Raw genomic sequence first — 144,179 nt, 5'->3', positions numbered from 1 at the left:
AAGCTTTAAAAAAGGTTACAAAAGTCTCAGCAGACACCTGATCCCTGATCAGTTTAAACAAGAATGAATTATAGAGCAAGGCATTTCCATTTCTTCAACCATTTCAACGTATGCAGATCAGAACTTTTTTAAAATAATCATATTACAATGTCCGTAATATATTAACTGTTTGTACAATAAAGGTTTGGTATATTGTATACGAGGCCATGTGCACTATTATTATACTACTAGGCTTATACTGATGTTTCATGTAGGGCTGAAGGGCTGCAGTGTTGATAAACTTTCTGAATTTTCAGCATTGTTCCTGCTCTGTGAATGATTGTTCTGATAACAGTTTTATTTCAGAGTATTATGTGATATGCAGCAATTGTTCACAAAAAAATTTACAATCAATCCTTTTTTCTTTTTTTTTTTTTCCTGGACAAAGGCTGCAGAGATAAAGGACTGGTACAGGATGAAGTTAGTATCAGCTTTTTTCTGGATACGTATGCTATTACAGCATTCTAATTTATGATTAACTCTTTCCACCCATGGTAGAAAGTTCATCCAAGGACTGTTTTCATTTAAAAAGGTTGAAATAAGTATTTCCTCAGTTCCAGACAGAATTTTGTATGTATCCACTAAGGCCAAGGGCAAAGACAGGCCATGTGCGCTTCCTCCCCCATTGTGTGCATCCTAATCTTTTCCTGCAAGCACTCAGATGATGAAAATTGGCTTCTGCTTAACTTTACATGATGAATTTTTCATCACTAAGGTCTGCCCTTTGGTCTCCGTCATGACAGAATAGATGGAAATACTAGCTGAACAGTTTCATACAAAAGCAAAAATCAATATTCTCATGCATCATTGTTATTTAAAGTCTTATTAAATTTCAGGTATCTCTGATTACCAAAATGTCTGAATGTATATTTTTTTCTTTTGGCTAAAGCTAAGATGTATTACCAGTAAGGAAATGATTTTACAGATCTGCTTTCTGTTTTAGAATTCTTTTCCCCTTCACACCTGACACAGAATTTTTATAACAAGTGCCCACAAATAGAGAAATATTTCTTCAATTTTTGACTGCAAATTTCTTTTGCTGACCTTGTAATGTATACACTTTCTCTCAAGTTAAAACATTTAGAAATACTTCTCTTCTTGATCTCCTATACACAATCTGGAAGCCACAAACTCATGTCATCTGTCTTTGGAACGGTGGTTATCAGGATTTGAGGCTATATCTTGCATACATTCACCAAGAATTTGCCCTTAATCTTAAAGCCAGATTCGTCAAAAAGCCTTTTCTGATGTTGTTATTTTTCTTAACACAAGTTCTGTTGTTGTCAGTGAACTGCAATTCTCTAAAGAAAGGTTTTTTTTTAATAGGGAAGGAGCAAATGATGCACATGGTTTTACAGTAGAATAGCTAGTCAGTGATCTGCACTGTTCCAGAACTTTATATTCATGCTATAAAGTTAAATGCCTTACATGCAGGTTAGTGCTTTTTTTATGTTTTCAGTATGTTCAGAGCAATCTTTCCCTTCCCTTATATCTTGGGAAGTCCAACTAAGTTGTCTCTTTGATTTGTTTCTGCTGCAGAATGTCATAAAAATACCTCCACCTTCAGCCTGTCTCTGTCTGTCATTCCAGAGCAGGTGGAGCTGTTTGGATGAGTTCCAAGACATTAGCTTGATTTCTGCAGATGGATGCTCATCTCTCACAGTCGTCTTAATTCCCCAAGGGAATCCTTAAAACCGTGGAAAAATCTAAACCTATGAGCTCTTCGGTTGGTTTTGTCAGGTCAATTCCTAGCCATTATCAAGCAAAGAATGTGTCTCAAATCTGATTTTGCCTTTCTGATGTATGTCATGTGCTCAGCATTGGCCACCTCCCCGCGTATGGTTGGGATTTTCATAACTCCATGCTTCGGGCAGAGGGTGTAGGAAGGGTTGTTTTGGACATCCTGCAGCATTACTAAGCCCATGACTTCCCCTTTGGTTTTCCCTTAAGGAACACCCCTGGGAAGAATTTATGGTCATCTCTCCTGTTGCTTCAGGCATGGACCTTCCTCTTCATTCTCCATTGGCTTATGAAATCAAGAGGTAGCTCTACTTGATTTTTGAATGATTTGGCTAATCGAGGGTTTAGATTGTCCTTCTGAAACGGCTGTCACTGGAGATAGATTGGAGACGCAGTCTGTCACTAGCTCAGCAAGAGATATCAGTCATTTTTCAAATGTGTACATTCTTTGTACCTTGTAATTATGTTATGTTTGTTTTTCTTGGCATAGACGATATCTCTGCAGATAAGAAGCAGGTGTCAAAATGAAGATCTCAGTTTATCTGAAAATAGAAGTAGAGCCAAACATGTTTTCTACTCTCATTTAATAGTCAAGCCTGTAGCTTCATAATTAAGCTGAATATCCTGCTATCCTGATGAGTGTATTTTTATGAAAAAACCACATACTTTTATCACTTTTCTCAGTTTGGTTTGACTTGTTTCATAGAAGGCAGTTGCATAGCTTGTGGGAAGTAGGACAGAATATTTTTGTCTGCATATTCTTTTTCTACCAGGTTCTTAATATTGCTGGAATATGTTCAATGACTGGAATGTCTGTGTCCATTTTTCATCTCTGTTGATTGATGTGTCATTAAACCAAATACTAGTTTATTCTCATGAGGTAATAAAGATTCCATCTATCACACTTGCTTGCATGCCGATTTCAAGGTTTACAATGGTTTACTAATAATGCTTCAAGAGTTTTCTTATTCCTTTTGCCAAAATTTGAGCTTTTGCTGTGGTGTATAATGCATTTCAGTGTATAATGCAATCAGTACAGTCAAACATCTGTCTTTAGAATAATTATGATTCTATTATTCAATTATCGCAAAGTCAGCATACATTGGAATTAAATTCTCAAAGACATATTTGCCTTTAAAAAGGCTAATTTTTTGATGTCATGAAGGGACAATGTAGTTTCCTTGTACATATTATACAGGTATCAAAGGTTATTATTAGTTTTTAAAAGTCCAGTCCAAAAGATCTGGAGAGATGGGAGAAAAGCTCATCAAGATTCCTGTTTCCTATCACGTACCTGTAGTGCACTCTGCACCCATGCCATTCAGGTGTACTTATTGTTTGGTTGGGGTTCTTTTTGCCTTTATTTCCTCATACTCTGTTAGGTATAGCTGTTGTATCTTTCAGAGGTTTCAGAGTCTGCAGAAACTTAGATATAATTGTTTCAGGCAAATTTTCATCACTTGCACATTTTGTTCTCTGGAAAATATTTGTGCCTGTCTTCAAGCACTCTTCCCTCGGCTTGCTTCATCAACAATACAAAGAGTTAAGGTGCCTAAGAAATGTTAGTTCTGATGTCTCACCTTAAAAGGTGCCTTTTTAGCTCCACTAACCACCAAGAGAATACAAGTTGGCTAGCTCAGTGGGTAGGTTCAGCTCTTTGTATGTTGTAAAAAAATACCTTCTGAGGGAGAAATCTCATCCACGTGCCCTCACAATTAATTCCTTTCCTTTTGCCACTACCCTATATGCTCCAGAACTTCTCCACAACATTCAAAACAACCTTTCTAGAGAGGAGCATTAGCATTCCCTTCTGAGGCAGTCTACAGAGACTTTTAACAGAGACTAGTTATGCAATCAACAATTTCTTGGCACTTATAGCATAACTGCAGCTCAAACACAAATGTTAGAGGGGAATATCTATTTTTACTTTCTGGGAGGTAGAAGTTCATTCAAAAACATCTGTGAAAATAATGTTAGTCAAAGCTTCTAGGCTGGTATGATAGAGATCTTTACACCCAAGCAATAAAACTGAATGTCTTGACATGCTGCTGAGTGTTTCTTTCCAATTATGCTCATATCACTGTTTTCCATCTGCTAGAGCATGTGTTGCTGACATCTTTTCTTCTTTTTGCTAAATTCTTTCCTTTTTCCACAATAAGATGAGCAAACACCCTATATATACTTCTCTATGGATCAAAGTCTTCCTTCATTTTTCAAAAACTAGGACAGACAGGTAACATTTTATTTTATTCCAGAATTCTGTTTGCTGAAGCTGCTCTTTGTCCAAGGTCTATATTTCTTCCAGTGGAGTACGGAATCAACAGGTGGTTCTTTCCTTTATTTGTAGCTTCTTTTGAAAAACTTGGATAACCATAGTCTGGTTTCTCTTTGCATTTTCAGATATCTGTTGTCAGGAATAGTGCATTTGGACTTATAACGTGTTACCAATTCAACATAAATTTGCAATGTTCTTTTCAAAATTCTGTTTTCTTTAAAAGCAGCATTATGTAAATCTTTCTTGACATGTAAAATAGAATTGAAAACAAAACAATGGTGTTAAATATTTCTCCTTCCAATGATTATCCCTGTGTACAGTCAACACAGACTGTGAGACGTGCCCAGTCTTTTCAGAGATTTTTTAGTTCTAGCAGTGCATATCAAGATACAGAAATCCTGCACTGTGATCTTGTGTTTCTTATAACATGTTTTACTGCTACCCAGGGTTGCCCCCCGAAATGTAAACTGAATAGTTACTTTGTGTCAAGCATTTTCAGTATTTCCCTTGAACCTCCATCACGATCACTGTCACGGCTGACTGTGGAGTCCTCTTTGCCCTCTTGCTCTGTTTCCCCCAAAGTTGTCTCAGGAATTTGTTTTGATGTTATTATTGGTCCCAATGCAAATGCACCACCTTTCCACCTCCAGGAGGGGCCAGTCACTAGCCTTACTTCCAAGAAATTGTAACTATTCTTCCAGTCATAGAAGTGATTTTTTTTCCCCAAGTGCTCACCCATGTTAGGTCAGTTATCTCAAAGTCAAGACTGTATTCTCAAAAGACTTCACTAGGAACTTATGCCACAAAAGATGCCACCATGAACCCGACCAGAAGGACATACTGATCCTTATAACGCTAATGTTTGACACTGAATTGAAGATTCAACATCACTTTTCTAGCTGTTTCTGGATCATTCCACATAGGCTTAATTAGTCTTAAAAAGGAAGCTGGAGGCACCCAAACTCTCTGTGTCTGCTTTGATTTATGGTCTCTCTAGATCTCAGAACTCTCAGGGAGGCAGGGTGTCACCCTCTATATTTTCTGCAGGAAGACAATACAGTTTCACTTCAATTGAAGTGTGTGCTTTCCACCCTGCCGCTTCTCACCAAGGAGTCAGCCAAGTCTGTGCCTAGCTTTGCTGACACCTTACAACAGATTGGCACTGCCTACGAATGAAGAGATTCTTCTGCCTGCCTGTGTGGTCTGACAGGCATCAATTTCATGTTCAGCCACATCCCAGTGCTTACAAAGCAGAGAAATTTCCCATGAGAATGCTGATTTAAAAAAAAAAGATTTACACGTTCCTACTCTTTATTTCTGTTGGCTCCTGAGGCCTCAAAAGGAGGTAGATGGTCATGAGGGTTGATTATAACTAGAGATCCTAAGGATTGCATCTGAACAAACTCCATGAAATTTCCATGTAGATATCTTTATCCAAGCTCAGGACCCTAAAATCCCTTTATAGGTGATGTAGAACAAATCATACACCTAGGACGGAACTTATCAAATCCCACGGTTGGTCAGATGACTCGCATCCTAGAAGTGACTGTTTCTATTGCCTACAAAGCAGTTCAAAGGGGACAAAGCTGAATGCAGACATTTACACTATAGACATCACTAGACTTATAAATTCACTCCAAATGTCTTGATTCCACCACAAATATTCCAAAACAGTGGCTTTCTTGCTTTTCTGCCTACACAGAAATGTCAATGTACATCTTCAAGAGTTCCCAGTTACTGGGAACATTTTTTCAGTGTGGAAACCCCCGCAAATATTCTTTGGAAAAAAAATATTAAAAGAGTTTCATTCATATTTTACAGGTAATTCCAGACCTCAAGTTTTAAAGGAGAATGGTTTGAAATGTTAAACATTGTTTAGTTTTAATAAGTGATGATCATAGAATCATAGAATAGTTTGGATTGGAAGGGACCTTTAAAAGTCATTTAGTCCAACCCCCCTGCCATGGACAGGGACATCTTCAACTAGAGCAAGGTGCTCAGAGCCCCGTCCAACCTGACCTTGAATGTTTCCAGGGGTGGGGCATCTACCACCTCTCTGGGCAACCTGTGCCAGTGTTTCACCACCCTAATCGTAAAAAATTTCTTCCTTATATCCAGTCTAAATCTACCACCTTTTAGTTTAAAACCGTTCCCCCTTGTCCTGTCGCAAAAGGCCCTGCTAAAAAGTTTGCCGCCATCTTTCTTATAAGCCCCCTTTAAGTACTGAAAGGCTGCAATAAGGTCTCCCCGAAGCTGCCTCTTCTCCAGGCTGAGCAACCCCAACTCTCTCAGCCTTTCCTCATAGCAGAGGCGTTCCATCCCCCCTGATCATTCCCATGGCCTCCTCTGGACCCACTCCAACAGGTCCATGTCTGTCCTGTGCTGAGGGCTCCAGAGCTGGATGCAGTGCTGCAGGTGGGGTCTCACCAGAGTGGAGTAGAGGGGCAGAATCACCTCCCTCGACCTGCTGGCCACGCTGTCTCCAGCTGTTCTGTAAATAGCCAGGAAACAAAGACCAGTTGGTTCCCATTTGCAGTCTGAAACAGGATGAGATCTGCTGGCATGCTTTACAGTTATATATGAGCTTGCAGCATCTTTAACACCTTTTCCTCTCATTTCTGAATACGCACAGTCATTAGCTTTTTGAGTGCTCTCATGCTTTATAGAAAGTAGGATATGACTTTTTTTTCAGGTGTGTCTCATCTTCAGTCTTATTGTTGTGCCAAAATATTTTTGATGTTTGGCTATTCTGGGAATTAAATTAATTAAATTTTCTTTTTCTTATTCCTTTTCTGTGAGATGTAACTAGAATTGACCTTATCTTATTTTTCTCTGGCAGATACACATTTTTTCATTCCACAGTTATGAGGAACTCTGATGCTACTTTTCTTTATGTACCAGAACCTGTCCTCAATTAAATACTAATCTTTGCAGAAAAGACCAGTTTCTTTTGTTGTACTACAAATAGGTTTTCTACATTGCTTTCAGTGAGGTATTAAATTAACAAAAACTTCTTTCGTGTCTTTTTTTCTCTTTTGAAAAATCTGGATAGTCACAGATTTATATGATCTTTCTTCCCCTTGAACGACAATTATCTGCTAAAATTGGATTATGTGGGACAAAAGTCACAGTCTATATGCATGTGGAATTGCTTTTGATAATCCTGGCTCTTTCTGAAAGAGCAATAATATTGTCAGTATCTTCCTTGGTACTTGTGGCACCACTGAAGTTAAAATACAAGTATCAGAAGACAATTCTGACACTTTTTTTATTTTGGAAGGCAGAAGTTCATTCTAGCATATTTGTGGAAGTGGCAGCAATGAAGACTGAACTCCTGACACACCAATGATCTGCAAATAAAGCTGAATAATGCTGAATGCTGATGAGTGAAGTGTTTATCATGCTGCTTCATCTGTTAGCCCTCTGAAAACAAGTACAAGTGGTTTCCACCCTAACTTTTGGTCTTAATGTTAGTAAATCTTAGCCAAGGCCTCCACAGCCTCCGTCCATCCCACATATTTTTTTGTAGGTATGATTTCTGTTGCCCTCACTCCATAGCAGTTGAAATCATTAGTCCTCCATCCCTGCTGTACTGTCAGAAGGTTGCATGTGGTTTCCAAATCTATCATCTTGAGCTTGTTTTCTGGAATTGCTGATACTAGGCATTTCCTAGTCTAGATCAAACACTAGAAATATTCCCTCTTACATTCTTGTTTTCTGAAGAGAATTTAAGCCTGATGCAATTTTTCCTTCTCTTTTGGTAAAATGAAGTCTATATTCTATGTTTCTTTATGAACTGCAATCTTTGCCTTCTCCTGAGGCAGAAGCGACTTCACAAGCACGTATGCGACCTGTTTGCCCATTCCTGGCCTACCAAGTGTTCAGGCAGAAGTGGTCTCAAAACACATACCCAAGCCATTTGCCTTCTGGTAAACCTCCTTCTCTTATGACTAGTCATTGTCTTTATAGTGTTGTCTATCTTACGATCAGTAATAATTTCTTAAAAACTTGTTCTTCTGAAACTACTGTTGTTAAGATCTTTCTTGTCACATGAACTGTTGGGCAGATGACTAAAAGCATATGGTTTTGAAAGACACAATTCCATCTGAACTAGTACTCTGGTGGTATTTCCAACCAATATTTGTGACATTATGACAGTGAATTCAATGTCTCTGCAATAACATTTTTTATGCATCCAGAGACGAAGGCAACTGACTGCCATTCTTGTTCTTTCGGCAGTTTGTTGGGCCAATTCATGTTGAGTACTCAATTCCTTTAGTACGTGATTCCTCATTACTTCTTTCCTGAGTAGAAGGAAGCTATGATTTTATTATGATATTTAAATTGCGTGAATTTGTATAACGGTTTTTTCAGGTATATGAATCTCTTCTGTAGACTGCTTGTTAGTTTTGATACTGCTAATTCAGAGGGGCTTGGTAGAACCCAGAGGTTTGGTATGGTCTCTGTTTTGTCTTAGTATTTGATATAATTAAGGTGATGCAGCATAGACTGAAAGAACTTCTTCACCATTATTCAGAACAATGTTCTTCACCTCTGGTATAAAACCTGTGGCCTCTATATTCTACCAGCTCAGACTCCAGTTCATTGGTGAACGTGAGCATCCGTCCTGGACATCTGATTTCTCTCTGCTAAAATGATCTTTCTATTGTTTTCATGCCCCACTTGGAAGAAAATTATGTATTGAAATGCCTCCCTCATTTTCAATAGGGATTTACCAAGAAAGGTCGTGATGCTGTCTAATCAACAAACCATACGTATGTTCTGCATTGTTTGAAGAAACATGAAATAAATAATCAAACTTTTTTGGTGCAAGTCTCCAGGATTTCTTGAATGATGTGTGGGATCACAGGTTGACAGTGTCTGTGTTTGTAATAATTTACTGTTATGGCTGAATGTGGATTTGAAGATATTTTGTTACAGACTCAACATCAGTTGGACTCATTTCTCAAAGTCCCATTCCTCTTTAGAAAGGAAAATTACTGTTGTCAAAATCTCTCTTGCAATTTAAACTATCATTATAAGTGAAATGCAGGTGTCAAAGATGATTTCTTTTTTTCAGACAGCAAGTTCAGCCAAGCATTTCTACAGAAAAAGAAACAATCTGTTGGTATTGCTGAATTCCCTGACATGTCGGGTATTGTTGGTAACGTGTATGTTTTCTTCTTTACCCTGTATGTTCACATTTCTGCCTTCTCCAGGAAGCTAAAGTGACTAAACTCTCATTTTTGTTTTGAAGCTACTTTAGAAATACATCCAGGCTGTATGATGAGTCATCCAGCTTTTCTTTAGGCATTATATTGGTCTTTTGCAGGGAGCAGACAGCACCATTACCCCTTTCACATTGTTTTCATAAGATTGCCTATTTTTTCACAGTCACGAAAACTTCAGCCCCTGCAATCTTCATTTTACTCCTAATATGTCTTTAATTCACATAAAAAATGGCAATACATTTTGTTTTGGGAAGATGCCAGTCCTTATTAATTCTGGTTTTTAATCCCACAATGAGAAGAACCTGCGTACCAAGAAATTGTGCACCAGTTTTCTGAATTACCGTAACTAAGAAAAATGGTGGGATTCTCATTTATGTCATCAAACAAGATATTGCATAAAAAAAGGTCCCTCCTCTTATCCACCAAGCTAGTCACCTCATTCTAGAAGGCTATCCGTTGCTCTGCTTAATGCAAAAGCATGCATTATACTCTGCTTTCCTTCCTATAATTCCTTTTTATCCTGGGCACTGTTGATATCTATTGTGATTGGAAATCATAATAGTCCTGGGCAACTGGCTCTAGGTGGCCCTGCCTGAGCAGGGCGATTGGATGAGGTAATTTCCAGAGGAACCTTCCAACCTCAAGTATTGTGTGATTCTGTAATTCTGTGAAATTCAGAATATTTCAGATCTTTCACCGACTCGCAATGCAATTTCACTCATTTCTCAAAATCTTTTTTTTCCCCATAGATTGATTATTAGTGTCAGAAACTCTGATAGAGAAGCTCTCTGTTTTAGGTAACACACAATGGTCTAAGATGCAACTAGTGCTGGCACATTCTCACCTGTGAATTTCAACAGCTGAAGATCCTATCAGTTTCTTTGCTTGTTTTGGCCATGAACTGCATACATTTGCAAAACACTTAATAGTGTAGTATAATGATGTCCCTTTTCCCAAAATGCTCATATCTTGGAATTTTCCCCTTTAGATAAAGGGGAAGTAATAGATTACCCTCATTTTCAAATTTGTAAGGAAATGATTGCAGGGCAGATGAAAGTATTGACACTCCTCTTTTTTTGTAATCTTTCAAATACTTTCAGACTTTCTATAATTATTTCAAAATGTGTGAGGTTTTGGGGGGGGGGATCAGATATCAATCAAAGATTTTCATAATGTAAAGCATTCTTTTGTACTCTTCTGCTTGCTCAGTTTGTTCTTCACAATGAAATATTATACCAAAGTACCAGGTCATTCCTGGGAGTTCAGCAGGAACTCTAGGAATTTCTCTGTTCTCTAGGTCCACCATCTTTCTCTGAGGTGAAGTTATTGGAGCTGTACAGCCTGATTTCCCCTTTCACCAAATTTTGGACCATTGCTAGCCGATACAATCCACTTCTGGAACTGTCATATTTTGTTATTGGTGGAAGATTCAGAACTAATATTCTTCACAAAACTTAACACTCTCTTTGATTTTTTTTTTAAAGAGTCCTGTTCCTCTTTCAGATGAGCAGTTAAGTTACTCTCTCTCTGTTGGCACAAAGTGCAGATGTCTGAATTGATATCTTTCCTTTTTGCTGAATGAAAGTTATGCAACAATCATTCCAGGTTTCCTAGTCACTAACTTTCTTAATTTTCAACAGTGACTTTGTAAAGAAAGGCTTGCATTGTTCTAGGCTAAATAAGAAGCAGATCTTGTCCTCAATTCGCTTTCTTTCTCATCCACTCATGCTTTCTCAGAGCTTCCACTGACGGGAGAACATCACTGTGTTTGAGGAAACCCTTTCTTGGTCTGTGTCTTCCATCCCCTGTATAAACACAAGCATATTTTAGGACATATTTTGTTTGGTACTTTTTTTGCCTCTGTGGAAGGAGGGAGAGAAGAAATATTATTTCCCTACAGCTTGCCCCATCTTGGGTACTGAAACTTCCTTTTTAGCTTTTTGTCTTCAACAAAGCAATACAAACTTTCCTCATTAGTGGTGCTCAGGAGGAACCACACTGCCCAGAGGAAAGCACGACTGTAATTGTCATACACACAGTTGTTGCTCTCTTAGTGACGGCTGCAGGGCAGTACCAATCTGCTCATGGATCTTCTGGCTTCTTTTCTACCTCACAGAGATCAGGCTTTGACACTCCACACACCCTGGAAGGAGGGTATCGTATTTTACTGTACACACTGTGCTCTTTCCAGTTGTTCTTTCCACTTTTCCACATCCAGAATAGGAGAAAGCATTTTTCTACTGTCTTGGGAAGGTAGGAAAAAGGCAACAACTTTGTGGCTGTCACAATAGCTTTCTTCTGTCTGCAGGGAGAAAATGACGGTTTTCCCCTCCTCCTTTAAGCTTTGTCCTTGCCTCCATAATGAGACTGATCTTAGCCCTAAAGCCTTGAATTTTTTCCCTATGATGCTACTAGTACTTGTCCTGCTTCTTTTCTGCTTCGCAATGATTTCTGTTCCCACCTTTTCTTTGTTTCATTCAAGTTTGTTATAGCTAATTTCCACCTAATTTCCAGTTTCTCTGTAATGGCAGCAGAGACACAAAGTATCCCTCTGCTCCTCCACTATACCCACCTGCCCTTCCTTCCAACAATCATCCTCCCTTCCATGTTTTCTTTACCAAATCCTTCCCATGACTGAAACAGACTGACCGTGTCTTCTCATTCAGGATGGAAGGCAGATGTTGACTCCACTCAGGCTCTTCAGGCATAGATAGAAGTCTTCTCCAGTATTGTTCATCTACAAACACAGAATGGTGAACAGACGATGATGAGGCAGATATCAGTTTTATTAGCTTCTCTCTCCTGAACCCAGGAGATGATGTATGTTGCTGGGATTGAAAGAACTGTCGGGCACAAAATCTTCTCATAAGATAGTGTTAGTATCCTAAACCCATTTGATTTAAGACTACAGAATGAGAAAAATGACACATTGCAAAATATTCCCCTCCCATTTACTTCAAATATCCCGAAGTCCGTTTAGGCTCTTCTACCAGGTATTTCCCTATATGTGTTTGCACATGTATGCATATACAAGAAGAGTTTTTTGCAATTAGTGAACTTCAGTCCACCTATCCCCTTCCTAACCCAGTATAATGACTGTGACTTTATAAATGAACTTGGTTCCCGAAAGTGTGCAATTTTAACGTAGGCGCATTAAGTGCCATTTTAATCACTTGGTCTCTGACTGTCATTCCAGAAGGGTGTGGGTCTCCAATAGCTCCAGTGTCTGCCCTGTACAGATATCTCAGATATCTTAGGTTATCTTAAATAGCAATAGATGCCTATTTTTAAGGACCTAAACAAATCCGAAGGAGACCAGACCTGGATATATATTACTGAATAATTAAGGAAGTGGTAAACTCAATAAGGTCTACAAACTCAGTAACATCTGCCTCAGAATGACAGGTGTCATCGCCCTCCAATTAAATCATATTTTACCATATTAGCAGGCGCTTTGTCTCCTGAGCTTGTATGTTGCAGGGCATTATACTTACCACACCACTTATGATCATTCCTAGTTCCTGGTTCTAACTAACATGAATTTAGTAATTTTAAGAAAATTCTTGCTTTTTGAATTTGGAAATTTTGTTGGCTACTTCTTCCATGCTCTGTCTTCTGCACAGTTTTTGATTAACCTGTTCCACTAAGAGAAAACATTGTCAGTTAACACCTTGGGAGCAGAGATGCTCACCCACTGCACGTAGCTGGCAGCTTCAGAGTCTCTGTCCCATCCAGAGACCAGACTTCACCAATTTTGCCCAGCCACAAAATTTGACTCAGTGGTAGATTTGGATCCATTTTTAGGACTATTTTCCATTAGCAGGGATTACAGCATATACAGCTTATACAGTTACTGAACAATGAATAACAGGGTTCAACTGCCCAGTACCTTATATTTGAAGAATCCTTAACAAGGCTTCCTTTTTTAGATATTTCATCAATTCCCTGCATTTTGTTATTGATTATTATTTTCTATCATGTGTCCACTATTATACTTTTAGAATTGTTTAACTACATTATATTTTAAATATGCACTCACAGAGTGGCAATCTGGGATCTTCAAGTACCTTGACATATTGCTCCATTCCTTCAACTGCATGAATTATATTGCAGATGTTCTGTCTTTGTAAAACATACTGTACCCATGTAGCCCTGTAGTAGAGTATTGCCATCGACCATAGCTTTGTACTGAGTTTGTAAGGTCTTAGGACTCATATTTGCTCTGTCTGAACTTTTCCTGACCCACCCACGATTTTGTGTGACTTGATTTTTCTGTGACAGCAATTTCTTTACTTGATCAGGTGTCTGTTGTTAATTTTGTTTTCACTTTTGTTTATCTTTTTGTGGTACAACTATAGTTTTATATAGAGGGGTAGGAAGGCTCTGCAGAGGGATCTGGACAGGCTGGATTGATGGGCTGAGGTCAATTGTATGAGGTCCAACAAGGCCAAGTGCCAGGTCCTGCACTTTGGCCACAACAACCTCATGCAACGCTACAGGCTTGGGGAAGAGTGGCTGGAAAGCTGCCCAGAGGAAAAGGATCTGGGGGTGTTGGTGAACAGCCGGCTGAACATGAGCCAAGAAGGCCAACAGCATCCTGGCCTGTATCAGAAATAGTGTGGCCATCAGGAGCAGGGAGGTGATCGTGCCCCTGTACTTGGCACTGGTGAGGCCACACCTCGAATCCTGTGTTCAGTTTTGGGCCCCTCACTACAAGAAGGACAATGAGGTGCTGGAGCGTGTCCAGAGAAGGGCAACGAAGCTGGTGAAGGGTCTGGAGCACAAGTCTTCTGAGGAGCGGCTGAGGGAACTGGGACTGTTTAGTTTAGAGAAGAGGAGGTTGAGGGGAGACCTCATCGCGCTCTACAACTACCTGAAAGGAGGTTGTAGTGAGGTGGGTGGTGGTCTCTTCTGCCAAGTAACAAGCCATAGGACGAGAGGAAATGGCCTCAAGTTGTGCCAGGGGACGTTTAGATTGGACATTAGGAGAACTTTCTTTAGTGAAAGAGTTGTGAGGCCTTGGACCAGGCTGCCCAGGGAAGTGGTTGAGTCCCCATCCCTGGAGGTATTTAAAAGACGTGTAGATGAGGCCCTTAGAGACATGGTGTAGTGGGTATGGTGGTGTTGGGTTGATGGTCGGACTCGATGATCTTAGAGGTCTTTTCCAACCTTAATAATTCTATGATTCTATGATTCTATAACATTAGCAAACAGTTGTTCTAGGTAGAATGAGACATTTATAACTCTAATTGAATGATGCAGTGCAGAGAAATGCTGGCAGGGGAGTGCAGGCAGGGAATTGCAGGCAGGGGATTGGGCACAGCCTGGCACTGTAGACCCCGCACTATAAAAAACTCAGTAACAGTCAGTTAAAAAACCTGCAGATCTGGAGCTGGACAAACTGGTTTTAAGGGTAATTAAGAGAAAACAAAAAAATAACATATGTAAAAGGCACTATATATAATGCATTTGGTTGTAACCTGATGCTGCAGACCAATGAAGAAAGAAAAGTGTGAATATACACATATAAAAGAGCGTGCTTTCTTTTTGCCCGTAAACAAGATTTTGAACATAACCCTACAAATATGGCATGAGGATCTATTAGAACGATTAGGGACTCTGATCCACACTGCAATCAGCTGAGGACATAGCAGGAGGTTTAGAATGCAAGAAAAGTGTGTTATTTCAACAGGAATGGGTAACAGGTTCCACCAGCCTAAATTTTCTCTGTTGTTCAGTTCTTAGCATTATTTAATGTAGATTGCTTTTTGCTTCAAATCTTACTATAAAATACCTCCTAGTTAGTATGAATTCCTATGAACGTTTTATCCTGCTACACTGTGTATTCTGTCTGTGTTTATACTGAATCATTAATTTTCTTGTGTGAGTACAATAGAGATGCATCTATTACCGTGAAATAATTTGAAAATAGGATATTTATTGTTTGCATTTATTTTGGAACACCAAGTGTCGTGGTTTAACCCCAGCCAGCAAAAATAAACGCCACGCAGCCGCTCGATCACCCCCCCCCCCGGTGGGATGGGGGAGAGAATTGGGAGGGCACAAGTAGGAAAGCTCCTGGGTTGAGATAAAAACAGTTTAATAATTGAAATAAAACTAAGTAGAACAGTAATAATAACAGTGAGAACAACAACAATAACAGAATACACAAAGCAGGCAAGGCACAACAGAACCGCTCACCGACCGCCGACCGCGTGTCACGAACGGGGGGCGAGCCCCCCCACACACCTGGTTTTTATACTGAGCATGATGTCACATGGTATAGAATACCCCATTGGCCAGCTGGGTCCACCACCCCGGCTGTGCTCCCCCCTCCCGGTGCAAGCATCACCCAGCAACAGCCAAAGCATCAATAGGCCATCAACGCTCCTTTCACACCGAACCCAAAACACAGCACACCCCCCAGGCTACTGGGAAGAAAGTTAACCCTGTCCCAGCTGGAACCAGGACACCAAGACAGAAGCATTTCTGATCGATTCTCTCAATTTTCTACATATCCAATGCTGGGTTGCTTTTTGCAGTAATTTCTCCCCATTATTTGTAGATAGGAAATGCTGTAGTTTATTGTGCTGACAAGATTCAAAGGAGTTTCCTATCATTTCTTCTTCCCAAGGGAAACTGCAATCTGTAGCAATTTTCCACTGCTGAATTTTCATAAAAGCACTTTTCTAGAAAGTTTTTATATAATAGTCTGTTGTAGTAGATCGTTTTATTGCCAGAGAAAGAGAAGCAGTAAAATTATTCAAAGCTCACAGCTGCACACTCGTTCTATCTTCCTTCAAAAGAGCAGAGTAGGAAGTATTATTTGTTCCTTTTTATAACAATTAAGGAATCACTCAATAACCGAAGAACAAAATAATCTTTAATAGGTGTATATTTCTCTAGCTCATAAATAAATAATTTGTAGTAATTCACAGCAGAGATATCTGTCCCTTGCAATTATTTTCTTTCTCGAGATACATGCACTCCAGGAGTTTTTCATTAAACTTTCTATGATGGGATGTTTTTACTGCTGTACAAGATGCAATCATGAACTGAGCCAGAAAAACAAAACAAAACGAATCTTCAGGTCTTCAATTTTACAAGTAGTTGTATGTATGTGTGTGAATCTGCAAATTATATATATATTTATTTCCACGTATATTCAGTATAAATTACCATAATGTGGGATTTCAATTCCAGATAAAATTATTTCCAGAAACCTTTTTCTCATAAAATATTCTTCCTATTTGTTTCAGATGTAATTTCAGACATTCCTAATGGGATCAGTCTTTGAATGTTCCAGTCCCTTGACTGGACCGGACAGATAAGAATGCAGAATTTAATTTAGATACGGGATAAGTATTTCAGTTGTACTCATTTTTATAGGAGAAAGTACCATTTTTCATCTTCCTGGGGTTGAACAACTACAGCCAACACTCCTCTGCACTTTCTCCTTAAGTACTGCTGTGAGATCCAGGTAGCAAAAAGCTTCCACTTCTTGTGGATGGTGAGAACCATAGATACAACTATACAGCTGTTTCAGATGGTTTTGGCAAAAGTAAAAAGCATGGTGAACATTTCTTTGGCAATTGTCCTGGTCATCACAGTGGAAATGAGACTGAGGAGTCCCTTGTCATTTGAGCCTCTATCATCTAGCATTTTGAGAAAAGTCGTCAAGGAAAGACAGGTTTTTTTTAAAAAGATGACAGTTAAGAGCTTCACTGCGAGGTAAACTTGTCTATCAGCTGCGCTGTAGTTTAAATTATGCTTAAAAGAGGCAGAATTCCACATTAACATTAAGTATGAGATTAAGACACCTACCTTTAGGCTATATTAATATTAGCAAGCAATTTGTCATAGCAGGAGTAGATCAGCAGTATGAAACACGTCAGACCCACCTACAAGAAGGGCCCAAAAGAGGACCCAGAAAACTACAGACCCATCAACCATATTTCAGTCACTGGGAAAGTAATGGAAGAAGTCCTCTTAGAAAATATTACTAACCAAATGAAGCAAGTGATTGGGAAAAAACAGAACGGATTTACTAAGGACAAATCATGCCAGACTAACTTGATCACCTTCTACAACAAAATAACAACTTCTGTTGACATGGGGAGTGTAGTGGATGTTTTTTACCCCGTCTTCAGCAAAGTGTTCGACACTGTTTCACACAGCCTTCTCCTGGACTAACTGGCAGGATACAGATTGGATGGGTGGTCTGCAAGATGGGTAGAAAACTGGCTCACAGGCTGCACTCAGAGGCTGGTGATCAATGGTTTTTATTCAGGCTGGCAGCCTGTCACAAGTGGAGTCCCCCAGGGATTGATACTGGGCCCCATGTTATTCAACATCTTCATAAATGATCTGGATGTTGGTATTGAAAGCATCCTCACCAAGTTTGTTCATGACACCAAACTGGGTGGTGAGGGAACATGTCAGAAAGGAGAGCCGTCTTACAGAGGGACCTGGACAGGCTGGAAGAGTGGGCTAGCAAGAATAGCATGAAGTTTAACAAAGACAAGTGCAAAGTCCTGCACCTGGGATGGAATAACCAAAGAGTCCAGTACAGGCTAGGATCTGTGAGGTCGGGGAGCAGCTGTGATGAAAGGACCTGGGGGTCCATAAAAGCATCCATAAAAGCAAATTGGATCCTGGGCTACATCCGCAGGGGCATTACTAGCAGAGATAGAGACATGATCATCTCACTCTACTCAGCACTTGTCAGGCCGCACCAGGAGTACTGTCTCCATTTCTGGTCCTCACAATTCAAGAAAGATACGGACAGACTGGAGAGGGTCCAAAGGAGGGCCACAAAGATGATCAAAGGACTGGATAACTGCCCTATGAGGAAAGACTGAAGAAGTTAGGTCTCTTCTCTCTGAAGAAGAGAAGGCTCAGGGGGGACATCATCACAGTTTCCAGTACTTAAAGGGCAGCTAAAAAGAGGATGGAGGCTCTCTCTTCACAAGGATCCACATGGAGAAGACAAGGGGCAACAGGTACAAGTTACACCAGGAGAAGTTTCACTTCAACATAAGAAAGAAATTTTTTACAGTAAGAACAATCACTCCCTGGAACAACCTTCCCACAGACGTCGTAGAGTCCCCATCACTGGACTTTTCAAGATGTAATTGGACAGGGTACTAGATAATCTTATACAGGCTCTTTCCCATGAAAGGTTGTACCAGATGATCTTTCAAGGTCCCTTCCAGCCTAGGTATTCTATGATTCTATAAAATGGTGTTACCACCACTGTATCTATAGGATTTGCCACTTGATGGGCATAGAATAGAATAGAATAGAATAGAATAGAATAGAATAGAATAGAATAGAATAGAATAGAATAGAATAGAATAGAATAGGAGTAGAGTATTTCAGTTGGAAGGGACCTGGAATGATCATCTAGTCCAACTGCCTGAGCAATTCAGGGTTGACCAAAAGTTAAAGCATTTATTAAAGGCATTGTTCAAATGTCTCTTAAACACTGACAGGCTTGCGGCATCGTTTATTCGATCAAGACTTTCTCTGGAGTTATGGGTCGAAGGTGCCCATACTGCATATGGTTTGATGATCTCTGAATGACCACCCCTTGGCTCAGTCCCTCATGTATACATTCAAGGTGGAACTGCTTTGTGAACTGAACCAATGCACAGTATGTGGGAGTAGCTTGAGGATTAAAGCCAAACTACTGGTCCAAGGTTGTTAGATACAAACTTAGGTGTCAATGTGTGAACTCCGTGCCTTGCCTTCCATCATAGTCAGCTGAGATTGAGAGTAGATTCAGATGTCTAGATTTAGGTACGTAGCACCATTTCAGGCACCTGCTTGGCTTCAGGTGCTGCTCCAGAACAACAGTGGTCTTCTTAGGTCTTCCATCAGATTTGCCAGCTTCATAGTCTTTTTAGCCTTGGCTATTATAGGTCATGCCCTTAGGCATCTGTTTTTGGATGAGCTGAGTCACTCCACTGATGGTATTGACTAAAGCATGAATTCAAATACTCATCTCATGTGTAGACACTCACATTTCGGTGTCTTGTTTTGAAGCTGAATCCCACCCTCAAGGCTTAGTTCAGTTACTTAAATTTAGGCATCTAATACTCTTTGAGATGCCCTAGGCTATGTAAGATATATTCACAAGACCACAATATATGGCACAAGACTTAGAGGAGCCGACACTTATCTGGAGCAACTGCGAGAAGACAGGAAGGATGTCCTGACACAGTATTGCCTATGTTTAGGAAACAGTGTGGTGTAAAACCTTTGGTTTATTACAATTTTCATGACGCCATGTCATTAACATATTTAGAAAAGCAAAGCTCTTTATTCTGTTCACGACAAACACCTGCAAATTCCTGGATCTTACAAGTCATGACATAAATATCCATAATATGCCATTCTATAAATCCACTTTACATTGCTTACATCTGTAAAAAGTTATTCATTTGCTGAACAAACTAAAGTTTATGCAGTCAAAATGTTATAGGTGAATTAGACTACTGTCAGCCTGTGAAAGAAGGTAAATAAACCAATAAAGTCCATGAGCATATGTAAGCAGTGAGATAGCATAACCCTCCTTTATCCCTGCTGTTATATATCTCCAGAAAACAGTCACACCCTCTCCACAGACTGTGTCTTTCGTTAATCTACACACTATGAACACAATGTGATATTCAGTCTGCAAGACATTAAAAATGGTGTGGTCAGCTGATAGCTGTTCTGCCTATATGAGGCCACGTCTTAAGTCTGCTGAAGTTAATTGGAACATCTGTGGAGAGATTTTGGGGATAAACTTTCTGTCATTGTTATCTAGCACCATACTCTTACACAGCCCTGTGTACGTACATTGAAGAGCGTTAACTCTAGTAAAAGAGTTCAAGTATACCATTTTTGAAATGCATGAGACCAGCTGGGAAGAGATAAAACCATCGTTGATTGTGGAAAATTTCTTTATATCTTTCATAATAAAGTCACAGTTATTTTGGCACGGTACAAAATGATATTTTTCAGCTGTCAATGATACTTCAAATAGAGAAGAAAAAGAGTTGAGACAATCATCATCATTGAATCCCTGCAGTTTTACAACTCCAGCAACAATAGTTTACTTCATAATTTCTTTAACTAGAAATGAAACACTTGTGAAAGAATGTGTTCCGAGCTGGCTTCCTGGCTCTGCATTTTCTATTTACAAAATAAAAGGGAGAAATATTCTGAAAACAAATTTTCTTTATAGGAACAAAGCATTTTGTCTAAAAACATCCACATCTTGTAACTTTTCCCTGAAGACCTGCATATTATCTCTACAGTAACTTCTTGATCAATAATGAGTATTACTTTGCAAATTTGCATCACTGTTAGACCTTTTGCCATATGGAGGTGACTCCATTCTCACCTATGAGGAATCAAATCTGTTGAGAGCTCTATCTCAAATTCTCATAATCTTTTGCAAAGTCTGATGAGTCATAAACAGATGTCCTCTGTCTTTTGAACTGCCATCTGTTGTAACTGGCTGGAAGATGTTTGGCTATTTCTGTCAAAGTGTATAAACCTTTTTTCTGAAAAGCCTATTCCTTAGACAACTTGTGTTGAAGAGTAGCCCTGGAAAGACAGCAGCTGTTTTTTCACAGCCTAGCAAGGCTCTGCTTCTGTTAATATTTTTTTTTTAGTCCTTTCAGAATGGAAACTGGTTGCCATTCTCATTCATCCTGAAAGTTTTAAGAACTGCCCAGGCTGTATAATTAGAATTTCTTCACAGCCATCTTCTGCTGCATGGTTCACTACTGTTGAAACAGATGGAGTCATAACAGCGCTCTGAGTCATTCTTAAGCTGGTACAATGTCATTGATGAATGTTTGTATGTGTTTTATGTGTTTTTTTCATCCAGGGGTCATGCCTTTCTAGTCAAAGGAGCTCCTACGCTCGCCTGTAAAATTAGTTTCATAAGCATCATGGTAGGTAGGCACTTTATGTGAATAATATGCCTATTATGTGAATATGTCTATCTGCATTTTTTCAACCTTTAAAACAAGACCTTATAAGGGTCACTAACTTTCTAACTTGCAGAGACAGCAACATAATTTTAGTATGTACCTGAGATATTTTTGAAGTCTTGGAGCTTTCTGTATCTTATATTGTTCTGTATGAAGCTTCTTACCATGACAGTGTTCTTACTCCACCCAGTCTGGGAGCTATCAGGATTAAGTTGCACCCATGATACTGCTTTTCCCTCTACATAGGGAATGTGATTTCTGTAGTCTCTACTCTTCTTTCTTTCTCTGCTTGAACACCATAAATTACATGCCAGGGAAAGACAAATTACAGGGGTGCTTTAATTGTGAGTAAGATCACTTGTCATAAAAATTGCCAGTCCCTTCAGAAAATTAGTTAGTGATGAAAGAAATCACATCTTAACTGCTGCTTAAAACCTTATCCTCAGCAGATGCTCTGAATACCATAGATCCTCTGTTCTTTTAATCATTCACAGAAGTATTGCGCTGTGGTCCAGTGACTTTACAGAGCTGCCTATTTCATTTACTGACCCCAGGGAGTTACAGGTTATCACTTCCAAAGAGCATAGCTTCACACCATTCCCTCACATCAAGAGCTAACTCATCACTGCTCAGCAAAAAGTTGATTCTCTACATCAGGAGAATACTTCAGGGAGCTTGAAACTCACTTTCTTTTTAATTTCTAGCCCAGTGCATAATTCTGCAGCACTGTATCTACTTTTCTCCTTTCTGGTTTTAATTTCAAGTCTGTGTATAACAGAGAATATTTATGTGACATATATTAATAGCCAAAATGAAAAAATTTTTAATGTGATATCCTAAATGCATATTCTGCAGTTTTCCACATATGTCTATATATCTGTCAGTCTGTCCGTCCGTCTGTCCATCCATCTATCCATCCACCTGTGATGATGGAACCAAATACATACAACTTGGAAACAGAAAGTTGTGCCTTTCCCATGTTTACAGAATATTATTGCATTTGAATATGATTCTGACAGATCAGAGTTCAGAACAGCTCAGGATATTTCATATTGTATTACAAAAAATAGGTTATGAATGGCATTTTCTATCCAATATTCATACCCATATAGTCATACAGGTTTTATGTAGGGAATGCTTTGTAATAGGTTTGAAATAACAACGATAAATATAAAAGTAAAGATATGAACATGTGAAGCAGAGATATGACCTGAGAATGAAAAATGAAGAAAAGAAAGAGAGAGCAGAGAAGAAAAAAGGAGTTGGGAAGGAATAATTCATGGAATAATGGGAAGAACATCTTTTGAAATTTTGTAGTATTTCTTTTTCTTCCTCCTATTCATACTCCTACGTTAGCAAGGTGAATCGCTTATTCCAGGACCAAAATCAATTTGCTTTTCCATTGACAAAACACAGTCAAGGACTTTCAGTTTAAATAACTTCAGATATTTTGTTCAAAGGAAACAACAGCAAAGAAGAAAGATAAACATCTACAAGAGATCACAATTACGTATTTAATTTTGTAAGCTCCTCCATGAATCCTCCTTCACGAACCCTCCTTCACATACAAGTGGCTAATGCCTAGAAATGTACAAGGTCACTAGAAAAGGAACCAAAATACCAACTATAACTTCTTCACAGCAGCTAGTGAAAAGAGTTACTTCTGACTCAATAGACTCAGGACAAGGAAGAGAATAAAAAGAGCGTGATACATATGGCATTGACAGAACTGTACATCCTTTGAAAGCAAACCAAGCTAGCACAGCCAGAAAGAAAGTTGCTGAAGTAGTGACCAGAAGCAATGAAAAGTAGAAATGCTATTTTGGATCCTTACCAAGTTAACCAAACCATTGCTCTGGCTTTCCTTAATTGTTATAGGGCAGAGGAGAAGTTCTTCCAAAAGTGCAGATCCTTCCTTGTGCCCAGAGATGTAAGAAAGGGTAAGGCAACGTGCTTAGCCTGTGAGCCACAGAAAGCTGCTACTGGGCCTAAGGTACTTTTTTGAAAGCCTCAACAAAGTTGGGATGAGGATCTAAACTCCTGCCAGCTGCTTGGATTTACTGGGGATGCTGCAACAGCCTTTAGCCATCCAAATCTAGTATTATTGAAGTGCATATCATTATTAACTAATTATATTGTCACCATCAGCCTGTGGCATACATAAGCAGATGTGAGAGCTTTTGTTTTGTCGGAGGAAAACCAGACTGTAGGGGAATAATTAGCAGTCATAAGTTTAGACTTCAGGGCTTCACAGTGAGTATACCTATGTTTCTGCTCATTTGCTGTTGCTACTAAAGAAAGAGAGAAAACAAATATTCCACCTTCAGGTCAAACAGCTCAAGGCTTTTCACAGCCCTCCCGGCACTTTCTTTCCTGCCTTGCGACAGGTGTGTGACAGAGTCTGTCTCTGAGGCACAAAATGTCAGGTTCAGTTTTAACTCTTCAGGGGTTCAGAGTTTATTGGTGGTCATGACCATCACATGTTAACAAAAACATCCTGTTGTTCCTTCCTACAGAGTTTCATCAGTATCTAGAGAACTGTTTAAAACAAGAAGAGAAAAAAAAAAGCTTGTTTCAGTGTTACCATGAGCATCCTGATGGAGGGCAGGGGACAAAGAGTCACTTTAGCATCTCTTATTGTGTCTAAACAGTTTCTAAAGCTTTGAGAAAATTCATGGTTTTTAATAAGTATTCATTTCTTCCTCTCAAATGCTGTGTTGATAAGCTTTTTAGATTAGCAGATAATGTAAAGGACTTCAAAGGCTTACGCAGGCATTCCCAGTTGGCTTCCTGAATACAGCTGGGAGTCAAACTAATTGGCAGTCTGCAGTGAGGTAATTAGCCACAGGATGAAGTAAAACGGAGACAGAGACCTAACATTATGTATGCATCATTACTTGACTATGTGCTTTGTTTTGTGTGAGTGAAACTGTTATCAGAGTATTAAGATAGTTTTAATACACAAATAACTGAAATTCATCTCGGGGCAGGGGGAGGAAGTGCTGAACCCTCCATTTGCATTCTGTAGGCAAACTGGCCATCTAAGTAGGATAAAAACACTGTTTTTTAAAAAGGTATATTTGCACTGCAGACTTTATATTTTGTAAACTAGTACTAAAGAAGGGAACTGAGGAAGGTCCTGATCTCTGTCACACAGTAAAATGCAAAATAACTCTATTGACTTAAATTATGTTGTTCTGGTTTTCTTCTGAGATTAGAATCTAATTCATCTCTGTTATAATCACATCATAGTCATACGGAAAGAGGGCTAAATAACTTTTCCTTGGGTAGATACTGGTAGTAAGATAACAGGACTGCTTCTTTCTTCTTTTCTTCCTCCGAGATCACAGGGGCTGCATAAAACATTCAAAGAGTAACATTCTTTTATAAATGTAAAAATGTAGTGGAGCCATTCAGTGTGACAGATTAAAGGATCTGAAAAATGTCATAAGACTGAAAACATTTTCACGTTGTTATCAGCAATGTTCATTCATCATAAGTATTCTCTGGTCTTCGGAGAATTGCGCTGCCGTCATTTGCAATGAGAACAGGGATAGCATGCATTGCTCAGAGACTGGACAGCAGAGCGATTGGGCTCATTACCCTGAATCGTGCAGATTCAGCAGAATAAATCATCCCCAGGAAACAGAATCTCAACTTGAGACCATTGCAGAAGCTCAAAGGAATATATTTTTTGACCACAGAGATTTTGTAGGAAATAAGGAAACATCACTGCTATGCAAGCCGATTCCATGGCCTTCAATTGCTTCGGCTTTTCAGGAATGATGTTACTGTTTATTATTAGCTATTTGTATTTTCCATAAGAAGAGCTTTACATTTCACTGGTAGGTAAGGTGCTTCTTGCATATGGAACTCATATCTACAACTTTCCATGAGGCAGCTGCGAGTCCAAGGCTATAAACAAATTTTCCTCAAAAGGAAGAAGACAGCACTGAAGCTTGGCCATTAAGTAAAAAGGCTGCAAATCCAGAAAAGGAAGCTTACAGCTGGGAGTGGGAGGACTGAGGGTCTGCTCTGGGGACTAAACAGTAGAAGATCAGGAGCAAGAACTCCCTACTGTCTTAATGCTGAGTTACAAAACATATTTCCCTCTTGCTGCTTTTCTTACAACTCTGCAGTGGCTCACCTCCAAAAGAAGATGTGGTATGAGCCATATTCTGTCTGTTTAGTAGATAGAAATATGAGACTGAATCTGTGTTTCTAAGTTCTGGGCTATGGTACAGTTAAATTCACTGCTGCTACTCTTCCCTCTCCTCCCCATCATAAGCTGAAATTAAGTACTCTTTTTGGCCACTGCTTTAGACCTCTTGATATCTCAGTGTATGCTTCAAGTCTATATTCCATCTCTTTCTCCCTCAAACCCCTTTGGGATCTTAATACTATAAGTTTTCTACAAGTCTTTTAAACTCTCTCTCTAAAAAGTGGCTGTTGCTACTAATAGTGAATAGAGCTTTGCCAGTTTAGGGTTAGCAGTGGGAAAGAAATAGTAAAATAAACACAATTAAATGTGGGTTGATGAGATTATGCACTACTTTATGGTGGCAAGTGATATTATGAGCTTGTCATCACCAGGAATTTAACTGGGTTTGTTAGGTATTATTCCACATCTAGTTTGGAATTGCCATCAAGTGGCCACTGCATTCTGAAATCAAAGTGGTGTAATCCTAAAATAAATATTCTTCTCATGAAGTGGTTTTTTACATTTCTGAATTACTTACTTTTATTTCAAAGCAGAAAGCCTACAGGGGTTATACAGAGAAAGCCAAGTTGGTTGCTTTCCACCTTGTATCGTTAATATCCTCATTGCATTTTTCCACTCACTTTTCCCCCCTGAATTGAATTTCATCTGTTTAACAGGGTTGCTAAGGATGATTGGGAAATCTGGTAGAGTATTGGCACAGCCTTGCTGCCAAGAATAGGAAGTCATTCTTTCAAGATGTGGCTTGTCCCATGGGTGGACTAAATATATCTAGAACAGGACAATTCAGGAGGAACACCATGTTGGGACATCTGATGTAGATTTTTTTCCCTCTTAGTGTCTTTTCTCCAGTAATAGTAAATGAAGAGAAGTTCTTATAAAGGAAGGTCATCTGAAAGGTCCTGTCCACCTCTGTATTCATTATGATCTCCTATTGTTATTCATGATTCAGTGGGGTAATTTAAATACAATATAGTCTGCTGCAAAAAGAGACTTGAAAAGACAGAAAAGTTGGAGAGGAAAATACTAGCAAAATGACATATCTTTCCCAAGACAAAATGTAGTGTCACCTTCAAAAAAGAAAATTAGTTTTAAAGTGCAGAACTCTTTAGGTATAAATGACTTCAGAAACACAAAAGAACAAAAAAGTTCTTTACAGCAGTTTATGACTTCAAATTAAAACTATGTCTCTCTTGGTTGCTGTTTGAGTTTGGGACATGACCATGCAGACTGAAAGTTAAAATAATTTGGCAACAAATCCTATGATAAAATAACAGAAAGAGCAGACAGGCAACATTTTAATGAAACTATACTGGCACCATCTCAATAGTTCTGAGGTACCTACCATTTATGTCCTCCAGTTTTGTCATTAATCAAGCAAGGAAGACATCAGCTCTGCCACCTCATTGGCTTTTCAATAGCAGCTCAAGGGCTCTGGTTCTCCAAGCTCAGACAGTTTTAGACTTGTAAAGGAAACTTAAGCTTTGAAACATATCTTCTTATTCTCAAATACCAAATCTTAATTACACCAAAGGCAATTGCTACCCAGAATTTTTGGTCTGATGAGATGGTGAAGAATGACATTGCTAGCAAAATTCTTTATTCAACAGGTAATCTCTAATCCCCCCCCCCCCCCAACTGTGGTTTTTGTAACAGTGAATTGGGCCTTTCTAGGTTTATGCTCCTCCTAAACTATCACTAAAACTATCACTGCAATGTGTGTATCACCAGCACATGTTACTAAGTGAGCCCACTCTACCAATCAGACCACTTCCCATTATGTATAACTACATTTATTAAAAAGGCAAATATGCTGTTTTCTTTGTACCTTTGAAAATATTTTATTGCACCCTGAACACAAATATGCCATATGTGGAGTTGCACACATTAAAGGTTCCAGTAGTACATTAACTTGTGCTACACTTCCCCATTTAGCTTTTTAAATATTTGTTTGGATGTTTGTTTCTGCGGTGAACAGGATTTAAAATGATATAAAACCAATAATGAAACAATAAAGTGCTCCCCTGTGCAGAGTTCATACCGCATTTAATTGGCACAATGGAGCAGTTTATGGCAAGTATTCTTGGATGTGTGAAAGTTTACTGTTATTGTGCTGCAGATGTTTCTAGGTAACCTTTAATAAGAGCGGGAAATATAGATCTTTGAGATTGCTGCTTGTGCTTTATGAGCATATTTTATAGAAATCTATAGTGATGAGATTGACACAAAATAATGGTGACATTATTGCCCAAAAGCAGGGCACCATTAATGTGTCTCAATGGGAGTCCAATAAACCCCATAGTCATGGTGCAGCTTAGTGTGAAAATCAAGTTTGGCTTTTGTAGGCACGGAGACCTGCAGAAAATCAGCACAGGAGAAAAACAGGAAAAAACTTACAGGCAAGGTTGGAAGAAGGAATAGTGAAGCTAATTCAGAGGCAGGGTAAGAGAATGCATTATTTGTAATATTATTCTAAAGTATAAAGCAGTTATATATATTTATATCTGTACACATATATAATGTATACATGTTCTAAATACTTTCTAAATGTGATGTCCTTGCTGATAATGACAGCTGCCTAAAACCAGCTCTGGGAACAACTGGCTGAAAATTTTGCAACATGACACTCTATCTTTCTATTTCTGTTGTAGTTTGGTCTGAACTGTTAGTAATACCAATGTAACCTGTCTGAAGTCCTTAGAAGTCACTAAACCTGAAGTGATTAGCAATGGCTGAGATGTCAGCAGAGGAGATCTGCAAATGGAGTTGTCTGGGTGTCTTAGAAGAGCTGTGCAACTCCTCATGTTTTGTGGGCCTTATGTCTTCGTGCTTTTTTCCTATAGTGTTACATTTCCCTGTTAGCCCTCTTTGTCATGTCATTAATGAACATCTTCACCAACACAGAGTCCAGCATGGCTCACTGGGACAAGGTGCAGTAGTCTAAACTCAGGCTCAAGGAACTTCAGTACAAAGCACTGTAGTCATGGAGAATAAGTACACATATGTTCTTCCAGAAAAAAAAAATAGAAGGCACTGGGGATATTAACCACTAAAATTCAACAACTGGGCAGTAAGTCAGATGTCTAAATATAGAGCCATAGAATCATTTAGGTTGGAAAAGACCTCTAAGATCATCAAGTCCAACGGCAAACCTAGCACTGCCAAGTCCACCACTAAACCATGTCCCTAAGCACCACACCTACACGTCTTTTAAATACCTCCAGGGATGGTGACTCAACCACTGCCCTGCGCAGCCTGTTCCAATGCTCGACAACCCTTTTGGTGAAGAAATTTTTCCTAATATCCAATCTAAACCTCCCCTGGTGCAACTTGAGGCCATTTCCTCTTGTCCTATGGCTTGTTACTCGGCAGAAGAGACCAGCACCCACCTCGCTACAACCTCCTTTCAGGTAGTTGTAGAGCGCCATGAGGTCTCCCCTCAGCCTCCTCTTCTCCAGGCTAAACAACCCCAGTTCCCTCAGCCGCTCCTCATAAGACTTGCGCTCCAGGCCCTTCACCAGCTTCGTTGCCCTTCTCTGGACACGCTCCAGTACCTCAATGTCCTTCCTGTAGTGAGAGGCCCAAAACTGAACACAGTATTCGAGGTGCGGCCTCACCAGTGCCGAGTACAGGGGCACAATCACCTCCCTACTCCTGCTGGCCACACTATTTCTAATACAGGCCACGATGCTATTGTCCGTCTTGGTCACTTGGGCACACTGCCGGCTCATGTTCAGCCGGTTGTCAATCAGCACCCCCAGGTCCTTCTCCTCTGGGCAGCTTTCCAGCCACTCTTCCCCAAGCCTGTAGCATTGCCTGGGGTTGTTGTGACCCAAGTGCAGGACCCGGCACTTGGCCTTGTTGAACCTCATACAATTGGCCTCAGCCCATCGATTCAGCCTGTCCAGGTCCCTCTGCAGAACCTTCCTTCCCTCAAGCAGATCGACACTCCCGCCCAACTTGGTGTCCTCTGCAAACTTACTGAGGGTGCACTTGATCCCCTCGTCCAGATCGTTGACAAAGATATTGTACAGAACTGGCCCCAGTACTGAGCTCTGGGGAACACCGCTCGTGACCGGCCGCCAACTGGGTTTAACTCCATTCACCACAACTCTTTGGGTCCGGCCATGCAGCCAGTTTTTTACCCAGCGAAGAGTATGCCCGGCCAAGGCATGAGCAGCCAGTTTCTCCAGGACAATGCTGTGGGAAATAGTGTCAAAGGCTTTACTAAAGTCTAGGTAGACAACAGCCTTTCCCTCATCCACTAGGCGGGTCACCTTGTGATAGAAGGAGATGAGGTTAGCCAAGCAGGACCTGCCTTTCATAAATCCATGCTGACTGGGCCTGATCACCTGGTTGTCCTTACATGCTGTGTGATGGCACTCAAGATGATCTGCTCCATAACCTTCCCTGGCACTGAGGTCAGACTGACAGGCCTGTAGATATCTAGTGCCCTAATATTTATGGTTGGAGTTGTCCTCTTGGAAATGAGAGAGAATGTTTCAGTTTACTTGGTGTAAGCAGGGGTTTGAGTATGGGTTCCTCATGTTCTTTGGGTACTACTATGTGGGTAGAAGTGGAAATGAGTAATGTACCAATCCTTTATTTCCTTGAATTTTATTACAAATGTCACAAAAAAAACCATCTCTACCAGAAAGTCGAAGCAATACATTATGAGTTTCTAAAATATTTTTCCTATTTTATTTCAGCTGTAACTGCCCAGTAAATTTGACATGAATTTGAGAAATTCTGTGATTGTCCGCAGATTATGGAGGTTTAATATATGTGGCAAATAACTGGTTTATTATGGTGAACTTGCAGAAGAAAATGACCATCTTAGTTATATACATCCTTCACCTAGGGGAGTTTTCCTGTAGAAATGAAGTCCACAACAAGTTTGGGTTTGGATGCATTTCCATTTGAGCTAAAGAACTTCAGCAATAATGCACATTTAACTTTAACTAATTTAACATTTATCATCTTATGTTGTATTGCCTAAACCGAAGGCATTTTTCATTGGATCTAACAGTGACAACCATCCTTAATTGTTTTCATTGCATGTTTGAATCAAGATAAAATATGTATTTTCTGCATGACTAGAGACATCATTGCTTTTAAAATTCTGTCTCCCTGCAATGACACCTACATTTCTGTTCCTAATTCGCTTCTGGAAAATTGAGTTAAATTTGCTACTGGAATTGGTCACAAAGGTGTGCCAGCATCTCTGTAGAGAGTAATTCAGGAGATGATTCCTGAATGTATCCTAAATGGTCTTAAAGGAAGTAATGAATATGGAGTCAGACTCTTTTCCAAGGTGCACAATGAAAGACAAGGAGCAACAAACACAACTTCCAACAAGGAAAATTTCAAAGTGAGGTGATGGAATTACCATCCTTGAAGATTTTTAAAATTTGGCTAGACAAGGTCCTGAGCATCCTCCTCTAACTTTGAAATTAGACCTGCTTTGGGGAGGCAGCTGGACAACATGGGATCCAGAGGGCACTTCTCACCTAAATTATTCCAAGTAGGAATCCGAACCCTGACACAATGAAAATGTTTGCTTTGGCCAGTGTTGGGCCAATTATTTTCTTGTTGTTTTTCCCTTCAGAATATCATAGGCCTCCACAGATATTGCAGTCTGAGAGACCTCTGCACATACTTGCAGCATTATCACACAACTGCCATACAGATTATTACCAAAAAACTGTGTTCTGTTCATTTTTCAAAGTTTTCTTAAAAATAAATAATTTATTCGTTATAATATTCTGTTCCTTTTCTGCAGTACTGTCGAAACTGAAAGACTGTAAAAGGTTTTATACATATAGGTTCCAATCACAAATTTGAATGTACAAGTCAATTAGAAAGGGGATTAAATAGGGTTATAGGTAGTAGGAATTAAGTTTTCTTTAACAGCAACTGCAGACATCCATTCCCTTCGACACATCAGGTTCATGACTGAACCTCTTTCCTGCATTATTTTGGTTCTGCATGAACATGCACTAACCAACTAATCAACTCTGTGTTAAACATCATGGTTTCACATTCCTCCTTTTGTTTAAAAAGTTGAAGCGTGCTTTATTTCTGTCACTTAAACACTTGCAGTGGTTACCTTTAGAGAGGGAACAATAATGCATTGTTACACGTTGCTGACTGACTCGCATAGCTTCAGCAATCAATGTTGTATTTTCTCTGATGCCTGTTTGGGTTTTATCTTGCTTTTGTCAGAGGTAAATTCATACTCTTCTGATGAAGATCTTTTCTCCCTAAGGTCTACAATACTGACACTGTTTTTTTTTCCCCTAAGATCTCCAACACTTAAATCATTTCAGGTACATTTATTTCCATGGGCAGAAATTAGGCATTTTTAAATAGAAATTTGTCAATTTTTTTTTTTTTTTTGCTTTGTAAATTGTCACACCCTATATTCAATTCAGTATTTTCAATGAATACACCCCATGTGTTCTACCCAGAATAGCACTTCAGTCTGTCTGGCCAAGACTGTGACTTAGAGGAGGATCCCTGGGTGGGACTGACATTAATTGGATGCGACAGCCACCCCACGTTCAGGCTCGGCGCAGACCCTGCAAGTGTCAGGAGCTCAGCACGTTACAGCAGGAGCTTCTGTCCGTGACAACAGACAGTGGTGAATACTAATCTAACATGCTTGAAAAGGAGTTTGTAATATTCATTGCTTAAAATTGATGGGAGAAGTACCATCTCATTAAGAATGGGATTCTTTAATTGTTTCTTGCATTTTTAATGTGATGAGTAAGACTCTTTCCCATAGTACAGCAAAACCACAGTAAGGTAATGCAGGAGTGATAAATGTCTGGCTCTGAGAGTCTGTCATACATCCAGCTATGCAGTACATGCAAACTCAGCCAGATGTTAAAAATGCCTGTGCAGGAACACAGACAGAAATGCCTCAGCAAGGAACTGTGAGCACAGAGTACCTTTAAAGATGAACTTAGCCCTGGCCCAGTAGACCTGATTCAATGAAGCATTTGGGTATATGATGTTTGGGGATGTCTCCAGATTAAGCATCTGCTCTGGGTCTTCATAAAATCACTGAGTTTTAAGTGTGGCTTTCAAAGTAAACGTGTTTAAGGGCACTGAGAACTGCATTTGGAGGGAATGAGGAGGAAATGAATGTTAGAGAGGATAAAGCCTGGAATTTGGATTTAGGAGAGCACTCAAATTTAAACGCAAGCCCAAAGCATTTTTCTCCACAGGATGTGTAGGATGAATCCATGCATTGCAAAGTATGGCATAATGCTTAGTAGAGTGTGAAATTAATAAGAGAACACGACTATTTAGCACTTGAAACAAGTGTTTTAATCTTTTAATTCCAGCATTATTAATGGCCTAAAGCTTCGTAGCTTGGAGTGGTTTCTTGCACTCTAGACTCCTTTAGTTTCCTAATGCAAGCTAAGGAAAGCAAAAAGATGCTAAAGGGAAGACAGCAGCCTATCTTCTTCTATTAACATTGGCCAAAACATCTAATCTTATGTTAACTATCCTGATAAGAGTAAACATACATGAAGAGACAAGACTAAGCAGAGGAGACCACACAGAGTGCAAGTTCTTCCTCTTCCATATTGAGTCCCATTTTCTTTTGGAGAGGTCTAATCAAGAAATGGTTCTTCTTTGGCAGCAATGCTGATGTAAATTATCTCCTCTTTCCTCTCCAATTTTTATCAAATTGCCATTTTTTTGAACTTCAAATCAATTACAATATTTCCCATTGAAGTTTTTAGGAGGAGTTTGGGGGTGTTGGGGTTTTTTTAATTAGTGACATTTTTGTGAGAAAAATGTCATCAATTGCAGGTTACTTTATATCACAAACCAGAAATGTATTTTAACAGAAACATTCCGAGGTGATCAGCTTATTTTGAAAAAATCATATAACTAGGTATATATTTTTAAGTTGATGGAATGCATTATTGTTCTTTAGATTTTACAGATTTCAGTGTTAAGCACAGACTAGAAATGAGGTTACCTGTGGAACTGCAATGGTGCTTTGTAGCAGTAACACTAAAGATGAAATAAAAAGGAGCGGTAGTTATTTTTGTGATCATATAAAATTTGTTTTGCAGCAGCTTGAAGAAGCACTAGTCATAGAACAGCCATCTTTTGTGCTAGGCTTGGTAAAAAAACATAGTAAACACTCCCAAAAGACTTTAGACTGTCTTCTGAATGCATTCATGCATGCATTCATGCATGACGTTTGGACACTATGACCTAATATGACAACATATGACATAAGATATGATAGAACAGGAACGGATGATCCAAAATTTCCAGTCCCTAGTGCATAATTTCCTTATATTAACCTGTTTACATCTTCATTTGCTGTCTATTGTTTTCAGGTAGACATTGCTTTTTATTCTACGGTATAACTGGCTCATAACCATGTTTATATATGCTGCGAAGAAGGTGTTGTTATTGATATTATTATTTAAAATTATGGTTATGATAATAATAGAATATGAATCTATTAGTAGAACACAACAACCCATGAAAAATCCACTTGCACGGGAGTATCCTTGATAGTAATTTTTATGGCATGATGTCATTTCTCTTTTTCTTCTGTTTATTTTTCTTCCAAATGATCTACTGGCATGTATGATACCTACACAAAATATGTACAAAGAAACATCTTTAAAAAGACAGACCAAAATGGAGAACACTGCAATTAAACAAATGGAAATCACTTAAGGCAACCCAGTTTGGTTTCTGAAGCATGATATAAATCTATATATAGATGCTTGTATGCAAATGGCTTGATCTTTAGAAGTTTGGTGTCATTCAGTCTAATTTTCTGCTATTTCACAACTAGCAGCATCTGGCAGAGCTCATATCAATATTATTGTTCCTCTTATAAATCTCATGGAGTTTTATAGTTGTAAGAATTGTGGAACAAAACCCATATTTTATCAGCCAAGAAAGTCAACAACCTCATTTATAGAATAACGGATATTGATGTCCTGCTGTTTGAAGTTTTTGTACTTTATCCCCCAGACTGTTCAGCAGCACACTGGATTCATGGTTAGTAGTATAATATAGTACTTACTATACGGTACTTTTACTACAGAAACAAGAGTGCCTCCTGAAGCTGAAATCAATGCCCTCTACAAAGATTTTCCTGAAGATTGTATCCATGTTTCTCCATTCCTTTCATAGGCATATAGGAGGAAGAGAGGGGATGTATGTTGATGTGTGTTGTAGAAATAATATGCAAGACGTATTCTTCTGCACTTCTCCACTCAACTGAACTTGTGAGCTTCAGATGCAGATTGAGAATTTTGTCTGTTGTTTTAAGCATTGCTCAAACAAATGAATGTAGCTACCACTCAAGACTGCTGTGAGAAATCTTTGATCACTTTTGTAGAGGAAAGTCTCTGAAATATTGAGAAATCCTAAATATGGACATCTATCTCCACTCAAATCAGAAATCCATGTAAGTTCACTGAGGAATTTTAATAATCTTGGAGGAGGTGCTATGGTTTATTCTTGCTTCAGGGGAGAATTTCTGTGTAAATGGAAGGGAGGAGGTGTAGGGGGACTGCACAGCCACATCAACCACTGTCGTGGTTTAACCTGGCAGCAGCCAAACACCACGCAGCCGCTCACTCATTCCCCCCACCCCCAGCGGGGCGGGAAAAGAATCCACCAACAGTCACTGCAGTTACTCCAACCAGTGCGACAAGCACTGCAGCCACTCAAACCCCGGCAACAGTCACTACAAATACTCCAACCCCCGCGACAGGCACTGCAGCTACCCAAACCCTCGCGACGGGTACTACAGCTGAACCAGAGGACCAACCGTCGCTGGTATCCGTCGCCCCTGTACAGAAGAAGAAATCTTTGAAGCGGAGGTCAGGTCGTGTAGAAAAGGATGATGGAAAAGCAGGGCCATCACGAGGAGGGGAGGAGGAAGAGGAAGAACTCATAAACGAGACGGAAACCACCCGATCCTTATCCCTGAATGAGTTGCGAGATATGCAGAAAGATTTCGGCCGTCGTCCAGGCGAGCATATTGTTACCTGGCTGCTCCGATGCTGGGATAATGGGGCCAGTAGCCTGGAATTAGAGGGGAAGGAGGCCAAACAGCTGGGATCCCTTGCTAGGGAAGCAGGTATTGACAAAGCAATCGGAAAAGGGACACAGGTCCTCAGCCTCTGGAGGCGACTGCTGTCAGGCGTAAAGAAAAGGTATCCCTTCAAGGAAGATGTTATATATCGCCCAAGCAAATGGACCACTATGGAGAGAGGTATCCAGTACCTGAGAGAACTAGGCGTGCTGGAGGTGGTTTATAGTGACCTGGACGACACTCGAACACCCAAAGATCCAGATGACGTCCAGTGCACCCGACCCATGTGGCGGAAGTTGGTACGGAGCGCACCAGCGTCGTATGCCAGTTCGTTGGCAGTACTGTGCTGGAAAGAGGAAGAAGCACCAACGGTGGATGAGGTGGTTAGCAGACTTCGGGATTTTGAAGAAACTATCTCCTCCTCCCTTGTCTCGGCTGTGGAGAAACTGTCCCGGGAGGTCCAGCAACTCAAAGAGGATATGTCCTATTCTCCACCTGTACGGACCAGTATCTCAGCCATTAGGAGTCAGCGTTTTTCTCCTCAAGAGAGAGGATATAGAAAGTACACACCACGGGGCACCCTGTGGTTTTACCTGCGTGACCACGCAGTGGACATTTTGTGGACATTTATGGATATTTTATGGACATTTTACAGGGGTGGTCCATAGACTAAGGGAATGATATCTGGGTATTATATCAAAAGATGGGAAGGGGGATGGTGGATAATGAGAATGTATTGGATAGTGTGGGACCTGAGCATGATGTAAATGGTATGGAATAAGGGGTGGATACTGTCCTGGTTTTGGCTGGGATGGAGTTGATTTTCTTCCTATTAACTGGTATAGTGCTGTGTTTTGGATGTAGTGTGAGAATAATGTTGATGACACGCTGATGTTTTGGTTGTTGTTAGGTATTGTTTGCGCTAGTCAAGGACTTTTCATCTTCCCATGCCCTGCCAGATGTGCAGGGGGCTGGGAGAGAGCGTGGCCAGGGCGGCTGGCCCAGCTGGCCAATGGGCTATTCCATACCATATGACATCATGCTCAGCATATAAGGCTGGGTGAAGAAGAAGGAGGGGGGGCGTTCGGAGTGATGGCGTGTGTCTTCCCAAGTCACCGTTACGCGTGATGGAGCCCTGCTTTCCTGGCGATGGCTGAACACCTGCCTGCCGATGGGAAGTGGTGAATGAATTCCTTGTTTTGCTTTGCTTGCGTGCGCGGCTTTTGCTTTCCCTATTAAACTGTCTTTATCTCAACCCATGAGTTTTTCTCACTCTTACCCTTCCGATTCTCTCCCCGTCCCGCTGGGGGTGGGGGGAGTGAGTGAGCGGCTGCGTGGTATTTGGCTGCTGCCAGGTTAAACCACGACAACCACTACCACAGAAGCACAAGAAAAGGGATGTTAAGACAAAACTCAGAACTGGGAAACTGCCCAGCTGATTTAATTTTACCTGGTTTTAAGAAAGCAGGAACTTGTACATAAAACAAAATATTCCTGTTACCATCATCTCCTGCTAGCCAGCACAACTCACAATATTTATATAGCCACTTGGGTTTTTCAAAGGGCCTGGTATTAAGCTCTGTGTTGGCATTCAATGTAATGGAGCAATAACCCAGAGAGTGTGCTAGAGAATAAAAGCGGTGCATGGTTAGAAAAAGAAAAGTTCCCTGTGGTGTCCTTTGTGTCTGACTTCTCATCTTTGATTGCAGTCCAACCTGAAAGGTCCTAGGGCTGTTCACTGTGAAACTGTTTTTCTGCCAAACCAGATGCAAATGGAGTGTACATGAAGACAGCTAGTAATATGTTGAGCTGGTCCTTTGCTTGTCTCTGTAATGACTTGTTATTTCCTTTTTTTATTAGAAATATCACAAGACCTGTGAATTCATGGATGACATTTTTTTAGAGGGAGGAAGAGACAAAATCTGCTGGCAGATCCAGCTTTTCTGGGTTAGAGTGCGGTGGGTTCTAACACACTAAGGGTGAAGCCCCTTGCCAAGTCTCTGTTGCCTCTTCTGGTAGTAATGACCGTATCATTAGGAGTGTCTGCTGATCTAGGCAGCTATCCTCTTCCTCAGAAAGCTTGTCTCCAACCTTTGTTTTTCTCCTGAAGGTTTATTGTCCCTCAAAATTCAAATGTAATATGCCCACAGGAAGGCTCTTGGGGCAGTGTAGGAACCCAGGAGATCTCAACACAATTGTACTTCTTCCATCCCTTCCCCTTGCAGCTCAGAGGCAATGCAGTACAGGAGAAAAGTATATTCAGTTCACTGTGAAAATGAAAATGTTTCACTGGTTAAAACCTGTGGTGAATGTAGGAGTGAGCTGAGCTCAATGCTGCTGTGTGTCCTAGAAAAATAACTCTTGGATGTCAAAATATCCCTTCCCAGGAGTAAAGGGTGGGAAAATGGAAAGAGTTTTCTTTAAGACTTCACCCTAAACAGACATGTGTATGTTATTCTGTCATATAAAGAGATTTCTCTTTCAACTCAGTCGTCTGCTTTTCAAGAGCTGGTGGGAGCTGGACAGCAAGCTGCGTGTGGGTGGATCGAGCCCCAGCAGCAGACAATGAGGCAGCAGCACTCTTTCCAATTTAATGAGAGTGGAAAGGAAAACATTGTCATGAATGTAATGAGAGTGTCTTTAAAAAAATCCCACAATATTTGTTGCTGTTAAGGCACAGTAGGAGTTAAAATCAGCATTTTAATGTAGCTTGGTAGATCATTTACAGTGTCAGCATTTCTTTGTGTATGTTTTTTATCAAAATGTTTTTCTGCCACCATGCCTTTTATCTTACTGAGAAAACCACTACATTTTACAACAATAGGTTAGATTGTTCACTTACCTTAGGTGCAGAAGTATTTCCTGAAACATATTTCATAATCTTTCTGATACACTGCATACAACATGTATGCATACAAGATATTTTATTAGCAGAAAATACAGTGAATTAACATTTTAATACCATTCTTAGGATTTTGTAGGAAGAATAATAGAACCAAATAATTTCAGAGAATTATCCACAACATCTGCTCAAAATATGTCTTATCTAACATGCTGAATTATTCCTTTTCTTTCAAATGCCTCTATAAGAGTAGCTCTGTTATGAGACCTGCAAGAAGATTTATCTTAAAGACACTTATAATTAAGATAAGGCCCAGCAATAAAGTAGATATGTAAGGTTACTGCTGTCACACTTGTGTGGCCTCATACTTCCTGTGCAGTCAGTAATTATACCCCAAGTCCTTTGAGACAAGACCCGTAACTTTTGATTAACACCTTTTAGAGCTACCTCCATTGTGTATAGCTGAATAATAAGAGATTTTGTCCTGCCTACTGAATAATACTGTTGTGTTTGTGCAAAAGCAAGTCTTGGGTCTCTGAAAGATTGGCAGATTTGTGACCTTTGAAGCTCTGTTGTAGAGAAATTTTTAAAATTGCCCTAAAGAATGATGTTTCTTTCACTTAACATCTGACAGGTGGAGTGTGATGGTAGAAGGGTGGTTTTCACCAGTTATACCCCTGCTCTATCCAAATCTCCCCTTTATGAGACTATTTCTAGGACTTCTTGGCAGGCAGAAGTCTGAGCATTGGAGAAGCCACAAAGCAGGAAGATGCTAAATCTGAGCTAAGAAGTGGTATTGAACTGCAGGATAAACGCAGTGAGGTTCAGTGTTGTGCTAACTTGACTACATTTCTATCAGGTGCATGAAGCACAACGAACATCGCATGTCTACTCAGAGTGTAACTCACACACCTGAGCTGATGTTTATTCATGTAGTGCAAGGACAGCATAGGACTTCTGAACTAATTACGAGATTAAGTGGTGCTGAGATTTTGTGTTGTTCCTGTGGGAAAGGGTGCCTCCCAGCTGGGATTTCCATATGCACTTATCTTGGAAGGCCACGTAAATCAGGCAGCTGCAGTGCAGACCTATGCAGCTGAAAGATAATGTACCTACACAAATAAGCAGTCATTACACTAAACTGTGGCATCACTGCATATAAATGGTCACAAAGTTAAGACAGGAAAATATTAATGTTCTTTACAGGATGTACTATCAACAAAAAAGTCCAACCAAATAAAGTGAATTGCCTCACATGTCCACACTGAAGACTTTTCTCTCCTGTTTCTACTGTACAGAATGAGATGAGGCAAAAAGTTTTTCCAGGGTAAGGTGAGAACTGAGCACATTTTATTCATGTTGATAAATATTCCAGGTCATTTTCAGCACAGAGGAAAAGGAAGAACAATGAAGCTTTTCAAGCTTGCAGGCCGTTGTCATATACTTCCGAATAGGAAAATTTACAATTCACACCGTTTGACAGCTACTGTGTTCATTTCATTTACCTATACTAAAATGAATGTTCTTTGGGCATGAAATATGCATATAATTTGGTTTTAACCTGGTGGAAAAAAGGCTAAGTCGCTAGAAATTAGGAGACTGATTTCTAAAGAAAAGAAATGGATTTTCGTGGTTGAGGCTTTAGCTGAACTGATTGTTCAAAGGAGCTTAACATGTGGATATAATTTGCTAAAGGATTTCCCAGAGGGCTAATATGGTAAAAGAAGTCAGATGTGTTACATGATTAATACAGCTGCTTTGTCATCATAATTCAAGTGGTCATCAATTAGATCAGTGTAATGGGGTCAACCACAAACTGTCAAAACTATACAGACCACAAAGGGGACAACCATTGAGACAAAGAGGGGGAAAAATAAAATGCAACAAATGCAAAACTTACATCAATTTGTGGGCTGACAGAATGCATTCTTATTATAGATTGACTAGCTAAAACCTCATAAATGAGTTATGACAAGATTGATACGCTTATAGTCGTTTAGAAGTGGTAGTACACCTTCTACCAAGTGACCTGGAGGGGAACATTTGTTGCAGCATGAATATTGGCTAAAATTGGCTAAAATTTCAGGTTGGAAAGGAAAAATTAATCTCCATCATCTGTTACTGACTTTGACAAAAGATAGGAAGGTAAGAGATATAGGAAGGTAAGATATAGCCAAGAAAGAGCCAACTGACTATTAACAAAAAACAAGCACCAGGAAACTGATGTCTCACTTTGTCTTGTAACAGAGCATCAAAGAAGATGCAGGCAAGACAAACTATTTCAAATACCAAAGGAAACTAGGAATAAATTGACAATAAAATAGAAATCTGAACTCATCTGCCTCATAGAAAATCTGTAGTTCCTGAGGAAAAAAAAAAAGAGACATTCTCAAAATACTAATTAAAAAAAAAAAAAAAGGTCATTACAGGCGTTACTGTTAACCTAAAATTATTAGAAAGCAAAGGGTTTTTTAATGTTATCTACTTTTCTGCATTTATGGTATACTCCTTACATTTTAAGACATTTCACAATTAAACTTTTCTAGGTTTCAGTTTTATTTGTTGTAGGCAGGTTTATTAGAACATGTGATAATGCATCTCACCCAAATTTTTGTCTAAAGGTCAGCCAACTCGTTATGCTGGTCATGTGTGCTTCTGCCACAGCCAATGTCAAATCATATCCAAAGACTGTTCATGATTCCCTAAGACAAATACCTGAACAAGTGAGATATTCTTTTGGGACGTCTTTAGACTCTCCAGAGTCTAAAGCGAGAAAAGGAAACTAGCTTAGATTAGACATCTTAGGAAATATTAGTTGGCTGAGAGAAGTCCAACCGCTGACTGTAAGGGAAAAAGAAAATGTAGACTGAGCCATTTGTCATGTCAGAGGCAGGTTTATTTGGTTTATGTGGCAAGGTTTTGGTAGCAGGGAGCTGCAGGGGTGGCTTCTCTGAGAAGATGCCAGGAGCTGTCCCCATGTTGCACAGAGCCAATTCCAGCCAGCTCCAAGATGGACCCGCTGCTGGCCAAAACTGAGCCCATCAGCAACACTGTTGGCACCTCTGTGGTAACTTATTTAAGAAATGCATAGGAGCTGTGAGAGCGAGGAATGAGAAAATGTGAGAGAGACAACCCTGAACATCAAGTTCAGTGAGGAAGAGGGGGAGGAGGTGCTGCAGGCATCAGAGCAGAGATTCCCCTGCAGCCCGCGGTGAAAACCATGGTGGGACAGGCTGTCCCCCTGCAGCCCATCGAGGTCCAGAGGAGCAGATATCCACCTGCCACCCGTGGGGGACACCACGCAGGTGGATGTGCCCTGAAGGAAGCTGTGACTCCATGGAGAGCCCATGCTAGAGCAGGCTCCTGGCAGGAACCTTGCCCATGGAGAGGACCCCATGCAGGTGGAGGTTTTCTGGCAGGATCTGTGGCCCTGTGGGGAAACCATTCCAAAGCAGTCTGTTCCTGAAGGACTGCACCGTATGGAAAGGACCCATGCTGGAGCAGTTCTTGAAGAACTGCAGCCTGTGGGAAGGACTCACATTAAAGAAGTTTGTGGAGGACTGGGTGGGATCCTGCTGGAGCAAGGGAAGAGAGTGAAGAGGGGGGAGTAGCAGACATGAAGCGTTATGAGCTGACCGCAACATCCATTCCCCATCCTCTGTGCTATTTGAGGGGAGGAGGTAGAAGAATTGGAAGTAGAGCCTGAGAAGAACGGAGGGGTGGGGGGAAGGTTATTTAAGATTTGTTCTTATTTCTCACTATCCTACTCTGTCATTAATTGGCAATAAATTAAATTAATTTCCCCAAGTCAAATCTATTTTGCCTGTGATGGTAACTGCTGGGTGATCTCCCTGTCCTTATCTTGACGCACAAGCTTTTCTATTGTATTTTCTCCCCTCTGTCCTGCTGAGGAGGGGGAGTGATAGAGCGACTTGGTGGGCTCAACCCACCACAACGTGTTATGCAAAGGGACATTTTACATGATGCTGAGAATTAAAATATAAATACTCAGGATGTTAAATTGCTTGGCTCCAAGTGATTACTGAAGAACAATTTTCCTAAAACATAGCATGATTCTTGCAGAACACAGGCCAAAAAATTGTTGCCTCATTACCCTGGCTTCCTATAGGATGAAGGCTTGTAGTTCCCTGTAGTTTCAGCTGACTTCATTCCACTTACTGCATGACGTAAAGAGTCATCCCCAGTCAGACCAAGGGTCCAGTGTCCTATTTCCACTAATCATCAAAAACAATGAGGGGAGAGTAAGAAAAGTGTAAGTCCTTGATATTGTCTCAGCTACCAGATATTCTTAGCTCAAGAACGTCTCAAGCTGCGTGTGGTTCTTCAGTAGATTCCACTTCCACTAATTTGTCTGGTCTCTGAGTACACATAAAGTCTTCCCTGCCTCTCATGTAGGCCTGCTGCCCTGAAATTCTTGCTGTGTTAGGGAAAAGATCTGAGAAAAGCTGGCAGAATGATCTGAGAAAAGCTTATTTTTGTTGTCATCGTTACAAGAAAATGAAAAGATTTCTTATTAATGACTGCAATCTCAGACAGCCTAATGACTCAATTGATTGCAATGATTTCTGTGGCTGCCAGACCACCTCTGGTTTTAGTGAAGATTTCTGTGAGGTCAGTCATTGACCGCTGTGTTATATGGCACAGCAAAAACAGGCACAAGAAAAGGTGAGAGAAGGGGATTCAGCTGCTAGGCTGAAGTGTGGCCCCAGGGAGATGGAGATTTAAATATCATACTGGAGATCTCATAGGGAATTGCTGCATGGTAGGTACAATTCAGTGGCACAGCTACTGAACCTTTTCCCTTGGTATTTCTATCTTCCTTACGAAGAAAAGAAAGATACCCTTGGGACTTGATCTAAGAGGATGGTTTTCTTTGATCTTCACCCTGTTAGGGGTATTGCTTTTGTATAACAGTCACCAAGGAAAAAGAAAGAAATTTTACATCACCGTTTCCGCAGCATGCTGAGATTGATAAATCCCAAGAGACTGCCCTTCCACACATTTTGTGAAGGTACTTTAATCAGTGTGCTATAATGTAAACCACTACCTTCCATTGATCCACCATATGTCTGCTTTTCATTTTCTGGATCTGTCCTAGTTTTCTGCCTTTAGAGGTCTGTCTTATTGACTTTAGTAAATGCAAGCTCTTGCTAGGGATTTTTAAGCCTGCCACAAGAATTGTCCTACTAGAAGAAGCTAGGAAAGGGCAAAACTTGGCTGCCTTCTGTATTCAGTGAAAGAACAGCAAGTGCCTACTGCAAGAGTGCAGAGTTGGGGGCCAGGTCCACAGTACGGGTGGTAGCTGCAGAATTGGGCAGAGCAGCACAGGATACTGGGGCAATGGGCTGTAGTAAGGGCAGCACTGAAGGAAGAGGAGAAGTAGGAGGAATGAGGAAATTCAGTGATGGGAGGAAAGGTAAATAGGAGGATTAGTTGATTTGGGACTGTATTGGGTTTATGTGGCAAAGTTTGGTAGCAAGGGGGGCTGCAATGATGCTTCTGTGAGAAGACAACAGAAAGTGCCCCCATGTCATAGAGCCAGTTCCAGCTGGCTCCAAGACGGATGCACCACTGGCCAAAGCTGAGCCCATCAGTGACGTTGGTGGTGCCTCCGTGATAACATACTTAAGAAAACGTAAAAATGCTGCACAGCAGCTGTGAGAAAGGAGTGAGAAAATGTGAGAGCAACAACCCTGCAGACACCCAGGTCAGTGAAGAAGGAGGGGAGGACGTGCTCCAGGTGCTGGAGCAGAGATTCCCCTGCAGCCCATGATGAAGACCATGGTGAGGCAGGCTGTCCCCCTGCAGCCCATGGAGGTCCACGGTGGAGCAGATCTCCACCTGCAGCCCGTGGAGGATCCCACGCTGGAGCAGGTGGATGTGCCCTGAAGGAAGCTGCAGCCTGTGGCAAGTCCACACCGGAGCTGGCTCCTGCCAGGAACTGTGGCCCATGGAGAGGAGCCCACGCAGGAGCAAACTTTCTGGCAGGAACTTTCCTTCCCTTTGCAAATTTAGGAGCCCTACAACTACAGTTGCACACATATCTCTAGCATCTGCTGTTGCATGTTGTACTAAGCAAGCTGTATAGATAATACTGTACATAAATTATACATATTATATGTATGTATAGTATGTTTCTATAAATACTATATATATATATTGGACTGTATATTGTACTAAAGCCAATGTTTTCAGAATTGACTGTTGAATTTGGGCAGTCACTCAAAGCTGCTAATAAACACAAGTTAGTGGCAATCCTTCTGCTGAACTTTGTTAAGCTCCCAGTTTCTGGAATCACATGGGTCTGTGGGAATTTTGTCTTTCATTGCCTTTTTTAGAAAAAGGATTATTCCAGATCTTGTTTGATGAGACAAGCTGGGAGGAAAATTGTATGAAGCCCTCAGTGTTCAGAAACCTGAAAAGAAGGTTTTATTTTGTTTTTCAAAGAATCTTATGACTCTGAAACCAACACGCCGTTATTGGGGGTGGTTTTCCTCATGACCTCATGACTTGCAAAGCATTGCTGTCGACTTTGTATTTCCTGTGTCTCCCTTGTATAACAGTAACATACCCACTGACAGCTCAGCAGGAACTGCAAGGCTCCCATAGGTCCAGAATTCAATCTTTTTTTACTTGAATTCTTTGTTGTAGATACTCCAGTGTATCTATTCTGTGGATATTAAGCATATACAAATCTGAGACCTGGTCTAAACCTCTATGTTTTTTGGTGCCATTTACAATCTTGATTTCCCCTCTTATAAATATCATACACCTGCAGTAATTTGGCATTGCTGATGTATCTTTACTCAATATGTCACAAGAAGAACTACAATACCTTCTTATTTCCCTTGTGAATTTGCAATGTTGTCTTTCTTTCCTGTTTAAATTGAAATAATTTTATCATGTTATTTCCTACTTTCTGTGTTTTTTCTTTAATCATCTCAACACATTGCTCCACCATGTTCTTGCTGACAGCCCCATCTGTTTGACATATGCATTTATTCTGACTTGCAATTGTTTACATAATGAGCGTATCCTTTTATGAATCTCGATTGTGAGATTCTCTCTTATATCTTCCTTAACTCTTAAAAGATGTTTTGCAATTAATTTCTCCCTGTTTACATTTTTTAATTTGCATTTTTATTTTCCTCCTCAATTTCTTTATTAGGTGGTAAAACACATCACAAATGCATTTATTGTTATCAGAGCAGAAGATGATGTGCATCCAGATGTACTTATAGCTTTTGTATCTCTTAAATCAAACTTGGCTTTACAGAAATGCAAATGCAGCTATTTCATTTCTATGCACTAAGTTTACCTGTGATGTATAAACACACAGAGGCAATATATAAAAATGAGAAGAGACAGCTGTTATAAAACTGCAGAGGATATTTTATAAATTTTATAGAACTTGCACCTGTAAATCTTAGGCTTGATTCTTAACTGTGCTTCCACAACAATCCCCAGATCACCGGGCCATGGGCTTCATGAGCTGAGGTGTAAGGCTCATAGAAGCTGTGATGAAGCTCATTCACCCTCTTTCAAGTAGTTCAGGATTTATTAAGGAAAAGGAAACCTGTGGCCGCGTGGCTTTGTACCATGTTGGTTATTGCATCCAGCTAGGAATGGGAGACACACGAGTTCTGCTCTTTCTTTCTATTAAAACAAACATGGACTAAAATGCATGAAAGAATGTGTCAAGCAGGGAAAGAAATTCAAGTCTTTGCACACTTTCCAAGTGAGTGCTTTTGCTTCCAGATTAGATAATCGTTTGACTAACTCAGCCTAAACCCATGTCCCAAAATGGTTTATTCTAGGCAGGCAACAGTTCTATTGCTTGCTCCACCTCAGGGCAACATGAGATGGGGCTTTGAACCCCACAAGGAAGAAAAGGTTGAACATTTTAACCAGTGGGCTATTACATAGTAACACTTCTTTGAAGTTGCTGTTTAAAAATTCATAATGAGGAGCTGTGTAGTGGAGGAATACGGAGAATTAATTGGGTACTAAGCTGCTCAGTCTTGTCACCACAGAGGCATCCGTGAGCATGCCAGGAGGCAGAGCTGAGGCACCTGGAGCACTGCTGCTGCCAGGAGCTGAGGCACTGCAGAGCTGGACGTCTCAGGGCTGGCAGCTGCCTCTGCGTTTTGAGGACTGCAATTCTGGATTTTGAACTGTGTCCTCCACTGAGTGCTTACGTCCCCTTTCAGGTCTGGCTTGCTTTTCTTTAAAGATTTCAATCAACGGTGGGCAAGACTGCATCTGAAGTGGTATGGACCTGTGCTAACACAGCATGCGTTGGACTCCACAAGAGCTGTAAACTGCTGACTTGTGTAACATGTTGAACCCATTCCCATGTGCTGGTTTCGTCAGGAGATAGGAGTAATGTCCTCTTCAGCTGCATGCGTGAGCTGAGGTTGTGTGGCATCGGTCCTTGTTCCCACTTGCCAGGAACCCAAAGCACTGCCTGGGACTTGGATTTCCCCTGAACAAGCAGAGGAGGTGAACTATAGCAGAAAGGATTTGCCACAACATCCGGAGCCCCCTGACTATCCCCCAGACATGGTGTTTCTAGGTATGCTGCTCTGCCATCCCACACCAGATTGCAGCTTATGGTGTGAAGATAGGGTGAGTCAGACAAACCATGCACATGAAATTATTGAGGTGGAAATCCTAAAATGATGGTCATTTATATATAGCTAGATAAGTAAACACTGCAGAACAGGCATATAAAATGGGTAGATAGAGAAGTAGATCTAATGTACATGATAAATATTCATCTAGCTTTATTATGCTACTCATAGAGTCCACGATATTTCCAATCACTGTCGATATCTTTTTGAATGTTTAAATTATAAACCTCTTTGGAAGAGGGGATTTCACTTTGTTATGTGAGTCTAACATCCGTACTTGTGTGAAGATGGGGACAGGCGGAGGAAGCGTAGTTCTTGGCCTTGAAGACCTTAGGACATCAAAGGCATCTACTGTAATGTCAGATTCTTAATATTAATAACTATGAGACCTACGAAAGGGCAGACTCATACCTCTACTTCTGCCAATTTGCTGTATTTGTGTAGTTTTCATTAATCTCAGGCAACCCCACTCAGCAATTTCCCTGACGGCTTTCTGCTGGCTAGATTTGTTACTGTCTAAACTACCTGAAATGAAGAGTTTTTATAATCCATTTGGGGTAACAGTTTCTAGAGACTGGCCCCCCTTCCTCCTCTCAGCTCAGGTCCTTTCTGAATTTCATCAGCAAGGTCACTGGGGGAAGTTCCTCCCGTTTCTGGTCCACTGTCTGTTAAGCGTGTCTCAATTTTGTTACCTCTCCCAAACAGTGGTTTTCCAAAGTGAATCTTTTCTGACAGATCGAAGTTGAAAAGACAAGCAGAGGCACAACCACAGATTACTGTTGGGTAGTTACCCAGAACCATTGGTGCAAAATAAAATATTTGATCAGACTCTGAAATGATGCAATAATTTCTCCGTGTGTGAATATATATCCAGCAAACAGTCTGATGCTACTATTAAGTAAATGTTAAAAACCCCACTATGTTGCATATTTTTTTCTTTTATTGCCCCTTATTGCCTCTTTTTTCCTAACTGATTTGTGCCCCCAGATTGCCCCCAGCGCCCCTTTCTTTCCGTATGCTAATTCCCTTTCATAAAATTATAGAATAATTCAGGTCAGAAAGGACATGAGAAGGTGATCTAGCCCAGCCTACTTTGCCTGTTCTCATTATCCTTCTCTGCTCCACTAGAGTGCCTTTTAATTACTGCTAAACTCTGGTATCCCTTCGGAGTCCATATCACCCCTAAGCTCCCATGTCTTATTCCTATAATGCCATCTCCTCTCCCACTGCCTACCTTCTGTCCTACAGAAGAAGGGAGCTGAACTGCCTGAAGAATCCTGACTCACTCTCCAAAGTATCAGCATGGAATTTTCCAGCCCTAAAGAAGATACTTGACAAGTGAGTCCAGTGTCCTGCATCACCATTGGGCTTTTTGAGGTTTGATATCTCAATATCAATATCGTCCCAGCAAAGCAGTATTTATGGACCTAATGAGATCATATGAGACACATCTGTTTTTTATAGAATCATAGAAACATAGAATGGTTTGGGTTGGAAGGGACCTTTAAAGATCATTTAGTCTAACCCCCCTGCTGTGGGCAGGGACATCTTTCACAAGATCAAGCTGTTCGAAGCCCCATCCAACCTAACCTTGAACACGTCCAGTGATGGGGTATCCACAACTTCCCTGGGAAACCTGTTCCTGTGTCTCAACACCCATACTGTAAAAAATTTCTTCCTTATGTCCAATCTAAATCTACCCTCTTTCAGTTTAAAACCATTGCCCCTTGTCCTGTCCCTACAGGTCTTGGTAAAAAGTGTCTCTCTTCTCCAGGCTGAACAACCCCAGTTCTCCCAGCTTTTCTTCATAGGAGAGATGTTCCAACCCTCTGACCATTTTTGTGGCCCTCCTCTGGACCTGCTTCAACAGGTCCATGTCTTTCCTGTATTGAGGACTCCAGAGCTGGATGCAGTACTCCGGGTGGAGTCCCACCAGAGCGGAGTAAAGGGAGAGAATCACCTCCCTCCACCTGTTGGCCACGCTTCTTTTGATGCAGCCCAGGATATAATTGGCTTCCTGGGCTGTAATGCACATTGCCGGTTCATGTCCAATTTTTCGTCCACCAGAATCCCCAAGTCCTTCTTGGCAGGGCTGTTCTCAATCCCTTCATCTCCCAGCCTGTATTGATACTGGGGATTACCCCAACCCATGTGCAGGACCTTGCACTTGGCCTTGTTGAACTTGATGAGTTTCTCATGGGTCCACTCCCAAGCCTGTCAAGATCCCTCTGGATGACATCCCTTCCTGCTAGTGAATCAACTGCACTACTCAACTTGGTGTCATCTACAAATTTGCTGAGGATGCACTCAATGCCATTCTCTATGTCGCTGAAGATATTAAACAGTATTGGTCCCAGTACGGACCCTTGAGGGACATCGCTTGTTTGACCTGGACAGTGAATGTTTTGAGTCGTTAGTAGCAAACCAAGTTAGAATACAAACCAGACTCAGAAATTAGGGTAGAAGTAAGCTGGAGTGTTACTGTCACTCATGGAGGAGGAGGAAGCATCCACCTGAAGAGCTGTGCTCCATATATCCCTGTGTCTCTTTGCTCCTGGGATTAGGTGATTCAAAAGAAGAGTTCCAGCTGGTGCTGATAGGGTCATTACTGCATCCAGACACCGAGGATGTATCAGAACTCTGTCTCATCACCTCTGCTGAAAAACAACCCAGCCAGTGCCACAGTGCTCATCCATGCTAATCTGGAGGAGGAAAGAACCTCCATGTCACGGCATAGTGAGGAATATAGACTAATACACAGGATTGCTTTTGCCTGTCAAAGAGCTGCTGGCCAAGCACAAAACTGAATAGCTGGTCCCGCTGAACCTTGGCAGAGATGCTGCTCTCCTGGGATTCTCCCAGAGCAACATCTTGACCTGGGTTACAGCTGGAGGTGCCATCCTTCACCATGACCCTGACAGAAGGCTGACCGGACAGTCTGTCCCCAGACTTGGACCAAAGCTCTTTCCACACAGCCGGTGAATCTGGCAGGGCAGGCTGGCTCCCTTGCGCCGTGCACGCACGCGCTTCCCAGCTGCGTGAGCAGTAACTGCCAGTCAAACAGACTGACAAAACAACTTCTTTTGACCTGTTAATTTCTCTATTCCTTTCGGCATTTGCTTTGATTTGCTTTGCATTTAAATTCCCCCTTCATTCCAAACATAGTTGATGCTGTTTATTTTATATGTCTAAATAGCTGAGATACTGTCACAGCCTCCAAGGGCACCTTGATAAGTTGTCTCATTTTAAAGTCACTTAGACCTAAACTGTGCCTGCCTAGCCTCCAGACAACCTCTGCGCAGATGGAAAATATGCTATAATATATTCCGCATTTTCAGGTTGGTTAAAAAATTGTGGAACTTTGATGTTGTGTTTTATGACATAAGATTCATATTCTCATATGCTACTAAAAAGAGCTATTACAATAAAGGTTTATTATTCATGCTGGCTACTTGTACAGTCCAGGGCTTAGGATTTCATCTGCCTAGGATACATGGATCCCCCCCACATAGCTTATGGATTATATAAATCCTGTTTATAAAACATCTAAAGGGAGTGGGATGATCTCATGGTCTATTAACCCCTCTTCCCATTGCTTAGGTGGAAGATACCTTTTCCCCTGGCCCATTTAACCAATTCAGGCTCTTTTAAGAGAAGAAATCTATTAGTCCTAGCTAAAGAAATAAGAAGTTTATGCTTTATAAAAAGCTATGCTTTATGAGCTAATTGACCAAATAAGCTAATAACAAGTTTATTTAAAGGGAAAAATAGTAGGTTGTAACTCCTGTTTCTTTTTCATCTAGCAGATACAACTAAAGCAAAGTCTAAACTAAAGCAAAGTCTAAACTAAAGCAAAGTCTAAAGCAAAGTCTAAACTATGTTTTCTCTCCAAAGTACAATGAGATGCCAGAAAGGGTTTACTCCACTGCGACAGGTATAAATACCCCCACAGCTTCCCTTTGTGTCTTCATTATAAAGGGCTCCAAAATTCAAAAACACATCCAGGCTAAATAGTTGTGTAGTTGCTGTCATGTGCAGAGCCTCCCATTACATAACAAGCACAGCAAACAGGGAAATAAAGAGTTCCAACAATCAATCAGCGGTTTGACACATCTCTCTGGGTTTCACATATACGTTATGCCTGACCTCTCAGAGATTTATTTCTTTCTGGAAATAACACCTTTTGTGCACACAGTTCCCAGGGAAGATACAGGGTCCTACCAAATAGTCCGCTTCTGTCAATATATCGTTTTTGTCAGGGAAAATCAAAGAAATTAATAAAATGATGTGGTATATTTAATACTGCTGCTTCCTCCCATGTACTGGCCGCGTGCTGTGTTTTCTGACCCCTACATCACCCTCAGGTGTGGAATCAAGGTTTTCCTCCAAGAGTTAAACCCCCAGGATGGGACTGACATGCTAGCCCAGCTCAGATGAAGCCTTAAATACCCATTACCTGTATATTGCCCAGCAGCAGACATAGGCTTCAGGGGCAGTTGCCTTTGGGAAACTTCTCTTTTTAGCTTCTGTCAGGTTTCTAACTTTTTTAGTTTATTCAAATGCCAGCTATGCTCAGACAAGACACATTAGCACGCTTTGCCTACAGACCGGTTTATGGATGGTTTAAAGTATCTTTTTTCTTTATCTGCCATGTGTTGCAGCGATGTCGACTGCCACTGGTGATCGGAAATGTTAATGCAGGATGACAAGAGGCCCTTGGAGGCATGATCTGGATGCAAGGTGCATAAAGACTGCAGCATGAGCCTCAGTCCTAAAGACTCTGGTAAAAGCTCCTCACCAAAGTGTCAAGACAAGGAGATGAGATGGAACCAAAGGCCAAAAAGAGAGAATTCTTGAAAGAAACTAGGCATTTTTGGCAAGGTAGCCAATAAAGAAGCAAATTTCAAGGCACACAAGGTAAAAATATAGCTCTTTATACCCTAGAAAATTCATAGACCTCTAAGTGATAAAAGCTTAACACTGCATCAGAATTTCACTAAGTGATTTCTTCATCTTGCTGACGAACACGTTGAGCAAGTGCTTCTTGAATTGGTCCTGGCCTAGTCCCAGATGCTTCTGTCTACCCTGACTCCAGTTGTACTCCTTGCCTTCCAGTTCATTATGTTCACCTCCTCTGCAGGACTTGGGATGTGGCTGAAGTGTCTCTGCTAAAGGAACATCTTGCAATGGCCCTTTCCTTGCATGGTTTGTGAAAGCCAAAGGCATGCACAAAACCAGAAGATACAAGGATAAATTAGCATGGGAGCTAGATACCCAAAATGACCATTTATATATCTGAGAAAATATTTAGGCACCTCTGACTTTTAAACCTTTAACAAAGATGTCATTTCTGAAAGAAATTGTAGCTTGTCTTTTAGAACTACTTAAACTCCATAGATGTCAGGTGCAAATATTACCAGTTGCTGTGGAATTGAGCTACTACGGCTTAAGTAAAAACTCATTTCCTGGAAGAAACCAGGCAAATATCAGATTAGAACAACTTTCTCCCACTATTGATATGCAGAGAAGTCTACCAGGAGATGTTCGTTTGCTCAACTTCCACTCTGGGGAGTCGCGTGTTGTGGCTTTGCTCTGTTTAATATTATCTTTGTAAACTATTATTACTGCATTTGAAACATAAAACACAGAGATTCCAATCTTAATTAGGCAGCTGATGCACTGCAATTGTAAAGGAGATGATTTTCAGGAAATGAGTATTCCCAAATTGTGCAGTCAAAGATATTTTCTCGTTATGAGTTGATTGGTCAGTGTAGCTGCAACTGTGTCACTAAATGCTGGGGATTTGGTTGCAAGTCTTGCAGCACCTCCAGCCATAAGATGTGAGAATCTCAGGTTGCATTATTAAAAAAGGCAACAAAACCAGAATGCTATTTTTTTTTTTTTGTGGTTGCAGAAAAGCTAAAAACTGTAAAATAAACATTAGGCTCACACTGCAGGCAAGCACCTCCTTTTTTTTTTCTTTTTTTTTTTTTAATTAATAAAACAATCTAATATTTTCAGGGAATCATGAAGGGTCAAGTGTGTAACATTGCTACAGGTACCAGCTTGCCCTGACAGCAGAAGACAAATGCAGTTACTACATCCTAGACATGCAGCTGACCGATTTGCAAATGTAGGCCATTTATTACCCAGCCAGACTTCCAAGAATTGAACGTGTGGTTAATAACGAGCCCCCAAACAGATGATGCATCTATTTGTGAGCCAAAAATTCTGCCTGTGAAATCAGACTTTGAACTGAGGTTCTTTGAAGAGCTGAAGCCATAAAAGCTGCATCTGGAATTGCATATCAAATAGGATGATGAAGGGAGAAAAGGTAGAAAATTTCTGTCTCAGATACGTAACCATTTAATCAATGTCAAACACTAACCTGGAAGGTTTTAAAGAGAGGTTGTACAGAAAGTAAACAGTCTAAATGAAACTATTAATATATATATCTATCTCAGAGATTGGCTACATATCAGGAAAGCTGAATTAGCTTGTGGTTATTTGTATGTGCTTACTTTGGTTAACGAATTAATTTTACAAAACACTCATATTCCATGTTTTGTCAGAAATATCATCTTTTATTACAATAGAACCTGCGGTCACATGCATAAATATTGGTGCCGTAAAATATATTTTCATTGATTGTTTACTGGCAATTGACATAAAATTGCATTTCCCATATGCATTTACCAATTTCACTTCATCCAGCTAGACAAGCTGTTTTAAGAAGTAAAACAAAACTGCTATTTAAACACGCACCTTTTCCCTCCCTCCCTCCCCCTTTTATATGGTCAGGTAGTTTAAAATAGAAGCCAAAAAAAAGAGTCTGAAGATAAAATATTGATGTACAACAATTCAAGCTGCATACACAAAATACTGTTGGGAAAAACTATTCCTGAATAGAAAAGTTCAATGAAAATACATGATCTAAAAAAAATGGTGCATAAGAAGAACAAAGCCTGATTTTCAGAGTCCAAATGGCTTTCTGTTGTGAGCTCAACTTGGTCAAATAAATTATGATCTTTCTGGAATAATAGAGTAATATTTACCTTTCACTCCATCCATTTTCCTATCAGTAATACGTATATGCTTCCCAAGGTATTTAGGATCATGAGATATTTTTTGTACGGAGCTTCAAAGATAGAAAATGAAAGCCATCCTGTCATTACTGGTGTTGTGGCTGAGTTGGTAAATGAAGCCTTGAGGGGAGATGCTCAACCACCATTTTTCATGAGTGTTTCATGTTGATCCCTCTTGCCCGGCACCTCACCTGCGCATCAGCTTGTGGTTCTAGGTGCTGGGACACCCAGTGGGGCGTCTATGGAGAACTAGAATGAAAATGAATTTTAAATCCACTTTGCAGTATCTTTGCCCGCTTGGAAGGCAATAGAGACTGATATCTTTTACTACTTATTGAAAACAGAAGGGGGGGAATGTTTAATTTTGAAATGGCCATGCAATTAAGATGCCTGGTCCCTAATGACCAACAAAGAGGACATAGCACAGAATGTATGAATAAAAAACAAGGAAATCCAACCTGTTAGGGACTGACACAGTATAATTAAATTTTACATTTGTTCCTGAAAGGGTATTGGCACAAACTGAGCTCATTAATTGTAAATTAAAGCTTTTATTCTGGCCTGCCTACAACAACCCCTTCTAAAAAGGCTCCGTTTGCTAGATACCCAGGTGGCATTCACACATTTGTTGCCGTATAGAAAGAGACTTGACAGATTCTTATCACTTCAGTACAAATAAAAATTAACATTTGGAATTATGTAACCTCCTAAAGAGGCCTGATTCTTCACTGTACTGTTCTAATTCTTATAGTGTAAATATGTATGACATTAGAACTTATACCTTGTATAGTCCTTAGTCTAGAAATTGACCAAATTCTGTCCACCATCTGCCAGAGGTGGAAAATCTGCCCCAGAACTGTGACTGCAGTGAAACCTGACACAATAGAAACAAGGGGAATAGATGATGAGTTCATAGTTTAAAGCAGGCTTATACAACACAGTGAAGCAAAACAAAAGCTCTATATGTCCTTTAAGTAAGTGTTTTATTTATATGGGTTTTTTAATTACTCTTATACCAGATCTTTAGCCATAGCTCTCAAACATTTGTGAAAGTTACCATTATGCTCAATGAATATTGGCTAGAAGCCACCAAAGCCAAGTGATCTGAAGATAACTAAAACACATTAGCAACTACTATGTTTGTTGCGCGTTGAGCACAAAATAATTTTTGGAAGAAATGACAGCTTCCTCTGCTTCACCTGAGGCATCCAGATTCATAATTAATGCATGGGGTTCAACTCAGGAAAACTTAGCCCTTTAAAGGGCTAAGAAGCCATCTGAATATCTGGGTACTTGTGTTCCCCCACCCCCCAGTGTTGGCTCAAGGTATGAATTAAGTGTTATCCTTAATAAGGCATCCATACGACTTGGCTTAAATAATGCTTTAAATCTGAAATAGCTGACCTGGCACTAGTTCTGAATTGCAGCTTTGCTGCTGAGATTATTAAACTAGTACCATGACATCTGTGCAGCCACAGTTTCCGTTTGCAACCCATCTGCAGCTAATCTAATCATCCCATGCAGTCACACATTGCTTTATATCCTCAGCTAGGTTAACTGAGGTGGAATAATTGAAGCTAATTGTTGCAGCACAGACAAGCCCTGGATAGATTTAGAACATTAAGGCATTACAGCACCATGTATTTATGCTAGAGGGCACTCATATTTCATTCTGAGCAGTAATAGAGCTTGGCATTTGTATAACATATATCTTCAAAGCATGGTGCCAATAGTAACTTTCAAGGAGTGCTGTGAGGTAGGTGTGTACATCAATCTGTATTTTACAGATGAGGAAACTGAGGCAGAAAGGTTAAGGCATTTGACCCAGATCACAGCAGGAGTTAAAGGTTGTTTAACACAGGTGTTAAAGGATAACACTGTAATCAAGACAACTTGAAAATTACTCTCCTCAAAAAAAGCCAGCTCATGATATATATGGATCCTTACATCTATGTGTGTGTGCAGATCAATTCTGGATGTGGCTTTTTATTTTTAAAACCATAGACTTTGCTTTCTTATTCTAAAATTCTGTGACAAAAATATATCAATTTAAGGCTTTAGGAAGAGCACATAAAGAGCTGTGTCTCTGTCCCTGGCTCCCCTCTGCAGTGCCTATATCAGTAACAAATCATTCAGTAATAGGCTGAACTTTAGAGACACATGAACCCCATAGGCCTCACAGAGTAAGGTCAGTTTGAGGATTTTTTTTTTTTTTTCATTTTTCCTACCCAACACCTATTTACTACCCTTGAGAGTTTTACTCCTTCATTTCCAACTAAGTATTCAGTGAAGTATTGCAGTGATGTCTGCAAACACAAGAGGTCATGAGATTCTGCCTCCTCCCCTCCATGGTGTTACACATCTCTAAGGACAGAAACCCATCTCAGAAGACAGCTCCTGCCACTTAGGAAGGAAAAGGCTGAGTAGGAACAAGAAAATGGAAGTGATTTGTCTATGGCAGGAGACAGGCAAAGTTTGTCTTGCAGGGGCTTGCAGCCAGATGTCAAGACTTCTTGTCTAGACACACTTGTCTGAATGACTCCACCAACCTGCATATTTTGTGAGACTCTGAAAATCAACCATTTCATTTCCACAGTACAGCTCAACAAATTCTACACATATTCCAGGAGTGTTTCTTAGGACTGTTTCATTTTGCTTCCTATGATCATTCATACAACTGTGTTTTTTAGAAGAATGTTCTCAGAAAGCAAACACCCTGCTATTCAACACAGATGCGTTCCTGAAAAGCTCAACTGTTACATTATAGTGAATTTTCCCATGAGAGTCAACATAATGGAGGGATGCATGCAGGGACTTATAGAATAGACACAGTTTAAACACACAGGGACAACACCTGTGGCATGAAGGACGGAGAGGCGGGAATAAAATCAATGAATGCTTTTCAGAGGAGATGCTGGCTTTCTACAATAGATAACCTTTCTGAAAAGTCTCAGCCATTTCAACTATGAGACTGTACCTCTGATTCCCTGTTTTGTCACCCGTTACCCTTGATTGTTTTCATCTTGCTTCACCTGAAGACAATGCTAACAACTATGAGGATTTAACCCTTCAGAAACAGGCAGCAGAAACTACATCCATCTCACAAGCTGAGTTCTTCTGGAGAACTGAATGACAAGAAAGGCTGAGAGAGTTGGGGTTGTTCAGTCTGGAGAAGAGAAGGCTTTGGGGAGACCTTATTGCAGCCTTTCAGTACTTAAAGGGGGCTTATAAGAAAGAAAGAAAGAAACTTTTTACCAAGGCCTATTCTGACAGGACAAGGAGGAATGGTTTTAAACTAAAAGGTGGTAGATTTAGACTGGATATAAGGAAGAAATTTCTTACAGTAAGGGTGGTGAAACACTGGCACAGGTTGCCCAGAGAGGTGGTAGATGCCCCATCCCGGGAAACATTCAAGGTCAGGTTGGACGGGGCTCTGAACAACCTGATCTAGTTGAAGATGTCCCTGCTCACTGCAGAGGAGTTGGACTAGATGACCTTTAAAGATCCCTTCCAACCCAAACTATTCTATGATTCTTTGATTTTATGTTCAATCCTGCCACTTCATCCAGGAGACTGAATTTTCAATGGGAGTATTTCATTGTGAACATTTTTGTTGCCTCTTTCTGAACAGCTATATTTTCATTGTCATCATCATCTTCCTTGTATGAAACAAGATCATTTAAGTGTGAGGGGTGAAAAAAAAGTGTAATGATGATGGTTGCTTGGTCAGGGTATTGAGAAGACGGGTTGGAGGACCAATAGACAAGTAGAGTATTACTGCAGTCACATCACAAATATGAGCTTTCAGAAACCACATTGCAAAGAAATAGGTTTTGATATCACTGCTGGTACTACTCAACTGGGAAAACACAACCATCACCATAAGTCTTATTTGACAAGTAACCAAAGACAGTTTTGAGTAGTTGCTATCAATGAACAGCTCAGAACAAATTTTAGCTGTCAAAATTATGGAAAAAGTTAAGTATACTTTTGAGAAAATGGCAATCTGCTTATGGACAATCTGGGCAGACCGGGTACATTGGATAAAGCATACATTGTGAATCATAGTTGTTCAGCTCTTGTAATAGTCTGGAAGTCTCTTAGGATTTAAAGCAAGCTGAACAACTGACAATCTTGGAGGAATTCAAGTGTGGTTTTACAATATCTGATTCAATAGACTGAACTGGATCACTCTCACTAGCAATTATGTGTTTCACCAAGCATCTGGAAGCTTCATTGATGTTTATATTTTCCTGCAAGTGAAAGAGAAAGAGAGGTTGATTAGTCAATATTAATTACACCATGCTGCAATATTTCCTGTGCATAATTAAATTTTTGTCTAGACAACATCAAAAGTTTACCTTCCTTAATAAACAGCTTTTAAAAATTGACTGTATTAAATAATGCTTACTGTAGTTTTTAAGTTAGTTTGGTTTTTTGTATATTATGATTCTTATCTCCTTTAAAATATACACAGAGCTTACTTTAAATTACCCCAGATTCCTGGTGATTTGATTACTTCAACAAACTAAACAAACAAATGCCAGAGGGATGTTAAAGACAGATGCCTGAAGTAATGCTCCAAAATCCATATTTTACTGCTGGAATAATGGTTACTCTGATTTTCAAATTATTAATTACCTATCAGCAACTACAGCCATCAACTGCACTTATTTTTTAAAGCCTTTTCCACAGTTTCAGGAAGATTTCTGTATACAATACTCACAATGAACCTGTGATGAACCAGATTCATTGAATAAATGATACAATCTAAAATTATTCACAAAACAGTAAAAAAGTTCTGTATCGTTCGGAGTCCTCACTTATTTTTTCTTGAGGCTGAGTTATCTCCAATGTAGTGCTTCAGAAGAGCTATATCACCATTGGTTTCATTTGTAAGACAGAAATCCTCACTCTAGGAGTCTAGAAGGAAAGGCAAAGCACGTCTTTTTCTACATGTGCCTTATTTCAACAGCACGTTTAACTTGCAGCAACCCTTACTCTGTTTGTAGAATAAGCAAAGCTGAAACAGCCGGATCAGTGAGACACAGCTCAGCACAGCATATAAAATAAGCAGTAATACTGAGTAAGGATTTTTTTTTTAATGTCAGCCACCGATACGTTTGGAATGAAAAGTCAGGCTTTCTGGCATAAAAGACACTCTTCTACTCTAACCATTGGCATTGGTTATTTATTTTATATGACAGGAGATAGAAACCTCACTGTAGCTTCAATCTTCTGGGAAATCATATCACACACCCACACACATACATATAGAAATGCATCCAAATATGTATGTATATATTTAGGTATATTCACACACTCCTCTTGCTTCATAAAGATCATGTTTTTATTTGCAATCTAAGACTGACCCAGGTTTCCAAGCTGAGTGTGGAGCCTGTTGTACTGAGACCGTAAACACCCATGCACACAATGTCATGAATGCAATGTCATGAATGCAAATGCTTAATATTAATGCATAAATAACCTGAAAAATTTAACATATACACATTTTTTTTGCATGTGTGTGTTCAAAAAAGGTCAGATGAGATGTTTAAGTATGAAGTTCAGCTATAAAAGAAAGAAACCAAAGTACACGTGTGTGTGTTTCAGTAGAGGTGGTGCAATTATATGAAGATGAAAAGCTAAAGTGATGGATTCTGTGAGGCTGATTTCTAATCCCCCTGAAATGGCAAAGCTCCACAAACTCCATTGACCATCCCTTTGCACCACAGTAAAGAGCTGAAATCTGGGGATTTAACTGAAAATGTTAATTAGTGCCAAGATTTCACAGGTTTCTTCAACTACACAAGTGAACTTAAATAGTTGAAATTTGACCTGTAAAGAATATCAGCTGGTTGTAAAAAAACAAATCTTTAGACAAGACATTTACATACTAACCCCTAGAAAGTAATACAGAGCTGGGAATCAGCTCTGTACTGAGATGTTAAAATGTTACTGTATCACATGGCGCTCTCAGACCAGACAAGCAAATTCCTCAAGCATGCACCAAAAGTCTTTTTCAGAACACTGTGAAATTTTATTAGAAAAAATAGACAATGAAAAATATCTCTCAGTACTGCTTAGAAAGCTCAAGACAAAACAGGATTGATAAATGCACAAAAACACACACGTAAAAATCTTTTCCATTGTGTTTTCCTTTATTAATGGACTGATAAGCATTTCATTTACCCATGTGCTGCTTCTCTCTTGGGATGGCAGAATGCATTTTTTCAATAATGTCTTAGTCACTATCTGAGATTGTGCCCAAATTGATTAATGTTCAGATGTATTAACAGAAACCCTCTTTGTCAGAGGCTTAAGATCAGCATTTTGTAAGAGTGGAAAAGGGAGAAGGAACCCAAGCCCGCAAAAACATAAAATGGGTATCGGTGGACATCCCTCATTCCAACTGGTGATGGATGGAAGTCCATGTGCCAGACCCGAGCCTAAAAATTCAGAAGGAAAAAACAATTCTGTTTTACTTCAGTTAGAACTCAAACCAAAGTGAAATTGGATTATTAAACCTCTTTTTAAACCTCTTTTTAAACCTCTTTTTTGGGAAAGAAAGCCTAATTTGAACATGCAAGTATTGTTTTGGCATAAAAAGTCAAAATATTTAGCTTTGGGAATATGAAAATTAAAAACTACTCTTTTTCTGCATTGCTCTTTTTCCTTAACGAAATGATTTACCAGATTTGACCCATATTCCTTATTACATTATTAATTGCATTTTGGATTGAGTTTGCTGTTTCCCTGGTAGGTGTCCGTCCAGATCTAAGGAATATCTGTAAAGATAGAGATCATGCCTGGCTCTGGCCATTCCACTTGAAAAGGCTTCTACTTTCAGTCCATGCCCACCTTCCTCTCTGCCAGGGCACCATCCCTTCAGATGCACCTGCTGAAGTTTGTGACTGAGCTCTTACTTCTTCAAGCAAAATGTTCTGGTTTGCAAGGATTCACTGTTCATGCAATTAAAATTCTGCCTTTTGTTCTCTACGAGAGGAAAAGAATAAAAAGTCCCGTCCATAGTGTGTGTTAGATCAGAGAGGCATTTTCTTATCCTGAACATTTTTATGAACTGTCTAAGCTGTGTGGATGAAAATTTCTGCTGGGGTACAAAGGGAGCAAGAGAGGAAGGGTGACCCCGGCAGACAGCACAGCTATTTTTGAGCTTGTGTGTAGCTCCAGCCTTCTCCCATGGTTCAGATGGCCAACAATATTCTGGGCTGCATCACAAGAAGGGTGGCCAGCAGGTCGAGGGAGGGAATTCTGCCCCTCTACTCTGCTCTGGTGAGATCCCACCTGCAGTACTGCGTCCAGCTCTGGGGTCCTCAGCACAAGAAAGACATGGACCTGTTGGAGCGGGTCCAGAGGAGGGCCACAAAGATGGTCAGGGGGCTGGAGCACCTCTCCTGTGAAGAAAGGTTGAAAGAGTTGGGGTTGTTCAGCCTGGAGAAGAGAAGGCTTCAGGGAGACCTTATTGCAGCCTTTCAGTACTTAAAGGAGGCTGATAAGAAAGAAAGAAAGAAACTTTTTGCCAAGGCCTATTCTGACAGGACAAGGAGGAATGGTTTTAAACTAGAAGAAGGTAGATTTAGACTAGCTATAAGGAAGAAATTTTTTATGATGAGGGTGGTGAAACACTGGCACAGGTTGCCCAGAGAGGTGGTAGATGCCCCATCCCTGGAAACATTCAAGGTCAGGTTGGACGGGGCTTTGAGCAACCTGCTCTATTTGAAGATGTCCCTGCCCATGGCAGGGGGGTTGGACTAGATGACCTTTAAAGATCCCTTCCAACCCAAACTGTTCTATGATTCTATGATTCTATAAAGATGACAACTGGTACAGATGAGAAGTAACATGTTAAGTCACTCGCTGCAAGGAGCCTGTGCTCATGCCAACAAAGCCACTCCTGCTGTCCCAGCTCTATGCCTTGACCGCTTCCTTTCTGATGCTATTATTGCCTTTTGTTACAACCCTAATCCTAAGGTGTCTACTCCGTGTCCCAGGTCTGTGGATCAGACATGGCTGTATTCTGGTCTGTCTAATGAAATATTGATTTCTGCACCTCTCCTCCTACAGTGTGTTTTGGGAAAAAAAAAAAAAAATCAATATTCTGCTAGGCAGCGAAGCAGCTGCAGACAGTAGAAAGTGATCTGCTATCCAAACACAGACACCCAGAGACCTGATAATTTTAGAGGTGTTGAAAGGCAATCTAGGGAAGGGCAGAGAAAAAGGAGCAGGTGAAAATCCACCCAAAAAATACAAAGAAATCAACAATCAGAGAGTAAGATTGAACGGAGTGGAATAATCACAGACTCCCTACTAATTGTACTGAAACATGGAAACAGCCCCAATTATGCTTAAAAATAAAATTAATTATGTTTCAAAAAAGAAAGAAAATATAGGTGAGACAACAGAATGAAACGATGTCTTCCAGTGGGTCTCTATGTTGAAATGCCTTAACTGTCATCTCCCTTATGGCTTTTATTCTACACAAAACACCACAGGAATTGTGATGATTGCTGCAGTTCAGACTCTTTTCTTCCTCCTTTCCTTGCCTTGCCTTGCCTTGTCTTGCCTTGCCTTCCCCTCCCTTGCCTTGCCTTGCCTCACCTCTTCTTTCTCTCTCTCCTCTCCTCTCCTCTCCTCTCCTCTCCTCTCCTCTCCTCTCCTCTCCTCTCCTCGCCTCGCCTCGCCTCGCCTCGCCTCGCCTCGCCTCGCCTCGCCTCGCCTCGCCTCTCCTCTCCTCTCCTCTCCTCTCCTCTTCTCTCTCTTCTCTTCTCTTCTCTTCTCTTCTCTTCTCTTCTCTTCTCTTCTCTTCTCTTCTCTTCTCTTCTCTTCTCTTCTTTTTTTTTGTTTTTACTAACTTCCTTTCATGTTCTGAGCAAATTCTTTAGGTAGTACTGAGAGGCCTACTCTGCCTCCTTCGTGGAGCCACTTCTGAACGTCAAGATGTTCAGGGGCTATCTAGCTCTCGACATGGTACTAGATGCACCTGTAGTGCTGTAGCTTGTTTTCCAGCCTGCTCTGAGGGCACTTTTATCTTCACAGTTCTCCAAACACTGGGGAAGGTCTGTCTACCTATATTACTTTTAAGGCTGCTGTTACTCAGCACTGCATCTTTGATGTGTTTATCTTCACAGCATCTTTCTGTGACAGGGAAGTGCTGCTATGGCCATTTATAAAATGGAGAAAAAAGTTTCCTCTCAAACAGAGGAAACTGCATGAAACCTGGTCCAGCACATAGTGGCTAGTTGGAAAGTGGGAGATGGCATAGTTTGAAGTCTTCTCATGATAAAGTAGGAACGGAACACCATTCTTTCCCAAGGCTTGTGGGAGAGTTTTTACTGCAAGACCAAAAAGGAAGGATCTTATCCATATTATGGTGCCTTTGTTGCTATCAGTCCTCTCTTCCAGTTTTTGCTCTACTTCTCACATTAACATCCTGATTTAGCATGCTAGCTTTTATGAAGTCCTTTCCTGGGCATCTCCCCTTGCCCTGTCCCCTGAGATGCCTAACCCATTTCTGTGACTTTTGTGCCTCAGTAAGCCCCAGCACCTGAAAGACACCATCACAGTCAGTGGTGCAAGAACTGAGTTGTGAATCCAGCCCTGAGTGATTTACCCCGCATCAACCTGCCAATGTCTGCCAGAGCAAGGACCTGAACCCAGCTCCTGTGACGATGTCTGACTATTTGAGTCAGTCTTTCTCTTGACCCCATTGAGAAGGAATGCAAAAGTGAAAATCAGCACATGCTACTCTTTATTCTATTACCAAACAAAGCAAGGCAAAGAAAATAACTCTGAGCAACCTCTGAAAGCCAGAAAGCAACACTGGAAGACACAAATAAAATTACAGTTTGCTTTGTAGATCGATCTCCTTCAAATGTATGTTTTCAAAGGGCAGTTTTAGGGGAAGGGTAGCAACTCGGGGCAGGGAAGCAGGGTTGCATGATTTAAAACCTTTGAACCTACTGCTATGGGAAATAATGTCATAGTCTTGTAATGCAACAATCAGCTGAAGGGAAAATAAATACTGTATTGAATGTGCCTCATGAATAAGCTCAGCAAGCTTCTTTGCATTCTGGATTGCCTTCCCCCTTATCTGTCAGCTCTTTTGCAGATGCAGAACATTAACATTTAAAGCATTCCTTTTTAATATATGAAATAAATCCCCTCAGACTAGACTGGCTCTTAGCTCTTTACAGAAGAAAAAAAGGCCTTTGCTAGTTTTATGGGCCTGTCTCACTTCCAAATGAAACGTTTTTTCTTTGCCATGCAGGTATCTTAGATTCGTCTGTCTGGTTGTTTTCTGGTACAAAACTGCTCCTTTTCTAGACTTGGGTAGCTTCTTTCTCTGACTGAATCTGATGCTTCTGAGTCTTACCTTGAAAGTCAGGGTGAAGAACAACGTGTACGCAGGCATGTTAGCTACCTAACATGGGCACTTGGGGAGGTCTAAGCCAGCACCACTTAAGAGACATGACCTTAGACTCTACTACCGGAGTTAAAGGAAATCAACTTCCCTTAAGTAAATATTTACAAATTCAGAAATATTCATCTATTAAATGAGAATCACATACTTCCCACATTTTATTTCTATGATGCACTAAAATCTAGGAGCAGGGATATGACTTTCAAGATGTTTTAACCTGCACTCTAGAGCAAGGAATCTGAGGGAATGGCTCCACATGCTCCCTTAGCAGAGCTCCCTTGGAAACCACTGGCAGCAAAGTCTTATTAGGATGTTGTGCCATACTGCTGTGATTGTGGTTCTAGGAAAACACAACCATACAAGTTAAAAGCCATCCAGATGCATGAAATTCATGGATGTAAACTGCTGTGACTGCAACCCTGAGAACAAGATAATTTCTGTAATTGAATTCTTAGGGCTGATTGGATATTCTGCAACAAAACTGTTGGACTAAATGACCTCCAGAGGTCCCTTCCACCCTCAGTTCTGTGATTCTGTGAATGTCCAGCTTTTGGCCAATACTAAATAACATATTTCATAAAAGTGATCCAGAGAGCTATAGGACAGCTCTAATAGCTGTAGGATGATCTGAAACCACTCCTCTTCTTTTAGTCACAGGAAACAAACTCTGCAGAAGATTCTGCACAGAGTGACTGTATATCTGAACTGAAAACTTCTGCCTTAGGTGTCAGCTTCATTTCTTGGTTTATGGCAGAAGCTGAAATATTTTCTAAGGCTCTGTGTCGTGAGATTGGTTAGACATATTTTTGAGTGAATTAAAAAGACAATGTAGGGAGCTACACATCACTAACTGGGTCTGGCAGTCTCAAATGGATTGCTTTGGTTTCAGTTACCAGACCAGCAGATCAGCTGTAGTGTGTCAGCCTAATTCAAATACACGCCCAAACCTCGTCTGTCTTTATGGAAATCAGAGACACATATGCTGTTCCTCTGCTAGTCTACAGTATAGCTTTTTTTTTTCAACTTTCATAATAATTGTCCACTCAGAAGACTTGAACAATCTGTGATTTAAACAAGAGATAGTAGTGCACAGAGCTCAACTGGTAAGACAAACAGAATTGCTGTCCTTGCTTTGTGGAAGAAGAGGCTGGATCAGAGGAGACAGTGACTTTCTGAAGGTCACCTAGTAGATCAGTGGCAAAGAGGACTCTTGATTCCTAGTCCACCATCTGGACATTATGACACACTGTGGATTGCCTGTCAGACAAAAGCTGGAGAAGGGACACGTTATTATTCACCTTTCCCAGAGGAGGAAAGATTCTATAACTTTTTCCTGGTCCAGATAGGATGTGTTCAAATAGCCCAGAGACTCAGTGTTCTTTCAGTCTCCAGGCCACGATGCTCAGCAGACAAGGAGCTGTGTGCTTAGCCTAGTTTGGTAAGGATCTGAAAAGCACGGCTACCAGCCCTTCTGGGAAATTTGGACAAAAATTGAATGTCTTTTCACCTACTTCTGTATTGCTGACAGCAGAATTACAGCAGGGAAAAGAGGAACTTGGGCTTAACCATAGCACAGCTATGGTCAGTCGTAAGGTATTTCTGAAGTAGGTATTTTCAAGCACACTTAGTTTTGCCTGACTTGTCTGTTTTAATGCATAAATTCCATTTTCATTATAAAGTGATAATAAGCTTGAAATTGCTGCTTTTCTAATCCAAGTCAAAAGCTAACCTCTTTGAACTAGGAATGGTGGTGAAAACAGTTTAAAGGCTTGGAAATGTGAGTGGAGCTCTCAGCTGCTCTGGCGACACGCTGGATAATTAAATGTGTGACAGGAAGGAGAAATTTCCTTCCTTTAAAAATTGCATCTTTTACAATAGTTGTGGTAATGAAATTTATTGAAGAATTTAATATTAAGGGTTATTTCGTGAATATCTGGGGATGTGCCTTTTAGACTGCCATCAATATCAACAACCCAAATAACCATATATAAAAGAGACCATGCTCTCCACTGGATATATGGTGATATGTGTAACTTACGACTATACTGCATTGTGCTGTTGCCCCACAAGGCCCTTCTTACATGGCAAACTATCAGAACAAGGGAGCAGAGGATTGGAACAGGCTGAGTACTTCCTTTAGATTAATGTAAGAATCAAAACTAATATGTAAGAATGCATTAGGTCGCTCAAATGTTTTATATTGAAGTTGTTAACTTAAGAAAAACAGCACCAGGGAATAATACAATGATGTTTTTTGGTGTAACCTGCCAGTGCTACAGACAAAAATTTCAAACCATTGACAGCTTGAAATATGGTAGGTACACATATAGCATGATACTTTCTGCAAGGCACCCAGAATTAAAAGATGTATTTTTGTAAATAATCACCTTTGTTTTTTCCAAAATGCATAAATCATATTCAGTTTGTTCTGAAGGTTATAACATTTCCAAGCACGTCTCCAGAAAATCTCTGGAGATCTAATTATTCCAGGATACCACAAAAAAGAGTTATTACTTATTTGAACTGCTAAAAACTGCTAGCTGCAATATGATGACTTCTCTGTCATGTTATTCTGCTTCAGAAAAGAGTTTCTATTCTCTATAGCAACCATAGCTAGGTTTTTATTTTCCCCACATCCAAGTTCAATTATTTAATATGCCCTAGGCTGAAAGAATACCAGATACATGTTACATCCAATATTTTAAAATAGTAGTAATAATGACTTTTGTTTAGAAAAAATGTGTAGGTTTCAGTTCAGAACTGAGACCAAGTGGGGAAATTATTCTGAACTAACTTAGCCTAAATGTTGTGATTCTAACATCTTTAGTGGAATTATTTTTCTTTGCATCATTTTAAAGTCAGAAGCCTCCAACTCTGGGTGGAAATCAGGTGTGGGGATTGCAGAATAACAGATCCTAGCCTTTAGTCTATAGCAGCAGAGAACAGCCTGATAACAGTTGTGTCCTCAACTCTCACCGCTCCCTTCACAATGGCTTTTGAAGATAAGACTTGTCATAGCTGTATTTCTTTCTGTTCTTGCATGATTGCACTGTTAACCTGAGGACTGTTTAGGTTTCTGAGTTAAATAAAGTAAGAAAAATCTAGATACTTCCTTTGTTTAAAATAACTCTTAATTCTATGTGGCTTAGAAAAACTTGGACTGAATTTTCCTCTGTGGTGACTTTTTTAAATTTTAGTTGTCCTTTACACTTCCATAGTTCTGCCCAAAACTGGCTCCATCATCATGGTAAAACTCTGCTGCCTTTGAAAGTGTTTATACATTCATTCTCTGCCATGACCTGCTATAGCCCTTGGCACAATAAATGTGGTTGCTCTTTTTAAGAGGTGGACAGGTGCTTGCTGGGAACTGATGTATGGTATTCAGGGTACAGATTCCTTTCTCATAGGCCAAATTGCAGTGACCAGCTGCATGACTTTGCTGATCCAAACTGAGAAAAATGAAACGATGGCCCTGTATCCTTTAAACAATGGTCCATCCTGTTCCCTCTCGTTCTCTTTGAAAGTCTTTTAGATGCAAGCATTTTAAAACAATCTGTTATTCATTTCTCTCCACATGATTTTTGTGATAGTTTTGCCCACAGGTCTTAATTTTCAGTGAATTGGTTCTTGTCCCCAGGAAATGTAGAGTCGTACATGTCAGAAATGAAGAAAAAGTAATTCTGAAGAAAACAGCCATATACAGTGTTACACATCACTGGTGAACTGGATCCCAAATACTCACAACCAGATATTTCATGTTATTTGTGGCCTGAAAGACAATTAGACACCTAATAGAGTATTGAAAAGGTGCTGAATATGTAGTTCTTATACAAATAGTAATAATTTGTCCTGTAATAATCCTCTCATCTTCTTCTTGTAGCTGCTATTCCAAATGTTTTGCTCTCTAGGTTTTCTTTTTTTCCTGGAATAATTAGCTTTCTGCCATAATTATCATGAAGAAGCTGATTTAAGAGATCTTGGCCTCTTTCTTAACCAGAACTAGACACTGTCCATAGTAAAAGTTTGGTTATCCTAGAGAGGAACACTGGATTCTGGTGGCCTCATCCAGCACAAATCAGCAGAGAACCACAAACCTGAATTCAAACCAGGTCCTGCACATGCAGGAATGAGAAGTACCCTGTTTGTAGAGCAAGATAATTTACACACTGACCTAAACCAAATGTCTCCGTAAAAATGGCATTTTGAAGAAACAGTGACTAGTTTTGAGACCCATTTGGTAGGAAAGCAAAGACTGACCACAAAGACATCTCAGCCCAGAGTTCATGCAATGTTGAAGCAGACTAGGACATGCTGCTAGTCACCTGCCGTTACTTCTGCTGATTACAAGCGAGACTTCTTTTAAATGTTAATGCTTAAAGAAGGAGTCAAGACCACAAAAGTAAAATACAAGTATACACTCCAAAGGTTCTTAAGTATCTTTCATTAAGTGCTTAAAAGACATTAAACAATAGAATGTAGCATTTTGGCTTTCAGTCTAATAACAACCTAGGTCAAACCAGAGCCAAACTGTTTACATTTAAAAACATCCAAACTTTCCCCCAGAGCTGTTAATGATGACACCAGCTTTCATAATCGGAGAATACAATAAACACAATATCCATTGAGCTGTTGTGTTCAAATCAATATTTCACATGCCGGCTCTCCAAACCTTGCATGCACTGAGATTATCTGAGAAATCTCAGATTGATATACAGGACCACTGCACCTTGCCCTTTCTGATTTTTATCTCCATTTTCTTATAGGCACCCAGGAAATCTGTACGAAGGCAAGGAATTGAACCTCAGAGCAGCTCATTCAGCACTTTGAACACTGATCTTTCCTTCCTCCCCACATCTGTGGTTTCTCTGAAAAGGCTTTTGAGAATGAAAGCTTATAACAGTAAGCATCGTACAAGTACTATGACAGACTAGCTTTTTTTCTAGAATCTAACACAATAAAGCTATTGTCTCAAATCAACATTTCTCAGGCAAAGTGGTTATATAAATATTTGAGATAATATACACTGTTAAGAATTATGAAAAATATCCTCATATCATTCATAAGAGGTAGCTTTTGTGCCTTGCCAAAGGTCATCTTCCCCCCCAGACTATTACGCAGTAACTTGTTGACCAGTTACATACTTTACTGCTGGCCTATCATATTAGAGCAGCTGCATTTCAGAACGATGTATGTAATTTGCTTTGCAATAAAAGACCTAAAAGAAATAGAAATGTATTAATTTACAAATTCACCTTTAATTAATTCCACCAAGAGAGGAGCTTTGCAAGGTACACATTTCGACTGCATGAACTATTTTAGGAATCAATTTCTCTGTACTTGGAGAAACATCTAAAAAGAAACGGAAATATTACCTTGGCTGATGTTTCAAACCAGCCCACGAACCCATTCTCTTTGCAGAACTGATCCATCTTGATGCCGTTGTTCATAAGAACATCTATTCCCTGGTCGCATTTGTTTGCTAAGAGGACTGTCGGCACAGGTTTGCCATTTGGAAGAACCAACTTAGAGTCCAAATCCTCCTTCCATTTTGTCACTGCTTCAAACGTTGCAGGTCTTGTAACATCAAAGACAATAAATGCCCCCATGGCCTCTCTGTAGTATACCCTGGTCATGTTTCCAAATCTTTCCTGACCTGTGATGAAGAAAGTATGAGGGGAAAAAAACACCACCTTGTAAAAATCACTGCTTCCAATCTAGGTCAATATTTCACACAACAGGTTTTCTAAGAGAACATTACTGAAGGTAGGACTTCATTTTGTAAGTCTCTGGAAAGCTACTCTTTGTCTAAATAATGATAAGTACCATGCTAGACCCATTTATATGAAAATGCAAGAGAGTATAGCATGAAAAAGGAGTTTTAAAGCAAACATCCAAGGAGATTTTATTACAAGCTTGAACTTCAGTGTACAGTCTTATTAAGCTGCCAGATTTCTAGGTCTGTGGACAGTACCAAGGGTCTTGGTGTACGTTACAGGACTTTAAACAGGAGTCACAAAAAATCTAGGCACCAGATTGGAAGCTCCTTGATACTATGGTATTTAGTGGGAAACATCTAACACAACTGACCTGCTCGTGCATGAAGAGGATCCTGCGTATTCTCACGCAATGATAATAATCAACAGTAACATAATTAAGCTCTGGAGTCATACCAGGCATTAAAGTCATTATGAATTTACTTCTACTGGCAAACTAAAACACAGAAGTGAGAAAGGTGAATTTAAAGCCTTACAAACTCGGGAAGTGTTCTAAGAAATAACACAGCAGTAGCAATATGAAGAGCTGTATTGCTCCAGTGAAAAGATCTGGGAGAAGACATTTCACACTAGTTTTGTTCAGAAGCTTTATGGTTTTATTTGCTGAATTCAAAGTGTTTTCTGGGAAGTTATTTACAGCATTTTTGTGAGCTAACAATATATTATTATATTCAAACATGGACATTTGTAAATATCTATCATTTTGTATGATTAACAGTGTAAAAATTAACACACTTGACGTCAGGATGTGATATGTTGCTTAGCTGTGGGTTTGTTAATATATATGCCATTTTCACGGGAACTTTGAGAAAATGTTTCCAAGAATGGGAATAAATTACACAGAATTTTTCTTGAAGTTAAAAAATAGAATTTCTGTTGATGTTTACTGCTGAGCTGTGATCTAAAAAGAAGAATTATAAATTCCTGAAACATGTCCTGGGGGACACTCACATTGGGTGGACTGCCCAGTGGGTGAGGAATTGGTTGGTTGCATCCAGAGGGTAGTGGTCAACAGCTCAATGTCCAGATGGAGATAGGAGATGAGTGGTGTCCCACAGGGGTCCGTATTGGGACCAGTACTGTCTAATATCTTCATCAACGACATAGACAGCAGCATCGAGTGCACCCTCAGCAAGTTTGCAGATGATCCCAAGCTGAGTGATGCAGTTGACACGCCTGAGGGACAGGATGCCACCCAGAGGGACCTGGACAAGCTCGAGAAGTGGGCCTGTGTGAACCTCATGAAGTTCAACAAGGCCAAGTGCAGGGTCCTGCACCTGGGTCAGGGCAACCCCCAGTATCAATACAGGCTGGGGGATGAAGGGATTGAGAGCAGTCCTGCCGAGAAGGAGTTGGGGGTACTGGTGGATGAAAACTTGGTCATGAGCTGACAATGTGTGCTTGCAGCCCAGAATGCCAACCGTATCCTGGGCTGCATCACAAGAAGGGTGGCCAGCAGGTCGAGGGAAGGGATTCTGCCCCTCTACTCTGCTCTGGTGAGACCCCACCTGCAGTACTGCGTCCAGCTCTGGAGCCCTCAGCACACGAAAGACATGGACCTGTTGGAGTGCGTCCAGAGGAGGGCCATGAAAATGATCAGCGGGATGGAACACCTCTCCTATGAGGAAAGGCTGAGAGAGTTGGGGTTGTTCAGCCTGGAGAAGAGAAGGCTTCGGGGAGACCTTATTGTAGCTTTTCAGTACTTGAAGGGGGCTTATAAGAAAGATGGGGACAGACTTTTTAGCAGGGCCTGTTGCGTCAGGACAAGAAGGAATGGTTTTAAACTAAAAAAGGGTAGATTTAGACTAGATATAAGGAAGAAATTTTTTATGATGAGGGTGGTGAAACACTGGCACAGGTTGCCCAGAGAGGTGGGAGATGCCCCATCCCTGGAAACATTCAAGGCCAGGTTGGACGGGGCTTTGAGCAACCTGATCTAGTTGAAGATGTCCCTGCCCATGGCAGGGGGGTTGGACTAGATGACCTTTACAGATCCCTTCCAACCTAAATTATTCTATGATTCTTTGATTCTACGATTCTATGATCTCACGACAACAGCAGCCTTTAAGCAAGACAACTCTTGTATTTAACCATATGCTTCCACAGCTGAGAAAATGTGCTACGAAAATAGACAACATTCAATGGAAACCTGTTTCTAGGATTATTTTCTCAGTGTGCATAATTTTGAGTAGATTAGTAAGACAAGAAGATTGTCAGTCTGCCTCTGACCATAGGAAGGTTACCTGTGGAGGTTTTATCTGATGGAAATTGTGCTGTCAAATGTAAGGCTGGGTTGAGAACTGAAGAGTGCTGATTACTGGACTTCTAGACCATGCAGTTTCATTTAATGGAAATAGCACTGAATGCACTTAATGCGGTCAACACCATCTGTTTGTGATGTTTATCTTTGGTTTTATGCACTAGCTATTGCAGCAAGGAGAAAGTCATTCACATGATACAGAAACCAAAAGTGGATATCTGTCTTCTCCAAATTCATGTTAGTTTTTTTTTACTTTAAACAAACACTGCGTCCCATTGATAAATCAAGATAGAAATACATCAATTCTGGGAAATATGAGGCCATATTGACCTCATGGCTATGGTTTATTAAAATGTCTTATGATTCCTATCAGTGGGCTAATCAGATGAATGGCTAAGTCATGTGCTATTCAATAATCGCCTTGTTGAGAAATTTTTTTTCATCTGCAAGAAGGTGCCTTCAAACAAAAGTCAAGGTCTGATTAGAAACTTAGCAGTGACCCAAGCAGCAACATATACGATTAGTTTTTGATACATATTGTATTTCAGTGACACTTTTTACTTCTCCTGAAAAGTTCTTGAGATACTTGCAGTGTAGATGAGGTGTAGATGATGTAAGAACAGCTAAACTTGGGCCTTACACGTATTTATTGGGACACAGATCTCTAAGATAGGTGGGACATGTCCCAGAACATGAACTAAATTACTAATTTGCAGCATAAAATCATTCATCACAAACAATCAAAGTTATCAGAGCAATAAAAGGTTCTTATGATGTGGTCTACTGGCTAGTAGTGGCCCACAAACTTCTGACAAATGGTATGACACTAATTCCTCCCCCTGCTTCCAGCTGCTTTTGCAGATATCTAGGTTTTTCACTGCACAAAAACGCCACCATGTTTGTAAAAGCAGCTTTATGCAGGAGGACAGCGCTCACCAATTTCCATTTCAATCACTTCAAAGAAAGAGAAAGAATGGAGCTGGTGGCTGAATAAGGTGCCTAAACCCTTTTGAAGTGGTCTTTTTCGCCATCAGTTGCAATTAATATATGAACATACTTGTCATAAAGACATTATGCAACTTTGAATGGAAAAAGAGGTGGTTTGTAAACCACAGACTTTTAGTTTTATGTCATTTGCATAATGGCTTTACTTTTATTTAATTTACATTGTGAAAAAAGTGATCTCTAGTGTTTGCATTGTGTTTGGAGAGCTAAATTTTGTGTCTAAGGATCCAGGAGAATTCTTTTTTCCAATGATTCTCCCTTATGTGAACAAATACCTATCTTAATAGATGAGGTTCCTAAAACTTTTTCATTTAGCAGAATTACTGATGAAAATAGGCACTGTTTGATGTATTAAAGGCATCAGAATCTGGCCTTAGCAACACAATGGCTTAGGCAGTAATTAGGCTAGAAAATAGATCAACCATTAGGTATTCAGTGGTATCTCACAGGCAGCCTTGAATATTAGCATCTGCTTTATTGCAAGAGGGACTGGGGAAGGTGGGTTTTGGTTTTCGTTGCAAGGGTCAGAAACTTGTGAAATGTTTGTTTGATCCGGCCCATTGTACTTAACTGCATCCCTTGCAAGGCCACTGGCATCTGGCATCAAACCCCACGAGTCTGATGGCCTTTGCCCACTGAGACGGTGCTTTATATTGGGATTCATCAGCCCTAATGCAGGTTCCTAAAAATTAACTGGGTGTATCTAGGATTAGGGTCCCTTTGTAGTCAGGGACTGAGAAGAGGTATCTAGAGGGCATCTTCTCAGCAAGGATAGACATTTAAGAGTGGTCACATAAGCTTCATTAGAATCATAGAATCATAGAATCATACAGGTTGGAAAAGACCTCTAAGATCATCGTGTCCAACCGTCAACCCAACACCACCATGCCCACTACACCATGTCCCTAAGGGCCTCATCTACACGTCTTTTAAATACCTCCAGGGATGGGGACTCCACCACTTCCCTGGGCAGCCTGTTCCAAGGCCTGAGGTATTATGGAGGTATTTAATCTCAATTCCCTGGCGAGCCCATACTCAGATGGTTCGGTACAAGATATCTAATTGTTAAACCAGATGAATCCTACCCCACTTTGAAGTGAACCCAGTGAGACCAAGGTGCCAAAGCAACAAGATTTCCATTAAAGGGAAGGACTCCTTGTCTAAATGGCACCTGCCTGCACATTTATCCTAATCTCAGTGGCAGCTCTGCAGCAGGGAAAGGTATCATTTCATGGGCTTAAAGCAATCAACAGCTGAATCTTCATAGTTTGTAAAAATGCATCCCACATAAATTTGCCAGCATGACTTGTACAGAAATCTACAGTTTCCATTAACCGCTATAATCTCTGATAAAGTTATAAAAACTAATGATAAAGTGCTAAAACTCAGATAATTTCCACTATCTCGCCCACAGTATCTGAAATATAGTGCAAGACAAAAATTGATTAAAATTGCCTAATGCCCAGTTTTACAACAGGTTTTATTTCTTGCCACCATCCCTCATCCTAAGAGGCAAAAGCTTCTGGGAATCACCGTGCTTTACAGAGGGCCTTTAGCTAATACTGAGAAGCTGGAAATTGTGGAGAAGATTTAAACATTTTTTACCTTTCACTTCAAAATAACTTCCAGAATTTTCACCCTTGAATTCAAGTTATTGTCTTTATGAATTGAAACTTAAGCCAGACTTGAGATGCCACCCCAGAATGTGGAAAAGCAGGCTGCCAGCAGGATCAGGCCCATGGATCCCACCACAAATCTATATTGAAATAAAACCATCACAGCAAGGGACTTATTTATGTTTGCAGAACAGTAATTTCAAGGTAACTTAGCCTAGAAATCACCATGACTATCTTATTTATGCATACCTACTGCAATGCTTAGCAGCCACTAAAATCCTCAACTGCTGAGGATGTGCTGTGCCTGGCATTAGTGAACAGTCCGTTTACTCCTTCTGGAGCATAATAGTCTTAAAAACTTGACAACTGCAGAGACATTTGCCTATATCTGTGCAAAGATTGCTGTTTCCAAAGGTGAAAGTTGCAGGGAAAGGAAATGAAACTGTTTGTTCACCACTGGTGGTGTGTGGATGTCTCCAATGCATTGGACCAGCTGTTTATGAGATGAGATCCAGCCTTGTAAAAGCAAACCAACGTATTTTTGGTAGCAATGAATAATCCAGCCCACAGATACGCAGCAGGAGGGATAACGGTGATGCTGACGCAGCTGTGAAAAAGTAGCAGGGGAGGGGGGAGGCTCTGAAGTGCTGCTCTCTGCCCTCCGCTGCACTCACAGAGCTGCTCCCTGCAGTAAATCTGCAGCTGAAACTGGTCTTCAGAGAAATCCCAGAGCTGTGTGGGCACGAAACACGGACCGTAGCACTGAGAGCAGCCTTGCAGAGAAGTGAAGAGCAAATATGCCCAGATCTGCTGTCTGCAATAGTTGGTTTCTTCAAAAGCGGTCCCAGCCTGCATCTGCAGGGCCACCCCACACCACATCATATTCAAAATATGATGAAGAGTTTCTTTTAAAGCTTTCCTTCTAACAATCTGTTAATGAATTTAAAGGACACTCACACAGAGGCAGCAGAAAAGATAAGGAAACAAAAAAAAATTAACTGAGGAGCGAGATATAAAGATGTATCACACAGCAGTAAAGGTGATGGCATGCTTTAAGAGGGACAGGAACACCAAAAGTGAGAACTTGGGATGATATTTCGATGAAATAAAATGGAACTGTTGGGAGGAAATTAAAGACAAGGAGAAGTTTACTATGTATATCTCCTCCCACACAATAGTGAAAATTCAGTTGTTTGAAACCTTAGGCACTTCACTGGATCAGATATAAATTTTCTAACGCTTAGTTATCCTTATTGTTCAGCATTTATCTGTCATCTAAATAAATGCAGTTTCAGCATTTATCTAGTAGATCTTATCATAGTTTTGTTTACCAAATTAAAGAATACAGAAAAATATGTTACAGAAATATAAACTACATTTAACTATGAAATTAGATGGTACCAGGTGAGCCAGATTTGCTTTTTCTTCTTAAGTCTGTAAGGGTAAACAAGGGTAAACTGCTCGGTCCTACCACGGCTGGAGTATGTCACTCCTCCCATGAAGTCACGGTGTATGTAAATCCTACTAATAATGTAGATAGGCTTGACACTAGTTTTACTCAAAACATTTTTAAGAAAATTATTTCTAGATTGTTAAACAATTTACTACCCACTGATCCACACGGTGAAGTGCAAGGAAAAGTACACATTGCGCTTAGCAGTAAGTTCACTGGCTGTATAATGGAGGTGGGGAGGAGAGGATGTAAGAGCTAAAATGATACCTGATATATATATATACACACACACACATATACATATGTATTCATATAGTGATACATTTGCAGCATTTGCTTCAATTCAAGATGTCCTAAATGCTAAGCCAACATCCTTCAGCTCAGTTAGAGACTGAAAATTTATTGCTTTACCCCAAAGTTAAACATGACCTAATAACAGAGATTCTGCCAAAAGAGAGAGGATGTTCTGAGACCAGAGATTTTATTTTCCTCCCTCTTATCCTCGCATATTTCTGTTTTGCAAGTGGTGATGTGTGACGAGCCACAGCCAGAATAAAACACTTCCATTCCCTCCATATTTCCAATCAGTTTTACTTCACTTTCATTTTTAAACAACTTTTTTTCTCACCAGCCAGATGCCTTATTTGTGATAACTTCTATGCCAGCACCACACTGATCTGAATTCAGTGTGTTGCTTGTAGAACTTATTTTCTATGTGTAGCCATCAACAGCTAAAGCTCCTTACACAGAAGTCATTAAAACAAGACAGCAACTCTTTTTATTACCGGCCACTGTCTTGACCTTCACAGAGATGCTTTGAATTGAGCAATTCATATGAAATTTAGTACTATGCTGTAATTCTCTCTGTCATGTGTGATAACTCAGAAAGCATGCTAGCCATTCAGTACTACAACTTGGTGTAATTGCTTCTGCAGCCTGACTGAAAGCTACATCATATGATCCGCCAGCACATGATTAGTAGTGTAATAAATCTCTGCAACAAGGCATGCAAATACATTCTTTAAGTCCCTGATGCATTCAGAATTTACTATTAAATGCTTTTTCTCATGCAGCAAAGTTTTGCCGGATGTATTTATGGTTATAATTGGTCACTGGCGAGCAATAAAAGCAATGCTTTCCCCATTATTCCAACTTTTAATAAAGAAAACTGAGCATATATGTATTTGATAACATAAAACCACAAGACACTACTGATGTGTAAAAAAGCTGAGGTTATGCATGTTTTGCATAAAGCAGTGTTGTTGCATAAGTTTTGGTACCTTGGTGCCAAATTCAGAGCTCAGACATGAGGCAGCTAAGTGCAGAAGAAAGGCACTCCCTCCGCCGATAAGAATGTCAAGAATTTTCTCATTTCACTAGTTTTTCTCGGTGCCGTTCCAGACTAGATCACTGAACCCACAGCTCAGGCCAGAGGCTGGCACAGTTGCCTAACAGCTGATATAATTTTCACCTCTATTCCCTACTTAACAAATGTAACTTTGTAATTTAATTGAGGTTTTAAAACGCCCTCCTTTTAGCTGTAAGCTATTGTGTTACAGCTGAACTTGGATTCCTACGTACACTAAATGAAAAATGATTACTTATAGCATGCGAAATATGCCATCAAGATAAACTTTTATTTTGTGGACTGAATAAAAATGATTAATTCCTACTAATGGGGGTGGCAAAAATAAGTTGTGTTTTTAATTGGAAGCCTAATATAAAAAATCCAAAGCCCTGACAGCAACAATGTCAAATTCTGTGGTTTTTAATTACGTAAGCATGCAAGGATAGCTGGACTTCTTTATTGTTTTTCTTCCTGCATAGAGTAAATTATCTTTTTTTGCTTGATGTTGGAATAAGGACAGGTAAACATGAGTAAATACATTTTTAATAACCAGGATTATTACCAACTAGAAACACTTCTCTTTTCAAAGCATGTCAAAAGTTGTTTACATTTCATTGGGCCGAAGGAAGGAAGGTAGGAGAGAGAGGAAGGAGAGGAAGAAGGAAGGTATTCTGATAAAGTAACTCTGTGATACTTTTTCCTTATTTTTTAGACTATAAAAATAATTTTAACCATCTTATTGTATCCCTCATCTCTTCCACCAAATTAAATAGATGTAACAGGAAATTCTTGTTACTCTCCCTCCCAGCACAGAGATCTGTTAGTCTAACGAGGGAAGCTGAGCAGCGGCAACTTCCCAGGAAGAACTGGGCCTTTTGGAGAGAAGTGCCCGTGTCCCCACACACGTCTAAGGGCTTGGGAGAAAAGTCAGGCAGGGCCGGTTTCATTCTGACACCCCTTGTTTGGAGGTCTGCTGGCTTTAGGGAAGCTCCAGAATGACAATCTGCCCTTAAAGGTTTCCCTCCTCAGTCTCCTCTCCCTCACCGCATAGGCACTGGTAGTTTCCAACTTAAAGATTAGTACAAATTTGGCTCTATATTTTGTATTGTCTCTGGATGGGTTATGGGGCAAAGCGTTCTCCTCTGTACTCACCCGCAATATCCCAGAGCTGCAGCCGTACCACAGTCTCAGCATCCCAGCTCAGCACCTTCAAGGCAAAGTCCACCCCGATAGTGGCCCGGTAGTGGGGGGAGAAGTTCTGGTGGACATAGCGTTTGATGATGCTGGTTTTGCCCACTCCCAGGTCCCCGATCACCAGCAGCTTGTAGAGGTGCTCCTTCTGACTGTGCTTCTGCATCTTTCCTGTGGCTGCGGCTGCTCCCTGCGAACTGATTGCATGCTCTGCCCGAGGAATCCTGCCAGCCCGAGGGGGAGAGCGGGAGTGAGGAACCGGGGAGGGAAGGAGAGAAGGTAGGTGGAGGCTCTCTCCCTTTGTACGGAAGCAGGATCACCAGGTCCAGCAGGCAGCCCTGCTGGGAGATGAAGTAAGCAAGGGACTGCGGGAAGAAAGTCTCCCAGAAAGTTTTGTGTGGGTGTGTGTAAAGGTCAGCACGAGGTGTCTCTGGGATTAGTCTGGCTAAAGACTTCACAGGAAAATTCATACAACTGTCCTGTTCCTTGTTTCACTCCTCGCTGGAAGGACAGTGTTTCTATTGTGCACTAGTTTTACATACTTTTTTTAATCACTGCCTTCTTAGTGATAATTTATCACCCTATGCTTGTTTCCAGACTCTTTAAAATGCCAGTCACTGCAAAAAAGCAGAAATCTCCTTTCAGAGGTTTTATGCCTCCATTAAAGTGCAAAAACTAAACCAGTGTGACTTTAACTTCGGATGTGATTTGGTTTTAATTAATGTAAGTCAGTGTGAATGCAGTTATATCACTAGAAGTGGCAGTTGTAGCAATATAAAGCATCTTTACATGTGTCCATGCCAGGAGGGCTGTGTGAATTTAATTTTAACAGATACATATTTTTAAGTTTCATTAACATAATTGTGATTGTCTATACCTATAAGCATGATCACTGCTGCTGAATGCAGCACAGAGCTCATGCTTTGTTTTTTCATACAACTGGACTCTAACATGCAAAAAATCCAGATTTATCTCATGACTCCAATAATCAGAAGTTATGAAAGCATAACAGCATTAGAGCATACGAATGCCAGTATCTCAATGGTCCTCTATTTTCCAAAATAAGTGATATCGAACTTGCAAACAATTGAACACATTCGACTAAATCATTCCACTGACATGATTAACCCTATATTTTAAATGAAGAACACAGTAACAGTTTCAACTTGGCAGCTTAGCTGTAGACGCCTATCCATTGCCTACAGGTGTTTGATTCTTTTAACAGTTTGATAGCAAACCCCCAGAATTTTAATATTGTGTGAAACTCATCCATGAACGATTTTTACATTTATTGATGATCTTGATAAAATGAAAACACATTTTACACTTACTGAAATATTATTTGATGGAGTTCTTATCCAATGTGCACTGAAATGGCAGTAGAAATTTGTCATCTATCCAAAAAGCTGGATTTTAGTAGACAAAGATTTCAGAAGACAAGTGGGAGTGGGTAATTTGAGGAGAAAAATGTCCTATTTTCCTTAAACTTTTTATTTTTAGTAAGAGACCTTTTTTCAATAAGACAAATTCTCTTTCCAAAAATGAGCTGTCATTTGTATCTTCCTGTTTGGAAAGAAAATTTTAAAGGGCTTAACCTTGTTAGCTACGGACATAATAAAAGACTACAATTTGAGAAGCAAACCAGTTCACTCCAATCAGTTACTATCTTTGCATGATTCAAGCTTATTATTGTTGCTACTGGTAGTGTGCGGTCTGTGAATCTTACCTTCACAGCACTGCTGTTTTAGGACAGGATCCAATACCCAAGCACTTCTAAGCACTCACAATTCCCCTCTGAAGTTGAAGATTTCCCATTTTAGAGGTTAAAAAAAGAACAGGTTGAGAGGGTTTAGCAATTTAGGAAATGACGGAGCTGGTGTTTTGGATGAGGTTGAAATTACGTCTGATCTTTTTTCCTTCTTTGATGATGGCCAGTGCTCAGAGAACAGTGCATGGAAGATCACTGTGAGCAGCTTTAGGTAACTGGAGGTCTTAGGCTATTAGTAAGCGTAGTTAGAGATTGGCTGACACCCAGAAGCATGAGGCTTTACCTCTCTTCCAAAGTTTTTGTTAGTATTAGCTTTAATAGCTCTGGATAATCGTGTTATTTGTTTAAGTTTCCAATTCTTCTTTGAACCTGGCTAAATTCTTGGCCCCAGCAACACCCTGGTACAATGAGCTCCTCATAGGCTTAATCAAGGTCACCCTGGGATGGCGGTAGGGATACAAGCGAGGTGTTTAGCAAGGTGTTCAGATGTGGGGTGAGCATGTAGGAGGCTTCGTTGCATTTAGAGGGATGACTTAGTGAGCTAAAGTGAGGCATGGACTGAAGCATCTTGCTAAGTGAAAGCTGTACCCAGATCTCCTAACTCGATGGTGAATTGGCTTTTATAGACACCATCTGCTTAATGCTCCTGAGGTGCAATAAGGCCCTCAGCCCTGCCTTTTGGAGGACTGTTCCCACATCCCACCCCACTATGTCAGCACTGGTTTGTCTTCATTGTCATCTGAAGGCACTGGGGCAGGGAGGTGTGGCTATACTGCTCATTTGCAGCTCTGCTGCAAGAAAGTAAACACTGTCATGGGGTAAAGTAGATGATAATTTGGGCTGGTCATGTCTTAAGTGATCACTGCAAGACTTGTTTGATGATGCTAGCTGATCCCTTCGGGCACACAACCAGGTTACTGTGACTCAACGATTTGCTGCAGGTAGAGGTGTCCAGGGAAGCACACTTAGCCGGGAGCTGACGCAATGCAATCTGTCTTAGCTGAGACCACGGTTAAGGGCAGTTAATATAAACCATATTAGCTTGCATTTGCCACCCACAGGTAGGTAGTTAGCAAGGCTCAGCTGACAAGGAGTAACTTGTTAAGCTGGAAGAACCAGGTGGTGTCTCTGAGCCCCTATTCTGCTGCTTCAGGTCCTTCGACAATGTCCAGGCAATAAGAACATGTAACATGCTGCCAATTTAGTTGATATCTCAGTGTTTATATTTTGGTTATCTGTGTTTTCTCTGGTAAAGACATACATTTTAAATTTTATTAAATCAATGTAAATAATAATTAAAATCCCACGTGACATTATGCATATCTATGCTGTTTTATTTCTGTATTCCCTGCCTATCCACTATGCTATTTGCCACAATAGTGTCATCTGATGCTCTGCTATCTCTATTTTAATACCTATACTATCATTAATAGACTATATTAACACTCTATTTTAATTGGCAGGAATTGATACAAACTTTACACATCTCCGTTGTAAATAATAAGATTTAAGAAAATTCCATCAAATTAAGGCATTACAGGCTGTGTTGGTTTTGGCATAAAAGTGAAACTCATTTTACAATGATAACTTTCAGGAATTTCTCACTCTCTCTCTATCGTTAGTAGAGATCTTTTTCTCTAAGAGAAGTGATAAAATTGAAGATGTAATTACATTGACAAGAATCAAGGACAGCATAAATGCATCCTGGATTTTATCACTCCTTCTCTTTGCATGGCATATACCACAGAAAAGGGCGTAAATCCTGACTAAGCACCACGGCTGTTACTAATATACCTTTTAAAAATGACAATGTTGTCTGAGATATTGAAACCACGAGGTAATAGTTTTTGTCTAAGGAAACATATTCAAGTTATTAGAAATGTATGTACTTAAAGGATTGCCATCTAATTATCTAGGGGTTTTACACCACAGCTATACCTGGTAGCTTTGAATGTCTTGAAAGGATTCGCTTATGCCATCACATTGATCTTACTGAATATCATATAATATAAATGAGACCATAATCCAGAGAAATGGTAAATACACGTGTGTGTTTGTGTGTATGTATATATATGTAAATATCTATATACACACACACAAATTAATATGATAGAAGATTATTTTATGTTCTGCTTTAAAAAAAAAAAATACAAAACTTTGAAATTCTATACAGTTTTTTGCCATACTTCCATATCCCAATTAATCCTGCTGTATGGACTAAATACTAAGTTGTTAGCTGCATAGGAGACTGTTGATCTTTTATTAACAGATTGTCTTCCTCATTTCAGTCATAGCATATTCACTGACTTCATTATGGGAATGGTCAATCATGGCGAGAATAATCTCTTACAGAGAAATAGATTGTTTTAACAAAATGCTGCATTCCCCTCAATTTTATTTTTAGACTAGAAAGACATAATTAATTTGGATTTTCCATTCTTCCATTCCAACTGTTCTTGTGATTAAGACATTCAGTTAAAAATTACTAGTGATTCATCAAACGTACTTAATGGGCATGCCCAAGTGTTACCTCTTGGGAATTATGCTCCAGCTGTCCTACAAAACAAGGTCCATATGGCAGGAATAGTCTATGTCAGTGTCTGTTTTATCTCAGGAACTACACCTCTCGAAACCAGCTAAAACCTTTCCCTCTAGCACAATTACAGCCCTGTTTAAAAAGTTTTAGACAGGTATGAGTTACTGGTGGAGGTTACAGTTTTGGTCCTTAGAGCAATGGATCTGTTTCTAGGGTTAGAGATCCCAGAAAATGAGACCTCAAGGCAAGATAGGATTCAGGTCAGAGAAACAGTGAGAACATAGGGAAAGAGATTCCAAATTTTGACAGCTTATAGGTGCATGAATCATTGTATTTAAAGAGTGAGAGTTTGTGGCTTTCTCACAATTGCAAATTCTTAGTCTGATAGAGGGACCCGGCTCGGGTACTTGTTGCACATTTCAATATACCTTCCATATCCACCAGCCCTGTACAGGTGCCTCAGGGCATCTCAAATGGTTTTAGTTACCTGTGCAAACACACGTTTCTATTCCATCAGACTCAAAAAATAATGATAATTTGATGTAATTGCTTTTTCTCAAGGCTGAATTATTTTTTTTTTTAATTTTCATATAGATCCGCACAGCCTAATAAAATCCAAGTTAAGATCTATCCTTTGGAGCCTGCAGTGAAATCTTAGATGGGTTGCAGTGCATTTTATATCAAGTGCATTTGAACAGTCACCTGGGAATACATGAACACAGTGCAATTTGAAAAGCAATAAGGGGAAGGACCAGAATGTCTGCCATAGGTAAAATCTAATAACAGGGGGTCAGCAATACTCTGGGAAAAGTAAAATGGCTTGTCCCTGAGGCCAGACGGCAGTGAAAGCATCATACAGCACAGAATTAGTCTGAAATGCTCTGGTTCCAAACGAACATTGCCGCGTCTCAGATTCAATAAACGAAGTGCAAGAGCACTCGCTGAGGTTGTGGACTGAACCATCACACTCATTGCAGGGCTGCTACTATGGAGCTACCAACAAAAGCCTGGACCAAACTGACAGTGCAGCAGTTTTAACCCCCTTCAGGTACTGTGAATTACTTGTGTGATGAGGATCGAACAGTTACACTGCTACAGACAGATATGTCTAAAGCTAGAAAGTTTCTGATAGTCAGTGGTCTGTATTATGCCCTCCTGTGAGGGTCCATATTCAATCCTCATAGCAGGAGCTTAGAGACTAGTCTACCCTGTTCTCCACAGAAAAAATCTTCTTTAAGAACAGGGTTGAATCACATCAGTGAAACTGCTGTCTGATTCAAGTAGATTTAAGTCTGATTCTTGGAGACTATCAATCTCTAATGGTGCTCACCCAGCAGCACCAACTTCATGTGCAGGGATATTTATAAGAATAGATCTTAAATTAATGTGCATTGGCTTAAATAATTTCCATTAAGGATTGGGTCCCCAAACCGCAAATTTAAACCATGGAACAAAACAACAGAAGATACTCCCTTTACCTGATAAAAGTTCATCAGGAGTATAGTTTGTAAGTTGTATTCACTATAATTTAAAATAGCACAGAATCACTGAGGTGGGAAGGTACTTCTGGAGATCATCAAGTCCTTGCTCAAAGCAGAGTCAGTGAGAGCAGGTTGCTCACAGCCACGTACAGTTGGTTTTGAATATCTTCAGAGATGGAGACTTCACAATCTCTCTGGGCAACTTACTCCAGTGTTTGACCACGCACACAGTAAAAAGCTTTTTTCTTATGTTTAAATAGAATTTCCATCTTTGCCTGTGTTCTTTACTCACCCCATCAGGTATTTATTGATAAGATCCCCATGAGCCTTCTCTTTGCTAGACTGAGACTGTCCCAGCTCTCATGGCCTCTCCTTGATGCTCCAAGCCCTTAGTCATCTTTGTGGTCCTTTGCTTGACTCAGGCCTCCTTGTCTCTCATACTGGGGTGCCCAGCATTGGACACAGAATTCCAGGTGTATCTCGCCAGTGCTAATTAGAGGTGAAAGATCACCTCCCTCAACCTGCTGACCATGCTCTGCCTAATGCAGCCCAGGAGGGCATTGGGCCTTCTTTGCTGCAAGGCTCAGGTTCAACTTGTTGTCCAGCAGGACCCCTAGGTCCTTCTCTGCAAAGCTCTTTCCAGCTGGTTGGCCCCCAGCATGCACTGATGCTTGGGGTTATTCCTCTCCTGCTACAGCATTTGGCATTTCTCCTTGTTGAACATCATGAGATTCATCTCTGCCCAATTCCCCAGCCTGTTGAAGTCCTTTCTGAATGGCAGCACACCCATCTGGTATATCAATCGCCTCGTATCATCTGCAGACTTGCTGAGGGTGCAATACCTTGTCTAGGTCATTAATGAGGATGTTGAACAGTATTGGCTCCAGTATTGATCCCTGGGGTACAGCACTCATCAGTGGCCTCCAGCTAGGCTTTGTGCAGCTGATCACAACCCTTTGAGCCTGGTCATTCAGCCAGTTTTCAATCCACCTCACTGCCCATTCACCTAACCCCCCCATACTTCATCTGTTTGTCTATGAAGATGTTATGGGCGACAGCGTCAAAAGCCTGTCCACACCCAGTCATTTCATCATAGGTGGCTATCCGTTTGGTCAGGCATGATTTCCCCTTCATAAATCTATGCTGACTACTCCAAACCACCTCTTTGTCCTTCCTGTGTTTGGAAATGACTTCCAGGAAGATTTACTCCGTCACCTTTCTTGGGATTGAGGTGATGCTTACCAGCCTGTAGTTCCCTGAATTCTCCTTCTTGCTCTTCTTGAAAATAGCAGTGAAATTTGCTTTCTTTCAGTCTTCAGGAAACTCTCCTGCTCACCATGACCTTTCAAAGATAATCAAGGGTGGTCTCACAATAACATCAGCCAGCTCCCTTGGCACTTATAGGGGCATCCCTGCAGGCTTGGACAGTGAGTCTATATTCCTCCCTGGTCACCTGTTCCTGCTTCCACCTCTTATATGTTTCTTTTTCATGTTTGACGTTAGTCAGGAGCTCCTTGTTCATTCATGCAGGCCTCCTGCTGCCTTTGCTTGATTTCCTGGACGGATGGATGGATGGATGATTCTTCAGCTTGGAGGAGACAATTCTTGACAATCAATCAGCTCTCCTTGACTCCTCTTCTGTCCAGGGCCTCCCAGAGAATTCTTCCAAGCAGATCCCTGAATAGGCTGAAGTCTGCTCTCCTGAAGTCAGGGCTTGTAAGCCCGTTTTTGCTTTTTTCCCTCTTCTCAGGATCCTGAACTCCACCCCTCCATGGTCACTGCAGCCAAAGCTGCCCCTAGTTTTCATATCGTCACACAGTTCTTCCTGGTTTGTAAGCATGAGGTCCAGCAAAGCAACTTCCCTCATCGGCTCCTCAATCACCTGTGTCAGGAAATTGTCATCAATGCACTTCAGAAACCTTCCCGGTTGCTTGTTCCCTGCTGTGCTGTCCCCGCAGCAGATATTGGGGTGACTGAACTCCCCCATGAGGACCAGAGCCTTGTGAACCTGAGGCTTCTTCCAGACGTCTGAGGAAGGTCATAATATGTAAGAATATTTCTAATACCAAGGAAAAAAGACATTCAGGAATAGATTCAGTTTAAGGAGCAGGTCCACCTAAGTTATTTAGGTCATTATGGATTAGGAGTCTTACAGTAGTTGCCCATTATATTAGAAATCAAGCAATTTATTCATACAGCACTGTCAGCTACAATCCTTTTTGCCTCATTTGTCTCCTGCTGCAACTGTCTCAGAGGGGATGGTGAGCACAGCAAAGCTCCCAAGAGCTTTACTGTAGTAGAATAGACTATATAATAAAGTTTGGCATGAAATAATGAATACCCAGAGGACCTGATCCTATGTGGTCCTGACTATTTCATGGAAGACAAGAAATATCCACAGTACCTTGCCAAGTCAGAGAAATTTAAGACCTCTGGGTAACTCGGAAGAAGAGCTCAGAGGCTTCTAATAGCTGACCGATATGCTGAATTAATCCGATTATTGGTGCACTGGGTTTATAGACTAGTTCATATTGCAGTCAAGTCATATTCATACTCCGTTGTCAGTACATTTGGTGTCTGAAGAGGCTGAAAAGCAGTCATGCACAAGGAGATGCTTAATTATGAGATTCCTGTTCATGGTCATGAAGGTGAGCTGTGCAGTAGTGAGGAAGCTCTAAAACCCTACAGTATGCCAGGCAGTTTATCCGTGCAAAACGTCATTATCAGTAAATGACACATGCTGAGATGGTAAGGAATCACCTGCTGTTATGTCTGCAATGGTCCCCTTTCTCTGCTATTTCTGACCTGTGTTTCTCTTTCTAGTCTCTCCCTATGGCAGGCTACAAACAGGACTGCTAAACCCTTCAACAGCCAACAGATCACATCCTGATACATGTATCACATGTATCACAGCTTTTGTTCAGTCCAAGCGCGTCTTTCTTTTCAGAGAAAATTGAACACCCACTTGGGACTCAGGCGATGAGGAGAAGGAAAACTGATATCCTCAGGTCCCATCTCAGCCGCAGATGCTGCTACATCCAGCATAGCTGAGCTTGGAAAGCGAGCAGTGACTTCAGCTAGCTGGATAAAACTCTACAACATCTAGCACTGGATGCATTACATAGAAACAAGAGGCTAAAACGCCATCAAAGTTGCATCACTGGTGACAGGAACAATGTCCCCTAGATTGCCAAAACAAGTTTGCAAGAACAGAAGTGCTGTTGGGAAGGTGTGGAGAGTTTTACAAATCCCAAAATGATCCATTTGGGGAGGGGTAGCCTTTCTGGTCACTTCCATGGTGTCTTGAGCAGACTTGGCCATCATGCAAGAGTCTGGGATGACCAGTGCCATTAGCTTCCTTTTCCTGAGACCCACTGACAGTTTTTGCAAAGAAAGTATTGATCTAAACGAAGCCGTACTCAGAAGTAGAAAAAAAAGGCTGACAGACTTATGAAAGTTATTATAAACACCAGCAAAAGGCTCTTAAAACCAAAAAAAAACCAAAACCAAAACCAAAACCCTTTAATCTTGAAAACAGCTGCAAAAGGCACAGAAGAAATTGTGCAAAACACCCAGTGCTGATGGCAATTTTCAACATCCGTCTGGGATGCTTAGTAAGTTCTGCTGCCTGTGGATATCTGCCTACCCAAAAAGGGAGGGCAGATCCAACACTCTTACTCATAGAGACTGATGTTTTGTGGCCTGAACAGTTGCATTGAACCCAGTGACGTTGCTCAGGGAGTCAGGATTTGCTCACTGTAAGTAACATTTGTCTGCCCAAGAATAAAGTGCTTGAAAATTATAGATGATTTCCTGAACTTCCACCCTGTTTTCTCTCTTCCCGTGACAATTTAATATTTGCAGAAATTCACTCGAGCTTATTGAAGAGTTTTCCCCTGTTATTCAAGATTCAGAATCACAGAAGGACCGATGCTTACTGTGTCTTATCACAGCCCGACCCTCAATATTTAGATGTAAGAGCATAACAGGCAAGTGAAATGCAACATGAGTAATGACCCAGTTTAGAGAATTTCTAAATAAGCAGCAACATCTCCCCCGTTACTGATTGCAGAGAGGCAGAGGCATATTGAACAGCATACCTATTATCTTTCAGGGACACATCACACTGCCATTCACAGGAGCAACTGAAACATTATTATTGCTCCCGTCAAGAGAAAAGTCAAGAAAGAAAGGAATTACTTTATACCTGCAGAGATAAGAGTTGGATTTTTTGGAAAAAAATGCTTTTTTTGGTCCCCTATTTGTTCCTAAGAAAGTATAATGATTCTGGACATTTTTAAACAGAAATGTATTAGCGCCTACTGTTAATAATAATTTTAAAAAATCATTTCTCGAGGCACATTAGAAATGTATTGCCACAGCATTACACTTGCATGAGGATCTAAGCCTGAGATCTGACCATATGTCCATACTGTCCCCAGTTACAGCAACTTTTATTAATAACAGCAAAGCCCAGAACCCGCATTTGTACTCGTTCTTAGCCAGAGCAAAGATCCCATTTTCCATTAATACAACCAAAAAACATAGTGTTTCCCCAAGTCTAACGTCTCCTTGCCCCACATAGACAAGAGAACAATCTGTTCTGACTGCAGACTTCTGACTTCACGTGGTGATGAAGTTGCTGTGATGGCCAAATACTGCCCTCGTGCAGCCCACACAAATCAATTGCAAAACTTTGTCACAAATGTCAAACATCAAGAAAAGCCGTATCCTGCTCGGAGCAAGCATTTCTTATAAAAGCAGTGAACATTTTTGCCTAATGAAAGGTCTCTTGACCAGAGAGCCAGCTCCTCACCTGGTATATTCCAGCCAGGCTACATCAGTTTCTGGCCCAAAAACCTCTCTTTGCTTTCAGACATGCAATGGCCTCAGTGGAGCATGTAGGTCTGCATGTTCCTCCAAGAGCTGGACCAGGCACCAAGCTGACCGTTTCATGGGACAGGACTCCTGTGTTGGCCACATCAGTCAGTGTGACTGCACTTTTTCTCGGCCCATTGAAAGGAACTGGGATGTTAAAGGTAGGTTTTAGCACAACAGAATTTAGAACAAAGCCATGTTTTGGGGAATTCAAAGACATGAAAATATGCCCACATCTCCTTGCAGCACAGGTTCACATCCCTTTAATCTTGCTCACAGCGACTCTTCAAGATTTCCCCACTCTCAGCAACCGTCCTGTAGACTCCTTGGGACACCAAGAGAAGACCTTTTCTTGCTGTCCTCTCTGAGGCCTGACTGTATGGGCTGTGTTCTGCCCTTTTCATCAATCCTTCCTCATCCTCCAGGCTCTCCCTTTGCCGCTTCTCCTTCCAGAGGTCTCCCCTTGCCCACCACCCTCACTCACGCTCCAGGGAAGGAGCAACTCATGTGCCCTTCCAGCAGGAGCCACCTGACCCCAAAACAGCAGCCAGAAGGCCACTTTTCTTCCTGTTGCCCAGAGACAAGACTTTGAAAAGAGAATAAGACACAATAAAAGCGTTTATAAAGACAGTGCTGGGCTTGAGCTCCTTGCACCTTCTACTGCTCATGATTTAGGCCGCTCTCCGGCATAGTGCTTCAACAAGAACAGGGCTCCTGAGTGCTGAACGCTGCTCAGACTCTGGATGGTGGCCAGGCCTGGTCCTGAAAGTTTTATCTCAACGGGTAAGACAAGCGAAGGTTAGAGATAAGGAGGGTAAGTAATACTGTGTGGACCTCAGTCCCATCTGGTGAAGGGTTTCCAGACCAGGACGTTTGGCTGCATCTTGAATTGTAAAAAAAGAAAGAAAAAAGTCCTTTCTGTTTGTGTATATATATATTTTTTTACTTATATATATACGTATCTATAAAAAGAATGCCAGGACATGTTGCCGAGCAGCCGAAACTTTATATTTTTCTCAAATCTTCCCTTTTTGTAGCTTTTTATGAACACATTACAAAATAAGAAAAAATCACTAAGTAATTCAGAAATGCCAGAATGGGTTAGCTTTTTACATTTTGACCACTTTATCCTGTTTTTAGCACTCTTTTCAAACAAAAAACCCTCCTACCCATTCTGGAAGTCATTTTAGCAGAGACAGCTGCCCTTTCCACTGGGAACCAGGCTCCCAGCTATGATTTTTCACTTGATCCATAACACAAGTAAGAGGGCCATCACCTGCCGTGGCAGAGCCAGCCATTTCTTTTCTTTGTGGAAGTGAGATTGCAGCGAAGGGTGTTAACGAGTTAGAAGGTAAACATGAGCTTTGCCATATGTGATCGTTCACAGGTTCAAAACACCACACAATTTAATGCTGAGGAAGGGAGCTGTACTTGGAGACCTGTAGTTCAACTCTTAAGCCAGAGCTTTTGTAGTAATTAACATTGCTTCTTTCTAGCAGCAGGGTAGCAAAACTCAGTGCAAGACCTATAGGAAGGGAAAGGTTTTGGATGAGTCTTTCTTGTACTGTTTAGGATCTGAAAATGGTCATGATCTTTTGCCTCTCCATTCTGTCCCACGTCTGTGAAGCATTAGGATTTGCTTATAAAGGTATCTTGTCTTTTTACCTGGATGCTGCTGAAAAGAATCTGTCCTTTTCTTCTCGACATCATCTCTTAATGGCATAGGTAGGTGATCTGTCCTTTTTTTTTAGATTGCACCTTCTTTTCGGATGTCCCTTGCTTTAGGTTGCCCTTGCGTTAGGTTACCTGTTCTGGGCGTCCTGATGGACTTCATGCAGATGTGCTGGGAACTTGATATGCTGCCAATCCAGGTGCCATCAGCACTCACCTTTCCTACAGCCCATCTCCTGCCGTCCCTCCTGGTTCTTCCACACCCAGACGGTCCCATTCATTTACCATTTGGAGCAGTTTTATTGCTGCTATTACAAACCTCTACAATCCTAATGGATAAGATAGAGCTAATATCAAGTTTTGCCAGCCTCTTTAACTGAAAAAGAAAAAACCCTCTCAGTGTTACAGCTGAAAAATCAGCCCCCAGCAATGAGGAAGATGCAATCACCCGATTTCTATTTCTTTCCTCAGGGCAGCACACATGGAAAATAGACACATTCTGTGAAAAGAAGCATTGCATTGCTTGTATTTTATCATCCCACTGCTGAGTTTTATGTATCTGATTTGGACTTTTAGTCCATTTCTTGTAATTGATTTCCCCTCCCCCCCCCCAACTGGATGCATTTTCTTGCAGTTATTATCCTGCTGAAATTTAAACGTGTGCATATAATCCCAAGGTTAATAGAGGGCTTCAGAAAAGGAGGGAGAAACGTAACTGAGTGACAAAATTCACAGCCTCCGCAGCCTTATTAATGTATGAGATTTAGAAGGAAATCTTTGTGTAAAGCGACAGTACAGTACAGACTGCAGACTCAACTCACCCGATCTGCAAATGTTCAGCTTTTGGAGTATTCCTATTCAAGGCTAAACACTTAAAGGGTGAGGTGAGAGGGTCCTAAAATAGGATCGGGATTTTAAGTGGGCTCAAGAGATTTATAGAACCTTGATGCAGGAGTGGGGCTGGGAGCAAGAAGTGGCGCAGTAGGACCAAGAGCAGAGCAGCGAGCCAAACGTCAAGAGACTGTTCCTTTGGGTATCCTGATTTCCAGGTGAAGTAACGGCCTCCCAGAGGTCACGGCTTGTCTGCTTTCAGGAAGATTTATCTTCTGGGATACTCCAGTTTCCTTCAGTCATCAATACTAATAAGAGGAAAAGTCTTAGGGAATCCCATGTACAGTCCAGACCAAAAATCCTATTTATTCTGGCTAAATGCTAAACAGAACAATAGAAGAGGCCATTGTTTTATATTATATTACTGTCACAAGTGTTGAATAAGTAAAGAGAGTAATGGAAAAGGTATTTAAATGAGGTTTTAAAAAATCCACATGCTGTATATATTATATTTCCTTTGTTAAATATAATCATAAGGATTTTGTACAGTTAGTTAATATTTTTGGAAATTTTTCCCATCTTACATGCAGAGCATCAGGGTTGGAATTGCTGGACATTTAAGAATGCACAATGTTTTCCAAACTCCTGAAATCCTCCTAGGGCAAAGACATCACTTTTAATATCTTTGGTGCTTATGACAGTACTTAAAATTTATCACCTGTCGTATTGCTAAAGTGATATCAGCCCTTCTACACAGCCCTTAAAAATATTCTCTATTTAATGAGGTAAGTCAGAGGTCCCAGGGATCACTTCAAGTATAAACATGCATATATATCTTAAAGTGCAAATAGCAAAATATCCTTGGTGAAGAAAGAGCTAAACCATCAGTCTAGTGAGATGTTACCACGAGAGAGAGAGATTAATTTAGCTTGTGCATCTCATGCTAAATAGCATCTGCGATCAAGTCAGCTGATCCAAATGAAGCGATTAGGCATAATTGGCAGAAGTACATGTCAGTGTCTTTCCTCTTACAGTTACAGAAAAATTCTGGATCTGCACATGCCTGTTTCTCTATAGCCTGTACAGAAAGGCTTCAACTTCTCCTCCTCCTGCCCCACCCGTCATTCAGAGGGAACAGATAAAAGCTGATGCTCAGTTTATGTACTGCACCTGACCACCCCCTAATGCTGCGGGTCATTAGTAACTTCCCAGCTGCCATTAAATGCTTATTTTTTTTGAAACCTGAACATACACAAACACACACACACATGCTCACACACAGCTTCAGCCGACAGCACGTCCAGAAGCCATAGCAACCAGCAGAGAAACCTCAGCTTCCTTCAGCTGCGCTCCCCCACACCTTCTTCTCACCACACAAGATACCCCGGCTCTCAGCCGAACAAGGTGCGAGCCTTTTCACTTAAAACCCACTGTTCAGAAGGGGTAGCCAAGTGTGTTTTATTATTTCATACCGTAGTCACAGCTTCCACCTTTTCTTTGGTTATCACACGCTGCCCATATTGTTCAGGATATGGAAAGGAGTTGTTGGTTTTTTAAATACGCTTGGGCTCTCCCTCAAAATTTCAAATTCAAGGTTCAAATTGAGATCAGCTTTTCTTAAACGTAGCTAAAGATATGTCTACATGTATAATGCACTCGGTGGGGGAAACCAGCGATAGCTGTGAATCAGTCCGGGTACAAGAGTGTTAGCACCCACAGGCGTTCTGACCTAGCTAATACACTGTATTTTACAATTCAAGTGTTATTTTGCTCTCAGCTGAAGTGGTGCAAATGAGGCCATCGGTAAGGCTGGGCTGTGAGAGACTCAGCAGGGACAGGCACCTCCGCACAGCGGCTCAGGCCACCTGCGACCTGAACCCCCCGCAGCCACCCTGCCCCCTTCCTGCGACACCCCGCAGCTCCCACAAAGTCCTGGCAGACCTAGGCTCGGATCCCCCACCCCTCTCTCCTCACCCGTTGCTGCACAGCGTCCCCGAGAGGCTCCGGGCATTATGCAGTGCTCTGCAGCACGTTCTGGAGCCCACACCATCTCCTACGTTATTTCAACCCAAAGTGAGACAGTCCCAGCTGTATCAGGGGGCTCTATCCCTGCTGAGGATTTGAGGCCGCACCTCGAATACTGGGTTCGGTTTTGGGCCCCTCACGACAAGAAGGACATTGAGGTGCTGGAGCGTGTCCAGAGAAGGGCAACGAAGCTGGTGAAGGGCCTGGAGCACAAGTCTGATGAGGGGCGGCTGAGGGAACTGGGGTTGTTTAGCCTGGAGAAGAGGAGGCTGAGGGGAGACCTCATGGCGCTCTACAACTACCTGAAAGGAGGTTGTAGCAAGGTGGGTGTTGGTCTCTTCTCCCATGTAACTAGCGATAGGACGAGAGGAAATGGCCTCAAGTTGTGCCAAGGGAGGTTTAGATTGGACATTAGGAGAAATTTCTTTTCTGAAAGAGTGGTCAGGCCTTGGAACAGGCTGCCCAGGGAAGTGGTGGAGTCACCATCCCTGGAGGTATTTAAAAGACGTGTAGATGAGGCCCTTAGGGACATGGTGTAGTGGGCATGGTGGTGTTGGGTTGACGGTTGGACACAATGGTCTTAGAGGTCTTTTCCAAGCTTAATGATTCTATGGTTCCATGATCATCTAGAGCGGAGTTAAGCAAGTCCCATCCATTGAGGTGAAAGGGAAAACAGTTCTAGCTTTGATATTTTAAAGGGAATTTTAACACACACTAGAAACGGCTTTTCTAAAGAAATGAATGATTTGGTGGGGAAAAAGAACATGCTACGGTGTTTGGGAGGGGAAGGGAAGAATGAGAAAGTGAAAACTGAAAATCTTGGTACAGAATGCTGTTTTGTAGACTGAAACCACTTAAAAAATGCTTCCTTAGTCCATCTTCTTTCTTTTCTCCCCCCCCAAAAAAAAAATCAGTATTTGTCCCTTTTTAAATATAAAAATTGAGAAAAAATGCTTTTCAAAATTCTCCACTTGACATCTTTGCCTCTATTCAATCAACAATACCTACAACCTTGTTTTAATCACACCTTGAAAGCCAAGTGATTGAGAAATACAGATTAAAATCTTCACAGGTCGTAGGAAGTCTGACATTAGCAGGAAAACCTTCTAAAGCAGTCCAGTGATCTTAACTCCACTTTACAAACTAGTTCTAAGCCTCCAGTAATGGAGAGAAAAGCAGTGGATGAGAATGCAGCTCATTTGAAAAACAAACAAACAAAAAAAACAGCTATCAAAGTATAATATCCTCCCAGGCTTGCTATTTTAATATGCTCCATTGGTGCACACAGTGGTTTTCCCTGTCTTCCCAAGACCCCTGGACCATTACAACTCTAAAATTACTTAGTCCCAATTTCAGCAGTTTGAACAAACCTAGGAAGATTTCTCTGCTGTCACTTTACATGCAGTTTATGGTGAAAAGTTAGACTGACAACTTTGGAAGATAAAAGTCACCTTGTGTTTCAAGTCCTCAGATCACAGAGCAAGAAGGACTCGTGACGATCTGGCCAGGTCTCCTTCATAAACCAACCGCAGGATTCCCCGAGCAATTCTTGTGCCAGGCGAACTGCTCAAACTAGAAACTCCAGTGATGGAGACTCCACCACAGCCCTTGATAGATTTTAAGGATTTATTACGCTCGCTGTTAAACAGCTAGAACTTATTTGTCCTCTGTATGTATTCATTTTCAAAGCACCGAACTTTTAGTATCTCTGTTTGCTGGGCTGATGATCAGCTCTGTTTCCCCTGTAAGTATTTATCAGCCATGACATTATCTATTAACCTTCCTTTATAAATTAAATAGATTGGGCCCCTACTTGTTCACTGCAAGGCATATTTGCCAAACCTGTAATTATGCTCCTGAGCGATAGCTTGTTTTCCATTTTAAGCTACTCCAGATAACTCCATCATGAGAGGTAGAAGCCATCTAAGCAAACTATAGCCTCTTAAAAAAAAAGGTGAATTGAAGTTGCAGAGACCCACGTCTCTCCATTTTGTCTACTTTGTGGGCAGTGGTTTTATCTCCAGACTTGTGTACTCCTTACAGCCAAGCTTAGCCCCGCTCCTCAGCTTCCAAGGAGCTGGAAGGATACCAGTGGATGAAGCTGTGTCACAGCCTGCAGCATCACAAAGTGGAGCGGTCCCTCCTCACTTCCAAGGTTTACCAACTCTTGCAGTTGCATCCCTTATGGCCTGCGGGAAGGAAATGCTCTGGCTGCTCTTCAGCCTGTGGCTCCTGAATGTACTTTCTGTACTTGGCCCACAAACCCAAGTAAAAGTTGAGAATCCACATATGTCATGTTGGCCATGGAAATACTCGGAAATACAGAAAGCAGGGACATTCACATACCGCAGTCAGCCAGAAGCAAACAAGTACATCTGATGACGGCCGCTGGAGGTGCTGATGGTGACAGACCGCTCTGAAAACTCTCCCATCCTCACGTTAGCATCAGTGCAGCTGCCACACACAAGCAGTGACGGATAGACAGACATGGGAATTTCTAAGAAAATAACACACAATCTTATTCAAAACACACGTAGCTAACATGATACGAGGCATGGTGAATAGCAAGTTTTTTTATATTCATAGTGCCATGAGTGTCAGCAGCAGTTTGATGATGAGCTGATTTCCTAATGGCTAAAGGATAGTAAAAATAGTAAGAAATACCTAACTTTTATATCCTTATTCTCAAGCTAATCTCAAGTGCTACAGATATTAAAGAAATCCAAGAACCTAGCACGTCCATACAAAGTCATAACTTCATGAAAATATTAAGAACTGACACTTCCAAATGCATGGAATATTTGAAATCCATTGTATCTGTGTAGTTGAAACCACAGGCACTCACGGGTGGCAGGATAAGCCTGCAGATCACCTACACAAAGATGACCATCTACTGCACTTCATCAGAGTCTATACTGGTGTCAACATGGCTGCTTATGTATAGAGAAGCTGTCATCCAAATTAGGTCAAGCTGTGTACCTGTAATATCAGCACAGCAGGAAGGTCGCTGCTGGCATTGCACTGCAGCCAGCGTAGTCTTGTCTTCTATAATGAAAGCACAGGCGACAATTTCTTCCATCCTCGATTGTTTCAAGCAATTTTCAGCTTTAGTTTTAATACTATAATTCAAATCAATACCTAGAAAAAGGGTAGCGGGTGACCTGCTGAGATTTGTTTATCAGCACATGAACTATCACACCATTATTGTGCCTGATAACACAGCAAACACAAACCACGCACACGCACTGTCGGGGGAAAGCAGTATTGCCTCTTCCACCCCAGGAAAACTTTCCTCAAGGAAAGCACAAGTACCAGAGGAGAAGGGGGAAGAGAGGAAGAAGGGCAAGAAAATAGGTGTTGTGTGCTCGGTTGTGTACTTGGAGCAAACAGGTGTGCGGGAGAACTGCAGCAGCTACCAAGGGATTAAGTCCTCATGGGACTCTCACTTTTGCAGCAACGCCAAATAATCCAAGTGGGAAGGAATAAGGTGAAAATGCCCCGCTCTCCCCCCACCCCCCCATTCCCTCAGCTAAAATGCTCCAATGCACAATATAAGCTATTCTAGAGGTTCTTGTTCAAATTCTGCCAAAACACAAGGTCTACATTTCCAAACATGGTTTGATAGTTTTTGGCAGGGGGGTCAAAAAAAGAACAGCCAAAACCATGAAGTTATTCTTCCCCTGCCCCTCAATTTGAGCAAACTAGAGCCAAGCAGTTTTTGTGAAATTCTGCTACTGAAGTAAAAGCGAGTTTTCCCTTCCAAGTTAAATGGCATGTTTTGATTACAAACAGACAACCGTTCCATCTTTTTGTACTTTATAAATTTCCCTGAACCCTAAAAAAAGAAAATACAAGATTGCATTTTGTATATAAAAATACTAACTACTTTGGTCACATATTATTTTAACAGAAGATTACCAATGAAGTCACCTTCTACCCATGAAATTGGGAGTCGCCTCTAAGCCACTCCTACTTACTCTTGCAAAGAACAGCAAAGACCAGTGCCGCATTAACCAAGTACTGTGTTGCAGCTGAGTTTCATCTTGAAAGAAATGGTTAATTTCAAGTGTTGCAATCCCCCCCCCCAACTCTATTTCTTTACTTTGTATATTTGAAAGAAATAGGGCAAGAGATTAACAGAGAGGCCTTAAGCAGGATTACTGGGGAATTAGCCAATTTACTCAATTAATTGTCCCATATCCACTGCAAGGACTACTAGACTCCTGGACAACCTTGCTTGATGCTGCTGTGAGAATCTTGGCTTCAGCTGGATGATTCCTAGTTCCTCTCCCCTTTCATCCTCCTCCCCATCAGTTTAGATCCTGCTAAAGTAAAAAGTTCTTGACAGGAAGTTCAAAACTTAAAGACAGGTCACTGAAATAAAGAACCAACTACTTCCACAAGTACAAACTCCTGTAGGAGTGGGGTAATTTTTATTGAACTCTGAGATGATCAATTGCAAAGCACAGCAATAAAATCCAGAACTGGAACATTTAGTAACAGCCTAAAATGTAGAATTGATTTTTATTGTCATAAGGGTTTGACATGCAGTTTTTGCAGGACACTTAAAGCTTTAAAATTTCCTTTCAATCAGCGTAATTGCCCATTCCCTCCCCAATACACACTTACGTTCTAAATTGCAGTGACTTCCTGATTTCTGAGAAGTAAGGCACTACCGTGTCCTTTCAGAGTAGTTACAGATTATCATAGCAGATGCTTCCCTCTGAGATCCGAAGTTCAAGGTTGTCCATGGAAGAAAATGCAACTGGTGGCTGAAGATGTATATCCAGTGATGAGCAACTATCACCACTGTTACCAAAACAGCCATTGCATTCTAGGTAATCTACTGTCAGACTTGAGAGGAAGCCTTCAGTGCACAGAGCAGAGCTAACAGTGTTCATCTCACCTAGGGCAACTGTTTGCTCTGTTCTGGAAAATTTCATTAAAGCTCCCCTGTTCAAGCTAGGGGACAGATTTTAACCGCAGTTTCTAACAATCAGTATGGTCTTATGGCTGGGGACAAGGTACTGGATGGATGAAGACCTCTGCATTTACAATTTTGAAATAGGAGTTGCAGCCACTGCAATGCTTTCAATTGCACATTCATCAGTGCCACGGCGGATTCTGAAGTAACCATCTTCTCCCCACGAGGTGCCCCAGCTGTTCTTCACAATCCAGAACTTCTCACCACTTTCTGGGTCTGTACCATAGCCCACCAGCAAGACAGCATGATTGGTCAATTCAAAAGGATTGAAGTCATCCTGCAGCCCAGTATGATGGTAGATGCCCTCTTTATAAAGCATGAAATCACTATAAACCTCAAAGGCAACAGCCATTGGCCCACGCAAAACAAGCTCAAGTTTCATCAGGGCTTCATTGCAGCCTCCATAGAAACCACCCACATAGTGGTACTCAGAAGCGTAGTAGTGGTAACAGCTGTGCTTGAAAGTGCATGGAGAATCTTGGGCTGTGTAAGGGAAGCAGTCTTCTTCCACCACACCAAAGTCTTGGACATACTTTCCAGCAATAAGGTATGGGAAGCCACCATCGCAACCTAAACAGAAAAGAAGAAAACCTGCTTATTCCCTTGGAGTTATTTGAGGGGGGAGACTCTCCTACTCAAATCTTTTGGAATACTTTCAGATACAGTATTGAGCACAAACTGCAGTGACCCCAGATAATTCTATTCCAGTTGTTAGCTATAGCTAGCTTTCTGAAACACGCAAGACAAAATTCACATCAGTGGGAGCTATACTGGGAACACTAATGCATGGACCACCTTCTCATCCAATTGCCCCTGACACTCCCCATCAGGAAGAGCAGTTAGTTACATGCAGTAAAAAGACCTGTCCTAACATGGGTACTGTCCTTTGGAAAGCTTTAGTCATTGCTTTTGCTCACCTCCCCCTCCCTGTATGCTCCTCCTCCCTCTGAGCATATTTTTGGGAGGATATTTGGTTCCACTCTTTCTAGGCATGCATTGCAATTTAGCTGTATTTTTAGTCCTACTCCTTAGATATTCCCCATCTCCCAGGTAGATCTACCTAAAATCCATTAACATCCTGAGCATGAGGCCACCTACTTCTGGTTCAATCCCATCCCTACACTAAGGTGGGCTGACAGGTCTGGAATATTTTCTGCAATCTTTCAAAAAAAAAAAAAAAAGTACTATAAAGTATAGCCTGCCAGATACTTTATGAAAAAATTAAATCATGGGTGATGGGGAAGGCATGGAAGTTTTTAATATACAGTCTCCTTCTGCAGCATTATCATTACTGAAAGTTATCTTTGTGTACACCAGTGTACTTACCCTGAGAATACTGGCTGCAAGACACAACCTGCTGAGGACTAAAGATCGGTTTCTGAGTGTTGTTTGTGAGGATACGTATTCTTGCTTCCAGCATGCCCATGGAGGAAAATGCATAACAGCTGCCACATGAGCCTGAAGAAAAAGAACCACAAAGAGCAGTCAGCAACATAAACAAGGCAAGTCACCTGCATTCAGGTACAACTATTGCTAGAGTCCACTGAAAAGAGTCAAAACCTACGAGACAGTGATTAGAACTTGAACACTGATAGAGCAAAAACTTTAAATATACATTTAGCTTTTAAGCATGCAATTCAAAAAACATTCTAACAACTTTTGAAGGAACACTGAGCTTATTCAAGAATAAGAGACAATATATTGCTCTTCAGTGTTTTTCAGTAGTATCATTTAAGAGCTATGCTATTCATTCAGAATGAACCCACAGGGACCACATTAGCAGGGCTGAGAAGGCTCATAACCTACTGCCTCAGACTATAACCCTTTATGGAACACATATGCTAAGGGGCAATGAACTATTTTAAGTGAATGCTGACAATATTGTTCTAGACTATTTCAACTTATCAATGGATTTAATGCTGTAATTTCCAGTTGAAAAAATACTCCACCTCTAGAGTTACCCCTAAAATAACTGACTTTTGAGAGTCTAGTGGTATAAATAGCAGGTTTGATACAGTGGATTCATGCCAGCTCCCCTTACTTCCCAAGGGCATGTAATTTTTACCCTGGCTTTTCAGAGGCACCTTAATTTCCCTTCTGTTTCCTGGCAGAGAGTTAAGTCTCCTTACTTGTGCATCAAAATTTAGCATTGCTTCTAGTTTTAGGCCTCTTCATTCCCTAGGAGCTTCCTGTAACACATTAAAAACCTTTGGAAGTAGAACGACAAGCATCACAGGAAAGGACAATTACTTGGATGAGGTCCTATTTTATCTACTGGTTGTCACCAAGGTGCCCGATTTCCTTTTGTTTCCTGACAGTAGGAAAGTCATATATTGCAGAGCTATGAAAAGGAGGAAGGTTTAAGGAACAAAACAAAATACTTTCTCCTGAACTGCGTAGGTGTATAAAAGCAGAGCTATTACAAAAACAAGACTTCGTGAAATTGCACCTTCACTCAGCTAGACGTATCTCTGAAGAGAAGGGGCAAAATCAGCCTGAAAATGAACGGTCTGTGCCCAGCAGGTCAAACTGACACTTGAAAGGTGAAAGGTGCCTCCCACTCACTGTACAGTCACAGCATCCGAGATGGGCCACGCTGCAGAACATTTTGTTGCCTTTTGTGTGCAAAAATGTAAAAAATACAATTAACGCAACCATTTCAGTCTGAAGTCTGCTGGGATGGTTGCTAAATTTCCTTCCTGCTATCACAGTGGTATTTGTAAAGCCCATAGCATGACAACTGCACTATATCAACAGAGAGCCAACACAGCTGCAACAGTAGTTGCTTTTCTGAAACTTCCCACAAATTCTCTTACAGAGTCAATTAAAGCTTCAGCCACATCAGATTCCACTCACTCTACTGCAAAGGGCTCTTACATTATGAGAGTAAGGAGGAAACACACCACACCTAGTGAAGAACCAGCTGGCCAGGCTTTTCACCTACTTTGACCTGCAAAAAAAGCTTGCAGAAAGAAGTCAGCAGGAAATTGGAACCGCACTCTAAGGCTAACAAAATCTGAAGGCTCCCCTCTTCTCCCCTCAGTAAAGTTGATAACAAGCAACAACAGGGTTATCTTCAAAGATGACATCTCTTGGCTCAAAGATACAGTTACTGCTCTATAATCAACCTGAGAACTCAACGCTTACTTTCTTGACTATAGGAAATACTTGCAGTGATGCTAATGTGCTGGCAGTAAATATTACAGTCCAAGACAACTGCAGTTGCATGAAGCCTGCCATGTCTCAAGGTATTCTACAAAGAATGCACATTTCCCTTTTAATTCTTAGAATCATAGCATAGTTTGGGTTTGAAGGGACCTTTAAAGGTCGTCTAGTCCAACCCCCCTGCCATAAGCAGGGACATCTTCAACTAGATCAGGTTGCTCAGAGCCCCATCCAACCTGACCTTAAATGTTTCCAGGGATGGGGCATCTACCACCTCTCTGGGCAACCTGTGCCAGCGTTTCACCACCCTCATTGTAAAAAATTTCTTCCTTATATCTAGTCTAAATCTCCCCTCTTTTAGTTTAAAACCATTCCCCCTTGTCCTGTCGCAACAGGCCCTGCTAAAAAGTCTGCCCCATCTTTCTTATAAGCCCCCTTGAAGTACTGAAAGGCCACAATAAGGTCTCCCCAAAGCCTTCTCTTCTCCAGGCTGAACAACTCCAACTTCTTGTCCACTTCAGATGCTGTATTTTCTTCTCCTTAGGTAAAGAGCAGTGACTCCACAAGCCTGTGATATCTGGGAAGCCACGATCTTGTAATTCATCCAATTCACTCTGCATATTGCACACAACTGGCATCTTACTGCTTGCAGCCTTCTCCCCCATGGCATTTTCTAATTAGTCATCTAATACTCTTAATGATATACAACTAAGACGTTCTAATACCGTCATTTTAATAAAGCACTGATATCCAGTGCCTCAGAAAATCATACAAGCTACCATAAGCAACACTTAATTTGTATGTTAGCACTATTTTGTACAAGGTTATCCTTTGGAGGTTTTTGTGGTTTTTTTTTTTTTTGAAAGCCTGAAAGCTAAAATTCTTATTTAATGGAGCAGAATGCATATTCCACAGAAATTTAACATACTCAGCATGGATTCTCGGATTACAGGAGAAGTGTAGGCAGCTCTATTATTGGAAGCAACAGCCTAGTTCTCATTTAGAGAAACTTTGAAGCAACACAGTGGAGAAAGGGTAAGTTTGGGACCGAGCATTGAACTGTTTGGAAGAGCCCTTGGGATATTCACAGTTCACACTAAGAGAAAGTACAGGACTCACATCTACATAGGACCATACCATTTCTGGTTACCATCTTTCAGTGATGCTGTGTCTCAGCTTGTGAGCCAGAACTCCCACAAACCTTCCCATGTTTCTTCTGCTAAAGAAGTCCAGATGGCAGAATTTGGAAGAACTAAGCCATAAATGAGGGACCAGTGATTTAAGTGATTCCTTCCCCACCATGCTAATGTTATGTTCCCTTCCCTCAAAGTTGCAACCAGATAGCTACAAGTAGATGCAAATTTATTTTGAAATAGTGGATCAGAGAAGGCACACATTAACTGAGTCCACGCCTGCCCTCCAGTATGTAAGAATCTAATTCAGGTATCTCACACCACACTGCTATAAAAGCACTCCCTATAGAACAAACATATACCAGAATGGTATCCTTTTAAGTCTACTTTGAGCTAGATACTTGCCTATCACAGGGGCAAAGAAAAAAAAAGACAAGTAGTTTTTACAAGTGTTCTATATTTATCCACACTTTTCATAGTGACTGACATCTCCTTTTGCAACTAGCCATTTAAGTAACTCCTAAAGTTATCGGGGTGGTAAGATTTGGAGGCAGTATAAACAATTTTCATGGGTTTATTCATCAAAGCTGCATGATAATTTGCCATCAGCAGGAAGTAGGGAAAGAATGAAATGTACATCAGTTCTGTCACCGTGCAGAAAACCGTGACTGAGACTTTTTGGACAAAACTAGACAGCTGTCTTTATGCAGGGCACAGTGGTAATTGGCTTTCACTCCAGCAAGAGACATTGCTGTTTGGATAAGCCAGTACCACCTTCTACTTTGGCACAGTGTTGTCAGCCAGGACTCCACCCAGTTTCCACAGGTTATTCATAGTAAAGGTGCAATCTGTCAACTACAAGACATTAGACAAAACCTTCTTGTTAACAGCAAATTACAAAGTACATCAAAGGAGTCCAAAACATTTCATTCAGAGTTTTGATTTTCCTTTTTTTTTTACCTTGATTCCGAACAGGGCTGACATAATTGACACCATTCACATTTCTCCAGTCCCAGGATTCTGGCAAGCCTGAAACTTTTTTGAGTAACTCAGGTGTCAGAGGTGCAGGCTTCGGTCTAAAGAGGAGAAAATGTTTCCGAGTAACACATCACACTCTAGGCAAAGAAACAATCACGTAATGCTCAGTTGTCATCGTCTGGCGTCTACTAGTTGCACTTACTTCACGCCAAGCAATTTGAAATAGTCTCCATCTAAGCTGAGTGGGTGTCAATCTCAAGAGATTAGTTTCAGCAGGATGCAAGACCTACTCAAATCTCTCCCTGAGGGAACTGTATTATGAACTATCCACAAGCTGGTTAGGTCTAATACTTTTGAACCAATCTGAAGTGCTGAGGTAACTCTCAGTGACTGTAGCAACACAGCTCTGCAACAGCTATTTTACACCTCTGCCATTGCAAGGCACGTAGAATATCTGACTGCAGAAGGCACCTCGCCTTGGCAGCATGCACTGATAGCAACTACAGACTGTTTAATTGCAACACAGACATGGCTTACATCAACACTTCAATAACTGCAGTCCCACTCGCTTCGGAGACTTCACTGGAGCAAGTTTTTACTGCAACTATCGAAGAAGTGTTGAATGTTACTTGTCCTCATCTACCACTTGCAGCTAAGTGACGCTCATATCAGCAAGCCAAGAGCTTCCTGCATTCAGTTTTCACACCGCCTGATGCCTGTCCCATAAGTCATGCATCAAGTGCCATCACAAACACCAGACACTGGAGTCTGTTCTGGAAGCACGAGAGGGCCAGCAAAATATTGTCATGGCACTACATGGTGCGACAGGCTTCCAAATAGGTTACTGTATTTAAGACCATCTACAAGGAGACTTCTGTCTATAGGATGAAACCATGATAATCTGCATGACGCTCCCACGCAAATCCAAATTTTTATTGTATAGTAGGACCTTCTCCTACAAACATACAATTGCCACAGTTTGGAAGAGTAACTAACATTCCTACCCACAGCAGTACCAGAGTGGAAAAAGAAAAAATACAAAGAAGGTAAACCAGCTATAAAACAAGGGAATCTTCAGATCAAAAGAACTCTAGTTCTCTAATTAATGTAGAGGACCATGCGTCCATCCCCATTACCTCTCTGCCATGGGATCTGCAAGACCCTGAAGGCACTCTCAGGGCTACTTCATACTTCTTCACTGAGACACTCTAGTCCTGTTAGAGGACTCTGGTTGCAGGCATGGCAAATTATCAAAATAACCAGGGAATTCCCTCAGAAAATCTTTATTATTCATGTTTAATAGCAGAATGTGGTTCACTGCTTTTTACTTGCAATTATGAACTAGCAGAACCAGGAAGATGGTCAAGCAGAAGCTCATGACTATGGCAAGCAGTTGATGGGTAGACAGGAGAGTGAGATGACAACTGAGACTGTCCCCACTTCTTCCCTGCACGTACGAATTCAGCAGCGAGTTACTGGGCAAGATTAAAGGGCAGATGACCCTATTTGTCTCAACTACTTAAGACAACAGATGCTCAGAATAATCATTCAAATGAAGAAATATGTTGGCATTTCATGAAAATGAGCTGGAAGGCCTTCAAACTTGATTAAACATCTGAACTACAAGCCAAAACACAGCTAGGAAGAGCCAGGACACATCATTGAATAGAATCATAGATTAGTGTGCAGATTCAAATACAAGCAGATTCTTTGCAGCAGTGGGGTTTACGGCAAAACAAAAGGCCTTAGTACCTTGGAGCTCTGGAATAGAGACCCCCAGCTCTTCTAGTTAGTTCTTCCAGGGCAAAGTTCTCATACTCCTTGTATCTTGTTGCTCTCCAAGACTTCTGTCGAGCATTGATAGCATTTACAAAGTCAAAGTTGTGCACATATCGTCTGCTTGAAAGTCTGCAAACAAAAGCAACCAAATAAAACAGTAAGAAAAGGACTGGCATTGGAAAGTAAAGGTGTTCTCTAAACTGAATATGGAAAAGACTAACTCTGGAAGTGTCTTCTGGTAGGTACTGATAAAGAAACATGCAATTATTGGATCAAGGCAAGGTTTCTGAAAACTGAGACACTAAGTAGGAAGGCTACAATCATCTTCTTTAGACATGCCAGTTTTGTAACTGGGCTTCATCACAGACTGAAGGAGAAAGTGTGGTGTGACAGGCACACCCTCCTCTGTGCATTTAGGTTTATTCCCAACATTATCACTGTCACTAACTTTGCCCTCAGTCACAGAATTGGTCCATATGGTTTTAGCTGAAACCTGAAGCACAGTTACCAAACGTTTTATTCCAGTAAAAGGTCACTTATCTGTTGCTTACCTTCCCCTGGGCTTCTGGAGAGGTAGCTCATTTATGTGAACATCTGATGGAGATGAAGAAATCTTCTGTCCACTGAAACAAGCCCAATTGTGGCCAAGTACATCATGTACCCATCCTGGTAGAGTCTCATTACAGTAGCTGGTTACATTCTGGCCTTCCTTTTTGTACTGTAATGTGAAGAGGTTATACTTGTGTTGAGTAGATGCATTTGTTAGCATAGCAGTAGTCCCTACCCACCCAGCTGCTTTTTGCCTGTGTTTCAGAGTTAGTGGCCAAACATATATTCCAGATCAACCAGCATCATGTTTGATTTGAAGACAAAGAAGCATCAAGAAAAGATTAAGCAGATGAAAGAAACTGATCTTTATCAAATTGCTAGAGGAAGACAAACAGGTTGTGACTTGCACTTTTAGCAACAAAGCATGCATTAGTATCAGTATCAATTAGCAGGTGCTAATTGTTTGGGTTCAACAGTTACTTTCTAGGCAAAATGTAAAAGACCTCTTAGTACTTATCCTTCTCTTCAAGGCCCTATGGTTTCTTGCACCAAATATGTGACTAGTCAAACTAACCCTGGACTGCTGCAAAAGTTTGAGAAACTAAGACTCACAGCAGCCTGAAAAGTAAACACAGGGAGAATGGCAAGTTTCTCACCCAGTAACCTCTCAGGGAGAACTGTAGTATAGCATTTCTGTTTTAGAAGTCAGAACCAAAGATGAGATTTCCTGCAACTGCTTTAAGTTTGAGCTGTGGTGGAAGAGCATCAAGAAACAATTTCACTGAAGTGACACAATAAGAAATGATGATCCATAAGAGCAACTTATTTGAAGTTGGCGGTGAGGGGAGTGTTACTAAAGCTTCAAATCCCAAGTTCTAATACTTCCTTATTCAGCCACACAAGTCTTCATTTTACCACTGAAGAGGAGTAATAAGTTAATCTATTCAGTAAAATGTGTCTTCATACAACAGTTAACACTTTGCCCAGCTGCATAAATTTACTGGATTAGCAATTCTTTGACAGCAGAATGCCCCGGGGAGGGGGGAAAGGATCTTTACTCATCTCTTAAGGTTAAAGTCTGTTTTGAAGGTTAAAGTCTGTTTTGTATTAAGCTACACAGGAGCCTGAAACACCCACGCAATAAAAGCTTTAACTTGACTCTTCTGATCACACAAATCACTTAAAGAGAATCCAAGTTTCCTAGTCCAAGAATACTTTATTAAATCCCATCCCATTCGAGTTGCACATGCACAATGGTACAGGGATTTTGTAGCTATGTTTCAACAAAATGCTTGCTCAGCCTCTTCACTGAAGAAGGTGGTGGCTTACAGTGGTGGAAATGCCTCAAGATGGAAAATAAAGTAAATAAAGAGACTAGGAGGTTTGTGACTATGTCAAGGCTCTGTAGGGAATCTGAAGGAGAACACATAATGAAATAATTAAGTCTCTCAATCAGAGGCATAAACTTAAAGGTTAATCCTTTGACTGTTTTAGAACAATGGGAGTTTGCTTTGTCCCCAGTTTGGAGGTTGCAGAGGCATCACATCTACACCCTTGGTTGTCTAGCAAGGTAAGTGTGTTTGCTGACCAGAGCAGGATGGGGGCAGGAGAAGGCTGAGCTGTTACCTTGTCCTATTCATCCTATCTTACTGTGCAAGACTGCGCAATATGGGAAATAACTACACTTGGCCAAATACCAAAGGCAAGGTCCAGAGATGGCTTTTGAGAAATACCCTCTTCAGCCCAGTGTTGCTAGAAATCCAGACACTACCAAAAGCAACAAGTTATTGACTTTACATCAGTAAGTTACTGTGAGAGCCCTTTACTTGGCTCTACATGACAGTGTAAATTAATACCTACCTGTTTTGTCTATCCAAAAGCTGCCACAGACTAAAACAAGACCAAGCACAACCATTCTTGGTAAGTACAGGCCTTCAATCTGAATACTCGAAGAATACTCAAGGAAGAGGCCTGCTTCCTGCAACGTTCAGATGCAGGTCTTGCCTAGCATGGAGAATTATATTGAATCATAACAAGTGGAACAGATTTGGGACTTATCTTCACAGAAAAAAGGTAATGAGTTATCTGCTAACTAGCAAATTAAAATGACAACTTGCCTTGATGATTTTTTTTTTTGTTTGGTTGTTTTCCCTAGAAATCCCTCTTCTTTTTTTTGGAGATGAAATTTATTGCTTTTTTTAAGATGTAGATAACCAGAATAGTATTCACACCATTCGTGCAACTTATTTTTCATGGAAGCTTCTTATGCTGTTCTTTCAGTTCAAACATACCAACAGAATTAGGAAGGGGGTGAGGGGACAGTCAGTGGCAATGTTTCAAGATAGATAAGAGACAAAAAAACAGTTTCAGACAGTCTGTGCCTAAAGTTAAGCAATTCAAGCCCTCTGCCGCTATCTTTTGTAGACTGGCAGATAACATACTACTGCTGAATTGGCTTTAAAAAGGGGAGATGGAGACTTTGAGACTATAACCTATTAATGGCATCTGGATAAAGGGCATTTGAACTCCAAGAGCCATTTTCAGCCAGGAAATGGAAATATACCCATAAGTCCCCAGTTTGCTTTTTCCCCCCCTCTGACTTCTAATTGAGAGCCACTGATGTAGAGAAGTGGCTGAGAAACCTTTAAAAAACCCAATACTTATGCTTAATCTCTACAACCTAGTTAACTCCCCAATGTTAGAGGAACTAAAATGGGACAGCAAAGTCATCAGTGCCATGACAATGACACCCACTGCTTACTACCAGAAGGTACACCGTCAAATCAGTATTTCATTGCTAAAACCACATGCAGCATTTCTTACTGTGACCAGAGAAGGGCTCTGACAGATTAGATCTAGCAAGTTGGCTGTACCAGTTTCAGAGGACCTACTATGAGTATGCCTGCCCAAAAAACAGTCACACAAGGGCGTGACTAACTTCAGCTGCACCAGTTCAGCATGGCACCGTTGCATGAACAACCACTGACTCGGGTGGATGCAAATTACAATGCCAGACTCGACTGAAGCTGCCAGCACAGTACCCTGCACATCTGGGGAACCCATCAAAGAACAGCATCCTTCATGAAGGACAACAGCCACACAGCTGTGACCACCAGCAACTGCTGGACAACTGCTGCATGCATTTCCTCTGCAGACTTAAGAAAATGGTTTCCATTTTTAAGTTAATAAAAGACCACTGCAGCCATGCCACATGTGATAATTTCATCAGCTAATGCTCACATCTGCAGCATTAAGTAAACTCTATCCAGCGATCTGACCAATCTGGAATAACTCCTGCAGAAAGGCACCCGAACTATACTCACAGTTCAAATTCTGACGTTTGAAAACATTAAGCTTTAATTCTATTTCAAATGCATATTTTTCGCAAGTCTGACAACTCATGTGACTTTGCCTAATGCCAGAATTTAGCCAAGCAACTCCAACACTAACCTTGAAAGGCTTCATGTACCTAAATTTCAAGGCTTGCTATTAAGATACCTGAACCTAGGTAAGCTTTTTGGTACAGTATACTTTTAATAAAGTCTTTCCTGTGTTGGTCATCATGACATAATCTAATTGCATGTTCAATTCTAGTCCTGGTAAAAAATGTAATCGTTTAAAGCTTTCTTTAGATTTTTAATCTAAGAGGAAAGCAAGAAAGGATGGAGACCTTATTGCACATAGCATTTTAACAGGAATTCAGCAATGCTACATACACAGACTGCCATCCCATCCTCCTTTACATCTACTGATCTCAGTTTAAGCAATGTTCAGGCAATATGCCAACTCAAGTTCCAAGAGGCAGGGCTACTCTATACATGAAGCCTGGTGGAAAGACTTACCACTCATTTGTCATCAAATTTACAAGTGTGTCTATGCATTTTAATATGGGAAGCACATTCTTAATTACAACACGATTGCAGACTTGCAGATGCCCTGCTGTACAAAAATACAGAAGATATTATCAGAACAAACCACTGCATCTTGCTAACCGATATAAAATGCAAGCAAATATCAACTACAGATGCATTTTCTTTCCTCTAGGGAACATTCTGCAATTCAGATTTACACTTCAGGGAAGCAGCAGTTGCACATTGCCAGTTAAGTAAGCCCAACTAAGACAGGTTAGAAATCAACTTTCAATTGATTTGCAGGATGATTAAATAGCATTAGCAACTCTAACACTTCTATTTTAGCAACATGGAATAAAATGCATTAAGATTTTTTTAACATTCTGAAATTTAAACATTAGCTACTGTCACTTGTCTAGGCTGGTTATTTCAGAACGGAAGTCCTTGGTTTTAACCGAATTTGGGGGCATTGGGGAAGAGACGAAAAGATGTGACAAAGATGTCACCAAACCAGTCTGGAAAAGATTAGTAACTTGAGTACTGGAGTATTCTGTAATCTATTTTTTTCTTTTTGCTGAAGTAGTGCTAATGCTTTAATATGGAAAAAATGCCAGACTTCTGGTTTTTGCTAGAGGACATCTCAAAAGTCAGAAGTAGTACCACTCAGCTTTAAGGGACAGCGAGACTCTTATGAGAGTGTCTCCCTTCAAAGTGGTAGTCTTAACATTAAATAAATACTACAAAGATATCAAATAATTGAAACAAGTTAGCCTCAACTTTCCTTTCAGCCTCACTCTAGCTTTTTATGCTATGCTGTTCCTATTTCTTTTGCCATCCCTTGGGGGGGGGGGTGGGAATCTTTAGAGCCTCGTATCTTGCATAGCCCTACAGAATCCTTACATTATCCAGCAGAAGCATGTGCTCAAGCTTCTGCCAAGAGTCAGTACACTAACTTCACATCCAAGTTCAATATAGGGATGTTTCAGCAGCACATGTTAAATAAGAAACAAGAGCATTCCCATAAACAAATAAGTTCTTTTGTGCTGCAAACAAACACCAGGCAAAGTAACTATGACTTGTGAGAAGCAGAATGCAAGAATGCAGTAGGAAGCTGTATTTAACTGGGCAAGCCTTGAGGGACAAGTCTATGTACAACAATAGTTAGAAATAAAACACTGTTAGAGCTTATTTACTTAAGCTATTAAAGCAAACTGAGGAAAAAATACATTGATAGCTCACCCAATCCACACCTTTGGTGTGGAAAGTAATTTACTCACAGTCCCCAGGTAACAGAACAAATAACTTGTAAAGGCAGTGAGGCCCTAAGAAAAGTTTTAGTGGGTGTCTGTTTAGAGAGCCGCAGGAACAAAGGCCATTAAAAACTCACTGAAACATATATCATCATCAAACAGGCTGTGTCTATGTCCACACACTACAGTAGCTCTGATAAAGCCACCATCTAGACAAGCCCACAGCATTCTTGTTAGTAATTAACAGCTTCATTCTTTAACATTAAGCAAAAATACCCTGCAAAAATACCCTGCAAGTTCATTTAGCACCAGTTGCACTTCTATGCTTGAAACACACGAAGTACTGTATTGGCTCAAATACTGCTGTTCATTCAGCCTAGCAACTCCATCCTCTCTGTTCAACGACAGAATGAGGAAAGTGTTAAAGGAACACAGTAGGTAAATCTGGATGCTTTATCTGCCCTGTCACCATGATGAGGTTTTAGCTACATAATTTAACTTTAGTGCAACAAAAACAGAACTTGAAATTTATGAGCAGCCCTTAAGCAATGAACACTTTCCTGACAGCCCAAACCCACAGCCATGGAAGGATGTCCAAGGCTTTCTGTGTTATGGCTGCTCCGATACCTGTAAGCATTTTCAGAAGAGCAGAACTTTAAGTATGGTATGAGACCAACTTCAGAGTTTTATTTTCTGCCTAATTATTACATTATAACCACCAAAATAAAAATCAGTATTTTGAAAGTGGGGAGTAACGATTTTGCTCTTCTGAAATGACTCACGAGCATGAAATCTTTCTTCTGGAAACCACCACCACAAACTGCTCCATGAACCAAAAAGTCATTCCAGAATCAAGCTGTAACTCCAGAACAGTGTTCACATTGGAAGGTTATTTCAGAGTGAAACGAAGCAATTTTACCAAGTAGTAAAAACAATAGCAAATTACTCCATATTAAACTTATTAGTTCTGTACCTTCTTGCTGTAAAGCAAGAGACTGCCAGAAAAGATAATTCTTCCTCTCCATGAATTCTAAAGGCACTTTGTCTAATGATTTTCCACATTCTTAATAGCGATCAAGGCTAAGCAATATTCTAAGAGACTGCTTTTATGCTTTCCTCTTGCTGCATTTGCAAGGAGAAAGGCCCTCACCAATTAGCATTCTAGTTTACCCTATTTTACTCCAAGGACTTCTAGATTATGACCAACACTAAGCAAATGAAGTCTGCTATGTTTATGTTACTTTCAGGTGCAAATGATAGGAGTATTCTAAACAACAGGCAATCATTCTTCAAAAACCTCTGAAGCATGCATTGAGCAGAGTATATTACTTGTCCCTTAGAAGCTTTACAGTAGAAGATGACGGAATAGGTCCTAAAAAAGCGTTAGCAATATTTGATAGAAGAAACCACATTTTTTGTTTATATCGGGACTAGATATTTTGTATTTCTATTTCATATGTAATGCAATATTTACTGGATTAAAAGTAAACAGATACACATATATATGTATCCAAATACGTTACAAGGTCAAGCAGTTCGTAAGGAACCACTTCTTCGCCCCAAGGCCCCACTGACTATTGTGAAATAAGTGTTTTGCAGATAGACAGTATTGCAAGTTGTTGCCTAACAAAGTCAACTAGTTGTCTGCAGCAAAAAATGCATTTACTAAGTGCTGTGGTATTTCCTTATGCTTGTTGGCCATTATACTTGCGTCTTGGTAATCTGTTGTTTCCTTTACAGCAGCAAAATTATAGAAAGGATAACTGAATTGGGTTCTAATGCTCTCTATAATATATAATGAAAGAAGCCTTTAATTTAAGCATGTCTTGCTGATGGAATTACTTCTACTGAACAATGACCCAAACAAGCTTGCTATTTCTCAATACCAAAAGCAACTCCAAAAACTATCAATTAATACATTTGCCTACAAACGGCTAAGACACATTCATGACCATGAAATGCAAGCTATTGTGTATTGCTACTGCTTAGGTGTACATTCGACTTATTTTGTTTTGAGGATTAAGTTGGATCAGAACACCTCCAGAAGTTCCTTCCAGCCCAAATTATTCTATAACAGGGTTTTGGTATATTGTTTAAGAGTACTCTTGCAAATCAATGCATTTACATTTTCATAAGCACAGAGGAATACCCGAGACCAGCGCTTATCAGTCACTTGATAGTGCTCATCTTCCAGGGATATATTTTACAAAGTATAGATAGCAGATATATAGATATTGAGAGCCATCAGTCTTCAAGTCGTTGCCTCACAGCTCGATTTATATTCCAGAGCAGACCACTCACTTTCCTACGATTAAATTCCTCACATTCAAGAATTAGTTTGATAATCAACACTTGTTTCCACTGCTCACCATACTGGCTTGTAAAGCAACTCTGCATTTCAGTGTAAAGGATTCCTTAAGGATTCCCCGTCCACTAGTTAAACTATATTTCTCCTCAGATGAGTCCACCAAGACCAGCAATGACTGCTGAATTCCACCTGCCAGAGATGACACCTCAAGCCTGATTTCATGGACAATACTGACATACAGTGCTCCACTGTCCTCAGGGAGGCAGCAATTCCTGCCACCTTTGAGGCAGGCCCTCCCACTGTAGCGGAGCTTGCAGAGGTGTCCCTGCCTGAGAAGTTTCAGAGTGATTCTGCCCCATTAGAGTAGCCTTCAGTCTCTGTAGTTTTTGCTGTATCACCTGCCAAACCTATGAGGAGTGCGCATCATGGCAATTTAGTGTCACTACCTTATACAGATGAGAGAATGTCAATCAGGTATTTCTCACACTCTGCTTTTGCTGAAGTATTAGACCCTGTCTTATGCAGAAGCATTCTTAATTTAAAAATTTTCAGTTATAAGACTGCACTAGTTTTGGCAGATAGTTAGTTTTATTTATAGTAGCTAATATAGTGCCACGTTTTGGATTTGTGCTGAAAAGTGTTGATAATACAGGGACGTTTTAGTTACTGCTGAGCAGTGCTTAACCAGAGTCAAGGCCTCTTCTGCTCCTCACCCCACCCCACCAGCGAGCAGGCTGGGGGTTGCACAAGAAGTTGGGAGGGGACACAGCTGGGACAGCTGATCCCAACTGACCAAAGGGATGTTCCATACCATACATCATGCTCAGTAATAAAAGCTGGGGAAAGAAGGAGAAAAGGGGGACATTCAGAATTACGGCGTCTGCCTTCCTAAGTAACAGCTACGTGTGATGAAGCCCTGCTTTCCTGGAAATTGCTGAACACCTGCCTGCTGGTGGGAAGTAGTGAATGAATTCCTTATTTTGCTTTGCTTGTGTACGCAGCTTTTGCTTTACCTATTAAAGTACCTTTATCTCAACCCTCGAGTTTTTGCACTTTTACCCTTCCGATTCTCTCCCCCATTCCACTGGGGGGGAACGAGCAAGTGGCTGCGTGGTGCTTAGCTGCCTACTAGGGTTAACCCACAACAAAGAGCATGTAAACAACTTCACCATTAGTCTTGTAAAACAACCTACAGGGCCCTTTCCCATAACTTAAGTGAGCTCCCATCGGCATGGAGGAAGCTGTAGTTAAATGGGAGTCTCATACATCATTTCTATTCAGTAAGGATTACAGTTCTCCTGGAAGAATGGATCACTCACTTTTGTTAACAAATCTGAAAACACTGACTTGAAAATAGCTGCTGTGAAATAAACCATCTACAATGGCTCCCAGAAAGACAATTTAAAGCAAGACATTTTTTCATCCTCACTACTAACCAACGTTCAGAGATTTTTATGCTTGGACAAGGCCTGGGTGTTTACTATTGGCTCATCTGAAGCCAGACACAAGATCATGCTTTCTGAAACAACCAAGAAATGTGTTCACTGCTCCTGCTGAGGACTGCACGCACCATCCGAGCAGTCTTGCTGCACAAAACATCTGTCTCCCAGGTAGCAAAGTCATCCTGCAGAGATTGCTTCAAGCCACCCTCCAGATCCATAGTGTCACTCATCAGGACAGCAGCAGAGTGCTCCTTAGCAAATGGGTCTTCTGCCTATCCCCTGTCTACCAGCACTGTTTTCAGCTTCATCTGAAGTCATTAACAGGGACTGGAGAGAATAGTATTATTCCAAAACAATTATAGGCAGCAGGAAGGTACCTTAGATGTTATAGTAGTATTCTGGAATAAACTTTAAAGATCCTAGAAATCCTCCAGCAAGGAGAGCAGATGGCCTTCCTAAAGTTTTCATGCATTTGAGAACATCTTTAAGGAAAGATAAAAGCAATGATGTTTGCTATTTCACTTGGGTCAGCAAGAAAACTGGCAAAAAAAAAAAACATTCCAGGCCACTGGGAGAGTTAACTTAGTGAAGGCCTTCAACTGCTTTAAGCATGCCCAGAAGGGAAAACAGCAACATCTGTAACAGATTTTTCAGATAATGCCCAGCATGCAATATAAATACCGCTTCCCTCCCCCTGCTCCCTACCCAGCTACTGATAACCGTTTCCTTACATTTTAAAAAAAAAAAAAGTGTCCTTTATCTGGTAACCCAGGCAAACCTTAGAGCCAAAGATAACCAAGAGTCCCCCACCGCGGCACTCGGGGACTAAAGAGAAGCCCAACTACGGGCCATTTTAAGTACAGTCAGTGATGCAGAAGACACCAAGTTAACTCACCTTAAAAAATGCAAACCACTTGTAGTCGTTTATCACAATTTCAAAGCCTTGATTGTAAATCAAAGTGAAGAAACCATAGTTTCCCAGATTATCCTGAGCCACATCTAACTTCTGCAGATTCACAAGCACCTTTCTTTCCACAGGCCCTGCAAGAAATACAAATATTATTGCATGATTATTGCGTGGAAGTGATAAAAATAAAAAATTAGTACAAAGAATGTTGTAACATTCATTTTCTTCCAACAGATGCTGAAATACACTTGTTGAATACAGTCTTGTGCAAAAACGCATCAAGCAAACGCACTTCAGGGACTTACCTGTCAGTGGGTCTACGTGCTTATTTTTTCCACCGCTAGACAGTATTTGCACATTTAATTAAGCAGCAGCACCAAACAGCTGGGAAACATCAGCTTATTTAAACATAACTTGCTATACAGCTAGACAGGACTCGGCTGCTGGGTCACTCAGGCACTGTGTCTGCCATGACAAATCTTCCCCTAAAACATCTGGGATGAGGTATCAGCCACCCCATGCTCCTTCACACCAGGGCTGATTCCCTCCACCGCTCACCTCACCTCACCTCCACGGCTCCTACTGCCACTTGCCTCATCTGACCAAAAAGCAGATGATTTAGAAAAATGCAAAGTATCTACTATTTTTTAAATAATACTGACTATAATAATTAAATAGTAACTTCCCACTACTATCGTCCCCTCAAGGGAAGCGATATTTCTATTCCTCCTGATGCTATCAGGCTCCTTAGGAGCAAGCCGGCCCAGCCGGCGGCCTCCCGGGAGCCGGCCCGGTGCCACCCAGAAGCACAGCCGGGCTTGGCGGGGGGAGCAGCCGCCTCCGGGACAGGCTGAGCTGAGGGAAGGTATCCGCGGGCTCCGAGGAGGGAAGCGAAGCGGCAGGAGCCGGCGGCGCTCATGAAGAGGCCTAGCTGAGCCCAAATCGAAACGAACAAAAAAACCCCCAAAAACTGAAGCGGGAGAGTCAGAGCGCTGCCCGCAGGGGTCACCCACGGCCAGACTGACGCGAGCGTTTCACGCTGCTTAATTCAAATTAAACTTTTTCTGCCTTCAGCCCGGCTGGAAGCTCCGCACCAAAGCCGGCAGCACGGGTCCGACCCGCAGGTGCGGGTCGCCGCTACAACCGAAACACCCCCTTCCCCGCCGCCGGTTTCGGGCCTCACGGCACGGAGCCGCCACTCCCCCCCCCAGGCTCACCGGGACCATCCCCCCCCCCCGCCAGCGAGGCCGGGCCGACCCCGGGACTCCGCGGGCCCCGGGGAAGGGGATCGGGGCAGGGCCGCCGCGCTCTCACCCGCCTGGGAGCAGTTGCCGTGGCGGCCACCGCCCCGCCAGACGCGGAGCTCCCAGGCGCCCAGCAGGTCGGCGAAGGAGCAGTTGGCCGGCGTGTCGGCCCGCAGCGCCGCGGGCAGCGCCGCCAGCAGCACCAGCGCCGTGGCCCACAGCGCCCGCCCCGCCATAGCGCCGCTCCCGCCGCCCGCCGCTGCCGAAATGGGCCCGGGCGCCGCGGCCTCCCCGCCCCGCCGCCTCCCCGCCCCCGGGCCCGGGCCCGGGCCCGCCCCGGGACGGCCGCGCCGCGCCGGGAGGGGCCGGGCCTCCGCGCCTGCCCCCGCTGGGGGGGCCCGAGCCGGGCTGTGTCTGTGTGTCTCTGTGTCTTTGTGTCTGTGTGTGTGTATGTCCCAGCTCCGGCGGAGGTGGGGCATGCTCCCCGCTGTGGAAGGCAGTGTCCCCCCCGAGGGCCGTGACAAGGAGATGGGCCCTCACCCAGCTTTCAAGGGTGTCCTCCTCCCCAAAGGGTGTCCTCCTCCCCAAAGGGTGTCCTCCTCCACAAAGGGTGTCCTTCCCAAAGGTCGTCCTCTCCTGTAAAGGGGACCCACCTGCCCAAAGAGCAGCCCCCACCCCAAAAGGTGCCCTCGCCAAAGGGAGTCCTCCTCCCAAAAAGGTGTCCTCCTCAAAGGGTGTCCTTCTCCCCGAAGGGTGTCCTCCCCAAAGGGCATCCTCTCCTGCAAAGGGCACCCTTCTCTCCAAAGGGCATCTTCCTCACCGAAAGGCATCCCTCAGCCCAACAGATATCCTTCACTCCAAAGGGAGTCCTCCTCCTCAAAAGGCATCCTCTTCCCCAAAGCCCATCTACGTCCCCAAAGGGCATTTTTCCCTGCAAGGGGCCCGGACCCCCTGCCCCGCTACCCAACCCCAGGCCTCCACGCTCGGAGAAGTCCCCTGCAGAGAGGGGCAGGCCAGTGGGTTTGGTCCCCGGTGCTCCTTCAGGCGAGCACCTTGCAGCTGTGGAGGACGAGGCCTTTTGTCCACCACGGGTTTTAGCAGCACAAAGTGACTCAGAGTTTCCGCAGCAGCCATGCGTCGCAACCGGGAAACCACACGGCGCCGGTTCCTGATCGGGGTGTGGACCCCAAAAACCTGCGCCCCCTTTGAGCCCCCTGTACACAGCGGCGCTCAGCAAAAAGTGCAGAAAATTCCCCCCGAAGGTGGAAATGACGTGGAAGAGCTTGCACGTCCAGCAACCGGACTGCTTGCAGAGGACGGGCACTGTTGCAGGGTAGAGGCGTCTCCACAGAACCGTGAGCCCCTGAGCGCGGCCCAGTGCATGGCTGAGCGTGCAGCGGAGTGGTGCTTGTTCCACTGTCTCTCCAGATGCAAAATGTGCGTGCTTTCACATCCCCAAAGTTATATATGCAATCAAGAAGGCTAAAATACTTACTAATGAGTAAATATACCTTCATCTAAAAAAACAGTTAAAAAAAACCTTTTAGAGGAACAATAAATGCATATAGTACTATGTTGGCTATGAAAACAATGCACTAGCTTAACGATGGATATAAATTTAAAATAATTTTGTTAAACTGGCATAAATCTTCATGTAGGTACTCTTTATTACTGATTTAAACAGTTCAGCTTTAACTAACTCACTTATGAACTAAGCTAGTTTTAAACTAGAAGTGTCCTAATTTTTTTTGTGTTGATTTAAATCAGGAGATTAGGAATTACATTAGTAAATTTTAACTGCTTTAAGTAATACGTTATTTTATGACTATCACTTTGCTTTTACACTATCTTCTCAACATTTTGCAGAAGGATTAATCTGTCATTTTGTTGCTGATTCTTAGAACAACCAGATAATAGATGCTCTTACTCTGGCCAACAAAGAGATAAAAACATATTGCGCTTGTTTTGGGACAGTCTTTTAATGATCCTGAAGCATTGACTTGGTAGGAAAAGCAGAATTTCTTCCATGTTACAGACAAGAAAATAAATGCTGTTTCAGTTCACTTAGACTGCCTTGGCCAATAGTGTTGTTGTGGGCATTAAAAAAAAGAGCTGTATTTTTTTTTTTCCCAAAGGTAGCTACATTTTGCTGGACTTGGCATATGAGTGCATGTGCCTTGCCATTCCTGATCAAGCCGGTCTAATGAGATGGGGCTACACAGCATCATCCTGTCTTTTTAACAGCAAGATTTTTTTTTTGGCTCCACACTTTCCGAAAGCAACCCAAAAGTTCCCAGTGACCTTAGGAAAATGTCTGTGTTACAGTTCTTCACGTTTTATATGCAGAAGCAGAAAAGGTCTGTGGTATCTTCATCCGTCCCCATGATGCTGGTTGGGGGATCCTGTCCCTTTGCATTTGCACTGTACTTTGAACCTCAGTTTTCAGTTTCAGTTTGTAGCTGCTGCAGGCTGTCACTGCACAAAAACATATGGGTTTCTCTTTAATTGCCTTGGAGTCACAATAGATCATTGCAAATAACGTATATTTTACATAATGGAGATGTAAAATTGTCGCTGAGACCAGGCAGAGGTGGTTTACATTCAGCCTGGCCTGTTGAGTTCACTCCAATTCTGCTCTTGAGCTGTAGTTTATTTTGCCTGTTTGAGCAAGGTAAAAACTCCCTGTGCCTTGTCTCTAATAGTAATTCTGAGTTAATTACTTCCATGGAAAAAAACCTCTCCGGCTCACAAGCACTGACACTGGGTTTGTCAGTGAAATCAGCCTTAAATTAGTACCACTATGTGTGTGAGATACATGGGACATCTTCTGTGTTTGGTGACAGACAGTGTTCTTTGTGTTACACTCAGGTAAGCTGATACCTGCTCCTCGAAGCCAAAATGTTATCAAATCTCTTACCAGACCTCCCTACACTGTGTTTTATCAGTGTTTTATGAAACTCTTCAGACTTGAGGGCAAAGTCACACAAGGAGGAGCCAAGTCAATGTGGTTTATTGTCCCTAAGGGGAGTGGTTGGGCTAGTAACCTTCTGATAGCTATAGTAAGCACTGGTCTCTTTTGTAAGGTAATTGAAGTCACTATCTTGGGGGGGGAAAAACCCTCAAAAATAAACAGTCAAAATCCTCCAGAAAGTGAATAGCTATCTGCTAGGTTTGTGAGTTGAACCAGCTCAGCAAAGGATCCAGTGCCCACCAGAGCTAGCTTAGGGATCGGCATAGCCAGCAGCAATTGCATGGAGAAAAATGGAGATTTTCCTTCAGTGACAACAGATGTGAAGATTAGCTGTTGAATGCTTATAATCAGAATTTTGGCAATTAATGCCAAATAAAGCGTTTCTATCTAGCCTGTCCCAATCCTGGCCACTTTGACCTGTCGCTGCCTGTACAAGTAGGAGTGTTGTGTGACTATGGTGAAGTCATATGAGGAAATGATCTGGCTGAAAATAATTTTGGGAGCAAAAAACCCAAGGGCGGTTGTTATTCAGTCAGGGCAGTTCCCCAGTCTGGGAGCTAACCATGACCCGAGTCGTAATGAGCCATCCACAGCTTTAAAGGAGAGAACACAAAGATTACGTGCCTGGGGTGCTTCACAAAAAGCTAATTTTAGGGAATGCTGAACTGCAAAAAGGAGTCTTGTGCACAAAAGCTATCTACTTATTTCAGCTGTAGCTGTCTAATAAAAAAATCATACCTCCTTACAAACCCTGCTGCACTTTTATCGGTGTATCATCACTCCTACCGCTGATGAAGCTGTTAGCACAGTATAATGGAACTTATTTTAAAAAATACAGAACCTAAACATAACTGAGGACTGCCTTTGCTTTTGCCTGCTTTGGAAGGGTGCAAGAAGACAAGCATTTTTATAGTCCTGTGTAGACTCTGAAATTAACTCCTTACTGAGACAGTTGTTGCTGTTCTGCAGATGGCTCTCTGCAAGAGCAGTGTCCTAATTACGTGCCTTTAAAAAGTGAAGAGCTGTGCTCAAAGACTTATTTTTCAGAGCATTAATTCATACATGATCATTATCTCACTATAAAATTTGACCATTTTCTTTACTGCAGGGTACTTAAGCCAGCTTAGCACTATATGCTTTTATGCATGATTGAACTCATCTTGTTTACTTCACAGTGAAACTGCAGAGCCTTGCTTCTGGAGGTTTTTAGGAGGGGTGAGGCTAATATGTATTCATTTGTGAACCTGTAAACTTGGGGGTTTTTAAGGGAAGACACTTGCTATATGGAACAATTCAAACAGTTGCGAGCAGTTACGGGAATTAATTTTGTGAACGGAACGAGCAGGATGGTTTCTCAAGTGTGTATGTGCAGCTCGATGTACAGCACTTTGCCTAGGAGATCTAAATTCACAACCTAAGCTTGTAGCTGTTTGGGAAAGAACTCCTGTTTTTCAGAAAATTGGTTTTGGTTTTTTTGGGAGGGAGGTCATTATTTATTCCGATGCAGGAATTAATAATAAAACAAACAAAAGCAATGTGGAATAATTGTATTTAAATTATTCTTTTTAGAAAGAGCCAATGTATTTCCTCAAATTCTTTCAGTGTTATTTTATGACTTTCTTTATTGTCTCTAGTGGTCAAAAAGGTAGCTTTCTAAAGTGCTACCACTGTCCAAAGCCTAAATAATAATAATCATAGCAATAATAATAATCCCACCGTTAGGGTGGGATTTACGCACAGTCTGAGCCTGTGTTTTAATGATCTGGTGGGTTCTCTGACCGAGACCATCATTCCTCCCTGGTTCGCTAACACACCTATCCACCTGCTGCGATGCAGCATTGTAAAATGCCCTGGGAAAATGATACAGCTGAATAAAAAACCCGCAAAAAAAAAGGGCGTGAGAAAGGGGAATGGGAAGATAACTGTAACGCAGATCAGTTCACCGAGACGGGTCTTAGCACGTCTCCAAACCAGTTGTGTTGGTCCACTTGGAAGACCATCTTGCTGAAGCACGGGGCTGGGAATAGCTGGAGGTAGGGGGAAAGAAACTCTCTTTACCACAATCGCTGCTGAAGCACCCAAACTGTAGAAGGATGTCGGTGGAGGCTGGTTTTTCCTACAGCACACTGCAAGGTTGGAATTCATATTGGAATCTGATCCCATAAGTCAAATATAAGTATCACCTTTCAGTTAGTTTGTAAAGCCTGGTTTTGTCCACTGATGACTTGTTTTTTCTGCCAATTTTTTCTGAAAGATGATACACAGAATACTTGACTGTATAGCCTCTGTGTGTGTGTGTGTGTGTACACAAATATAAATCCCTTGTTCCTGGAAAAACATGTCTTAATTTAAATGGTGTTGAATTTGCACTCCTATTTAGAAAGTTAGGAAATTTGGGTGGAGGCTTCCTGGAAACTATTACTTTGGTTATTGTAATGACTATTAAAATAACAATGCCGATTCCATGTTGATTAAGACACTATTAAAATATCCAGCTAATGTTCCAATTAGAGCGGAATAACAGGAAATACTGCTGTAATTAAAAGCAACATGAAAATCCCGTTATCTTCAAAACTGCCAGGAGCTCTGTAAGTTTTAATATAGAGAAACTTGACTTTAAAATCATCTTTCTTTCAGGTATTTAAATCTGTAGAATATTACAGCATCAAGGAATCAAGGAGGTGTCAGTTGGACGATTGGGTCCAGTTTGGTGTAACCACTCCCAGAAAGATATGGCTGAGCTGCTGAGGGTCCAGAAACATCTCCCCAAAGCACAGCTAGCCTGTACTGGAAGACATAAGCTGGTACTGAGTGGATGGTGACCTCTTGGAGAGCCCTCCAGCCCTTGCGATTCAATGAAAGAAGGTGAAGAAGACCATAAAATTAAAGTGACCTTCTCAGAGTTGCCCTCACTGAAGGGAAATGCCATTTTTCAGAACCATCACATCACCATATGCAAACAGCTTTTCTGTCTGAGTGCTTGGTACATATGAGCATTTTAATCTTCAAAGGGTAAAGGGTTTTACAAACCTGAAATAATTAGTTATCTACACAACCCCTAGGAAATACTATTATTTTCACTGTTAAGAACTGGGGGAAAAAAAGACAGAGAAGTTAAATTAACCTAGTGTGCTGCATGTTGATGTTACAATGCATGGGTCAGGTGGGAAACTGGATGGCCATGAAAAGTAGAAATCCTCATAGCAATACAGCTGTATCATGTTGAAATAAAACAATAATAAAAAAACACCGAGAAAATCCATTATATTTAGGCTTTCCAGTCAACTTTCAAACAGATAAACAGTTACAATGATAACTCATTTCCCTTTCCTGGTGTTTGTTTGCAGATTGATGTTCTGCTTTAGCTGGTGTGATTGCAGGCTCCCGATGCAAAGAACGGTCCTGCTCTGCCTCTTCCTTCCGCCCTCTTCCGCCAGGCCCAGCGGGTGCTTTTGTGGCATCAAAGCCAGAGATTGAGCAGTCGCAGGTGAGCAAGGTGATCAGACAAAAAAACCTTAACATGCCGTCCCAAAAAAGGAATATTTTTCCATTGCATCAGCTCACTGAACCGCTCACTGAACCTGTGTCTAGACGGGTCTGATGTAAGGCAGGAGCTGGAGGAAGGCAACGGCAGCATCTCTTTCGCTACAGTCACAGCAGTGGATTTGTTGGAGTGCTGAACTGCACTCCATAATGGGACTAATTAATTCATCATCTAACCCACTTCTTCCAGGCTCATTTCTGGCACATTTTCATATTCTGAGGTGCAAGTCAGCAGTTTGCTGGTTTGCACGAGGGTCTGCCTATTCCAGACAAAAAGATCGTCCATTCAGTGCTGTCCTGAGGTGGGGTTTATGTCCCAGCTCCAGAGGGGTGCTCTGCTGCCTGTTGCAAAACCAAATCGGTTTTGTGCCATGGAGTTGAGCGCTGCCTCAATCACAGTGATGCAAAGTTTGGCCGTGGCACACAGGTCCTCTGTGCGTGCACCCCTGTGACTTCTGGGAGCTTGAACCATCCAGGAGGCTGTTACTGGTGCTTGCCCTGACTGGGTGAGCTCCCTCAGAAATCGGTGACAAAGACACGTTCGGTGCAGCAAGGGGTGCCGTGGTCTGTGGAGCACATTTACTTGGCAGGTGGAAGGGTATTTCCAGTGCACTATAGACCATTACTGCCTGGTAGGAGCTGGCGAACTGGGGGCACCCTAAGTCGTTCTTGTGCTGTATCAACTGCTAAACTGAGACTGAACAAGGGAAGCTCCCACTCAAATACCAATGCTTCTCTGTTTATTGCTATGTACTGCTGCCTGCAGACCACAAGAAACCTTCCAATATTATATCAGGTATGCTTCTATTTGAGAAAGAATGAAAAACCAACGGATATTTGCCATTATAAGTGCTTAGCGGACATTCTTTCTGTGATTGCTACCTATACCTCAGCTGAAGTCCTGCCTAGTTTTAAAACAGGGCTGGATACACATATGCAGCTGTGTGGTGTGACCTCAAAGCCAAATGCCAGTTAAACTCTATGCGTACCAAAGAACCATGCGCATATGCCAAATACTCATTATTGCTTTTCCACCCTGAGTTTTGAAAACAAACACTGGATGCTTTTTCTTTTTTTCTTTTTTTTTTTTTTTTTTATTTCTTTACTTGCTGCTCCAAGCTGCCTTGTGGATTATACAACTGATGCGTTTTAAAGTGTGTCAAGAGCTTGTCAGTTTGTAGCACTTTCTCTGAAATGCTGCCAACCCAAAACATTCCATTTTTCCATCAAACCTGAAGGTTGGCAGGAAAAAAATGTAACGTCTTCTCCCAGAAAACTTTCTGTAATTGCCTTCTTGTTTATCACCAACTTCAGTCTCTAATTGGTTTTTATTCCTTCGACACCAGGGCCACAAAAAATGGAGTCTGTCTTGGACTCTTTCTCTTTCACCTTGTTTTACATATGAAATTAAAAAGCTTTTTATCTGAGGCTGTTCCGCAGCTCTTTTGAGACACAGATGCAATCAGACTTCAATCCAAATTGCAGGTTTTGTAAGTGCACCATTTGAAGGAGGTAGAGAACTTCATTATCAGCTCTGCCATTCACTCCTTGCATCCGGGCAATTATGAAAGGCAGGACCCACCATTGCTGGCTATTAATGCACTGGGGGAGGTGACACCAGAGACGAGGACGTGTGTAACCTGAAGCCAAATGGCTGCTGGCAGAGCAGCAGATGGGCACATGCTAGGCAGGTCAAAATTCAGTTTGGAAATTAGAAGGTGGCTCCTAACCTGGAAGCAGCTGGGTTATCCCAGGGAAGGGGGGAAAGCTGGGAGTGCCCTTAGGGTGGAGCAGAGTGAAGGATTACAGAGTGTTTGCCACAGCCCAGACTGAGCTCAGGGACCCGGAGGCACATCTCCAGTCCTACAATTCTGCAAGAATGAGTAGGCATGCATATAAAACATATTAAGAATACTTTAAGGAGCCTAATTTAGACTCCTGTTTTGAATTGCTTTTTGAAGGAACCCCTTTCTGTTCCCACTATTTCCCACAGCAGGAACCTAAAGAAATTGCACTAACATATGCCACCAGGTTTAAAATTGCCTATTTTCTGAATGATGCTAAACTAAGAAAATAACAACACTAATCTGTTCACTAGCTGATCATTTTCTTTCTTCAAAGAGACCAAAGTTTCTCTTCAGAGAAAATCTTAACTGAGTTAGTGTTAGCTTTAATAGAATAAATCGAGTGTCAGAAGCTGCTGCTTCTGTTTTTGTCTATAAAGCCACTGACTTAGTTGTCTTGAGTCTATCTCATCTTTAAACATGAGACTTCCAGCTATGAATACATTTGAGAAACTTGCAGCAAGTCATTCAGTGTGTATTCATTCATTTTTCTTAGAAAAAATGGAAATGTTCCCATAATTTTCAGATATAATTTTCTAAAATACTGTTAACAAAACCACTATGTCCAAGATGCTTAAAAGGAATTTGCACCTATTTTTAGATGCCTTAAAACATGCTAATGGTCTGAGATTGTGCCACAACAGTCTTTGGAACATCAGCACACAAATAGATAGGATTTTTGGATATCCACATGAATAGGGATGCTTTGACTTCTTTTAAATGCAAAATTTCAAGAATGAGTTGTCTTATGATACTCTGAATTGGCACACGTGCATTGTATGGCATGAGATAACTAACAGGAGGCAAAGGTGGTTTGCTTTGACTGAAGTTGTCATAAACACAAAATGCAGCAGGAAAGCACAAAAAGCCTGTCCGTTAAAATCAACAGTGCTCATTAGTCAGGGGAGGAGGGTGCAATGATGGAGCAGAGCAGGCTCCAGGGCTCCAAATTTGTTCCCAGCTCATGTCAAGTGCATGCCAGTTCGTGCAGGTGGAAGTGGTACCATGTCGAAAGCAGAGGGACATGCCACGAGCCCTGAGCCCTCGCTTATCTGCACTGGAGCAGATACGTCTTAATCACCACAAAACAGCTGTACCACCCACGCTGAACCAGAGCTCTGCCTTTTCTGCATTCGATTTTTAGAAACAAAGGCAAAAATTATTTCTTTTACATGTAATTGTCTGCCAGTAGTTGAAGTCACATGTCACAGCATCATCTGAGCCTTAAAAATTATAAAACTACCATCTCTATTTTTTCTCCTTCTTCTGCCCAGTGTATTTTGTTTTCTGTTTTTTTTTTCACCTTGCTGTTCTCAGTTTTTCCCTTCTCATTTCCGCTTTGATTCTCCTCTGCTTGCTCCCTCTTGCAAGCAATTTTTACTTTATTGGAAGCAATATCAGACCTATTACAGAGCTACAGGCTCACTTGCATTAACCTTAGGATTGCTTCACACCACTTTGGGAAAGAAGCTGAGGGCTAGTTACTCACTATGTCTTCATACTCCCTATCTGTTGTCTCTAGTTATTGCCTTGTCTAGCGTGTGGATTATCACAGGGGGAGAGAGCACGAGGGTCAGGAACTGTCTCTTTATTTTGTTTTTATACAACTAGGAGTCCTACAACTCCTAGGTACTATTGCGCTATAAACAATGCACTATTCAATGCATTTGGTTTATTGGATAACCTCATGCAAGTTTGCAAATGCCAAAGCAATGAAAGGAGGCTTCTGTGAGACCGAAAACACACATTTTCTCCAGTTTTTAGCCCTGCAGACCTGATTATTTTCATAGTTATAACATTCCTATGTTGATCCACATTCAATACAGACAGACTTCGCATGGCATCACACAGCAGAAACCCGACAGTGTCCTCTGGAGTCGTGCACAATGACACCCTCGCAGGGAGGTTACACTTATTTACACTAGCCACGGTTTCTAAGACAGCAGTGTTGGGGTGGGAGGAGAGGAATGAGGCCTGGTGCACGGAGTTCTACTCCGAAACATTTTCTTTGCATCTAACCTCCATTTCACATGGGTATAAACAGATGCATGAAGCTGCAATCAGGAGCAGGGTCCATCCCATCTGTTTAAGACACAGTATAAATCCATCTTCTCACCCTGCCTCACAGTACACGGACACTTTGCATGAGAAGTTAAAAATGCGGAATACATTCGTGCAATCCCGAAATAATTACCATCACGGAAACCTGGGAAAGACAGTGGAGACAACATCTTCCAGGCTTGCATCAAATATCACTTGGTTCATAGTTACCCAAAATGATGATTACTTTGGTATGGTAATTCCAAGGCCACAACTGATTTTGGCACACACGAGCACAGTGGTGGAAAATGTCCCTTTCTGAACTCTGACACTATTTTGGCACACACGAGGACAGTGGTGGAAAATGTCCCTTTCTGAACTCTGACACTATTTTACGAAGCATGGGAATTTTTGGTTTGAGTACTGATGAAACCAAGCCTTGCTTAAATGATGTGGACATAATTTCTGGTTTTGCACTGTACATCAAAATCCCCCTCTTGTTCCCTGGTCACTGAACTAGTAAGGAATCATTGTCATTCTCCCCAGGTAGTCCACAATATTGCTGGCAACGTCTGCTCGGAGCACATGAAAACAACTCCCTTTTGTGGTGCTGAATGCCTGTTGGAGGGGGACTTTCAGATTTTGATGTTATTTGGAATAATTTGCAATAAAGCTAACACTCCTCAGCTTGAGAGAGAAAACCTCGTCTCCCCTGACCTGCTAAATGCTCCTTAGCTCCTGCTCAAGGCAGTATGAACACCTATTCAAGGAGGTACCAACAAAACAGTGCTCAGTGCTTCACATACAGCAAAGATACTCAGGGACATGCAGCCTGAGCTGTCATCACCATCTTGGGCTGCTTCTGCTCGAAGATGGTGAGGCTTGCAGCCTCAAGCCAGCACAGGGGACACATACACAGGTCCCACAGACTGGCCCGGGCACAGGGCTGGCAATCACACTGCTCTGCTCTGTGCAGGTGAAGGCCTTTTCACCTCTGCTCCTGTGATCTTACTGCAGTTATCTAATCTTGCTTTTAAATCAGGTGTCTGCCATTGCTCAGCACAGCACATATACAGCAGTGGGGCCAATCTTTTCTAGATGGGGTAGAAAAGTTGAATGTCCTCAGAAGATGGATTGGCTCTCTGGTCATCCAGTTCAAGACAACAGCTAGAAGTTCACATCCAACAGATGTAATTTCTCCTTAAAGTGATATAAGGCCTGATAGGATGTATTTCAGAATTGGCCATTTGAAGCTTTATTTGGGTTTTCCTCACAGGGTTTTCACTGTTTTGATGCCACAGTTTATGGACAAGATAATTTTAAAGAGCAGTCAAACTCTGCTCACAAGTTATGTGCATACAGGCAAGCATCTGCTTGCCGAAATAGGTATGTTCACCACCTCAGAACAATACTTGCATTCTCATATGTGTAAGGATGCATCTGTACTTTTTGCAGTTGTGGCCCAAAGTCCCTGCCATTTGTGGGAACAGTGAGTCTCTTTCTAGGGAAAAACAGCAAACAAGGAGAGGTTACGCTCCCCTTCTTCTCTCCTTTTTTTGAAATCTTCTGCAGACATCTACTGAAGTCACTGGCTCGAGGGGTTGTGAAGGCTTGGACTAAGTAGGCTTCTCCTTGTTCTCCCTTCCTTCCCAAATTCATCGGACTAAATATATGTAAGCAGAGACTTACTCACCTTTCTGCTTCAACAGCATGGCCTCCACTATCTTATTCAGGTAGAGAGGAAAGTCTCTGACAGCAGGTTTCTGCAGGAGCAGGAGAGAGAGTCCCTGCACAGGGAGGCTCATCTTCCTGAGCAACAGCACAGAGCAGGGAGATCTCAGGCTTTGATGAACAGCACTTGGCAACTTCTCTTCCACCCCTCCTGCAAAAGAAGAGGTCCGAAGTGTGTAGGATCATGGGATGATTCAGGTTGGGAAGGACTTTGGGCATCTCTACTCCAACCTCTTGGCTAAAGCAGGATCAGCCATGAATGAGGTTCAGGTTGCTGAGGGCTTTATCCAGATGGGTCTGGAAAACCTGCAAGGACGGAGAGTGCAGAAACTCTCTGGGCCCTGTCCCACTGTCCTCATGGTGAAAAAACTTTTCCTAATATGCAGTCTGAACATCTCCTGTTGTCTGTAATCCTCGTACCATGCACCCCTGTGAGGAACTTGGCTCTGTTTTCATGACGACACCACAGGGAAAGCCTTGCCCAATGTCTTTCTGCAATGCTGTAAGGGGGCAATGAAACCGTACTATTTAGCCACCAACGAACGCATAGGGCATATGATACTTGCCTGATTTAGAACTGCTTTACCCCATATCCATGGTACAGGGGCAGGCAGGATGCAGAAAGAGAGGTCTTGTGTGTTTTAAACGGTCCTGAAATGGCCTGAGGACGTGGGAAAGCAATCGGCCCTCCTTCGCTGGCGGTGTCCTGTGGGCAGGAGGGAGCTCTCTCCAGTGCTGGGAATGGAGCCAGCACACCCCCTGACATACACCTGGGCTGCTGGCACTGCTCTCTCCCCTTTCGGGGCAGCGAGGAGGCCAGCTGGCTCCTGAAGCACAGCTCCCTGGAGGGATGCAGTCGGGCTTGGTCTGGGTAAGTTGAGGTTCAGCTGAAATACAGTGGCCTGTAGCTGTCAGAAGAGAGCAGAGACGTGCGGTCAGCACAAATGCCTTTGTTTTCTGGTGTGTCCTGTCAGCTCGGTGGGATTATCTTGTGTGTGCTTCTTTGCTTTTTGGTTGGCCCGAGGCCTTGGGGTGGAGGGGACGTGAGGTCTGTACTGCCAGGGTTTTCTGCGTGACAGTGGGTGCTAGCGGCTTGGTGCGTTTGAGAAGGGAAAGGTTAAACCTCCATGTGATACAGTTGTAAGAGGAAGGAAAAAACCCCAGCTGGGAGGTTTGTACTGAGATTAGCAGCACCGGCAACTGTGAACCAGATCTCCCCCAGCTCTGGGGCGATATTTCTGCTACAAGGTTGTCCTCCCCCATTCACAGGAGAGGCAAAGTGCAGTCCCTGCTCCGGACTCTCCAAAAGCTCGTTTATAGCAGAAGGGATTGAATACGACTGTGTACTTCATTTTACAAAAATAAATGACACTTCTGTCCAAAGAAATGTCAGGCAAGTGTCAAGTGATTGTATCGCTTCTTTGCTTACCTGCAAAAGGAGTCAGAAGAGTTTACCCTTCTCCTTCCCAGTGTGAAGTGCCCATTCATTGCTCTTCACCCTCATTCTTGCTTTGCTACTTGTTTCTCTGCCTCCCGAGTTCACAATCTCTCTCACTTACATCCTCTCCTCTTCTGGGCAATTTCCTCTGCTGAACGCAGACTGAATGCTGCAGCAAAGAGCTTCCGTTGCTGAGTGTGCAATGATATCAAATCCTACTGCAAACCAAAAATATGGCGTGCGCAGATGTGTGTGTGAAACATTAGAATGTTTAAGCGGTCAAGATTGCTTTTACAACCCTGTGATTGCTCCTTACCTGGTAGGAAGGATTTGTTAATCGTTCGCATGAAAAGCTAAAATCCATGAAACCCAGCACTTGTCTCCATTTTAGGAAGATCATAAAGAAATTTGTTAGCCAGTTGGACACATACTGGTTGAGCAAGAACTTGTCTAGAAAAACAAGCGTATTGCAAAGTAAGGGCTTTGTCATAACTAGTTTCGCAATATATTTAATTTGTGTTCTCCAGGATGACATTACATTTGGTGTTTTCACTTCACTTATTTCACAGCAGCTGGTTTTGTTCTAAATTTTGTTTTCAAGCAAGCATGAAAAAACAAAATCAGAAGACACAGAAATGTATTATCAACATTGGATTAACTCCTGCTTTATTGGTCATCTGCAATTTGCTGGCTATTATCTTATGGTTTTGGGGTGGTGGTTGGGTTGCATCTCCTGCCTAAGTTGCCCATGTAGAGATGTCACTACATCTCTCCAGGGAAGAGCTAGAGAGTCAAGGTCTGAGTGGTTTCATAAGGCACAAAATGAAGAAAAACAGGAAATTCCACAAGGGCAGAACAAGAAAGACCAGCGGGTTGTTTTTAGACATAACTCTCAAAGAAGTTTGAAGATTGATTATTCATATCTTGACAGAATCTGGAGGCTGCAGCCAAACAGATGTGCCCAGATACTTCATTACCTAAAAAGACATTTGGGACAAATAACAGGTGGGAGAAGAAAGGGAAAAGGTATAAGATAGGGCTCTGACAGATCTCACTGGTCATAATGTTGCTATCTTCAACTGAGCTGGCAGGACAGGACATATACAATACGTGTGTCCAACACACATGCAAGACCTTGCTAGACCACAGCCTGGCAGATCAGCTCAAGCTGAGGCTGGAGGTGCAGAGGTGGGTTTCCCAAGGCAGAAGTTTTGCCACAAGCATCTGGGAGAGTGTCAGTAGGTCCCTGTTCATGAAACCATGGTGCTCAGACAATCCAACTGCACATTAAAATTTGCAACTCATCAGCCTTTGGGATTAGCTTAAAGCTTCCAGACAGATATGAACCCAAACACGTTTCCATGGATTTAATATTTAATATAACTCTCCTTGTCAAGAAGGGAGTGCCTATGAGAAGTTTGTTATCCTAAAGCAGGTAATAAGAATGCTATGCATTTTTTTCCTCCCTAAAAAACCTGTGTAACACTAACTAAAATACTGAAGTGATACTGAATGGTACTTGATACCTGAATTCCTGAGTTTTCTGGGCACATTGCTGAGCAGCCCTTGGGAAGCACACTGATGTTTATATGAGCAGAGGATTCCCCATGGCTTCTGGGGAAGAGTTGTTCCAGCTGAAGAGATGTTCTCCCTGCCTGAGCTGGGCTGTCCTGTTGCCCTCTCCTTTGCGAGAAAAGCCTGGCGCATACAACACTAAAACAGAGTGCGGTGCCAAGCACTATTCAAAGGTCTCAGGCAAAGCAAAGTGCATGGGGTTTAAAATACCATCCTCTGACTGTGGAGACAGCTGCTGCTGAAAGGGACTAAGCGACAATTCGTCACGTAACACCCACTTCTTTTGTGTTCTTGGCTTGCAAGGAGCAGCCATCATTACCCAGCAGCTAGGCTGGACAAGGTCTATGAGGTTAACATGAAGTTAACATTTGCGATGTGTGTGGGTGGAAGCACAGGAACTCGGAATCACTCATTACCACAGAGTAAAAGATCTCACTATCAGGACTAATCCTGAAAGCCTTTTATTTTTTCTTTTTGGACACAGAAAAAAAAAATAATTGTGAAACAATATTAATTCTAAGAATCTTCGAATTTATTTCATGCAATCTTGCCAAAAGGTTTTCTACTCAGACTGAATTTTGGCAGGATAGAATATGAACTTAGAAATGAAGCACACAAAGAAGAAGAATCTGGGCTATTTATATTAGAGCATCTGAACTCTTTCTAGTAGTACATGAAAGCATGTGTCGTGGTTTAACCTGGCAGGCAGCCAAATACCACGCAGCCGCTCACTCACTCCCCCCACCCCCAGCGGGACAGGGAGAGAATCGGAAGGGTAAGAGTGAGAAAAACTTGTGGGTTGAGATAAAGACAGTTTAATAGAACAGGGAAAAAAAAAGGGAAAATAATAATGATAATGATAATGATAAAATATACAAAATGAGTGATGCACAATGCAATTGCTCACCACCCGCGCTGACCGATAACCAAGTAGCGATCGGTACTTCCTGGATCACGCCTACCCTTCATATACTGAGCATGACGTCACATGGTATGGAATACCCCATTAGCCAGCTGGGCTGGCTGTCCTGATTATGTTCCCTCCCATCTTGTGTACCTAGCTCAGTCAGTAGGCACGGGAACTGTCCTTGGACTAGGAGGGCACTTAGCAACAACTGAAAACATCAGTGTGTTATCAACATTCTCCTCGTACTAAATCCAAAACACAGCACTAGGAAGAAATTTAACCCTATCCCAGCCGAAACCAGGACAGTATCCACCCCTTATTCCATACCATTTACGTCGTGCTTAGGTCTCACATCTTTTTTAATACATTTCAATTAACCACCACTATCTTTCTTTATATATACACACATATATATATATGCACGCACAGATATCATTCCCTCGGTCTATGGACTATCCCTCTAAAATGTCCACTGAGTTCATTTAGTCCATGACTTTGGGCTCCATCTGTTATAACAGTCTTTCAGGGCCGAAGAGATGGTGTGCGGTGTTGGGCCGTTGCATCCTGAAGCCAGTTCTCATTTCGGTACTGCTGCGCTCGTCCAGTTCTATCATCGTTGCACTTCGCTCAGTTTCATTGGAGTTAGTTCATTCTTCACTAATCTGGGTGATTTTCACTGCTATACCACTGCTATATCATAGAAATAATGACATACAATATCATGTAACAGTTGACATCAAAATTCAGTTCATTGGCTATTTTCACCCAAAATCAAATCCCCTTGAGGTACACACCGGACCTCCCCATCCTTTCGCATCACCCACCAAGTGCACCCAGGTCCTTGAGCAAAAGCAATCCCACGGATGGGTTTTCCCTTGCCAGAGGCAGGAGTAACCCAGACTGTCTTCCCCAGCATATTTCTTATGTGCACGACAGGGACTTTATCTCCATCTACAGTACGTAAGAGTCTTGATTGGGCAGGGCCAGTTTGATTGGCAGATCCCCTAGTGTTGACTAACCAGGTGGCCTTTGCTAAATGTGTGTCCCAATGTTTGAATGTCCCACCACCCATTGCTCTCAGCGTAGTTTTTAGCAGCCCATTGTATCGTTCGATTTTCCCGGAGGCTGGTGCATGGTAGGGGATGTGATAGACCCACTCAATGCCGTGCTCTTTGGCCCAGGTGTCTATGAGGGCGTTTCGGAAGTGATTCCCGTTGTCTGACTCAATTCTTTCTGGGGTGCCATGTCGCCATAGGACTTGCTTTTCAAGGCCCAGGATGGTGTTCCGGGCAGTGGCATGGGGCACAGGATATGTTTCCAGCCATCCGGTGGTTGCTTCCACCATGGTGAGCACATAGCGCTTACCGTGTCGGGTTTGTGGGAGTGTGATATAATCAATCTGCCAGGCCTCCCCATATTTATATTTCAACCATCGTCCCCCATACCAAAGAGGCTTTGCTCGCTTGGCTTGTTTGATTGCAGCGCACGTTTCACATTCGTGGATAACCTGTGCAATAGCGTCCATGGTTAAGTCCACCCCTCGATCACGAGCCCATCTATATGTTGCATCTCTTCCTTGATGGCCTGAGGCATCATGGGCCCACCGAGCTATAAATAGTTCACCCTTATGTTGCCAGTCCAAATCCACCTGAGCCACTTCAATCTTAGCAGCCTGGTCCACCTGCTCGTTATTTTGATGTTCCTCAGTAGCCCGACTCTTGGGTACGTGAGCATCTACGTGACGTACTTTTACAACCAGGTTCTCTACCTGGGCAGCAATATCTTGCCACAATGCGGCAGCCCAGATGGGTTTACCTCTGCGCTGCCAGTTGTTCTGCTTCCACTGCTGCAACCACCCCCACAGGGCATTTGCCACCATCCATGAGTCAGTATAGAGATAAAGTACTGGCCATTTTTCTCCTTCAGCAATGTCCAAGGCCAGCTGGATGGCTTTCACCTCTGCAAACTGGCTCGATTCACCTTCTCCTTCAGCAGTTTCTGCAACTTGGCGTATAGGACTCCATACAGCAGCTTTCCATCTCTGATGTTTTCCCACAAGGCGACAGGATCCATCAGTGAACAGGGCATATTGCTTCTCGTTTTCTGGTAGTTTATTATACAGTGGGGCTTCTTCAGCACGTGTCACCTCCTCCTCTGGGGATATTCCAAAATCTTTGCCTTCTGGCCAGTTCGTGATCACCTCCAAGATTCCTGGGCGACTGGGGTTTCCTATTCGGGCCCGCTGTGTGATCAGTGCGACCCACTTACTCCACGTAGCATCGGTTGCATGATGTGTAGAGGGGACGCTCCCTTTGAACATCCAGCCCAGCACCGGCAGTCGGGGTGCCAGGAGGAGCTGTGCTTCAGTACCAACCACTTCCGAAGCAGCTCGAACCCCTTCATATGCTGCCAATATCTCCTTCTCAGTTGGAGTGTAGCGGGCCTCGGATCCTCTGTATCCCCGACTCCAGAACCCCAGGGGTCGACCTCGAGTCTCCCCTGGTGCTTTCTGCCAGAGGCTCCAGGTAGGGCCATTCTCCCCGGCTGCAGTGTAGAGCACATTCTTTACATCTTGTCCTGCCCGGACTGGCCCAAGGGCTACTGCATGAACTATCTCCCGTTTAATTTGTTCAAAGGCTTGTCATTGCTCAGGGCCCCATTTGAAGTCGTTCTTCTTCCTGGTCACTTGATAGAGAGGGCTTACGATCTGACTGTAATTTGGAATATGCATTCTCCAAAAACCCACAACGCCTAAGAAAGCTTGTGTTTCCTTTTTGTTAGTTGGTGGAGACATGGCTGTTATTTTATTGATCACATCTGTTGGGATCTGACGACGTCCATCTTGCCATTTTATTCCTAAAAACTGGATCTCCTGTGCAGGTCCCTTGACCTTACTTCATTTTATTGCAAAGCTGGCCTTCAGAAGGATTTGGACTATTCTCTTCCCTTTCTCAAAAACTTCTTCTGCTGTGTTGCCCCACACGATGATGTCATCAATGTACTGCAGGTGTTCTGGAGCCTCACCCTGTTCCAGTGCGGTGTGGATCAGTCCATGGCAAATGGTAGGGCTGTGTTTCCACCCCTGGGGCAGTCGGTTCCAGGTGTACTGGACGCCCCTCCAAGTGAAAGCAAACTGTGGCCTGCACTCTGCTGCCAAAGGGATGGAGAAGAAGGCATTAGCAATGTCAATGGTGGCATACCACTTGGCTGCCTTTGACTCCAGTTCGTATTGAAGTTCTAGCATGTCCGGCACGGCAGCGCTCAGTGGCGGCGTGACTTCGTTCAGGCCACGGTAGTCTACTGTTAGTCTCCACTCTCCATTGGACTTTCGCACTGGCCATATGGGACTGTTGAAGGGTGAGCGAGTCTTGCTGATCACTCCTTGGCTCTCCAGTCGACGAATCAGCTCATGGATGGGGATCAGGGAGTCTCGGTTGGTGCGGTATTGCCGCCGGTGCACTGTTGTGGTAGCGATTGGTACCTGTTGTTCTTCAACCCTCAGCAACCCCACAACAGAAGGATCCTGTGAGAGACTGGGCAAGGTGGACAGCTGTTTAATTTCCTCCGTCTCCAGGGCAGCTATACCAAAAGCCCACCGATACCCTTTTGGGTCCTTAAAATACCCTCTCCTGAGGTAGTCTATGCCAAGGATGCACGGAGCCTCTGGGCCAGTCACAATGGGGTGCTTCTGCCACTCATTCCCGGTTAGGCTCACTTCGGCCTCCAATACAGTTAACTCTTGGGATCCCCCTGTCACTCCAGAAATACAGATGGGTTCTGCCCCTTTATAGCCTGATGGCATCAGGGTACACTGTGCACCAGTGTCTACGAGAGCCTTATACTCCTGTGGGTCTGATGTGCCAGGCCATCGAATCCACACAGTCCAGTAAACCCGGTTGTCCCTTTCCTCCACCTGGCCGGAGGCAGGGCCCCTCTAGTTCTGGTCATAGTATCCATCTCTCACTTCTTGCAAACGTGAGTCAAGAATTTCTTCATTGCAATTACAATCCAAAGTAAGATCAGCCCTTCTACTCTGTCTGAGGAACTGTTCACTGGAAACTGGACCGTCGTGAGACAGGTTTTTCCTGACAACTGGAGCAGCTTTTTTCCTGGGAGAACCCCCTTGTGTGATTGTTTTTCCTTGCAACTCACGTACACGTGCCTCTAGGATGAAGGTAGGTTTTCCATCCCACTGCCTCATGTCCTCTCCGTGGTCGCGCAGGTAAAACCACAGGGTGCCCCGTGGTGTGTACTTTCGATATCCTCTCTCTTGAGGAGAAAAACGCTGACTCCTAATGGCTGAGATACTGGTCCGTACAGGTGGAGAATAGGACATATCCTCTTTGAGTTGCTGGACCTCCCGGGGCAGTTTCTCCACAGCCAAGACAAGGGAGGAGGAGATAGTTTCTTCAAAATCCCGAAGTCTGCTAACCACCTCATCCACCGTTGGTGCTTCTTCCTCTTTCCAGCACAGTACTGCCAACGAACTGGCATACGACGCTGGTGCGCTCCGTACCAACTTCCGCCACATGGGTCGCGTGCACTGGACGTCATCTGGATCTTTGGGTGTTCGGCCGTCGTCCAGGTCACTATAAACCACCTCCAGCACGCCTAATTCTCTCAGGTACTGGATACCTCTCTCCATAGTGGTCCATTTGCCTAGGCGATATATAACATCTTCCTTGAAGGGATACCTTTCCTTTACGCCTGACAGCAGTCGCCTCCAGAGGCTGAGGACCTGTGTCCCTTTTCCAATTGCTTTGTCAATGCCTCCTTCCCTAGCAAGGGATCCCAGCTGTTTGGCCTCCTTCCCCTCTAATTCCAGGCTACTGGCCCCGTTATCCCAGCATCGGAGCAGCCAGGTAACAATATGCTCGCCTGGACGACGGCCGAAATCTTTCCGCATATCTCGCAACTCATTCAGGGATAAGGATCGGGTGGTTTCCGTCTCGTTTATGAGTTCTTCCTCTTCCTCCTCCCCTCCTCGTGATGGCCCTGCTTTTCCATCATCCTTTTCTACACGACCTGACCTCCGCTTCAAAGATTTCTTCTTCTGTACAGGGGCGACGGATACCAGCGACGGTTGGTCCTCTGGTTCAGCTGTAGTACCCGTCGCGAGGGTTTGGGTAGCTGCAGTGCCTGTCGCGGGGGTTGGAGTATTTGTAGTGACTGTTGCCGGGGTTTGAGTGGCTGCAGTGCCTGTTGCGGGGGTTGGAGTAACTGTACTGACTGTTGCCGGGGTCTGAGTAGCCATAGTGGTTGTTGTGGGGGTTGAAGTAGCGACGGTGCCTGTCGCAGGGGTTTGAGTAGCCACAGTGGTTGTCGTGCGGGTTGAAGGAGCTACAGTGCCTGTCGTGGGGGTTTGAATGGTCACTGTATCTGTTGCTGGGGTTGATCTCTGGACAGTATTCCTGAATAGTTGTTTAACTCTAAACAAGGCCTGAACCACATTCAGAAGACATAGCAATATGATCATGCTTGTTTGAACATCCCAAGGATATTCAAAATTCTCAGGGAATATTGTAGACGTCTTCATGAAGAGGATAGAAGAAAAAGGAGTTTCTGAAGATATGGAGGGGAAGGTGAACAAGTGGGAGAAAGTGTCCCATCCTGTCTCCCCCCTAAATTCATCCTCTGAGGTGAAGACGTAAGAAGTGTAATTATTAATAGTTTCCAAAAGATAGCTCCCGAAGAACAGGAATGATGGCAGTGCTGAGTACAGGCTCGTGACCAATAATTTTATCATAACATAAAGCCAGGTCACACAGTATAGCAAAGCAATGACCTTAATCCATTTCCCAGAGATGACCAACCCCACATACAAACTGATAATCAGCAGTATAGACAGCCAGTAAGGTGCTACATACCACAACTGCAAGAACAGATCCAAAAACTCTGAGAGCAAATAAATCAACATTGTGAACATCGAGTACTAAATTGATATAATGAATGCTTATAACAAATTTGTTTTAACCCGTTCGGGTCAGATGTGTCGTTATCTCAACCCTTCAGCCCCACGTTGGGCGCCAAAAAGGACTGTCGTGGTTTAACCCGGCAGGCAGCCAAACACCACGCAGCCGCTCACTCACTCCCCCCACCCCCAGCGGGACGGGGAGAGAATCGGAAGGGTAAGAGTGAGAAAAACTTGTGGGTTGAGATAAAGACAGTTTAATAGAACAGGGAAAAAAAAAGGGAAAATAATAATGATAATGATAATGATAAAATATACAAAATGAGTGATGCACAATGCAATTGCTCACCACCCGCGCTGACCGATAACCAAGTAGCGATCGGTACTTCCTGGATCACGCCTACCCTTCATATACTGAGCATGACGTCACATGGTATGGAATACCCCATTAGCCAGCTGGGCTGGCTGTCCTGATTGTGTTCCCTCCCATCTTGTGTACCTAGCTCAGTCAGTAGGCACGGGAGCTGTCCTTGGACTAGGAGGGCACTTAGCAACAACTGAAAACATCGGTGTGTTATCAACATTCTCCTCATACTAAATCCAAAACACAGCACTAGGAAGAAATTTAACCCTATCCCAGCCGAAACCAGGACAGCATGTAATTAACCTCTTCCCTGAATTGTTTTTTCTCTTTCTAGTGATTCTCCTTCCTCTGGCATGAAGGTTAACAGTGGATGTTTGTTTTGGTAGTATTGTTTTATTTTATAGGGAAAAATAGTGCTTGTTAGGTAAAAATCTCTCGATCTGGATGCTCCTATGCTTTTTCCTTTCACCAGTGCAGAAAGAACATGAAACACCAATCCACTGAGATTTTACATTCCTATTGCTCAAAAGCAGAAGCAAAAGACAACATGGGTACTGGATACCTGGTGCAAACAATTAGGTGTGGAATTTGCTGTTGCGGCCCTACTAATTTACCGCCATGTCATTTTGGGAAGAGTCAGAGGGCAGCATGGTTGTGCAATTTATGGATCTTGCTGAGAGGGTCTCAGTGCCCTGTTTGCTACTGGACCTTTGTCTCACGGAGCTGGAGTCAGATCACCATTTATGGGTCTTGCTGACTTCTGGGGTGCTAACAACATGCACTAACCATTGGTCCCAGTGCACAACTGGGAAAGGCTGTTTTCAGTTTAAATATATTTCACTGGTTTTATTTTTCAAAAAATGAAAATGAACATATGTTTTTCTAAAGAATGAGCTGCCAACCAAGACTTTAATGACAAAATGATCCAGTTTTCAGATAAAACGTGCAGTAATGAAACACAGAGAGGGTAATTTGGATTTTGGCAAACAAGTTGGAGATAAAACCTCAGGGGATTTCTTCCTCCTTTGAAGGGCTCATGTAATTCTTATTCACAATAGTGAGAGCTACACACACCTGGCAGGGAGATGTGTTTAGCAGAGCACAGCTTCCATGGCAACTTCATAGGTAGTGAAGTCACCCAATTTGGGTGGGTGAAGGAAGTGGGTAGTGGAAGAAGGAAGTCTGGCTAAGCCACAGACTCCACATGTGACTTTGTACGACTCATATAAGCACCCAAGTTCGCCATCTGTGGAGCTGGGCAGATTCATCAGGGGAGAAACAAGAGTAATTATCAAGTAGAGATGTTCTTGTAGGTGGTCCCAAACAAGGAAAAATGATAGGGGAATGTGATCTCTTCCTACTACTTGAGAGCCAAAATCTTCTCCAAAGATGTATATTAATTTATCAAAAGCATAGTCATCCAGCTGCAGTCCAGCCCATTACCTATACCTCCCAGAGGCAATACCTAGCGTTTATAGTGAGAGCCAAAGGGCCAAGCTGCACACATTCATGGCATCTCCACTAGCCAGCTCTGTTCAATACTTTTAATATCTTTTCCTGAGCTGTTGCCTGTTTGTTTTTCAAGCAGCATTCAGCTGTTTTCTGACTGTGCTAACATAAAAGATAATGAAATTTACTCATTCACCACTGTTTCATGCATATACACAAGCCTAGCTGCACATAACATATTTCTTGACAACTGCCTTCGTGCATGCTGATGGTCATTGTGGTGTGATAATAGAGATTGGAGACAGGAACAAGGGGTAGGCTTTAAGTAGGAAATAAAGAGCAGAGGTTTATTAAAGTAGCTTTGCCAAATGAGGGTTTAAGTAATGAACTGGGGAAAGAGGCAAGGTAATTGCAACCAGAGAGCAAATATAATAAATAGCTTAGTGTTTCTTTTTCAGTTTTTGTTCAAAAAAGAAAAAAAATAGTGATGCATGCATCCTACAAGCCCTGCATTTATGATCAATAGGTCTAATTACATCGAATATTACTCCTCAGGTCAAATGACTTTGAAATAGGCAAAGGCAGTTAGCTAACTAGCAGCCAGGATTCATAAAAGATCTCTGAGCTGAGGCATTCAAATCACAGCATAATGCCTTGTGACTTCAGGAGGATGATTAACTCTTGATTCACAGTTCTGAGAACAGCAGACAGCAGCCACTTCCTCCTGAAGGATGCTGATACGCAGCGCACTGCCTTCAGGCAGGAAGTGTGTACCCTACAGAAATTTTGCAAGTGCTTTCTACTGGCCCTTGCACTGGTTCTGCTCATACGCATAGATTTAAGAACTTCTTTCTTATGCTTATCATAAGACACAAAACTTGTAACATTGCTGGCAGCTGGTTGCATGTCCGTTCTAGGGAATTTGCTGCCTATAATTTTGATGAACATCCATTAGCAAAATGGGGAGATACTGATCCATTTTTTGCCAGTGCAACATGATGAATGCCACATTGTAGGAAGCTACAAGCATGTGTGCTTAAATGAGGTACATAGGTTAGTAAAGTGCATTCCTATCCTCTGTCAGTGGAGAAGAAACCATCAGACAGTAATCAGATCCTAGAATTTGGAGGTTGTTGTTGACTATAGTGGACAGCATGGGTGACCATGTGCCTAACTTGAGTGGGTAAATGAAACAGTCAGTACTGCTAAATCAATTATCAGTTACTAACTCATTTTTACACTGTTTGGACTTGGCCTTCTCTGTAGCAGATATTTCTTGGGGAGAGCTAGTTGGAATGGTCCAAAAAAAACCCAGGGGAAGAAAGAGCTAACCAGCAGTGCAAACCATATAGGTCCAGTGCTTCAGCTTGCTTTTTGGCACTCTTTGTTTAGCAGCACAGATGTACCCTTAGGTTCTTAAAGATGGGTGGGATGGATGCAGGGTTCATTGGGACAGCACAAGGCTGTGTTGTCCTTTATCTAGGAGTAGTGTTTGCAAATCGCACCATCAAGTAACTCTTTGCTTCTCATTGAACTCTACAAATGGTGCTAATAAATACAGGATGTTTCCACCCATCAGAGCTATTCCAGGAGTTATTCCAGAGGGATTTCTAAGGACATTCCGTTCTAATGTCTAAGTACAATTCTAGCTATTCAAGATAGTACTGCATGGGGCCAAAGGCTCTTAACAGCCCGTATGAACAATGCAGAGGTGATACAGCAATTGTGTTGCCAAACCATGAATAGCATAGGTCACCCCTGAAAGTCTGATTTCAAGATTATTGATCCTACCACTACTGGACCAGCCAGCAAAACACACCCCACACAGTCATATTCCTGCTGAATCAACCTGAAAGCTCGTTTTGACATTTTGATGACCTTTTTTTTTGATGGCTTAGTCTGTGAAAGACAAGCAGCATCTGGTAACACCATGATATTAGTGATGTGGTGGACAGATGCCACTCAGAGCCTTCTGATACAAAATTAGCCTACTAGTATTTTGTGAAGAAATATGAATCAATAGAAAGAGTTTCCTCTCTTTGAAGCCTGAGGCTGTGCTGGTTATCTGATAGTAGGAGTCCTATATCTCTCTTCACAGGACTTGCAACTGTAATTCAAAGAGAAGAGGAGCAGAGAAGTGACACTCAGTGAAAGAACAAGAGAAGTCATAGAATCAGAGAATCATTAAGGTTGGAAAAGACCTCTAAGATCATCAGTCCAACGTCAACCCAACACCACCATGCCCACTAAAGCCCACTAAAGTCCTAATCAGTGGTTTTACAGTCAGGTTTTAAGTGATCTTATTGTTCACTGGTGGGTTTTTTTCTTACCAGTTTCCATCATGTGTTTTTGTCAGTTCTAAATCTTCCC

The 144,179-nt window shown here is 41.7% G+C and overlaps 2 protein-coding genes across 11 annotated transcripts; both read right to left on the bottom strand.

The window, feature by feature from the left end:
* Nucleotides 1–58,268: 58,268 nt before the first annotated feature.
* RAB38 (RAB38, member RAS oncogene family) lies at nt 58,269–80,612 on the bottom strand. The gene is made up of 3 exons (XM_075140178.1): nt 79,218–80,612; nt 69,982–70,262; nt 58,269–58,421 (listed from the first exon to the last, which is right to left on the bottom strand). Exons 1-3 carry the CDS (start codon nt 79,420–79,422, stop codon nt 58,269–58,271), a joined length of 639 nt encoding a protein of 212 aa, XP_074996279.1. The 5' UTR covers nt 79,423–80,612.
* An 11,739-nt stretch (nt 80,613–92,351) lies between these two features.
* On the bottom strand, nt 92,352–118,305 carry CTSC (cathepsin C). 10 transcript variants are annotated; one of them, XR_012672043.1, is made up of 11 exons: nt 118,107–118,305; nt 116,781–116,926; nt 107,037–107,203; nt 106,459–106,614; nt 104,689–104,804; nt 100,757–100,888; nt 99,076–100,000; nt 98,628–98,771; nt 97,426–97,584; nt 95,898–96,943; nt 92,352–92,729 (listed from the first exon to the last, which is right to left on the bottom strand). XR_012672043.1 is itself a non-coding variant. In XM_075140176.1 (7 exons), exons 1-7 carry the CDS (start codon nt 118,270–118,272, stop codon nt 99,498–99,500), a joined length of 1,386 nt encoding a protein of 461 aa, XP_074996277.1. In that variant the 5' UTR covers nt 118,273–118,305; the 3' UTR covers nt 98,863–99,497. The 10 variants fall into 10 exon arrangements, 1 of the variants encoding a protein (XP_074996277.1); XR_012672049.1 differs by having other exon boundaries at nt 96,793–96,943; XR_012672044.1 differs by lacking the exon at nt 92,352–92,729 and having other exon boundaries at nt 95,894–96,053; nt 96,536–96,943.
* Nucleotides 118,306–144,179: the final 25,874 nt, after the last annotated feature.

The sequence above is a fragment of the Calonectris borealis genome, chromosome 1 (assembly GCF_964195595.1).
Source record: "Calonectris borealis chromosome 1, bCalBor7.hap1.2, whole genome shotgun sequence".
Lineage (NCBI taxonomy): Eukaryota > Metazoa > Chordata > Aves > Procellariiformes > Procellariidae > Calonectris > Calonectris borealis.
This window is presented reverse-complemented; position numbering and strand designations above follow the sequence as displayed.

What these genes read in the sequence shown, in the direction of transcription:
- CTSC (XM_075140176.1), bottom strand. Translation starts at nt 118,272, where the DNA reads ATGGCGGGGCGGGCGCTGTGGGCCACGGCGCTGGTGCTGCTGGCGGCG. An exon ending in CTCCAGAAGCCCAGGGGAAG is followed by an intron (nt 106,615 to 107,036) that starts GTAAGCAACAGA and finishes TTTTGTTTGCAG; the next exon opens with ACTTTCAAGCAGACGATATG. An exon ending in TTGCAGCCAGTATTCTCAGG is followed by an intron (nt 100,001 to 100,756) that starts GTAAGTACACTG and finishes TTTTCTGTTTAG; the next exon opens with GTTGCGATGGTGGCTTCCCA.
- RAB38 (XM_075140178.1), bottom strand. Translation starts at nt 79,422, where the DNA reads ATGCAGAAGCACAGTCAGAAGGAGCACCTCTACAAGCTGCTGGTGATC. An exon ending in GCAGCTCTGGGATATTGCGG is followed by an intron (nt 70,263 to 79,217) that starts GTGAGTACAGAG and finishes TCTTCATCACAG; the next exon opens with GTCAGGAAAGATTTGGAAAC. An exon ending in GGTTTGAAACATCAGCCAAG is followed by an intron (nt 58,422 to 69,981) that starts GTAATATTTCCG and finishes TTTCACTTGCAG; the next exon opens with GAAAATATAAACATCAATGA.